This window comes from Rattus rattus, chromosome X (assembly GCF_011064425.1).
Source record: "Rattus rattus isolate New Zealand chromosome X, Rrattus_CSIRO_v1, whole genome shotgun sequence".
In the NCBI taxonomy this organism is placed as follows: domain Eukaryota; kingdom Metazoa; phylum Chordata; class Mammalia; order Rodentia; family Muridae; genus Rattus; species Rattus rattus.
In genome coordinates, this window is record NC_046172.1 from 96,536,046 (window position 1) to 96,680,224 (window position 144,179).

The 144,179-nt window shown below is 39.0% G+C and overlaps 2 protein-coding genes across 2 annotated transcripts in view; one reads left to right on the plus strand and one right to left on the minus strand.

Annotated features, from left to right (window-relative positions):
* Trpc5 (transient receptor potential cation channel subfamily C member 5) overlaps nucleotides 1-12,770 on the plus strand; it is a 122,564-nt gene extending 109,794 nt beyond the window's left edge. The window contains exons 7-9 of the mRNA XM_032890452.1: nucleotides 10,118-10,321; nucleotides 10,592-10,633; nucleotides 12,544-12,770. Of these exons, the coding sequence (XP_032746343.1) occupies nucleotides 10,118-10,321; nucleotides 10,592-10,633; nucleotides 12,544-12,642 (345 nt within the window). The 3' untranslated portion in view covers nucleotides 12,643-12,770. The remainder of the gene's footprint in view (nucleotides 1-10,117; nucleotides 10,322-10,591; nucleotides 10,634-12,543) is intronic.
* A 10,897-nt stretch (nucleotides 12,771-23,667) lies between these two features.
* Nucleotides 23,668-81,167, minus strand: Alg13 (ALG13 UDP-N-acetylglucosaminyltransferase subunit). The gene is given in 35 exon segments (XM_032890454.1): nucleotides 23,668-24,485; nucleotides 24,487-24,560; nucleotides 27,070-27,310; nucleotides 29,029-29,069; nucleotides 33,534-33,722; nucleotides 37,149-37,326; nucleotides 38,430-38,498; nucleotides 43,249-43,304; nucleotides 43,402-43,434; nucleotides 44,416-44,439; nucleotides 44,442-44,526; nucleotides 44,920-45,061; nucleotides 45,470-45,583; nucleotides 45,977-45,997; nucleotides 45,999-46,064; nucleotides 46,066-46,186; nucleotides 46,189-46,209; nucleotides 47,047-47,174; nucleotides 48,195-48,295; nucleotides 48,798-48,862; nucleotides 50,116-50,224; nucleotides 50,988-51,063; nucleotides 52,284-52,446; nucleotides 52,630-52,711; nucleotides 55,566-55,638; nucleotides 56,460-56,506; nucleotides 57,180-57,230; nucleotides 59,075-59,107; nucleotides 59,109-59,159; nucleotides 59,761-60,030; nucleotides 60,032-60,076; nucleotides 60,078-60,123; nucleotides 76,902-77,040; nucleotides 79,282-79,444; nucleotides 81,038-81,167. Coding segments are annotated over 35 exon segments (3,381 nt in total). The 5' UTR covers nucleotides 81,119-81,167; the 3' UTR covers nucleotides 23,668-24,302.
* Between the last annotated feature and the right edge of the window lie 63,012 nt (nucleotides 81,168-144,179).

Consider the following 144,179-nt stretch of genomic DNA (forward strand, 5'->3'; position numbering starts at 1 on the left):
TCAATCATGTTTTACAAAATAGATAGCCAGATTTATATTCCTTGCAAATATTTCATGCATGGAGATCAATGAATTGTTTAATTGAAAGAAAATCTGCCTCACTTGTAGGTTTTCCCTGATTTTAATCTGTGGCATCAATAATACATAAATTATATGTATGTATATGTATATGTATATATATATATATATATATATATACTTACCTGATACAGTACCGTACACTGTGTGAAGCACGCTTACATATATCTTTGGCTATGTTATCTGCATGTTACAGATAAACAAGGTTCTCGTATATGTTGAGACATGCCAGAGTTCGTGTCTCAAGTTTCACATGAAAAGTTTATTCATTCACTCATTCCTTAACACAACTGCACGTGAGAGGCAGTTAGGTAGACGCTACTGTCTTCAGTATGGATGGGTACCTTTACACCCATTTACCCATAAGTCGCACTACTTAAATCCAGTTGCTCACAAGGAAAAAAAAACATGCAACTGGGATGACAACCTGGTGGGAGGTATGTTGAGGGTCCATGAGTCACCTACAAACCATACAAACATAGATCTCAGTCAGACAGGGATGGTTTATTGAACACACACCCTAATATTAATCAATCAGGATGTAGCTCAGAATCATCTGAGGCTACCGCCCTGAACATCTTTCTCTGTCAGCTTATAAAGGAAAAAAAAGAACAGTGATCTCATATGCAGGTACAGGAAGTACTGTGGTCAGCTCTGACTCAAGCCATTTTAGACATAACAATTCATTGTGCCCTTTAATTTGATGGGTCCTATATAAAGCTTTGTGAAATTTCTTAAAAACGCTCATAACGAACATAACGGGACATGTGACCAGCATGCCCTTGCTCTGAGTCAAGTCATGTTTCTACTGACAGACATTTTACAGCAAAAAAATGAAATAGCTGGCAGGCATGGAGCAAAATGTATACAAATATCCTGGGGAGGGGAGGGGCAGCCCTCACCAGGTAGGAAGAGGACAAGAGGGATGGAAAGATGAGTGTCACCAGAGCATATTACATATATATGTGAATATATCAAAGAATAGATTTGCTTTTAAAAATCTCACTTCTGGGCATAATGGCCCACAACTGTAACCCCAGCACTAAGGGGGGGGGTATATTGAGAAGGACAGTGGACTCAAGGCCATCCTGAGTTATGTATTGAGACAGTCTCTCTCAAAACAACCCAGTGAGCATAGCTGGGGATCATGTTCACCAGTTGTCATGGGGTCCAGGCAGACAATGGCAGCTTCTTAGACCATTACACCTCTGTTGTCACAACCACAAGGACATCAGTGCTAGACTGCAAAAGATGTGGGCAATGAGTGGATACTGAGTGAGTTCAAGCTAGAAAGCGCTCTGATGCTTTGCAGCTGGGCACAGGCACTTCTGTTAATGTCAACTAAGCATTCAAAGTAATTCCCGACTGTCTTCAGAATGAACAGTTCATTCTAACTACCTGGAAACCTCAAACAGAACAGTTTGGCTGAGCATTGAGGAACAGAAAACCAACCATCCCTAGACTACTGTACACATGTGGCAAGTTAAAGGGTGGAATCTGGGCTTGCGAGACACCGAGCACCATATTTTTGAACATTCTAGTTTTATTTGTTTTTTTTTTTTTTTTTTTTTTGATGAACTGAAACAAAATGGAATCCTTGTACAGGGCTGAACCCGGTAAACCTAGGACAAGAGATTGAGACAGGAAAAACCAGCCGGGTCTACATATTATGTTCCCAGTCAGCCTGAGTTACAGCAATTCCATCTCAGAAAGAAAGAAAGCAGGAGGGAGGGAGGGAGGGAGGGAGGGAGGGAGGGATGGAGGGAGGGAAGGAAAGAAAGAAAGAGGTATAGATAGAAGAGAGTTAAAATTATAATATCTTTAAAATTACATTTTTACCCTGTATGATGCAATATATACATTTGATAAACTCCACAAATCTGCATTTTTAACATTTGCCCCATGTAATTCTGATGAACACAAATACTTAAGACATAAACCCCCAATTCTACCTAGAGAAAAAGGCATTCTAAGTGAGATTGGCATCCCTTGAGAGGGCAGAGAAAATGAATATTCTCACTTCTGTTTAGGGTGTGTGTGTCATGGTAATTTGTGTCGCTTTCCATCACAGGGAAGCAGAACTAGTCCTATGTCAAATAAAGGAAGCAATGGATAATTAGTGTAAAGGCTGCCAAAATATCCTTCTGACGAGTTGTCCCTAGGGCCAACGATTCCTGAGGACAGCCTTTCTCTTTAAGGGTTATTATTAGCTCTGCTCTCCCTGGGGTTGTGTTGTTTTGCCTCCTCTACATTATCTTAGAAAGTTGTCCAATTTGCTAAGCAAGATGGCTGCTGGCAGGAGATCTGAGGGAATGCATAAGACTGTCAAGAACTCGTAAGAAATTGGCCCCATAGTTTGAAAGAATAATAACCTTGAGCTTGCATTTGTTGAGAAATGTGAAAATAAACAGATATGATCATTCCACCAACTCCATGTGCTTATACTCTGAAGAAGTCAGCAACCTTAGAGTGTGTGTTCTACCATTAGAGTTATAGGTCCACGCAGCAAAAGGAGCTAAAGCCAATAGAGACTCTGGCCTGCTCTGCAGGAGACCATGATCTCAAAGACAAAGCAGGGCACACACATGGATTAGAACACACCAATGAAGTTAAGTGTCGCTGCGTGCACATTGATGTGTTTATAAAAAGCTAAAGAGGGAAGATATGTTCTATGGAGATGTGGTGAGGTATGGGGGATGGGGGTGCTTCAGTGGGCTCATGTTGAGGCATCCCTTACCCCTGAGAGACCAGCCACACAACGGTATAGTATAGAATAGTTTATTCAGAGAATGGGGAGAAAAGTCAAGAGGGGCAGAGAAAGGGGAGGAGGGGGGAGAGAAGGTGGAGGAGAAGGGGGGAGGGAAAGGAGGAGGGGAAGAGGGGGGAGGGGAAGGAGGAGGAGGGAGGGGAAGAGGAAGAGGAGGAGAGGTTGGCCAAGAGCATGAGAAGAGAAGGGGGAGGGGAATGGGAGGACACAGCAGGGGCCGGAAGGCAAGAGCTAGAGAACGAGGTGGGGCAAGCAGCCCCTTTTATAGTGAGCCAGGCATACCTGGCTGTTGCCAGGTAACTGCGGGGCGGGGCTTAGAAAAAATGCTAACACACACCCTGGTAGCATGAAAGTTCTAAAAGTTTTGGAAAGTTGGAAGGGGATGGACCACTGTTTGTGGTTGTGTGCCTGATTTTCACAAGTCAGCATCCATATGTTCCAAAGTTAGACTAGAGTCTGAGAAGGTAAGGCAAAAAGAAAGCATTGGCGTCACCAGCAGACACTAGTCCTGTGCTGATCAACAAAAATCGCCATCCTCTATTAGGGAAGGCTTAAATAAGCGTGTTGACAAAAACCACATGTACAGACCTGCAATTCAATTTATAGCAAGTTGGAAATGGAACCAGCATCTATTGGCCAGGTTATACTGCTCACATAGTCCACACAATCATCAGGATACAGATACCTTTTAATCAACCAGTGGCTCATACCATATGCTCTATTATTTGCTGGCGTTTAGGATGCAGGGGCTATCCAACAACCCCTAGCAGCTTTCCTGGCACATATTACTTGCTCAATACAGGACTCGAAAACTGACTAGGTAGACATATATAAATTGGTTTATAATAAATAGATGAGGGGGAAACCAGTGGAAAGATTATTTGCCACAGCTTTGCTATTTCCCAACTTTTCTGGCAATTCTCGACATGAGTTTGTCCGAGCCCCAAGGGAATGGAATGGTAGTGACAGGAGGTGCTTCTGTGATCTTTGTTTTTTTCAAAATGCTTATAAGCGAGCGAGCTAAAATTTGGAACATCAGAAAGCCTCCTAAACTCCAGAGATGACTGTGGCTTCTAACTTGGCCCATTGCATGTTTGCATACTTTGCCAAAAGCAAATTCATTTCTCCCCAGACCTGTAGCAAATTACATTTTACAGTTTCTATTTAATTTTGAGATTATCATATAATTACATCATTTCTCCCCTCCCTTTCCCCCACTAAACTCTCTGATATAATCCTCCTTGCTCTTTTTTCAAATTCTCGGCCTCTTTTTATATTTTTCATTAAGCAAATTGCTTCTGAAAGGACATAGATGCTTCTATTTTCAAACACATAAGGAGACCCAGGAGGCTGAGAGTTCTGGATCAGGGATTTGAGGCCAGCCTGGGGTACAAAGAAGCATTTTGTTTTAAACAAACTTTTAAAAAGTAAATAAATTTTTAAAAAAGCAAGCACATAAAAATAAAATACATACAAAGAAAAAGCTGAACTCCCATTGGGGTTACAAATATAAAGAAACAGAAAACAGATGATTTTCAGATACCACAGTGTCTAAGCAACGTATGTAAGACACTGAATCTCCTCATGTCTGAAGGAGCCATAGCATCATTATTCCTTGTGCTCACACACGTGAACACACTGTCTATTAAAGCGCTCTCTCTCTCTCTCTCTCTGTCTCTGTCTCTCTCTGTCTCTGTCTCTCTCTGTCTCTGTCTCTCTCTGTCTCTGTCTCTCTCTCTCTCTGTCTCCCCCTCTCTCTGTGTTTGTGTGTGTGTCTGTGTCTGTGTCTGTCTCTGTCTGTCTGTGTCTCTCTCTCCCCTACCCTGGCCTTCAAGGACACCTGTTCGTGTGTTGGTTTCTTTTTTTCTTCACGTTTTTTATAAGCTTAGAAAAAGTCAGGCTTTATTATCTTCTCATCCCCCTCCCCACACTCTGTTGTCTACTTTTGTGTCTCATGTGACTTCTCCTGAATTCTTTTGGCCTACTTTCATGGACTCCTAGTTCATTCTACAGCCTATAGCTCGCTCTCATAGCCCCTTATTTATGTACAGAAAACATTTTAAGTTCGGATCCACATACGAGAGACAGCATGGTTTTTTTGTTTGTTTGTTTGTTTTTGTTTTTGTTTTTGTCTGAGACTTGGTCACCTCCCTTTGAAGATCACACCAATATGAAGGTTAGTGCCCTCGTCTTGCTGCACCTTGATCTGCCATGTTTTTGTTGATACCTCTAGGAGGCCTTCTCTTTTTGAAGGGAAATGGAGGAGCAGTGGATCTGCGGGAGACAGGAGGTAGGGAAGGGCCTGCCAAGAGTGGCAGGAAGGGAGGCTGTGGTTGGAATGTATTGTATGAGAGAATGAATAAGTAAATAAGTAATAGAATTTTTTAAAATTGGACCCCAAGGTCCATCCCTTTTTCAGCAAATGTAGTGATTTTAGTTTTTGCAGATGAAAGGCTCTCAGACATTCACCTCACTGCTGAATCTGAAAAAAGAAACCACGTATCTCCTTTGTCTTTGGGGTATATATTATACATTTAAACAGTACTTAGTATGGGGTATAGATTATGGTTACAGTAGACTGACATTTACAATAATACTCAATTCCTCATTTAAGTATTTCTAATGACGTCAGAATGCCATAGCTATTTGTTATGCGAAGCTAACGACGAGTTTAAAATTAAATGGTTAAACTTCGGAAGGGAAGAAGTTTCCGTCCCCCTTCTCCTTGACTTCTTATTTACAATACACATGGTCACAACATTTTTATAAGTAGAGGCTGTTAATTTTGACTGTCTTGCCATTTGTTATGACAACTGCAAACTAAAATTTAATTTTTACTTCTCATAATGACAAGGTAAAATTATTCTTCTTAATTTAACTATCATTCAACTAGTCAAAACTATTCAAAGAAACACAAATATTATGTAAATTTTGATAGCCATTAGACATAAAAATTATATTTTTATGGCAAATACATTTCTTAAACATATATGTAGTACTTTTATTCCAACTAGTTATTATATTCATGGATGAATACTGAATAATATTCAGGAAGAGGAGTCAATACCAATTACATTTTCATTTTAATAAAGTAAATGCTAAGAAATAGTTTTTATATCCGTAAGATAGTGTTAAAATGGTACTGTCAATTCATTCAGATTTTTGTGTCAAATTGTCACGCAATAAATTTTTCATAAAATACTAGTTTTAAAAGTCTGTCGTCTGACAACATGACTGGGTAGACTTCAAACATTAACAAAAATAAAGAATCAGAGACTATGTGGGTTTTATTGCTATTGCTCTGGAGTATAGCTTGAAATCTGAGATGGTAATACCACCGGAAGTTCTTTTCTTTTTCAGGATTGTTTTAGCATTCCTGGTTTTATTTTTTCTCCCTTTTCCCATATGAAGTTAAGTTATGTTCTTCCAAGGTCTATAAAAATATATGGTGTTGAAATCGTGATGGGGATCTGTGTTGAATCGGTAGATTGCTTTTAGTAAGATGGCCATTTTCACTATGCTAATCCTACTGATCCATGAACATGGGAGATCTTTCCATCTTCTGAGTGGGAAGAGTGAAGAGAGAGGGAACTGTCATCTGGATGTAATATGTGAGAGAAAAAGAAGTTAAATAAATACATAGGCATTAGAAACCCTCTGATTTAGAGAAAGGGTTTTTGGGGCTGGGGAGGATGACTCGGTGGGCTTAATCTCCAAGACCCACATAGAAGTCATGATTCCCGGAGAGTTTCCCGGAGAGAGGACCATAAGAAAAAAGATCTCCCGGGCTAGTGCTGACTGGCTAACATAGCCAAATCTGCAAGCTCTGGACCCAGTGAGAAAGTTTGTCTCAATAAATAAGGGGATTGTGGTAGATACCAAAAATTGATCTCTACTCTTCACATACATGCACAAGTGTCCATGTGAGAAACACAGACACAGACACACACACACACACACACACACACACACACACAAGCACACTCACAGAGAGGGAGGGGGAGTAGGAAACACTATAGTCCTGTAGTTAGTTGGCAGTGTCAGATAAAAGTTTAATTGGTATGAATCACCAATCACAAACTATCATGGCCCTTGAAGTGAAGCTTCACACATCAATGGAGAGACCCTAAATTATTTTTCCAATATTTGAAAGTTGCAAATATCATGACATCTTGTTCAAAATGCTGTAGTGTCTTGGCCGTTACTATAAGACAGCTGAGACGTTTATCATCGGCAATTATGAACTTAGAGTCAGGCTGTTTGTCGGACTCCCCTTCCAATCAGAAGCAGGGCCTTTACAGATAGATGAGAATCACTCATTGCATTTGTCCATCATAGCATTTTAGTGTGTTTTAAAGTCAGAGTCATGCTGTGTTTTCATTGTTAATTAGCACAGACCACCACACAAGCAGCCCATGGTATGTGTGAAAAACAACAACCCAGAAGCCAATGGAAGGGATCCCTGCCCCAGTCTCTCCAGGTAACCTCTTTGATCTGTCCAGCAGCTTCTTGGAAAATAGCCGTTTACAGAGAGTTGTTTAAAACATTTATTTATTTATTTTGGGGGTGGTGTGTACGTGTGTGTGTGTGTGTGTGTGTGTGTGTGTGTGTGTACACAACTGTGCACACGCACACATTCTACAACATGCATGTCTGAGGACAGTTTGTGGTAGTCAGTTCTTTCCTTCCACCATCCTCCATTCACCTCCTAGGATGTGAATTCAGGTTGCCAGGCTTAGCCGCAAGCACTTTCATCCAGTGAGCTAGCTCACTGACCCCTCTTTACAGAGATTTACTTTATGTGACCTCATTCTGAGCTCTTTCGTGAAGGAAGGCAATCCATAGGATGCTTGTTTTTTAGAGTGGCATTGAGTGAGAAAATGTAGCCAGCTGGGCTGACAGGATGCTGACTGAAAATAGGAAGGAAATTTGAGGAAAGATGTCTTGAGGGCTCTGAAAACTCCAAACATTCCCACAGGTTTAGAAGGCCATAAACATGTGGACAAGCCCATAAAGGTGGGCAAAGGGTTTGAAACATTGATTTACAGATGACTAAGGGGCATGTCATGTGCAGATAATTTAACATCGTTATCCATTTGGGAAATGCCATTGCAAACCATAGTAAGATCCTGCTACAAACTCCAAGAAGCACTGAAGAGGATATAGAAAACTAATGGCAGTTTCTTATAAAGTTACCCACAAATTAACATCATGAGTTAGTAATACCACTCTTAGTGATGCTAGAGGAAAGAAGCTTAGGTTTACACAAAAGCTCATACATGGTAATAACACCTTTATTCATTGTTAAATGCTGAAAACAACTCAGATTTCCCCCCATGGAGTAAATGATAACAAACCACCACACACCCAACTAAAGGAAAACTTACTAGCTGTAAGACTGAATGCACTGATCAATACAGAACCATAGGCCAATCTCAAATGCGTCAGGCTCAGTGAAATAAGTCCATCCCAAAACGATGCTGGTGGTATGCTTCTATTAATAAGGTATATTTGTAAAGACAAACTATAGGATCGGAGAGGAAAGGGGGGCTAGACCTTAGAGAGTCTGACGATGAAGGGGCAACACGAGAGAACTTTGGAGGAGGACAGAGCCACTGTACGTACCAATTTTGGTAGTGATTTCAAGTTCTAAAAACAGCCAGACTTGATTCAAGATGAGGCAGGGGGACTGCCATGGGTTGAGGACAATGTGCTCTACAAAGTAAATACCAGGCCAGTCAGAGCTACAAAGCAAGACCCAACTTGAAAAGAAAAGTTCTAGAAAGGTAATAACAGCATGTCTGTGTACCTTGTGATGGTAATTCACAGGTATATATGCGTCAAAAACTTATAATGGGTAGATTTTAGTTTCTGTAAATTATACATCAAAAATGTTTATTGAAAAAAAATGCTTTGAGGGGATAGGGTGCCTGCCTTTATTCATGGCATTCAGGAGGCAGAGGCAGGCAGATCTCTGAGTTTAAAACTAGCCTGGTCTACAGTAAAGAGTTCTAGACCCCAGAGCTACATTAACAAACCTGTCTTGAAAAAAAACCATTAAGACAACAAAAAGAAGCCACTGGTGATGATGCACACCTTCAATCCCAGCACCTTGGAGGCAGAGGCAGGTAGATCTCTGAGTTCAAGGCCAACCTGTTTGGTTCTACGGAGAGAGTTTCAGGATAGTCATGGCTATACAGAGAAACCCTGTCTTCGAAAAAAATGCTTTGAATGTGAATACAGTCTCTAGAACAAGCAAGTAATGGGTGACAGTCAACTTGAGGCTGGTTATAGAATGCAGTGCTGAGAATTTCATTTGGGGAAAACCACCATACAGATAACTTGCTGCCCTAAAGAAATTATAGAAGAACCTCTGTTGAGATAAAACATGCTTTTTTTTTTTTTTTTTTTTTTTGCTTGATGATGTGTTTAGATGGTGAAGAAGAAAAAATACAGTTCTTGCATGAACCTCCCCAAAATACAAATGAAGCAACCTTAACCCCATCTCTGCCTCTTAAAAATAACCATGATTTACAGGGCAGTGTATACCCACCAATAACATGTAAATATATAACTTTTTCAGTTAATTAAATGGCATCCTTGCATGCAATATATATTGTGGATTTTGCACTCAAGATCTTGAACACAAGCATATATTCACATCTATTCTATTGACAAAGTATGATCTGTAAAGTTAGATTGTATGCCATTTTGTTGTGATATCATTTATTTAAATAGTCATCTACTATTGACCGTTTAGGTTCTTTAAAGTTGTTTGTATTACTATACTCATCAGTAGGGAAGAGTTCTGTGTATAATTTTTTGCAATCCCCTTTTTCCATGCCTCCCTTCATCCTCACCTCGTCTCTTTTTTTTTTTTTTTTAATTTTTTTCTTTCAGTTCTGGTATCTGGACCTAGGGATTCATACTAACATACCAAGCAAGCACTCTACTCCCAAGCCACACTGCTATCACTCTTTCTTGTATTTTAAGGTAGAATCTTACTATACAGCTCAGGCCAGTCTCCAGCTCATGATCTTCCTGCCTCAACTTCCTGGGTAGCTGGGTGTAAAGGCACCAAACCCAATAAGGTGTGTTTTTCAAAGTCAATTGCCAGATCGATGAATTTGCATTTATAGGGTATATGTGATTTGAGTTTATACAGTTCCTGCCAGGTTACCCTCTACAGAATCAACTACCGGGGTTAAAATGAAGCCCAGGTGTCTGTCCCAGTTCCCTGGCTCTCAAACCTTGCACTTGTGTCTTTCCTAGGACCATGCTGATATTGAGTGGAAGTTTGCGAGAACGAAGCTCTGGATGAGTTACTTTGATGAAGGTGGCACCTTACCACCTCCTTTCAACATCATCCCCAGCCCCAAATCATTTCTCTATCTTGGCAACTGGTTCAACAACACCTTCTGTCCCAAGAGAGACCCCGATGGGAGACGAAGGAGGCACAACTTGAGAAGCTTCACAGTAAGACCTGTATATGTATATGTATATGTGTGTGTATATATGTATATGTATGTTCGTAAATGTCTGTGTATATATTTTTCTCTTTATACAAAACTGTTTTTCTCCTTTCCCTCCTTCATGACAGTTCTTACCTTAAATATTCTCCTGTTATTTGTCAGTCAGGAGCTAAGTATCATTCTAAAGTCCTAATATTTACCAAATAATTGAGGTGGGTGAACGGGTAAGGTGCTGGCCAACTGAAATAACTTCTCTGTCCATTTTGAATTTCAGGAACGTCATGCTGACAGCCTGATCCAAAATCAACATTATCAGGTACCGCTTGCCCACTAGGGCTAAACAGAATAGTTCTTGGCCGGGTCTGTGGAGTAGAAGGAAACTACTCCAGCTATGTCTGGACTTGACTTCTCTAGGGGCCCTGGGAAGACTGTCACTCACTTCAGAGTAAAGTAATTCATCAGGATGAAATCATCTGCTCTCCAACCCCATTCATATCCCTTTCCCTCAGCCTCATCTGGGTCTGAGCCATCCATACCTTGGAAGGCTCTTCCTTGAGGTTAAGCAGTAGATCTGTAGTTGCTCAGTCCGTGAGTAAAAGACTACCTATTGTACATCTGACACTAAAATACGCATTAGAGAAGTCACTGTGGACAAACCTTGTACCTCTTAGAAGCTTATTACCAGGGATGGGAGATATTACATCATTAAAATTACAAAAGTTAAGTGATTAGGAGGGTAAAAGTTGTGAACAAAATGTACATACAATAGGAATACACAATACATAGGGAATATAGTCAAGAGGAAGTTGTTAGTTATGTCAGTGAAGGACTTTCTAAACATGACTTTAATCAAAGGAGCAGATTTGTGCTTCTTATGGAAACAGCCGGAAGACAGCCAAGCATACAAATATGGGAGATATTTATTGAAAGTAATCTTTGAAAAATCACAGATAAGAAACTATATTTTAATCTTCTGGATCAAAAGAAATGCAGAGGAAGGGCTGTATCTCAGTTGGTAGAGTGCTTGCCTACCATGCATAACGTTAGCACTGGGTTTGATCCCCAACACTACATAAACTGAGTGAGACGGAGGGCACAAGATCAAAAGTTCAAGGTTATCCTCACTATGGAAAGTTCAAGGTCAAGTTGAGACACTGTCTCAAGAAACCCAGGTAGAAAAATAGTCTACAAGGTTTAAAGGAACCTAATTCCATAAATGGTTTCCATAATTTCCTTCCTCTTAGTAACAGTAAGAAACAAAAAGTACAGTGCTTCATAGGTAACCCTTCTCTTACTCCACCTATCCCCAAACTCTAATAATTCAAAAAAAAAAAAATGATGATGCCTAGGCAAGTCCCATCACCTTTATTTTCCTCTTCAAACCTCACAACAAAATGAAAAGCAAACAAACAAAAACACATTCCCTGGGCATCTCAGCGACTTCTTAGAGCTAACCGAGTAGCAGAAATACAAGCTACAGCATCGCTCACTATTAATATAGGCTTCGGAATCAGCCTTAAGTAGACCTAAAATCTAAGGTTTACATTTCCCAGCAGTGTGACCTTTAAGGAGCCAGTTAACACCACTGGAACCCCATCTGCAAACCAGGAATAATAGGAAAAGTTAAATTACAGGGTTGTGAAACTTCAGGGTAGGTGGCGCCTGGCAAACTGCCTGACACACTGCAGTAAGTGGTAGGAGCAGCAACACCAACCTTGCAACCATGTGTGTTCCAGCCTCCCTGAGGCTAAAAGAGGCCTTTCCTATAAAGGTCAAGTGTTGTTTCTGTGAAAAATATCCTGATTATAAAATTGCTAGCTCACTTAGTGGCTCTCAAGTTCATGAAGAGAAAAATACCTTACTTCACTAAAAGTACTAAGATTTAATCCATCCCTGAGGAACAGATATTGAACGAACATTCGGAGACTCTTGTACTCTCATCATACATGCATACATGTACATACACACACACACACACACACACACACACACACACACACACACACACACTGAATGCATACTATACATTTGAGTGAAAATTCTCCTTTGGGGTAAGTTTAATGGACTGGTACACTGTGCCACCAAAATTCAGAGATGCAAGGACTTATTAACCCAATGATTTCCCATTGCAAAGATGAAGTAAACACGTTTTCTAAGCAGGTTCCTTATTAACCTGATAGCCTGAGAAGAAAACTGAATACCTCTTCGTTGTTTTTTCAATTCTAGGAAGTTATCAGAAATCTAGTCAAGAGATATGTGGCTGCCATGATAAGAAACTCGAAAACAAATGAGGGGCTAACAGAAGAAAATTTTAAGGTAATTTAATCTTGAAGTGGGTAAATCTCTTAATATCTATCTATCTGTCTTCCTCCCACCCAACAGGTCTTTTCCCCTGTCCACAGAGCTGCATTCAAGCCCAATTTCTCATTTCCTTGGTATAATTTAATCTTTATAGAGTCTGAGAATTCTAATTTTAGAATTCCATTTTCCTATACAATTCCTATTTTTTTTTTAAAAAAAAATTCGTTTTAGTTGGGCAGTGGTGGTGTACACCTTTAATCCCAGCACTCAGGAGGCAGAGGCAGACAGATCTCTGAGTTCAAAGCCAGTGTGATCTACAGAATGTGTTCCAGGCTAGGGCCATGCAGAGAGATAACCCTTGTGTCAAAAATAAAAGGTTCATTAAAGTTTTGAAAAATCTGACTTTATTTTTATTTTATGTGTATGGCTGTTGCACCTGGATGTTTATTGCTTGTGGGTACCAGGGGCCCCCAGAAGTGGAGCGAGATGGTTACAAGCCACTCTGTGGGTAGTGAGAGCTGAGTCCAGTTCCTCTAGAACACAGGTCTCCTAAACACTGTGCCATTGCTCCATTCCCTGCAACCATTCTTTGTCATGCAATAGGTGGAGAGATTATTTTTCCTTCTAAAGAAAAGCTTATAATTGAAATAAAATTATATTTTCCCCTCATATCTCTCTCATATTCCCCCCAGCCACAAGTTGATAGCTTCTTTTTCTTTGATTTTTGTTTCATGTGTATGTGCATTAAATATATGTAAATGCAACTTGTTTGAGTCTGGTTTTGCTGTTTGTGTGTACAAAGTTTCAGAGATGAGCACTCTGCACTGAACAACCAGTGGGGCAGGGGTTGGGGGAATGGAGGAGAACACTCATTCCCAGGAGAAGTAAAATGCCTTCCCCCGGCCACCACTGTGGCCTGTGGTTCTTTGTCTCAGATTGACAGGCTCTTCCGAATGTCCGGCACAATCAGTTTTTCAAACAAAATGAAGCCATCTGATTTTTGATAGTCACTGTGTGAGCATGACAGGCTGAACTGATACAGGAAGAATGCATGGTAAGGGGCAGGTCAGCAAACAGGACATACCTGGAGACCTAAAGGCCTTCCTTCCCTCAAATATGGGAGAGTAAGGACCAAAAGATGTATTATTGAATTTCACTTCTTAAGAAACTAACATTAAATAGTAGAATTGTCTTAACATTGGTATCAAGCTAAAAGAGTGATTCTCACGCAGGGGCAGTTATGTCCTTAGGGTACCTTTGGGTGTCTGGAAATGTTTCAGGTTGTCATAGTGGCATCTAGTGGGCACAGAGAGGGTTGCTACTAACCATCACACAATTAACAAGATAGCTTTACGACACAAAGAACTATCCTGCTTGATATGTAGAACCTAGAACAAGAAACCTGTCCCGAGATGTATGATTCATGAACACAGACACACAATAATGCGCCCCTATAAGGCATACTGGAACTCTACTATTTAATCCACAGATAGAACTTATCTGTTAAAGACTGATGTCCCAATCACTTGGCTAAGTTATTATTGTGTGTCAGTCCAGGAGAAGAGGGAGCACCCAGGGGTGGAGGGAGTTGGAAGAAATAAAAATGGAGAGATAGAGAGGTTCCAGGTTTAGAAAATCCCTGTAGTACATAATATGGCATTTATAGTGGTTCCTAAGACAACGACATCACTAAGATGTTTTAACCAAGAGGGTGACATGATCAGCTAGCTTTAAGCTTTGGAAAGATGACTGGTGAAGGAACAAGTGAGTGGTACCCAAGCAAGTGCACAGAAGGCCATTCATATGCATTTGTATGGCCACACCCTCCACTCCCCGCCCCACCCCAAAGCAGCCATCTCATCACCTGATACTTCCATTTCTTCAGTTTCCTTCCGGACCCTAAAGGTCTTTGTTTTTCAGTTGTCCTTAAACTTTAGGACACCATAAGAGCAAGTACTCTAAACAGCTTGTCAAAGCCACCACTTTATTTACAATTGCATTGCTGTTTTGCCTCTGTGTATACTTGCTCACGAGATGTATATGTGTACCACCTTGTGTGCTTGGTAGAGATAGGGGGCAAATCGGGTTGTCGGGTCCCCTGCAACCAGAGTTACAGATGGCTGTAGATGCCACATGGTGCTGGGAATTGAACCGGTCATCTGGGAGATCTGGCTATTTCTCCAGCCTAGTCACCTAGTTATTATTAGTTCATGCTCTTGTCCAGACGTTCTGAAATCAACCTTACTCACTGTGCCATTTTTCCAATTATGACAGAATAGTCTTTCTGTGCTTGACTAATGGAAGATCTTAAAAGTATAATGTATGCCTTATGATTTATTACTAGGTACAACTTAGCCTATCCAAAATTCTGAGTGTCTTTTTAAACTAAAGACTACTTTTTCTGATAAAACATGTCCCCTCTCTTTGCTAGGGAATTAAAATAGACATTTCCAGCTTTGATACGAAGTAATTGACCTCTTGGGAAATAGAAACATCCAAGAAGAAGTTTTCCACTAGCAGCGCTTGAATTCCTCTCAAAGGGATGATACCAATGATGGCAGTGGTGGGGCTCGGGCCAAATCTAAGAGTGTCTCTTTCAATGTAGGCTGCAAGAAAAAGGCCTGCCAGGGAGCACCTCTCATCAGAACCATGCCAAGAGCTAGTGGTGCCCAAGGAAAGCCGAAAGCTGAGTCGTCAGGCAAACGGTCCTTCATGGGTCCCTCTTTCAAGAAACTGGGTCTCCTGTTCTCCAAGTTTAATGGTCAGACCTCTGAACCTACTTCGGAGCCAATGTACACAATCTCTGATGGCATCGCACAGCAGCACTCTATGTGGCAGGACATCAGATATTCTCAGATGGAGAAAGGGAAGGCAGAGGCCTGTTCGCAAAGTGAGATGAACCTCAGTGAGGTAGAGTTAGGTGAAATGGGGTGTGCTGCTCGGAGCAGTGAATGCCCCTAGCCTGTTCCAGCCTTCTTCACTGTGCCGGCATCTGCTCCTCAAATTGAACTTTAGACTCGGCTGAGGGACGGATTTGAAAAAACTGGGAGAGGTTTGTGACTTGCCCATGCACAAATGGGGTGATGGACAGGAAGAACAAGTTACAACTCGGCTCTAAGTCAAATCCCCATCATCTATTCTGGAATTCAAGAGAAAAAATTTGTAATTTCTCAAAGGTGACCCCAAATATGATTCCCTCCCTGTCCCCCCTCCAAGGAGTGAAGCTATTACTTTGCGTCTTTTCTAGCCATTCTTGTTTTGTTTCACTGTTAATATCATTTGTGTTTTGTATCTATAAATACTAAATCCATCTCAAAAGCAACTGAAGGGGGTCCTCGCCCCCAATCAGCAGAGGGTGCGGTCGGGTGCTTTTAACCCCTTGCTTTGCTCACCCTGCCTCCGGAAGCCCAGGTGCCACTTTGCCAATAGTTGCCGACAGATTCTTGACTTGCCTCAGATCTCACACCCATCTCCCACAGAGCTGAGGGATAATGGGTCAAAATCCCTACCAGCTATCAGATAAGGCAAATCAACCTGCCTGTCTTCGTTGCTCTTCCGTGCTTACACGCTGCCCATGCTGGTTCGATGAACAGCATTAAAGGGAGACTAGACTCCAAAGAATTGTCAGCTTGAGGTTTCTAGGTAGAACAGGCCTTTCTGTTTTGTTTTTAAACACTACAACTTCTAACTGTGGGGACTGTTGAGGTTTTGTTTCGTAAATGTGTGTTAGTTTAATGTGTGGCAATGAGATATTTATTCTACAGTGCGTACCACATCTAGTAAGTTAGCTAATTTCCTCCCCTGTGTTTGTATATTTCAGTTAACGTACCATACTTCAAAATTAGTATTTAGGATGTGTACTTTTTTCAAAAAAATCTTTTACTGTACTTTAACCAACAGTTACTATATCTCATACGCTGGCAAGAAAAAAACAATTAGCTGGTATATTTATAGGGTCCTATCTACTGTGGATAGTTTTAATCATCATTGATATAAAAGCATTTCTAAGATTCAAGACTGGATTTGAAGTATTTTTTATCAGAAAAATGACATTTTATTGAGGTGTTAAAACTTGGGGAGAAAATGCACCTCAATTTAATTGCTTTCTGGAAAGAAAACCCAACAGATACAAATTTAGGTTCAGATACCCAATTCAGGTTGCAGCCGCTGTAGCAACTGGGGATAGTGGGAAAATGCATGAACTGTTGAAATATAAATATAATAATCCTAGTGGGATATGTGTAACCATATTTGTGGTCTAAGTTTGCCTTCAAAGAAAGCTGCATTTATACATCCAAATTCTTTCCCATGCGCAAGGAGTTCTTAATCAAAATATAAGTTAAAAATGAAGCTAGTGAGCATACGGTCATCATCTAAGAACTGAGAGCCACCAAACAACAGCTGAGCAAACATGGGTTTACCAACATATGCTTGGCTCGTAGAGATTAACAATGTATATGGCAGAGAAGTTAAAAGGTTGTTGAGCACCACCTGGTCTTTGTAAGGTCTCCTCATGTGTGATGTCTGCTGGAGGAGAAGTGAGGGACTGTTAAACAATGTAAACATGTCTGTAAAGCTTGCTTTTGACAGTGTAGTTTTCGTTAAAACTGATTTTCCATCTCTATCCAGCAAAAAGTATTTATATAGAGATGAGCCAAATTAGGGCAAGCTGGCAGGCAAGTGCTGCTGGATATAACCTTGATGGCTCACAAAAAAGGAATTAGGAGAGAAGAGCCATCAGCATCCATTCTGGCTGGCAAGGGTTTGTTCCAAATTAATCAGAGTCCTATTGGAAGTGCTCATTTATTTAAATCAAACTGGTGCCCTACTTTACTAAGAGCGACCAACACAGACAGCTTACTTTCTAAAAAGTTAGAGTTCTAAAGTCACAACCAGCAGCTTTCCAACTGTAAATTTTATCCCATTAAAAAATGACCCTTCAATCCAGGGATGGAGGTGCACGCCTTAATCCCAGTACTGGAGGCAGGAGGCAGGCAAAATCTGTTTGAGGCCGGAATATTCTATAGAATGATTTCTAGGGATTAGCAAGGATTAGACACAGAACACTGTGTATAAATAAAGGAACAATAAATAAACTGAGAAATACTGTATAAAACAAACAAACCTAAACTACAATCATAATTCATACCACCAGCAACAAAGCCAACATAAAATATATGCTCAGAACATTTTTCTCATCAATATACCAACTATTGGTGATCTAGGCATAATTGTCCTAGTGGTCAGAAAACAGGGTAGCAAGCCATGAAGTCATGCTCCAAAGCAGTCTCTGTCACTTAGGACCTGAAGAGAGGAAGGATACCACAATAGCCGATCTCTGCTACTGAAAGACACCAGTGCCATATTTCCTGGGAACACATTCCAGTCCAGATCTCCCTCAGAGTCATCATCTTGGTGACTGCTGAGGATGTCACTAGCTGGGTTGGGGCCTTAATGATGAAGGCTGAAACTCCAGTACCACGTGGTGATAGCAACATTTTTAACTGAAGCTAATACCGTAGGAGAAAGACATCTTCCCCCTGTTAATCAGTTACTGTTTAAAAACATTTCAGGGATGGAGAACTTTAACAGTCAGCTCTAAGTTCTGTTTGCAGTTCCATTTTTAAAAGGAGGTTGGAGAGATGGCTCGATGCTTAAAGGCATGCACAAAGGACCCAGATTCTCTTCCCAGCACCCACGTGGCAGCTCAATCTTTCTGCACCTCCAGTTCCAGGGCCTCTGACCTTGCTGTTATCCTTTTCTATGGACAGACTTCCTGGGATACGGTAAAGAACTGCTGAAATTAGTAGCCCCAAGAGCATCCTCTGCATACCTGTTAAACAAGAGCTGTTCAATTCAGCTTTTCTACTTTTGAGGGCAGAAGATACTCAGACCAGAAAAAGCTAACAAACCCAAGGAATAGAATATATACACTCTGGCAAAAGAAAATCTGCATTGATTCATTGTATACTTAAGACATTCTAATTCATAACGCTGCCATGCGAGCTAAGCAGCTCCTCAGTATGCTGTTTGGTGGTTAGGAGAAGGTCTTAGTAGGTGGCTTTGGAGTTTTACTTTTAGAAAATGGGATGTTGAAGAAACAGAAGGATTAAATGTTACTGATATAGGCAACAAGCTCATCTTCAAGTTCAGAATTGATTTTTTGCAACTTAAAATCAACTTTCAATGTGCTTGGAGTAGTGGCAGCTTTAAGGATAAGTTTAAGACCTCCTAGGGAAATTTAAAAGGACAACATACTTAAGTAGAGACCTTCTACTGATTAGGGAACAATCAAAATTTAGCCCCTGAAATCCTTATGTTTAAACAGCAAAGTCCATCAAGAGTCCCAATGGCCCAAGTTCTAAACAAACTGACAGCTGTCTCTCTAAATCCTCAGTGATCCAGAAGATACATTTTATCATGTACAGGTGCTGGGAAGTAGGCTGTTAGCAGGATTAACAGAACAAATTAATTTTTTTAAAGCCCTCAAGATTCTACAGAAAAATGGAGGGGACAGTTTTGAACTGGACATGCATAGTATCAGATGTAGTGAGATGGGGCTCAAATAGAAGACAAGGCAGTTAGCTGAATTCTCAAGCCATCCGAAAGTTCTATGATCAAAGTAGGTGTTTCTGTAGAAGATCGAATCATTTTATTGACAATACAGCCTCATCATATCACTGTACACAATGAAGGCAGTTACCTGTATTCATTAAGAGTGACAACTATAACTGACATATTGTGGAAGAAGCAGTCAGAATTTAAAGTAGTTTTCATGACCACTAGAACCAATGGCACTAAAATTAATGTTCTAAACCCAGGCTGCCAACTGCATTAGTTTACTTAATGTTAAAGGAAATAATTTCATAAAGTACTAACTTCAAATTTACCTATTTGAATTCCCCCTTTAAACCCAATATGGCCATGGTCTGATTTCAATGGCACAACCGTAACAGACCTTGTCTGAGATCATTTCAGTTCAGATAAAACTAAATACAACTATCCCCAGAGAAAATACATGAATTGTTTTTATTCTTTCATGTGCACACTAGGGGTACTATTCAAGGAGAGAGAAATACTTAACTTACTGGATTCTATTTCTTCACGATTTTACTAGAGGAGGATAAGAAGTTTCTTTCTAGTTAGTAATTGCTATTTGGAGCTACAGCTTAACAGTTGATAGGAAAGAAAAACTAGAAAACAGAGGCTATGCTTATCAAATTTTCTCAACATAGTCCCTCACACATCGACATACAGAGAATGTTTGTTAAAACTAAGGTTAAAATTGTATCTCCTGAGCTTAATTTGTGAAAAGGAAAACTTCAGTGTTTGTGTAAATGGCATTTTGGCTCTATGGATTATTTTAAAAGCTAAAAGCCCGAGTAACTACTTTTATCTAAATATTTTCTGTAAGAAGTGCAAAGTTAGTGTCAACCTGAAATGTGTGAAAAACAATCTTGTATAATAATTTTGTGTGTTTTTAGCTTCAATATGAAGAACAAAGCATTTACTTCCCCTCCCACAAAATGTATGGCTATTTAGAAATAAGATGTTTGTGCCTCCTTTTCCAATGTAACCATTTATACCTATTAATAAATGTTGATGAACAGCATTGGGTTTCAAATGATAATTTAACTTGCAAATACACTGAGAGGCTACTGTAGTTCAAAATATTCTGAGAAGTCTGACTGAGAATCAACATCTCAATTTCTATAGTTCCTATGTAAAAAGATTTTACTAGTAAGTGCTAAAATAGGAAAACATACTGGTTCATTCACCTCAATTTCAACTACAAACTTGGACTACATACTTCAAAAGAGTTTTACCCAGAGCTATGAATATACTTGATAAGTACTCAATTAACTATCTGATAGACTTCCTTAATCCTCTAGATGTTTTAGCAAGATCTATTTGAACATTATGACAAGCACTCTAAATTTAACACCTTATAAATTTATTTTCTTTAAAAAAAAACAATTTTACTTGTATGAGTAGTACACTGTCCCTGTCTTCAGACACACCAGAGGAGGGCATCAGATCCCATTACAGATGGTTGTGAGCCACCATGTGGTTGCTGGGAATTGAATTCAAGACCTCTGGAAAAACAGTCAGTGTTCTTAACTGCTGAGCCATCTCTCCAGCCCATAAATTTAGTTTTCAATATTTAAGACTTTTTAAATGAAAAAAATCATACTATATACTTCAATGTTTCCCCCTCACCCTCACCCAATTGCCCTCAGATACATCCCTGAACCTTACCCAATTTTATGTTCTTTCTGTCTTTAAACGAAAGACAAAAAATAAAAATAAAAACATTAAACACACTGAACTTTTACTAACTTCAGAAGCAAGCACCATATGGCCAGTTATCATGGCATTCTTATAAAAATTCTCTAGCACAAGGCTAAAGTAGATAACAGTATAGTGGACCTAAGCTTTAAGGATTAATCACTCCAAAGTGGTTTAAAAACACATTAGGTACCTAAACTCATGAAACTACATTTCCCACATGTTCCTGACAAGTCTTATAAGGAAAACTGATTTCGATAGTTTCAGCTAAAAGACATGTATTCTAAATCAAGTTGCTTCTACTGAAACTCAATATTCTATAAACTGGGAGTGGGTGGGAACTAGGAGATTGCCTTTCACTACACATTAGTTCTTTTACATTCATCAACTTTTATTGTAAGAAATATAAAATGCTTCAAAGATGTCATGTAAAATGGACTAAATCTGTCCCACATTATAAAAAGCCTAGATTCAATTCAAGCTCTACCACCCTCCCCAATGGACCATTTTGTTATTCATGTAGATTTACATCTGAATTAGTTTTGAAAGTCTGGTATTCACATTAAAATATAATTTGTTTGTTTATATTTCATTTCCAAAGATAATTAAATGGTTATGCCTTGATTATAGACTCTAAGGAAATGAAAGATGTTTTAAATTCACAAGTCTTGAATTTCAACAGTAAAATAGATTCAATATTTTCATCTGCTCTTAATCAAGGCAGAGAGCCACAGTTAGTTTTGAGAATATACACAGCCTAAAATGCATTATTTTTCTTGCTATGGAAATTGCTTAGATTTCTACCTTTAGTATGACCAGATTTTATCAGGAGTCTCAAACCAACCATAGAACCTTCATATCCCCTCACAATATTTTGACGTTGCTATTTGGTTAACAATACAGAAAAGACAGGGTTCAGTTTTGAAGTGTCAATGACAACTAAAGAGGTAATATGCAAAATGTGAGGCTTGAGAGCTTGGTCAGCAAAGTGCTTGTTCCGGGACCTTGAGGATCTGCCTTTCTCAAGCACCTACGTAAAGAGCCAGGCATGGTTGTGTACATTTCCGTTTCCAGTCCTGGGAAGATAGAAGCAGATGGCTTCTTGGAGCTCGCTGGCTAGCAGACTAGCCTAACTGTGGAATCCCAGGTGCCAGCTTCTGAGGCCTAACATTAGAGGTCATATTCAAGTGAATGTGGATATACATAAACACCCATAACCCCCTAAATATGTAGCCTGCCCGTGCTTCTGCTTTTGTCTTTGGGGTTTATCAAGTGACTTGCTTTCTTCATTCACTAAGTTCTCCAGACTTGTGCAGCAATTCTCATTACCCTAACCTGCTCCACCGTAACACGAATAAAAAACCGTCAGGAATACAAAGGCAGTATGTGTTTAAAGTTAACAAATACTGTATACATAATTTAATAACAAGACAAACTCATTACACAATGGTTTACATTTTTAAGGATAATCATCAAATTATGCTGCATAAATTGGTAATGGAATATAAGGCAAGGCAACAACTTCTAAGTTTGAAGTAATAAAAGCATCCAAGAAAAAACTTTGCCAGAAGTTGTGTGCCTCAAAACCCGTGAAATCCCAGACCCATGTTCTCAAACAAGATGTATCACTACAAGGGTTGGGGATTTAGCTCAGTGGTAGAGTGATTGCCTAGCAAGCGCAAGGCCCTGGGTTCAGTCCCCAGCTCCAAAAAAAAAGAAAAAAGAAAAAAAAAGATGTATCAATACATTCTACAACACTCTTTATGGACTCCTTAGTGAACCAATGACAGATGAATCCACTTGCTATGAGTTATGAAGTTTAGAAATATTGGGACATACATTTAAAAGTGGCAGAGAATGGTTACTTTTTTATGTAGCACAAAGTAACCATTCTGACATTTGAAATGTTATTTATATACATGTTTTGTTGCAACCAAAGGCTATGGGTTTTGTTGCTATGTGTCTAATAAGCAAGTCCTTGAACAAACTAAGCCCCAGAGGACTGGGTCGATAGAAAACTTATTTGGATACACAAAAGGCAGAAGGGTAAAAGAGATGATGAAATGTGTCTCCCAGAGAGGCAGAGACAAGCATGCTTTAGAAGACGGTACAAGCCGAGTGCTAAGACGTGACAAATGTGGATTTACAAAAACTAGAGTAAATAGCCTAAGTTTCATGAGAAAGTTAAAAGAAATAACAGAAAAAAAAGTCATGCTCCAAAGTGTTTCTATTGTTCTCTTAGCCCATATGTTTAAAATCTGTTTTACAATACCTTCAATAAACCTTGACTCTGCATTAAAAATAGCAGGGTTGAGAAAGGGAAGAAAGACAAAAGAACGTATGTGCTGTGAAAGCAAGAAGCATACTATTGAGGTGGGAGAGTACCCAGGTCAGAGACAGCAGAGGACAGAAGAGAAGCAGCAAATTACAAGGACCAACAAAAATAAATTATGTTTGAAAATGCCATAAAGAAACTCAATACTTACCAAGCTAACTAAAATGAATAACTTTTTTAATTAAAAAATAAAAAAACACTAAAATACAACCTGAATAGGAATATTCTCAGGAGAAAAGAACAAGAAATACTAAGTTCGAACTGCAATGGGGGGGAAATCAAATAGCATTTCAAGTGGCCTAACAACTACTCATCACCAATTCAAGCTATAAATTCACTCTTTTGTAACCACAATGTCAGGGGAAACATGCTGAAACAATCAAACATCTGGTACTCTCTTTGTTGCAAAAAGAAAACTCCACTCATTTTGGCAATTTTCAATGCTAGTTTTTATTTACTGCAAATTGTGCAAAGGATCCTGTAATACTGTGCAGTAGGACAGTTCTGTAAATCCAGTATTAAACAATACCATATGGTGAGAAATGGAAAGCAGAACACCATGTGCCTTCAAAACTGCTTAATATCAGATTGCAATTCAGTTCTGACAATTCTGAAAGAAACCTGAAAAGGTCTCATTTAATATAAACAAATACCCAGGAGCACAGGCTGGATGCTTTGTCTCTTAAATGTTTTGAAAAATGGAAATCACACTAGCTTTAAATAATTGATTAAGATGTATCATATAAGAAAATAGCTTATATGTTTTCCTTCCTTTTATCAATTGGCACCATCAGTTAATACAATTTTAATAAGCTAGCTAACAGGAAGCTGCCTCCAATGAACATGCCCATTATAGGGACTAGTGGTACATTCGTTGCAATTTTCTTATTCATAACAAAAAGTAGTATGTCTTTGTTTTAAAGAAATATTTTACTTCAAAAGTAAAATTTTAAAGATAGAGTGAACATTCTTTCCAACTAAACCACTTAAGAACTAACGTAAGACATTTATGAACCATAACAGTAAAAATGGCAGCAAAAGTATTTGATGTTGCCAAATCTTAATTCTGAGGTGTATACTGAGGTGAGTTAGGTAGAATCATATAGCCAATTGGCCCAGGATTTATAGCACCATGGATTTGTGTAGAAGCACCATATGCTGCACCAACTGGATGCCACATGGCAATACTGGAATAATCTGATGCAACAGGCATGTAGGAATCAAAGCCTGACAAAGGAGATCCGATAGGGATCTGCCATTACTGGATAGTAGACTGCTCCTTGAGGGACAGGTACAGCATCAGCAATGGGAAAAGTATCTGAAAGGAAGAAGAGATATAGTATATAAATCTTATAAAATTTCACTAAATGTGAATGAATATTCTGGCAAGAAAAAGTAAATGTATCATTAATTGTCAAAAAGACACCAGGGCATGCCAGCAAGACTACTCGATGGGTAGGGGCACTTGCGGCCAACCCTGACATTCCAGTAACCTACAGAGTAGAAAGAGAAAACTGACTCCTTCCTTGGGTTGTCCTGAGTGCTACATGTGAACCATGGTGTGTACATGCAGAGTCAAACACATTTACACACACACACACACACACACACACACACACATCTAATTAAAACATTTCTTAAAGTTCACAGAGACATTTATATGCATTTGCTGCTCTTCCAGAGAGCCTGGGTTCAATGCCCAACACCTACATGGTGGCACATAACCATCTGTAACCGCAGTTCATGAGGATCCACCAACACCCTCTTCTGAACTCTTCAGGCAAAATGACCATACACACAAAAATAAATTTTGAAAAATCTAAGTAACTGCCAAGTATGAATATTTTAATTCTGGGTTCTTGTTTTTGTTGTTCTTTTGATTCAAAGTCTCTCTACATAGCCCTGGTTATCCTGGAATTCGCTCTGTAGACCAGGCTGGCCTTGAACTCAGTAATCTGCCTGCCTCTGTCTCCTGAGTTCTGGGATTAAAGAAGTGTGCCACCATTAAAGTAGTGTTCTGGCATGAACATTTTAGATATAAATAATATTATTTACAAGAGGTTAGCATAAGAGGGTCTAACTTCCAAATTAAAAAGTATCAAAATATGTGTTTATACATACAAATAAATCAGACATGGGTAACATCTGTTGGTAACTCGAAATTCAGTACTTTCAGTGAGTTAAAAGATGACATAAAAAACATTTCTTGAACTCATTGAAAGTTTCAGAACACTGGGGAAGCTGTTAAAAGCTCTTGATTACAAGCTCACATTTGTAAAAGCTCCAATTTTTATTTCAAATCTAGAATTTTCTTTCACTGTAAAACTTGCTTTCTTCTCCTCATGACAGGCCCACATTCTCATGTGAAAAAAATGTTGGTCAGGCCAACAGTATTTGTCTATCATTTTTTCAAGTTAAAAAATATGTTGTGTTAGCAGTCTACTAGTAACTCAATAAAACCAATAATTTTCCTTAAGTAAATATGCAAATTTTCCTATTGTTGTGGCATACACAGCAGGACTTGCCAAAGGAGGAAACAGGAGGATCTTGAGAGTTTGAGGCTTTATTTTAAAATGATGGCATATACCTTTTTAATCCCAGCACTTAAGGCAGAGAGGGAGGCAGGCACAGATCTCTGTGAGTTCAAGGCCAGCCTGGTCTACAAAATTAGTTTCAGGACAGCCAGCATTATTATTACACAGTTAAACACTGTCTCAAAAAACCAAAATAAGCATAAAAATCCTCAGCTTTGCATTTAAAAGAGACTGAAGAGATGGCTCAGCAGTTCTGAGCATTGGCTGCTCTGCGCTTCTAGAGGCCATGAGTTCTATTACAACTTTCTATAATGGGATCTAATGCCATCTTCTGGTGTACAGGCCTATATGCAGACATTAACATCATAAAATACATAAACAAACCCTTAAAAAAATCAAACTTCATTTATAAAGTGTTTTTATGAGTAGCTCCTGTATTTATCATGAAGAAAAGGAAACACGATTAGCAAGAAAAAACAAAAATCCTCAATACTATACAAGAGTGTAGCACTAATGAGGCATACTGCTCTATTAGCACATTATGGGGCCAGTGCCAAGATATGGTGCCAGCAGTACCTTGAATGCAAATGACATAACGTCAATGCGGTAGTTTAAATAAGAATGCCCCGCATGTGGTTATATATTTGAATAGTTGGTAGAACTATTTGGGAAGGATTAGGGAGGTGTGCCACATGTTGGAGGAGGAGGGATGTGTCAGTAGGGTGGGTCAGTTAAAGCCCTTAGGGCTAGTACCTTCCCTCCCCCCTCACTTACACATTCCTCCCTCTCGATTCAGCAAACACAACTCATACCTCTATGCTTGTGTTATCAGATGCTTCATGTCTGCCTTACTGTCTATGCTCCCCACATCATGTTCAAGCACTAACGCTCTAGAACTGTGAGCAAGCTCCCAATAAACTCCTTCTTCTCTAAGTTGCCTTGGTCATGGTGTCTCTTCACAATAAAAAAGTAACTGAGAAAGTCAAAGAATGAAATGGAGTGTAACTTGGTGGCAGAACACTTGCATAAAATGTATGAGGCCCTGTCTATAATCCCCAGTAGTGCGGAGAGACAGAACAAAGAAAATCTTTGTAGTGTTTGGAATACTACTGGCGTCCTGCAAGGATCCTTTCAAAGAACCCCAAGGATCACAAAACATCTACATACTACATTTTCAGAACTGATAGTCTAAATGCATATGAACTTTATTGAAATTATCTGAAGACTATAATTATATTAGGCACAAAACAAATCCAGCTGAGGTTTTTGCTGGCAATCTCCTTAAATACTCACCATTTGTTGATATATCTGTGTGTGCACCATCTGCTCTCGCCACATCGCTGTACACAGGAGGAACGCTTTGGTCTACCAGGGGTTGCTCAGTACAATCTGGATAACCCTCTCCATGAAGCTGCTGTTGTTGCTGCTGCTGTTGCTGCTGCTGCTGCTGCTGTTGCTGCTGCTGCTGTTGCTGCTGCTGCTGCTGCACATGTGGCATATAGACCATGGAATGCCAATAGTTGTGATGATAGCACTGGAGCAAGAAAAGGTAACAAGTAAAAACTTGCAAAAGTTTCTTATCTATTCTTAAAGTAGGGTAATTTCTCGCTTAAAGAAATCAGGTGTCAATTCTCAGGTGTTATAACTAGAACTTTAAGATCTCTTGCACCACTTATACTTCATATTTATATCTAGGGATGCATTTAGAAAATCATATTAAGGAAATCAAACATAAAAGTTTTGTGTTCAAACATGTCACTTGTAGCATTATTTTTAAAGTAAAAACTACTACAAACCTATGTATTCAAACATATAGAGCTGTGAAAATTGTTATGAATCCATTGAAGAATACCACACAAGCAAAAAAGCCATGCTTTTTATGAAATATTTAAAGACAAAATAGTGGTCTGGAGAGGTAGCTCAGCAGTTAAGAGCACTGACTACTCTTCCAGACGTCCAGCAACTACACATGTCTCAATCATCTATAGCAGGATCAATGTCCTTTTCTGGCGTGCAGGTTGTACATACAGACATATAGAAATACAATACATAAATCTGTAAAAAAGACAAAAACGCTACTCATGTTGACTTAAATGGTTATAAATTTCATATGATCCATATTTTATACTATATATACTATAATGAACAGTATTAGTTTTTAAATAACAAAGTAAAAAAGTGTTAATTAAGATGTCTATGTACTATATTACATACTATATTACATACATATATATACACATTATATATAAGAATACTATGTACTAATATTCTTGTGACATAAAGAGTAGATATTCTTGTAGATGTTATAGTCTTGTGGATTATAAATCAAAGTTTCCAAAAACTCTTAGGACACTTTTAAGAAGATAATATCAGGGTTGGGGATTTAGCTCGTAGTAGAGCGCTTGCTTGCTATGGCGCAAGGTCCTAAGTTCGGGTCCCCAGCTCAGAAAAAAAGAAAAAAAAGAAGATAATATCAAAGAATAGATACCTACCCCCGCTCCTCTTAAATGTCTCTTATATAGAAAAGAAAGTTTTCTGCTCATGTCCAAGGTTTCAGGGAAATGATTGCAAAGTACTACACCAACTATTTGAGCCATTTCCAAGAGATCAACAGTTTAATATCATTTGCTAAATATTCATCTGCATCATTCTTTGTCGGGATGTTATATTATTATGTTATTATATTATGTTATATATTGTTATAGTTTATATTAGTTACAAGTGAAGTGTATTTAAGAGGGAAAATGATCCCAATTCCACAAAGCAAAACACCTATCAACAGTATCAAGATGTATGCTAATACCTACATGTCTCAAACTCAGGGAAGAATTTGGCAAGAATCCAAAGTTGGTGCTTTAAAAAGTTATTTCAATATCTTTGAACTAGGTCTGATTAATTTCACATAAATTATAGAAATCTCTCTATGCTATTAAAGCAAAACAGTAAAAAATTCACTCTGAGTATATAACACTGAAGGGGCGGTATATAAATGTTAAATATGAGCCTAATCAATATATATATGATTGTGCTGTTTAAAACCCAGTCCCCATTCTCTTTAACAGTATTTTATAATAACCAAAGTGAATCATGCTAATGTATAAAACCAACATAATCTTCAGAGACCTCTTGAGAGTAACAAGACCTTTTAGACATTCACAGTATTTTTGGCTTTTAAAGTTCAGAAGTCTTGATTTCTTAAAACATTATCATTTGAATAGAATTTAGCAAAAATAATTTTATTATTATCCCTACCTGCAATCCCAGATTGAAATAGTACTGCAAAACTTTTGTATCTAAAACAAAAAAAAAGTATCAGACTGACATAAGCAATTTGAATTATCACTTAAAAGCTATATAGACACAGTCACCTCACACACTATCACTACTCTCAAGGGTTTTAAAGGACTTTTTTCACTTGGCATAGCTAAGATTATTTTGAGACAAGGTTTTTAATCACCCAATACAAGTATCATTTCTTACTATTAGACAGATGTTACTAGAATTCCATTCTGTTACTAACTACTAAGCTAGAAAAGACATTTTCTTGCTTGCTTCAAGATGGAAATTTCACTACAACCATACCTCAGTGACTAGCACTACTACATAGTACAAACTGCCGCTCTGCTAAAGTGGAGGAAGGGATGCTCACTGAGAAAGCAGGCAGAATATGTAACAAGTCATCTTGTTGTAATTTATCTTAACACACTCCCACCAGAAGTCTAAGGACAGGGGGACAGAAAGCAAGGCAGTGCAAATGAGTTAAAGCCTAAGATGATCAAACTTCTCCAACCATAGAACTCAACTCAAATAGTTCATAATTAACCAAAATTAGATGTACAGAAGAGGAAAAGTTCATAGCACTCCTGTTTTGTATGTATCATTTTAATGTTTGGAATGAACCACAAGGCACTGAAAACACTAAATGAGAATTCTACCACTGAGCAAACTCCTCAGCCCCATTCTCAGTATTTGAATTGCAGCCACGAGTGTTTTTAACTGACTGTGACTGACCTGGGTCCACGCCTATTTTTATTATTACTATATCCCAAGTACCACTCACTAACAGATGAATTTCTGGAAAAGGTTTAAGTCAAAGCCTCCCCATGGAAATACATTTTTTTGCCATTTTGTAGGAATCATTTTATGTTAATATACAGGGATATAAAACCAGATGTTCAAGCTAAAGAATATGAGAAAAGCAGGAAGTAAAATTTGTGGTACACACAAACATCAAAACAAAAACCAATGTTTATGACAGTATCGCTAACAGTCAAAAGGTAGAATCAACCAAAATCTCCATGAATTGATAGGTAACAAATGTGGCACAAACATAGAGAGATTCTTCAACTATAAACAGAGTAAAGTGTTGGTACCTATTATAAGAAAAGGATGAGCCTTAAAGACATGCTATTACTCACAAAGGCCAAGATCTGGAACCAGCCTAAATATGTATTGATAGATGAATAGATAAAAAAGGGAAAAGTCACATATATACACAATGGTTTTATTCAGCCATAAAAAATAAAATCATGACAACTATTGGATAGCACTACAGATCATGTGAAATAAGCCAGACTCAGACAAATATTTCCTTTCATATGATGACTCTACTTTTAAATTTTTTGAAAGTTTTTTTTCCTTTTGGTTTTTCAAGTCAGGGCTTCTCTATGTAGTCCTGGCTTGTCCTGGAACACTCTCATGTAGACCAGGCTGGCCTCAACTCAAGAGATCCACTTGCCTCTACCTCCTGAGTGCTGGGATTAAAGGCATGCACCACCATGCCTGGCTTTGAACTTTTTAAGGGGGTAGTGCCCGTCAGTCATGTATGCCAAGAGTAACATCCTAATGGCAACTGTATTTGATATACTAAAAGGACAAAACTGGAAAATGAAACATCAATGGTATTTGGATGACAAATTACCATATTTTGTCTCATGTGAATCTAGATTTAACTATACATAACTACATGTAAATGTATATAAAACACATAAAAGCAAAAGGGAACTAACTAGAAAAAAGTAACCAGTGGGTACATCAAGTATAAGGAATGATAATGGTAATGTGGTCAAAGTACAATGATTCACAGAAAAAAATGTCATAATGAAACCCATTCTATTACATGGTATGATGATAAAAAAGCTCTAGTTCTAGCCTGACAAAATTCCACATAGAAAAAAAAAAGGGTACATATGGAATCCCATCACTAGCTTAGGAGCTATTAGCATTGATAGCATCTAGAAGTAGGAGTTTCCTTTAATGATGTGACCTGTGATGGCTGAACACACACAGACTCCAATCTCAAGAGTATCTGGGCAGCACACACTGGATTCTATGGGAAAAGGGAAACAAGTCACAATTGTGTAGAAAAGGATGGAAAGGAAGAACTTGAGGGGGGTGAGTACGTTCAAAAAATTTTTATGAAAATCTCAAATAGCTTATAAATTTTTTTAAAAAAAATAGAACAAACTGGAATATTCAAATAGTAATATAAAAAAGCACTAATTTAAAGATCATTGAACACTTATGCTCAGTTTCAGAAGCATTCTACAAGTTACACACTGTATTGGCTACGATGTAGATATCTCCAGCAGGTAAAAGCACTGTATTAGTAGAAAACACAAGGACAGACTCAAATGGATGGTATCTAGAAAATGTCGCATGGGGCCAAGTGAGACAAGGAGGTAACATAAATAAACAAAAATATCTGTTGTGTAGGTAGGAAAAAATAAGTCCAAGCCCCAGAACTCATGTAAAAAGTACTGGGCATGGTGGTGCACACTTCTCATCTCACCTTAGCACTGAAAAAGCTGGGGTAGGAATTGGGTTAGCAACCTGGAGAGCCTAGCCTACTTGCCATGTTCATAGGCAATGAGATCCCATCTCAAGAAAAAAAAAGAATGTCTGAGGAACCACACTGAGGTTGTTTCTCTGGCCTGCACAGACACTAAATATGTACACACAGGAAAAGTAGGTCTGTAGCAGAAAACTTGTAATGATACAAGTGTGAAAGTGAACATCATAATATTTTGTAACGTAATTGGCATAAAGGGTTACTTAGTTAGGGTAACTTTTGATTTTATGTGTTGTAATCAATTATATCTTTTAATACATGAATATAATGTACAATAATTAAATCACTGTAAAGTAATGAAATATGTTTAAATAAACATATTCCCTACTATATTCATCATTTCCTTTTGGTGAGAACATTTAAAATCTTTTCTTAGTTATTTTGAAATATATAATATATACATCCTATTATACAAGTATACACCAAAACATACTTCTCATATATAATAATATATATATATAATTCTGTACCTAAAGACCAATCTTCCCTTACTTCTATACTCTTCTCAACCTTTAAGAATTACAATCCTAGTCTGAATTTCTATGAGATAAGAAGCATGTTTTCACATAGCACAAGTAAGTTGAGAGACAGAGTCTTTCTGTACCTGGCTTATTTTATCAAAAACTATGTATATTCTTTATATTCATTTACAAAGGACGGGATTTTGTCTTTTATGTAGGTGAATAGTATTCCACTGTGTATATATATACTCATATTTATTATTATCCATTATGGTTGGGGAGCTCTAATATATACAATTTACCTTTAAAGCCATCAAAAACAAGGTAGGTTAATTTCTAATCAGAAGGATAAAAGGAACAATGAGCAAATATGTGACAAAACAATATAGTTGAATATTAAACAACACAATCTTCCTGGCAATTATTAATTTTTAAAAAAAAATTAGCACTGTTTATCTGAGTCTTTTCACAGTAAACTGCTAGAAAATAGAAAACCTGCATTCTGTGATGGATGACTACTACTTGGGCACAAAAGGTTGACAGAATAAAGGACTCGGGATTTAGATATTAGGTTAATTAGGTAGAAACAACAATAATACTTACAAAATATGAAACCAAGAAGAGGAATAAATGTTTGTATTGACTGGTGAAAGACAAGAGGGAAAAGATGAGGAATTTCATTAGAGACCTTTAAGTTTGAAAGTTAAAAAGCTAAGTGAAAACGCCTAGTAAGTCACCAAAATTTCCAAGCAATGCTAAGTAGATTTAGAATAGACTAAGAAGACATACTATATGGAAAAAGATCAAAACAGACCTGGAGAAAATCTAGGTGACTAGTTCAGCTGCTGGAAAGAACTCGGAAAAAAAGCACAGATCAGAAAAAAATCAGGAAAAGCAAGAAAAACTATAAGCAAGCTGCTAATGACTTACAATTCTCTTCAAGTAATACAGCTAAACTCAGGGGCAACAAAAAACTTCCAATGGAAAAAAAATCACTGCTGATTGTTTAAGAAAGTAAGAATACAAGGTTTATCTCCAAAGCAGATCAGATGAATAGAAGCTTTCTCTATTTCCTCCAAATTCAGTTGGTATACCAACCAAGTATTAAAAAGGTTAACAATTTCATACACTTCAGGAAAGACACAGAAGAAAATGTTTAATATTAACTCCCACTTTAAAATAAAATACTTGAGAAAAAAACAAAGCTACTCATTTGTAAATTTCTTTCGGGAAAGACATGTAGCTACAAAAGAGGAGCAGAGGAAGAGTCATGACTCGATCCAACTATCTACTAGTCATCTATGCAGAAGATTCTTGCAGTTGCTCCCTTTGTTAGTCACTTTGAATTATATCCTCAAATCACTCTCATTTGGTTCTGTACCCATCAACCACGTGGAAGCCATCTCAAATCTAAATAACCCGGATCAAATCGCAAAATAAACTACCTTGGGGGAGATCACTTCCACTTGGATCATAGGAATAAGGTGGCGGCGGTGGTGGAAGAGGAAACCCTGAAGCATCTCCTGCTTCAAGAGGAGTGGCAGGAGGAGGAGGCAATGGAGGTGGCAGTGGTAGTGGTGTTGCCACCGGTGTTGCCACTGGTGCTGCTGCCGCTGCTGAAGGCTGAAGATAGGCTAGAGCAATAAAAATAGGAAAATTATTAGGGATAGGATGGCAATAATTAACAAAGAAATAAAACAAGAAATAGCAATGCACAGCTATTGTCCCTTATAAGTAGTAGCTGACCTGCTTTTTTTTTTCACCCCCAGTATAATCACAGAATACTGAATTCTCATGGATTGACTTAAAAACAAACACTTGGAGGGAGGTTGGTTACCCAGTGCAAATTTAAAGATGTTTCCAGCAACCTATCACTCTGGGTCAAATCATTAAGACAGAAGTCAAGAAACAAAATTGAACACAATAGAGATTTTAACAACCTTACACATTCTCCTGGCACCTTCGGGAGAACGTAAGCAACTTTAAATCATGAATTTCCAGTTTTAAGGAGACACAAAATCTAAAAAATGGGCTAAATACAATATTTTATCCCTGTAATGTCCTATATTCATTACTAATTTTATTTAAAATTATACATCTAGGAGTTTCAGTTTTAATACAAAATTAAAATGTATTTGTTTGCATATTAAACCCCTAGGATAATAAACTGTTTCCAACCTAGTAAAAATAGCTATATTCATGTAATATATTACTTAAAATGTGATATTTTGACAGATGTTAAATAACACAAACCTTGGAATTTAACTAGAAAATTTTAGTCAATTTTTAAAATGATGTACTAAACTATAAAGTTGTGCTATCTACATGATAATTTTAACACTAAAAGCCATAAACAGTTTCATCTCATTATTCAATATAGCATTAAATTCAGAGCTCTAACACAGAGTTGAGCTTACAAACCACAAGCTGAATTTGTTACTCTGGAAATTTAGCCAGAACAAATATACTTTGCCTTCATTCACAAGCAACACTAATAGTACAACTACATGCTAATAGTAATAGGACATATATCTACAGATGACACCAAAGCAAAAATAAATTCATAAACAGCTTTTCTTGGGGATGGGAGGGATAAAGAAGCAATCCTCTCTTGATTGTAATGTTGCTTACATAAGTGCACACTTGAGAAAAGTGCACAGAACTGGACAAGAGAAGGTGAAATTTATTAAAGCTAAACTACATAGAAAACTTTAACAACTTACATAACTCCTCTTTGGAGTTGTTTTATATATTAGAAATGTGTGTTTTTATAGTTTTAGCAAAGTCATTTAATTATCACAGTAACTACTAATGCTTGAATGTTTCTGTAAGCATGGCTTTTCCAAAAATGTTATTTTCCTTATCTCTTTTAAACTAATACTCAAAATAAATCATACTAGGTTTTTGGATGTGGATGAACAAGACTAGCTGCCTAACTAGGCAAGGCAGAAGGATCTCAAATTCACGGCCTGCCTGAGGTACAGAGTAAGCTCAGGACCAGCCTAGGCAATATAGTGAGACTTTACTGTAGACTTAAATGTGAAAAGACAGCTAGGAATGGCTTAGGACTAAGTGCTCGAGTAGCATGCACAAGGCCCAAGGTTTAATGGACAGTGCCAAGAAAATGAAATCAGATCAGTTAGCCAGAAACAAATATGAATATGATCACTAGGTAAAAGCCAACTACTAGACCTAGAGGTAACAAAATAGTCACAAACCCAAGAGAATCAAATTTAAAGAAATTAGAGTGTTATTCTCCTCAATTGGCATTCCTTATAAAATGCACTACAACAAACACTTTTTTTTTCCTCTAGTATGGAAGCCATGGGTTAACCTGAAACTAACTCTGAAATTCAAGATGGGTAATATATATATATATATATATATGTGTGTGTGTGTGTGTGTGTGTGTGTAGTGTGTGTGTGTGTGAGAAAGTGTCTGTGTGTGTCGTGTGTGTCTGTGTGTGTCGGTGTCTTTCAGAGGGGACAGAGAACAACTATCAGTAGTTGGTTCTCTCCTTCCAACTCAGACCACCATACTTGGTAGAAAACACCTTTACTTAGCCACTGAGCAATCTTAAGAGTCACAGAGTTAAGTATTGTAATGATTCGATCTATCTGAAGTATTAATATCCTTTAACTTAGCTGTGATTTCAATTCTTTAAGCTCAGACCTCTGCTGAAAGCAAACAAGCAATGCTTTGCCATATTTAGTGGCAAAGTAGTAAAGCCAGGGTCCCAAAATGACATTTCTAATGAAAGAGTCCCCTCACAATCATTTATTACATGTTCTTGTTCTGAGCATTGTAATGCATTTTTATCTATTAAATAAAACTGTTAGACAGAAAAAAATGTACTGTCTCACGAATGATTTAAGATTTGTATAATCCTAGAAGTAAAACTGTCAGCCACCCTAAGAGCCACTTTCAGTTCTGCCTTGTCACAGCCCCTTTCACTTCCACATGATTAACAATAATATTCACTCTAGCACTAATCATTTCAGTATGGTTTTCACCTCAATTTTCCTACCCACAGTTCAAACATTTTTCTAGTATACTACTGCCAAAATTTGAAAAAATAAACTAATTAATGCATATTGGTGTTCGCCTACATGTGTCTGTGCACCACATGCATATCAAGTACCCTCAAAGGCCAGAAGAGCATCAGATCTCCTTGGAGTTACAAATGGTTGTGAGTCATCATGTGGGTGCTAGGAATCAAACCCAGGTCCTCTAGACGAGCAGTGAGTACCACTAACCATTAAATCATCTCTCTAGTTGCCCATTAAAACTTTTTGATGGTACAAATATTCTCCATGCTATTGATTCAGTAGCTACTAGTCACATGGGGCTTTGTGATCATCTGGCTTTATTTAGTGGCAACTAATTCAAATTGTCACATGCAGATTATCATTATACATGTCTCACTATACACCTCTAGATAATTCTTCAAGAATGGTTCATAAGAAAAATACTGAGTCTAATATGCTACCTGTTATGCTTCAAAATCTCTCTAGCAGATTAGAAAATCTTGGTTCACAGGTCCTTCAAGTATTTTTTTTACATTTGTTTGTTTTGTAGGGAGATTTACTGTATAAAATGAGAACTACTTCTATGTCAATCCTTACGTAATAAAACGTAAAATTCATGGGCTGAGCAAGAAGGCTCAGTAGGTACTAGAAATGGCTGTACAAAGCTAGTGACATAGTTTGAATCCTGAAATTCACATAAAAGTGGAATCAACTCCAGAGTTCCCTGCAGCCTCTGTCCCATATACACCGTAAAAAAAGTTACAAAACTAAAAGTTGTAGGACTAGTACAAGTTCTATAACTATCCACTGAGTAGCAAAGGGCAGGTATAAAATCTTATCAGAGCCCTATTACAAAAACAAAAGGAAAAAAATCAGAATTTAAGTAAGCTGACTCTCATTCCTCAGTGATAGAACACTTTTAAGTAAAATTAACATATCTATTTCTTTAAATTACAATACTACCTAGTAACTAGAATAACATACTCATAAATAGAAAAAGATTTCCAAAGAAAATAAACACCAATAACCCACCTGGACTGTCTTGTGGGAGTGGAGGTACAAAGACAGGTTGTATGGCATTCTGTGAGGAAACATCAGAGGTACTAACAGCTTGATTATCTCCTGCACAGTTAGAAATGACTGTGACTGGAACTGGAACTGGAACATGGCTGGCCCAAGAAACTGCAATTGCTGCAGAATTTTCCAACACCTATAAGTGGAAGAAAGATTGGAATTCTTAAGTTTAGTTTCTCAAACCATATTTGTTTCTTCCCCTCAACTTAACTTCAGGAAATTATAATTTCTCTATTGACAAAACACTGAGAAGTCAATCTTCAAGCAAACCATGTATAAATTTACTTCTTTTGCAGATCTCTGACTACATTAAGAGCTATGTTTCTTTAAGATAACACATTGATTAATATCAAAATCATAAAGCCATCAAGTTGTGCATAAAGGAAAGTTTCCCTGCAATTCCTGTTCTTTATTTGTCTAGCTGCTGTGTTCCTAAAATTCGAACAGAATTCTGAGCCTCCATGGCTTTGTAATATATATTCATTTCCACTCATATTTACCCACAAAAATATTTAAGTCGAAGAGATATTTTTGTATTTAGGTCAAACTAAATGAGGCTTTTTTTTTATTAAGGTGCAAAATTCTTCAAGAGAACCCAGTACTTTCTCAGGGCATATGTTATATACAAATGGGTGTAACTATAACACAAATTCAGAACAAATAAGATTTTTAAACACCGTCTTCAGTGGCAGCTTTCATTTCTGACTACTTGCAATATCACTCTTACCCAGTCCAATGATCTGAAATTATAAAATCATGAAATCCTACTAGACGCTGGTTAATCTTTTCATTGTTTGACCTCTTTGCATATTAAAGAGCCATAATCACTACTCCTGAAAATGTTCTCATCCCAAAGTATCAATACTTTTCCTCTTTCCTCAACTGTTCCTTCTCATTTTCAAAAATGTGATGATCAAGTAGCTGTATTTTAATCTTGGTCGCATATTTTTTTCTTTTCAGCTACCTTTATAAACGTAAACTCCCAATTTATGTTTCGGTAAACAAGAGACTTGGAAAGTAATTTACTCTTGACTGACAAGTTCACAGGAGATCGCAAAATAGTCTCTGAAACAGTACTTAATTGATTTGAAAAAAAAAGTATTAATCACTGTGCCAGATAACAGAAAGCATAGTAATACTTAGTGAAATATAAGCAGCTGCTCGGAATTATGATGAAGGCAAAAAAATTCATTTTCTATTTAGCTCACTGTAAATAACTGATAACACTATGAAGAGTACCTTTTGGGGATAGTTGTATGAGGTAACTGTGTCTTGAGGCACAGAACATGGTCCATTGTCCTGAAGAGACTTGAACAGATAAAGAAATATAATTGAATAAAGGTGAAGGAAGAAACCAAAGGGAATTTTCACTCTTTCCTATCCTCTATCTTAAGTCCTCTAGTCTCATCCCCAGCCCTGTAGCAGCCTATTCAGAGGTGGCTTTCCTTCCACACTATCCCCAACCCTAAGGACTACATAAAGACTTGATGTGGTCCCAGCTTTCCTCCTTCCTGTGGACTCTCTCACCCATCACCAACCTATTCCCATTCTTTTCTGTCAGTCCCAATACCTTGGAACACTTTTTCCCTGGTACCCCCAGTGGTTAAAACCTGACAGGGACTAAGGTAGGTAATTCCCACTATCCCTCCTGTTCTTCATTACTATCTCCCCATTCCAGTCAGGCTGCTTATGGGTTCCTCCTCCTACCTCAACTCCATTCACTGGAGACTCCAACTCAGACCCAAACCCTTTTATCCCGGCCTCTTCAAATTATTCTTTGCCTTAACCTCAACCTATTTGTAAGATTTCCTAGTCCCACCACACACCCAACTAACTTCCTAAGAATCTAATCTGTTGATGTGAACAGGATCCTTTGTCTCTTTCCTAAAGCCCGTCTCAGCCTTTATCCCTAGCGTACCCTCTCCTCTATTCTTCTCAGCCACCTGTCAACCCACAGAAGCACTCAATAGCACAAAATCCACAGCTACCATACTTTTCTACCTAGAAAAGGCACAAGAAACTAAGAAATGGAATGGCTACCCAACAAAGATAAGACCTTATTATATCGATACCTAGAATCACCAACCCCAGTTGACTAGACAGTAGCAGAAAACCACAAAAACTAACAGTCAGGACAATATGCCTCTACCAGAACCCTACTGTAAGACCTAAGAGATGCAATATAGCTGAAGCAGAAGATAAGGACTTCAAAACAGCTATCACAAATGTAAGCTAGTATGAATGTTAATTATTATGAACGTAATAGCTATTTTGTTCAAGAACCTTAAAAGAGGACATAAATAAAATCCCTAAAACACAAATAGTAAAATCAAATAATGAAAGCAATTCAACAGAAATAGATGAAAGAAATAGAATTGCCAAGAAAGCCTCAAACTAAGATAAAACTGGAAAAAAAATTAATAAATTGAAAACCTCAGAGCACAGCAAACAAGACAGAAAAGAAAATCTCAAGCATGGAAAACGGGGTAGAAGAAATGGATACCTCAGTCAAAGAAAATATTAAGTCAAAAGCTCCAGGTACAAAACATCTGGAAAGTCTGGGAAATTATAAAACGACCACATCTATGGTTAATAATAGGAACAGAAATGAAACCCAGGTCAAAGACACAAAAATATTTTCAATAAAAATCATATAGACCACCAAATAGAGTGAGAAAGAGTGAGAGTGTGAGACAGAGAGAAAGAGAGAGAGCGAGAGAGAGAGAGAAAGAGAGCGAGCACTCTTTTAAAGTTAAAGCAAGGTCAGATAAACAATTTAAACAAACTCATAACCCCTAGTGAAATAGAAGCAGTAACTAAGTCTTCCAAAAAACAACAAAAATACCCAGGGTGAGACAAATTAAGTACAGAATTATATGAGACCTTCAAAAAATGCTAATATTCCAAAATTTTCTCTGCAAAATAGAAACTTAGGGAACACTGCCTAAATTCTTTTTACAAGGTCACAATTAACCTTATACAGAAACCACAAAAAGACTCAAGAAAAAATTATATAGACCAATTTCCCTTATGAACCTGAATGCAAACATTCTCAATAAAATACTTGCAAACTGAATGCAAGAACACATAAAAGATATCATAGCCCTCAATGAAATAAGTTTCATCCCAGAGATCCAAGAATAGTTCAACATATGTGAATAGATAAGTGTAATTCATCATATAAACACTCAAAGAAAAAAACCACATGATCATCTCATTAGATGCATAAAAAAGGCCTTTAATAAAATCCAACACCCCTCCATGACAAGTCTTATAGAGAGCCCTGATTTCTACTTAAGTCAACATCAACTTAAACGGAGAGAAACTCATCACAATTCTACTAAAAATCAAGAACAAGACAAAGCTGCCCATTTCTCATGTCTATTTAATATGGTTGTTGAAATCTTAGCTAGAAGAGTAAAACAACTATAAATAAAGAGGCTAGAAATAGGAAAGGAAGAAGTCAAAATGTCTTTATTTACAGATAGTATGTTTTATACATAAATAAGATTAAAAACTCCACAAATCTACAGGGGATAAACACTTTAAGTAACAGGATAGAAATGCAAATCAGAACTACTTTCAGATTTCCTCTTACACCATTTAGAATGGCCAAGATGAACTGATAAGCTTAAGGCATAAGAAGACACTCACCAACAGCTGGTGGGACTACAAACTTATACAGCCACTATGGAAATCAGTGTAGTGGTTCCTCAGGAAGTGGGAATCCATCTACTTCAAGATCCAGCTTCACTCACAGAACTCTACATATACCAAAGAACTCTATATCCTAGTCAGAGACATTTACTCATTCATGTTCACTGATGCCCTATCCGTAATAGACAGCAATTTCAAATAGACTAGATATTCATCAACAGATAAATGGATGATGAAAATGTGGCACATTTACAAAATGAACTATTATCCAGCTGTTTAAAAACAGTGAAGTCAAGCTGGTCTCTCCAGCTGGCTCAGTGGTTAAGAGCACTGACTGCTCTTCCAGAGGTCCTGAGTTCAATTCCCAGCAACCACATGGTGGCTCCCAACCATCTGTAAAGAGATCTGATGTCCTCTTCTGGTGTGTCTGAAGACAGCTACAGTGCACTCACATACATAAAATAAATAAATCCTTTAAAAAGAAAACAGTGAAGTTGGGGAAATTTACAGGTAAAAATGGAGCTAGAAAAAAATTATCCTGAATGAGGTATCTGAGACCCAAAAAGTATGGATGTATACTTTTCTATTTGCATGCTAGCCTTTCAGCCTTTGATAGGTACACTATAGTCCTTATAGCAACAAGTTAGAAATAGAATAAGGGACTGGGAGGAGGGGAGACTCTTCGAGGAATGGGAATTAAAATTCAATTACGGAAAGACAAGAACAAGATTAAATGGTACGGGAAAGGAGCAAGAGGAGGGTAATAAAAAGAGATTACAGGGATAAACAACTAATGCTAATTATCATGTGAGGGCTTATATGGAAACCGACTAGAGTAGAAGCTTCTTAAAATACATACATACATGAAAGAAATCCAAATGTAGTCACCAAATAACAGATGAGAGAGAGCCCCAAATAGTTATCCTTCTGGACCATGTGAAACCTCCAGTGAGGAATGGAGTACACATCTAGTTAAGTGCCTAGTCAAAGGGGTCCCATGGAAATTCCCAAACTAAGCCTATCACAAAGGCTAATGTTTGCTCTCCACAAAGTAATGGTTAGGCATTATTGAAGGCAACACCTACATCACTGAACATGGAGAAGTTGAGCTGGTGCCTAACTAAAGCCTTCAGTTCTACTGCCTGGTGTTCATGATACTGGGAAGTGTTCTATTATAGGCTACTAGAGGAAAAAAGTAACCACCAACCCATATTCAAAGCCTTCCCTCTACAATGATGAGCAGCCCATGTGATAAGTTGGTCAATAGTGAGTGGCACAATGAACATTGCAGAGTGACCAACCGTAACTGGAGTTAAAACTCTAATTTTCTTACAATTGTATTAACTTGGCTACAAAATTATTAAGAGCTCTGTAAACATTGTGATGTCTGTTTCAAAATAAGAGTTGAAATAAGGGCTGGAGAGATGGCTCAGCAGTTAAGAGCACCCGACTACTCTTCCAGAGGTCCTGAGTTCAATTCCCAGCAACCACATGGTGGCTCACAACCATCTGTAAAGAGATCTGATGACCTCTTCTGGTGTATCTGAAGACAGCTACAGTGTACTTATATATAATAAATGAAGAAATCTTTAAAAAAAAGAGTTGAAATAAGAAGATCTCATTTGGATGAAATTATTTTCAGAAAAGTTTTCAAGGTATGGATCCTTAAGATATCAAAATTTGATATAAATACCAAGAGTACGGTAATCAAGTAAAGAATAAAACAAAGCAAATCTAAGTAGTCTATCTACAGAAAATTATCAACATGGCTGGTATACAAAATCTTAATAAATAAATCTCTTAACTGAAAAAACACATAAGCTATAAATAAAATCTGTGCAAGTATAACAAAATAATTCTTGGGTCTCAAATTTCCTTCAGGATGTAGGACATGCACATGATATGTCACTTGTTTTTAATCTTGGCACTCAGAGAGAAAGGCAAGCATGTCTGAGTTCAAGGTTAGATAGCCTGGTTTACAGTGAGTTTCACGACAACCAGAGATATGTTGTGAGACTAAAATAAACAAACAAAAATGAAAAACAATGGTGATGCAAAAAGTCACCACTTTCTAAGAATTCTTAAGTCTCTACTTTTAAATAAGGAAACTAATATTGATGGTTTTATTTTACTACTATCCAAGAATTTCAACTTTCTGCTTTGTGATCAAGAGAAGAAGTTAGGCTCTTCAGTAGGATCTGCTTTTGGCAAGTGAAATGAAAAGGAAAATGGTCAGTGGTCCTTTCCAGTGCCAGAACACCATTTACTACTTTTTAGTTTCTGCCTTGCAATTCTGAATGAAGGCCACATCAAAGTCCCTACTAAGTTTCCTACAGGGCTCCATTGCGCCCTTACTATAAAGTATATGAGCTATTCATATTTGTTATTATTAAATACCTACCAGGTTAGCTGTAGATACAGTTGTGGTATACACACTGGAAGTTTCATAGCCTTGTTCTAGAGGATATAGCCAAAGCAAAAAAAAAGAGCATTATTTTTAGTTTGAAATTCCACAAATAATGAAGAATATCAAATTAAATCTAATCTCACTGACCTGAAGAATAAAGATAATCTCCATGATATCCTCCTAGAACAGAGAAACATGTACACAGATCTTTTTAACATGACACAGCAGAACTGTCAGTAATTGCTTTTTCTTGAGTTTTATGGGCAAATACTCACAACTAAAATACATATCTGGTTGAAAGTTATTTGAGCTTCCCTATTAGTCAACACAAGACAAGGTAAGCTGTCAAAAGTAGAAGTTTCTGCTCAAATTTCCCTTAGGTGTCAAGAATATTTTCTTCAACTAGAGATAATGTTTTAACTATCTTTTTAAATAAACTCACTCGAAATACCTCATACTTCCGTAATGTACACAATTCTTCGGGATTGTTTCAATAGTATTATTGACTGGTAGATGTAAAAACAAGCAAATGCCATGGTACAAAGCAAAGTTACTATTAAGTCTATACAAACAGCTCTAGAGACAAATTTTATTTCAGTATTTAAGAATGGATGTCTTTGGGGGGGATGAGAAAAAATGTAGAGCTCACTGTATGAATGTGCCAAAAAAAAAAAAAATCCACACTAAATTGTACATTTTTTTGAGTAAGTAAACTTTTGGTATGTATACTGTATCTCAATTAAGTTTTAAAAAATGTATCTATGCCATTAGCAAGAAGAGTACAGCCTTTACCATATTATCAGCTTTTGAATCTGTTTCCTCACATATAATACAGAGATGACATGTTTCCCATAACATAGTAACGATTGCCAATAAATTATAATTACTTATTGGAATGGTTGATATAACATTCAATAAATGCTAAAATGTTTTTAAATCAAGTAAAAAAAAGCGCTTTGGGTTATGTGGGTTCTGGGATTTGAACTTAGGTCCTCAGATTTACATAGCGACACTTATACCCACTGAAACATCTCACTATCCGCAATCTTACACTTCTTTCAAGTTACTAGAAAAGGTGTAAAACACCAAAAATATTCCCAAGTTCTAATATACAAATACCACAACAATCATCTTTTCAAAAATTACTAAGCACTAACTCACCATTATCACAGTGGTCATTACTAAATTTGAATTCAAGTCTGTTTATGAATTATAGTCCTGCTCGTTAACAGCATCCTGAAGTAGCAGAACGCTTTGTGGACCAGTATTGTTCTGTACAAAGACAGACATACATATACAGAATTCCTCCTGTATTAGCCAAAAAAAGGCTAGAAGGATGTTCTAAATGTAAGTTAATAGAAACTCAATTTTGATATACTATTGTAAGAGAAACATGTGGATGTTTTAGAACCCGAAATAGCTGAAGCAACTGTAAAACATGAATTTTTCTAAACTTTAAAGCTCTAAGGTGGTTGCTTGCATAGCATCCGAGAGTTCTACTAAATTCCTCTCACAAAATGTTAAAAATTAGGCTACGGATGTATTACGGGGCAGAAAACCTTTATGTGTGGGGACCCTAGTTTTGATCCTTGAGTTGGTTAGGTAGGGTGGAAACTATACATAACATTTTCTCCATACAGAGAAGTGAAGCTTTCACCTACTTACAGGTAAAGATGAATAAGCAGTCTCATTCCCTTCTTCAAGTGCATAAAATGTAACAGTTTCTTCCACTCCATTCTCTGGGGCAAAACCATATTGGCATCCCTTATTCATGCAATGCATCTGACGATGGCTACGCCTAAAAGAACTTAATTTGAAAATCAAAATGGGAAAATAAGTTAAAACATGGTAGTAGTTTGCTTTAATTTCTCAGTGAAAGATAAATATCTCAAAGCAGATGTTTTAGGTTTAATTTATGTGTATGTATGCTTTGCTTATATGTGTATCGCACACCATGTGTATCTGGTGCCTGTACAGAGAGACCTGAAGAAGGCATCAGATCCTCTGGAACTAGAGTTGCAGATGCTTGTCAGCTACCAAGTGGGTACTGGGAATTAAACCCAGGTTCTCCAGAAGGACAGCCATACATTTAACCTCTAAGCTACCTCTCCAGCCACAAACTGAGGTTTTAGAAAGTTGGTGCACATTATCCTTGCTTAGCAATAAAACCACACACAGATGTTTTCCCTTAACTTACAACACTTTAACTACTTACCGAGACCTATAAGAGACATTATCATAGCTCTGGCAGCATTTTTTGCCCGGGCCAGGGTAAATCCCAACTTTAGGATTTGGCATGTTTTGCCTTTTTACTAAGTGAGATGAATCCCTGAGAATAAACATAAAAACAATTACTTAATTATTGCCAGTCTCAAGTAGAATTAACAAAGTTTTCTGAAAACATTCAACAAGAATTTATTGGGCTTATACAGTATTAATGGATACAAAGACGTAATTTATATAACATCCATTTCAGATGGTATTCATCTTTGAGTAGCATCTTCAATGCTTTCCGTATTTCTGGGCAATGAAAAAATACAAATATGCCAATGATTTTCCGGCAATGAAAATAAAATATGCCAATGGATGGTGGGTAAGAGGCATCAGCACCATGTTCTCTCCCAAAGCTCTAATTTGCAATTCACTGTAACTTGGTTCAGGAGTAGTTTCTAAAATTCCCAAGAAAAGATATCACATTATGATGAAAAGCAGTTAATTCTACCTGGGCCCCCATATCCCTCGGACCATCAGATGAATGTTGAGGCAAAAATACCACTAGACATAATTTGGTCGTTGTCTGTGAGTAGTAGTAGAGGGTCATGCCCATAATGCATACTACGCTGAATCCTGGGTGGGACAATTGGGGTCCCCCCACTATATGCCATGGTCATATAAATCTCTTTCCCTCGAAATTTTTTGAACATCTTCTTCGTTTCACATTCATGTCCGTCATAACTTTTCAGAAGAGACATAGTAAATAAGCTTTCTAACCAAAGTAAAAGACCATGCACCTTTGCCCTCATCATACCTTCAAACTGTCAGATCAAAGTATGTAATGTAAGGTGGAAATTTATTTAGTTTTCAAGGATATACTTGATCTTTCCATTGGAAGGGCAAAAGGAAAAAACAGTTCATTCTATGTTGATGAGTATTTCAATACCCAATATTTCAACCCTCTCTATAGTACTTGTAGATCTGGTCATCAAAAATATTGAGTCATCTAATTACCTACAATATTTTTCTCTAAAAAAATTATGGTTGCTTTTCAGATGTCTTCCTACTTCTTTGAAAGTATTTAAAATCTATATCAACCTAAGTTTATATGAAGGCAATCCCCGCCTATAGAGTATATCTACCTATGTCCAAAAACAATTTTATTATTACAACTAGGCAAGAGGCTATTAGATTCTAGGGCACAGATGCTAAGGACCACTCTAGAATATACAGGATAATCCTTTCCTCTCCACCAATCCATTAGCTATGAAAACACAGTAGTGTGGAAGAAATACTCTACATAACAGGACATATGGTATACCTTTTAAAAGAACACTTTTTTTCTTTTTGGTTTTTTGAGACAGGATCTCTCTGGGTAGCCCTGACTACCGCAGAATTCACTGAGTAGACCAGGTTGGCCTTGAATTCACCCAGAGCCAACTGCCTCTGCCTCTGCCTCCTGAGTACTAGGGTTAAGACCTGGATCACCATTACCCAGCTAAACAGTACAATTATTTCTAAGTAAAATAAACTGCAACAGAAAACAAAAACCATAAGAAAAACATTTAGGATACAAACCTATTTCGGGGAAATAGGCTCCATTTATAGTGTGGTAACCTCTTCCGGTGCGAACTGGTATAGTATTCCAGGTAGGAAGAAGTGCCACTTGGTTGACTGGTTTTACATTGGCCATCGGAATTAAATGCCTTGAAGTGAAAGGTATCATGAACCCATTATAATACACACTTAACTCTCATTCAATACACTAATGTAGCCTTCTTGCTTTACTTTTAAGCACATTACTTTTTTCTGTATTTTCTTGGAGATGAGGTTTCACTATGTAATCTTGGCTGGTCTAGAATTCCCTACAGAGACCAGGCTGGCCTCAAACTCAAAAGAGATTTCCCTCTTCAGACTCCTGAGAGTTAGATTTAAAGCATGTGCCACCACCACCCATGGATCAAGTGCATTTTTGTTAAGTCTGTTTACACTAGCTTTCCTATACATTTCTCCTTTAGCTTAGACAACCTAAATGTAGTTTATATAACTTCACAGATGTTTTAATGTCTATCACACCCAGAAGAAATAGGATAATCTACCACAAGGTAGACTATACAGCTTCCTTTCCATGAAAGAGGACATTTCCTAACCTGACTCAGGTGAGGCTTGGGTATATACTCTGACCAATAAAAAGAAAAATATCTTTACAGGTATCAAACACTGCCTCATGGTCTCATTTTTCTCCTTCTCTGTGATCATAAAAGCATGTTTCAGAACAAATCCTTTAGCCTGATGCTGACTACAAGCTCAAGGCCACCTGCATAACTAAGTAGTTAAAATTGTCTCAAAATAAAAAGAACATATAATAATATACCAACTAAGTTATATTTAGGAAATATATACACACATTTGCATGTAACAATAATTAATGAAAAAAAGTTCATGAGTTTGATTAAGGAGGAAGTATATGTTAGATTTAGAGCGAGGAAAAGCGAGAGGAAATGATAGAATTATACTGTCATCTCAAAAATAAATACTTTTAAAAAGTAATAAGCAAGGGCTGGGGGATACACCTATTATGATATTTCATTTTTTAACATTTACTTTTATTAATCAAAGTAATTAGCTCAGCAGATAACAATTCTGGTTCTCTCAACTAGCATCCTAGAAATTCTCAATTTAATATAAGTAAGCACCTGGCAATTTTAATGGCTATACACTCTTACCTTTCTGCAAATTCCTCAATGAAAACTAAGACTGAGGTATTCTCATTATCAATTTCCTGAATGTGAGCATTATAATATTTTCCACCTGGTTCCATGCAAACCTGAAAGACAGGAAAAAGGAGTTGTATATTAATTCATCTGTCTTGTCCACTGAAAATCTGTGCTTACTCAAACAACCATTTCTCCAAACATGATTCAATGTCTACTATTTTAAAATAACTGAAATCACGGCTAGTCTATGGGACATTTATCAGCTTAAATTTAAATATAAAGTCTGTAATTAAAATTTAACACAATACAAACAATGAAATCTTTCTCTTAGCATTTTATAAAGTATTTGTTGCTGTATTAAGGACCTAATCCAGAGCTTTAGACATGGGGGCTAAGTATTCTACCACTGAGCTATAGCCTCAGACATTGTTTATTCAGACAAGGTCTTAGTTTAGTTATAAACACCTAGACTTAAATGTATGATTCTTCTTCCTAGGCTTCCTAAGTGCTGTGATGACAGAGAGGGATTACTAAGCCCAGGATGATCACCTCACTTTACTGATTTAAGGTACAATCTCATAGAAACAAATCATCTTTGAAGAAGGCACTAACCTGACACTTGTCTCCTAAATAGTAATATCTTCCACCATACTCCAGGCAATCTGATTTTTGAAGTTCTATTAGAAGAAATAGAAGATTAAAGCTCAATTTTAATGTATTCCGTTCTTACTGCTCATAATTTATCTAATTTACATTAACAAAATGTATTTAACAATGCTGTCATTGAAGAAAAAATGTCCCAAAGAGTCATTCTAACAACCTTATTACTATGGTCAATTTATTAAACGATCCTAACCAGAATAGTTCTGTACTGTAAACCACTTCAGTACAAGTTTATAATCTCAACTAACATGAAACTCATAATTCTGAAAGTTAATAATACCAAGACTTGGGCACGTGTGTATCCATTTATGCGCAATTCTTTTACTTACATTATATAAGGTCTTAACTTCATTCTAATTAACTATACTGAACTCAAAGTTCAAGAAGTTGAATGAGACAGTATACTATCCTTGTGGACAGTATATTCAAGTCTAGTTTGATGAATTCAGTTATGTATCAAGAGCAATCAACAATCTATAGCAAGAGTTTTTTTTTTTTTTGTAAGTATGTTCTATATAACGAGGCAGACAGCAAATTTTAGATATCCTAGGCCACCAAACTTTCACAAGCACTCAAATCTGAGGCAGGTAAAGCAGGTGAAGGCACTTGTCACTGAATACTCAAAATCTGTCCACTAGACTGAGTGGTTGGTGGTTAACAACTTTAATCTCAGCACTCAGGAGGCAGAGGTTAAGAGATCTGATTTCAATGCCAACATGGTCTACAGAGCAATTTCCAGGACAGTCAGGACTACACAAACAAACAGTCTCAATAAAACATAAAAAGAAAGAGAACGAAATTTATACTCCAATTTCCTACATAATCTACCACAGCACCTCACCTGACCACGTACATACAAAAACATAAACAAATGTAATTAATGAAAATACTGTAGTCTCCTATAAAACTTAATGAACACTAAGGTTTGAATTATATAATTTTCAGGCTGGAAAGATGGCTCAGTGGTTAAGAGCACTGACTGCTCTTCCAGAGGACCTGAGTTCAATTCCCAGCAACCACATGGTGGCTCACAACCATCTGTAATGAGATCTGATGCCCTCTTCTGGTGTGTCTTAACAGCTGCAGTGTAATTATATATAATAATAAACACATCTTTAAATAAAGAATTATGTCATTTTCATGTCTTACAACTTATAGCTCACTCTTACAGTTTGATGAAAACCATTATCTTATTAGAAGAAATAAGTTGCAAGATAATCCCCTGAATTGATCAGGATTCAGCAGTATCCTGCTGATACTTTATTACCTTTTCTAGTGTCCAACCAAGCATCAAATTCTATGTTGCGATAGATTTCTGGATCCAGACCTTTCAGTACCTTATAGGGAAACAGCATCTTTGATGGACTTTCTGGAACCTGAAATGAAAATAGTCAGGCTATAAACTCATTATCATAAAAAATCATCCTTTTATGAGGAAGAATGAATGAAGATTCTTTTCTTCTTTTAAAAACTGGGAGGCTAGAGAGAAGCTCAGCAGTTAAGATCACTACTGGCTGCTTTTCCACAGGTCTTAAGTTCAATTCCCAGCAACCACTGGTGGCTCACAACCACCTGTAGTGTGGTCTGGTGCCCCCTTCTAGCAGAAAGGTATACATGCATTAAATAAACAAACCATACACAACCCTACCCCTTTCCTTTGCTACTAAAACAGCAAAAAAATTTACTATGTATTTAAAAACAAGAGACTAAAAGAGCAAGACAGGCATAAAAGCAACTAGGCTTCACATAGAGAAATATTAGTTTGTTCACCTTCAAGAAATGATGGTTCGCACTTAATTTTATAACTATAGGCCACTGATGATAAAAATGAAGTAGTATCAGAATATTGATTACACCTAATCTATTAAATTTATGTTATTACTTTAATTTCAAAACAAAAGCTTATGAAACGCCTCAAGTGTTCACAGAATCAGTTATGAAAATTCTCGTACATAAGAATAAAACGTCTCACAAGATACATATTTAACACTTTGGAGCAAATAGGATTCCACATGAAGGAAAACATAAACTACTTCTTTCCCAGCTTTATACAATTAGAATGGACTATCTGGTCTTATTTTAAATTATGGTGTTTTAAGACAAGTGCATGAACATTCTTTGCCTGAGAAAGTATCTAACCTTTTGTTGTTCTGTTCCTTGTTTACTGCCATCTGGTGTACTTGGGACACTAGAACAGGCACCAACCTCTTCAATTCTAATTGAAAAGATTCAGAGAAAAAAAAACATTATATAGATGTATCGGTTTTCTCATGTCTCATAATTATGCCACTACTCATGGGTAAAGTAGCTCAATCCTAAAATATAAAGCAGGTAAGTTTTCAACACATTTCCATTAGGTTTCTGTGGTAAGTATGTGTTACTAAATACTTGGCAGATTATTTCCTATTAATATGGTTCCTGTGATCCTGACTCCTAATGTTTATAGCTTCTGATTTCTCTGCCAGGAGACAACTTCTAATCAGAGAGAATTTATATAATTAAATTACAAACACACAAATACATAAACACACACACTCCAACACCATATATTGCTCTACCCATCTTGTGATCTCTATCTAGTTCCCCTGCTGCCAGTAGAAAAGCAGTCCTGTTCACCATGCTGAGTGTAGGTCACTCCTCTCCTACCAGCCAACAACATGGAAAAAAAAAAAACACTATACAACTAAAGCTATCAGCCCACTAGCTAGAAAGAATTAAATGCTACCAAGAACCATTAGTAGGTATTCCCCAAAGTTTCAGTCACGACTCGCTCCTAGCCAGCTCCTTCATTAGTCTTCTGACATCAACACAAGAGTCAGCTAAGCATGGGATAATTTCTATCTAAAGCACACAGTTGTAAGGTCAATGTTGTTTTAAGCTGGCAGTTTTTCAGTAATATGGCCTTTAAATTACTGTAGCATCCATAAATTCAAAACCCTTAAAGAATCAAGCAAATGAAGCAATTTTCATTTTGATAAGATTCCTCATGGTCCCAAATAAGCTTTAAAAGATGTTCTTCTGTGGGTAAGCAAGATGCCTCAGTGTATAGTTTCTAGCTGCTAAGCCTAATCAACCTGAGTATAATATTTTAAAGCAGATTCTTAGGTAACAACCTGACCTCAAATGTTGTGATAGGAGGCCCAATAATTTGTTTAATCAACAATGAATGACTTGTGTACAACTAAATTTTAAAAAATGTTAATTCTAAAGTCTCATTATCTCCTATAATGAAAAAATGAAAAAAGAAGATTCTAACTTGAACTCTTTAAGTCTGAACATTTCACAATACAATTTGGTAAAATTTTGTCCTCTAATTAAAAACAATTATGTCTAACAGACATGTATGCACGTATATAAAATCAGACTATTTTTACTTTTAGATGATAACTCAAAGAAATATGAAAATCAGAGTTAGTCATCCTTCACTTTCAGTACCTCTCTTGGGTTGAGCTCTTTTGATCAGTACTGCCTTCTATACTTCCACTCAAAGCATTGTGTCTGTTTCTCCTGGAACCACTTCGAAACAAATCAACTGCAGTTTTCAATGTTTCTTCATCCACAACGAATACGTCTTTATAAAGAAGTTCATATAATATAGCTGAAGAAAAAAAGCCAAAATTCCAACTGTCAAAATAAGACTCTTCATATCAATGTGAATACATTCATAATCCAACATATAAGTCCAATAGGTACCAACAACGTTTTAAAATCCTTCAGTTTAAAGACTGATAACAAATCATCTGAAACCACACACATATATTTATAAAAGCCATCCATATACCTTGACAAATTCCTGCAGTTGATTGAAATTCTTTTGAATATACGGAATCATAATGGCCATTATTTGAATAACAGAGAAGAATCTGAAGACAAGCATAGAGAATTATGTTAGTGTTAACATGTCTTACAATCATAAAAATTAAGTTAGCAATCAGCAGTTGATAACTAATGGAATTTTATTATTAGAAAACATTTAACCAATCTTGATTTAAAATATGTATATGTATATTTCTGTAGCTCATAATGAAATTTTAACTATGACTTTTCAATATCGACTGAAAACACCTAAGGTTATACTATGAACCCCAATCACATTCCTGAAATATACTGAACAAGTCCTGAATCATCTTCATTAAGATGAGAACTTTCACAAATTCAGTAACTGAACAAAACAGAAAACCCATGTTAGAAGTCCACTTTTTAATTTCTCAGAATGATTGGAAAAATATGTAAAATATCTCAATGTCCAGATATTAAAATTTAAACAGAAAGAGGAAAAGGACAGACACCAGACAATTTAAGAGGCTGAAAAAGTCATTGCAGTGAATAGAAATGTAAAAATATACCATGGAGAAAGGGCACTTCCAGATTTAACTTACTGATATGAATTATAGATACGGAAACAAAAGGTTATCTTCTTAGCTGATTCCTTCAATTTTCAGTACTTTACAAAACAATTTCAGAGCCAGGCTAATTACATAAAACTTTTTAGTTTTCTTTAATGAAATTTCTTCATGTAATAGCTCTAAACATGTTTAATACTTTTGTCCAAAAATCTGTTTTAAATCAAGCATGAGTGAAAGAGCAATTCCAAGAGAAAATCAAAGCAAAAAAATCTTTCTAAGGGAAAGGGGCTAAAAATCATGTGATATGAAAACAGAAGACTCTTTTTATGAGGAGAGGGCCCATCACGGTGGGGGAGGGGTAAAAGAGGAAGGTAGCAGGGGAATAGAGCAAATTAGAAAAAGGCTATCATGACACATGCATACGAAAATGCCATAAGAAAATAAAAAAATTTTCTATGGTAACAAAAAACATTCAAATGCATGGACTAATTAATTCTTTATAGAGTTAGTTCACCAACAAAATTTTATTAGTTCCATTACTTTATGCTAATTTGTTGGGCTTTGGGGTAGATCTCAAAGTAATTTACTGTTTTATTTATTTAACAAACATGTATACTCCCCTTATGTAGTACAGTGCCTTTGTCCATGGACAATGTTTTCTCTTATCAAACATTTTGACTCTTTTTATACTGTGTGAATTTATATAGGGGCTAGAGAAGTGGTCCAGTGGTAAAGAGCTAGCTGCTCTTCAGAGAGCCCAGACTCAATTCTCAATACCCATATTACTCCAGTTTAGGGAATCTGATGCCTTCCTCTCGACTCCTCAGGCACAGGCACACACACATGTGGGTGCACAGAGAGACACGCAAAATACCCATATACATTAAACAGTTAAGCCAATTCCTTATACTGTATAATTAGAAAGTCTCTATTACAGAGGCGAATGCCAGCAGCAAACCACTGAACTGAGAATAGGACCCCCGTTGAAGGAATCAGAGAAAGAACTGGAAGAGCTTGAAGGGGCTCGAGACCCCTTATGAACAACAATGCCAAGCAACCAGGCTTCCAGGGGACTAAGCCACTACCTAAAGACTATACATGGACTGACCCTGGACTCTGACCTCATAGGTAGCAATGAATATCCTAGTAAGAGCACCAGTGGAAGGGAAGCCCTGGGTCCTGCTAAGACTGAACCCCAGTGAACTAGATTGTTGGGGGAGGGGTGGCAATGGGGAGAGGTGGGAGGAATTGCCCAAAAGGGGAGGGGGGGGGGATGTTTGCCTGGAAACCGGAAAGGGAATAACACTCGAAATGTATATAAGAAATACTCAAGTTAATAAAAAAAAAAAAAAAAGTCTCTATTTGCATAAAGATAAAATCAAAAAGCAATGTAATACAGCAATGGAAACTAAATATTATGTCACTTTCCTAATTATTCCTAGCTATATGTATATGCCTCATATATGCTACTTTGGGTTGCACATACTCAGTCTGATATATCTAGTCTTATGGGTCTTAGGTGAAAATGCCCATTAATGATCACGATCAGAATGTGATGTGAATAAATAAAAGATTTTAACATTAATATTTAGATGTAAGTGCACTGAAATCCAAAATGTACTGTAAACAAGGTTTTAAAAATGGGCTGGTGAAATATATAAAGGGATATATATATATATATATATATATATATATATATATTAAAGTAGATAACCAAATTGTTAAAGAGACACTAAGCAAGCACACAGATACTTTCTATAATATTCTTTTACCTGTATGTTTGAAACGTTTTGTATCAGATACAGCTTTACTTAAGTATTCTGTACAATGAATGACAAGCCAAATTTTCAGCAAGGCCTATTCTACCCCTCATTATACACATCTCTGCACCACATTTCCATAGTCAACTAATTAAATCCCCGAAGGGTCTCTTGCTTCCATTTTTGCATAAAATGTTTCTCCTGAAAAGACTGCCCTTCACACTTGATCAATTTTCTTAATGTATCACTACCACCATGAAGCCTTTTAACTTGCTTTAAAGCAAGGAGGATCTTCTTTCTTTGTCCCTTTTATGTATAATTTTTACGAGAAAACTTAAGTCAAATGGGTTATTTCTAAATATTGTGTTAAGACAGCACCATCATCCAACATGATTTTTAAAAATCATTTATTTTATTCCTGAGTACACTATAGCTGTCTTCAGACACACCAGAAATGGGGATCAGATCCTATTATAGATCTATAGATGATAGATCCCTGTGGTTGCTGGGATTTGAATTCAGAACCTCTGGAAGAGCAGTCAGTGCTCTTAACCACTGAACCATTTTTCCAGCCCCATTGTCCAACTTTTAAATAGCATTCATTTTCCTACCTTGTCTTCAAAGCCATTATCTGTGACTTGAGTTGGTGGCTTTCCAGGATAACGATATAGAATGAAATCTCGACTATACAGATAGAAAACAAAGGTAGATGGGAAAAGATTTAGTTTATATATAAGTTAAGTATCCTTTTAACTTTTCTTAATTTCCCCATTAAGCGCTAACATCAAAAACATAATGTGGCAATTTGAAGGATCATTCAACTATTAAAGTATCTAAAAATTTTTGCCCCACGCTTTTTTACTATAAAAGTTATATTGTACTTTTAGGGTATAGTGGCACAGGTCTTTACTCCCAACACTTGGGAGACAAAAGCAGACAGATCTCTGTGTGGCTGAGGTAAGCCTGATCTATACAAAGCTAGTCCAGGCCAGCCAGAGCTTGTTTCACAGAGAAACCCTGTCCCCAAAAAATCAGGAGCACATTGCCCTAATGACAACATATAAAAAAATATTAAGTACTTAGGAAGTTTTAAAGGATATTATTCTAATTTCCTAATGGGATATATTACCAGTTCAGCATTTTTCGGTCTGTTAGTTTGTCTAAAGACAAGATCTTGTTGTGTAGCCCAACATGGTCTGTCTTGAAATCAAGATTGTCTTGCTTCTGCCTCCCTGCTCAGCACTAGCTTTATAGCCATGACCCAAAACACACCTGCCTTTCTTTTAATCCTACTTTCAAACAGACACAAATTCGAGGACATTAACTATTAATAAGGTTATTCACCCAAGAACTGTGATCAAATGGATTTTTATTCTACATTATTAACTTATTAACTCTCAAATTTAATGAGTCCTAAAAAGAACTCTGACAGACATCATTCCCATTCATACTCATATATTCCCTGTTTCATTCTCCCTTTGGCCCCTTTCTTTGATATAACTTACTGATAAATTAGAGAAAGAGCTCTTAGTTCCAGCTGGCCAGCACTCTCCTAAATATAAAGAGTTTTGAAAAACATTTTAGAAATCTTAGTTTTCACAAGTTCAGCATGAATATCAGAAAATTAAGATAGCTACTTGATAATATAAACACTTCAGAATAATGAACCCATGGCTCTTCTTAGCCATAAGTATAAAAGTGTAACTCCTAGTTTTTAAAAGGTAGCAGGAGGGGTTGGGGACTTAGCTCAGTGGTAGAGCGCTTGCCTAGCAAACGCAAGGCCCTGGGTTCGGTCCCCAGCTCCGAGGAAAAAAAAAAAAAAGGTAGCAGGAAATTTAATAAATGTCTTTTTAAGTAAAAACCAATTAACATTAACAAATAAAATTTTTAAATTATGAATTTGACTCCCATAACAAAAAAATAGCTACCTAGAAATTTAACTTTTAAAAAAATAATAAAACCTCAGCCACATTACCACCCTTCTTTTCACTAAAGTGAAAAGGTTTTATTTAGTGTTTGCCAACGCTGTCCTTTTCCCAAGCACTGTGTATTCTCAGGAGGCCATAGAGACAGTAAACACAATTCTCAATATTCAACACAAAATAGGCCATTGCATCCTACACAATATTTCACTTATACAGTTTTGAGTCATTATAGCCATAGGCATATATTTAGAATACTATCTCAAACACCAATGAAGATGATATCCTCATATTCAAACTTACCTGAGGATCTCCCAACCGTTCCAGGTATTTCTCAAAAGATCCCTCTACGTCCTTCAAAAACAAAACCAACTTGACTTAGCAAAATCATAGCATATGGCAATCCAAAATTATATCCTACAGTTAGCACCATTTCAGGAGATTTCCCTTTTATTTGAAATTCTACTATACTTCTCTTTGATTTCAGACTCAGGACAAGCATTTTTTAACATACCAAAGTGAACCTGGCCTGCAGGTTCTCTCTGCATCCCTCAGACCCTAACATGTTACATACCCTGCCTTCCATTCAGAAATTTCCAACCCAGTGGCTGGCTTTCCCTCTCAGCCAGCCGCTCTTCACTATAATCCAGACCTTTTGTCTTACTTCATCTCCTCTCCTGTCCCTCCCCTCCCTCTCCCCACAACTCCCAGTACATGTCTCTCCCCAAACCCCGTCCCTCTCTACACTCTGTACATTCATTTTATCTTCACTTCTCCTCAGGCGCTTGCTCTGCTGCCCACTTGCTCATGCGCTCCCCTTCTCCCCCTCTCCGTCTCCACTTCACTGACGCCCTCCTGTGTGAACTAGCTGTAGAGCTGCCACCAATAATTTGACATGAACTGGCTCATTTCCAGTAGAGATAACTTATCAACTAGCCGGCAATAAACAGAGTAAAAGAGTGCAAATTTTGACCATAAAACTTGACCTTAATGTAGTAAGATACACTGAAGATAATTTATCTAACACACCCATAGTGGTCCCAGTGCCCTTCTAGTTTTCTTTAAAATGGCAGGTATAAACACAGCATAAACATTACCTGAGGGTATGGAAGATTAGGCTTTTAACAGTGTTTTACACATCTTTTGTTAGTCAAAATATAGCCTAGAAAGCAACACCCTTAATTTACAAGTCCGTTTAAAATGCAGAAATCTGAAGCCTTGGCTCAAACCAACTGCATCAGAATTCATAGTTTAACAAAAGCTCCACTGTTATCTTTATGCACAAAATACTTGAGCTATGCAGCATTGGATCATAGACTTGCATTTCAATGCCAGGAGCACAATTCCCCCCAGGTGTGAAGAGTATAATCAACAAGATTTAAAGAAGCATTTACAGGATTTTAAAGTCACTGTGGAGAAAATTAAAAACAACCCTCTAAGGGCCATTAGGCAATCGACAATATGCAGTCAAAAGAATAAAGTAACAAAAAGTCACGATATATTCTTCAAATTTAACCTTGATAAAACTTCACTTAACAAAAATTAAGCTGCTGAACGTGTACAAAGATGTTCTATAATGGTTGTTTTAAAGTAAACCAAGGGGCAGAGTTCCAACTTTCATAATTTGTAATATTAACAAACATTTCCTGAAAACTCAATTTTATAAGACTTCAAATTGGCTGAGGAATACTGAGTATAGATTAAAATGGACATTTCACAATATTGGCAAAGTGAAATCTAACAAGAAAAGTGGTACAAACAATACAAAACTGTGGTCAAAATGTAAATGTTATGGTCTTAGCATTGTGTTTTGGGTGCAGAGGAAGAAATACACCGTTTGTTACTTCTTTTAGTCATGGTTATTCTGACAGTCTCCCTATACTGCTCAGATTGGCCAGGCTGGATTCAGAACTCTTATTCAGCACCCAGAGTACTGGGATGACAGATCAGTGCTGGATTACAAACCTACCAACAGGCCATTCTTAATTTTTTATCAGCATAAAGCAATATTTTAACTTGAGGGAAAGAGGGTACAAAAGCATGCTAGCTCTAGGAATCAACTGATAATTAAATAGTTGCTTAGTGAGAAAGTATAATGTGTGACAATTTCAGTTTTTGTACTAGGTACTAATAGTTCTTTTGCCCACTTACTATATACATTACAACAACTGTGTCTTCAGTGCATATATTCTGCTTACAGACTCAAAAAAGCTTTTGATTTCCTTCATATATACAGACACAAAGCTCTCTGATATGTAAATGATGGATCTGGCTGTGAAACAACTATAAAAGAAAAGACTAGCTCACTGCCATGTCATTTCAAGTATAAGTTTCTAAATTAAGACTATGAATTAAGACATTTAGTTTCCTAAACTAAAGCACATGTTGGAAACAGAAATTACGTCCAGCTGCTACTACACCTGATCTTAGCCGAAGGCAAAGATGCCACGCCTCCTTATGTTACAAAAAATGGCCATCTTTAGTGAGATTGAGGGTTAATGATTCTGTCCTGGACTTTCAACTTCAACTTTCAAGTTGTTAAGTGTACAAGCTAGACCTCTTATACATAAACAAAGGAGTAGGACATGCTTACAAAGGATTGAGATTCATTTCAATGTTTTCTTTAACCTCACATTACTGTGCCCCTCCCCCATTACAAACTGGCAATGAAAAGCAAAAAAGTAGCCACAGGAGAACCGTATTTGCTCTGATCAGCAACTGCACAGTATCTCAGTCTCAAGCAGGCCTGGATGTTTTCACTAAGAAACGGAAAATATACAGTTTTTGAATCTTTCAGTATTCTACAGATTGAACTACTGTACCACACATCTCAGTCTGAAAACTTACAAATAAGACATTATTCATTTGTCACGCTTATATTTACCTGCTCAGAAATAGCACGAAAGAGGCAAGAGGCATCCTTGGCAACAGCCTTTCGAAACAGCCCTAAACTGCCTAAATACTCATCCATTGATGCCTCATTCAGAGACTTCTGGCCGCAGTACTTTTTCCATCCTTTATGCATTGTGCATGGGATGAGAAGAAAGGTACAGAGGGGTGGAAAAGAGGAAAACACAGAACACAGCGAAGAATATGCGAGTGGCCACAAAGTACCTGGAGCTTGTGTATGCAGGTATCAAAGTAGCTGGAGTCTAGGCAGAAGCCAGTTCTTGGCAGGGCTGCAGAATCTTAGCACTTCCAGAAGCACAAACAAAGAAGGCTGACTGGCGCAGGACAAGACAGGACCCTGTGGAAAAACAAAAACCAAGAGCAGATGCTCCAAAGAGTAAGAAACTTGAGGAGGCAAGGGAGGAAGAAGGTAAACAGTTACAGAAAGATGGGATAACAAAATCAGCTCAAGGCATAAAATGTGACTAAGCAACTGAACCATGGAAATCTAAAGAGCTCAGGGAAGTGAAGCTACTTCTGGAGGCTTCAAAGGAGATTACAAAAAGACTCACGGTGGAAAACAGCCTACTCCACAATGAGATTTGAGATCACGCTCTTTATTTCCCAATAGCGTCTGTCCTTCAGGTGCCCTCCAGAGTTTCAGGGAAGTAGGGGTGGGGGTTATCTAAATAGTTGAGTTAGTATTTAAGAACATCTTTTTTAAAAGACAAAGGAAAGGGGTGGGACCTCCATCTGTTAGGACAAAGATTACCAAGCAACTAAATGAGAATAAAATCAAATCATTTAACTCTAGATAAAAATTGTCTACTAGGACCACTAATAATAAATCCATTAATTATGCTAGGAAATCCCAATTCTTAAGGAATGTCAGGTTACTGCATAATACTAATAAAAACAGAGAGAAGTAAAAACAATGAGAGTGAAATATGGTTCAGCAGTTAAAAGCACATGCTGCAAAAGACTTCCCAGCACCAATGTCAAGAGGGTCACAACAACCAGTAATTCCTCCAGTATCTATGTGTATCTGCACCCACATGCACATACCCACAAAAGCAATATATTATTAAAAATTAAAATAAATCTTTACAACATATAAAATGGAAGCAGCAAGACTATACAAAACCTGTCAAAATGTAATTTCAAATTTGACGGTATATTATTGAAATATTGGACATGTTAGGTGTTTCTAAATGTTATTAGGGTGCTTTGCCAGGGAAAAATGCTCTGAATCATGGGTGGGGGAGGGCATCACTATTTCTATTATTCATTCTGGCATCAAGTGCCTTATTTTTATTGAAAATACCAGACTACAACGTTCTTCTTTCTCAAAGTGTTAAGTTTTAGGGGCATGAAGCTCGGTGATAAAAGTCTGTACATTAGTACATTATTACATTCAATATGAGCACCACAAATAAATGCGTAAGTCAAATCTTGCCTTTTCCTGTTGGTCTGGAGTTGTAAAAGTTGTATTTTCCCATTTGTACAATGTCTTAACACTAAATTTGTAAAGTTTTATCTACACAGGTTTGATTACAAAAAATAAAGGTATACTCAAAATAAAAACTTGACTTAGGAGATGCTGCAATTTAAAGCAGCTATCTTACTCCTGTATGACTGCAATCTATAGGAAATCATGGATCGTCTCTTGGAAACTAAGAATGAAATAAAATCATGGGAGATAAGGAATAAAACTTTGACTTTCCTTACCATTCAGTTTTCTAAAGAAACCACAATACAGGAGTGATGACTTTTGTAAAAATTCTGAGCTCTTCTGTTTTGTGATCACCAATTCACTAAGAATGACTAATTAAAGCTTACAATTAAAAGGTTGATTTTGTCATATTCTACAAAAAGACAAAATACAAACTCTTTACATCTACTGAACTTTGAACTAAACATGAGTATAAAACTTCAAAAATACTATTTATATACTTCCATTTGAGAAATAAATGGAACAGAAAGAGAAACGAGAAGATAATGGAAAACTTAAAACAAAGAAGAGAAAGAGACAAGAAAGCACATACTAGAAAACAGCCGCTATAAAAGGTCCTTTATTTTGACAAATAACAGAGGCACAATAGAGAATACAATGAGGTACTTATATCAGATAGTGCAAGAGTAGATCAGTCAGGAAGCAAAAAATAACCCTAGGCCTGAATCTCACATTGTTTCTTAACAATTAATTGTTTTCTTAATTAACACAAAGCAACCAGATCTAAATGTCAAATAAAAGCTTCTGTATTTATCCCTCACCAGCTTCCTCCCAAGAAGGGGTTAAGGGAGCTGGAGAAATACTGCAAAGGAGCCTCCCTGTGTCCTTTGTATTGTATATTTTGGTTTTTGAACTACAAATATTTGGAAATCAATTTGTAAAGTTCTTTAAAATGTCTTAAGAAAAAGCATTCAAGACCTGAAGGATAGGCAAAGTTATTTTTTAAAAACATACAGATTGGACTTTCACAAAATTAACTTTTGCTCTGCAAATAAAATTGTTAGGTGGGTGACAAGTTATAAAATGAGGGTAAGAATGGTTGCATATCACATATCTAACAAAAATGTATTGAGAATATATATTTAAAAAACTACTAAAAGTGGACGGGGTGTGGCTCAGTTGATACAGTCTTTATTTAGCATGCTAGAGAACCTGAGTGTATTCCTCAGCACCACATAAATCTAGCATGGTGACACAAACCAGTAATCTCAGCTCTTGGGTGGTAGAGGTAGGATTTCAGAAGTTCACAATCATCAGAGGCTATAGTGAGTTTGAAGCTGGTCTCTACTACAAAAATAAACTCAACAATAAACAATCCCATTTTTTAAATGGGCAAAATATTTTAGTATGTTTACGAAAGGAAAATGGAGGAGGAGTTATCAATGTAGTTGGCAGAATGCCTGCCTTATGTACAATATCCCAGCTTTGGGAGCCAGCTGTAAGAGTAACTGGATGTTTAAGGATTTTCTCTATTAAACAAAGTTTGAGGCCAGCCTGGGCTAGAGTCTCTGTCAATAAAAAGGAGGGAGGAGTAGAAAACAGCCACTAAGTACTTAATTGTTCAGTATTGTTAGCTATTATGGAAAATTCAAATTAAAATCACAATGAGAGGATTACACACCTACCAAGATGGCTATGTAACAAGCATGAACGAGACTGTACAGAAACTAGCCCTAAAAGAACGGGATGCAAAGATGTGACTCCAAAACAGGGGACTCTGTTTAAATGAAATATGCCAAAGTGGCAAATGTAGATAGAAATCAGACCAGTAGTTACCTGGAGCTGAGGTGCAAACAAGCACTGTTAACAAACTAGCACAATCTTTTTAGAATGATAAAAATCTGAAACAATCTCCTAATGGTTTCACCAAAAATTACCAAATTATACTTTTTCTGACAGGGTCTCCCTCTATGAAACCCTTGCTGTCCTGGAACTCCCTTTTTGAACCAGGCTAGCCTTGAACACAGAGAGCCATGTAATTGCCTCTGTCTCCCATATGCTACCAAATTATACACTTTTAAAATTGGTTAATTTCTAACATCCACTACAAGGGTAAAATTCAAATGATTTTTCATATATTCAGTTATGCATCCATTGAAATGTGAGACTTTCCCTTGAAAATAAAACCTTGTATCTTACAAATATCCACCTAATTATCCTATCTCACCAGGCAACTACTAATCTACAGATATACCTGTTCTGAATAGCTCAAATAAATGTAAACATACATTATATGCTCCTTTGTGACTGGTTTCTTATACTTAGCCTAAGGTTTTAAATCAACATCCAACTACACTGTCATATATTTTCAAGCCGTAACTTATCTACTTATTAGTTAAGAGAAATTTCGTTGTTTCCATTTTACACTATTAGGAAACCTGATAAACATTTATAAGTTGTTAAACAGACACATTTTTCAGCTCTCATGAATTATATGGTAATGCTGTTATCACTCAAGGGAGAGTCAAATTTTATTCTATCTTTTGATTTAAGCAATTCTAATAGTTAGGATGTGGTATTTCAGTGTTGTTTTGATTTGCAGTTTCTCAGGGGCCCAGAACATTAAGAACCTTTTAATATGTTTTTCAAACATTTGGGTTTCCTTTTTGTTTTAGGTTTTTTGGGGGTTTCTTTTTTGTAGTTCATCCCTGACTCAACATCAAAACAAGGGTCATGATCACACTAGACATGTACTCTACCACTGTCCTAAACCTCTTGGGCCAAATTTTTATTTTTTTTATTTTTAATAAAATACAAATATATATGTATATGTATATGTATATATATATATTGGAATATGACTAACTTTTAAAAAATCTGCTTAAACCAGGAACACCAATTGTTGACAAAGACAGAACACTGAAATTCTCATGTTACTAGTGAGAACAAGAAATATCACTGTCACCTATTTTAACAGTTTCTTAAAAAATTAAGCACAGAAACTACCATCTGATCTAATAATTCTACTTCTAGGAAAAATTTGGGAAAAATATACACACAAAAATCTACTCATGATTGTGGACAGTATCTTTATCCAGTCATGATCCCTCAAAACTAGAAATAATCTCAGCATGAACTGATACACCCCAACAGTAAATTGTAGCCAACAATACAAAAAAAGAAACACTGATACATACAAGAACATGGAAAAACATTAAGAAGCCTTAGGATAAGTGAAAGAAGACATATTCAAAAGACTATATACTACATGACCACATTGATTTGACAATTTTGAGTCAGGAGCAGTGCCAAACACCTTTAAATATACTCAGGCAGATCTCTGAGAGGCCAATGATCGACATGGTACCAGGACAAGCAGAGGTACATAGTGGGACGCTGGCTCTAAAACAACTACCCCTCAAAAGCAGTATTTTAATCACAAATAGGGAAAAAAACAAAATTTAACTATGAAAAATAGATAAGTTGTTGCCAGGTATAAAGAATTGCACGAAATTCTGGGGAAATCACCATCCCTGACCTCAAGCAGTATTACAGAGGAACAGTCATAAAAACTGCATGATATTGGTACAGAGACAGGCAGGTAGATCAATGGAATAGAATTGAAGACCCAGAAAGGAACCAACACACCTATGGTCACTTGATTTGTGACAAAGAAACTAAAACTATGCAATACAAAAATGACAGCGTTTTCAACAAATGATGCTGGTTGAACTGGAGGTCTGCATGTAGAAGAATGCAAATTGACCCATTCTTATAGCCCTGTACAAAGCTCAAGTCCAAGTGGATCAAAGACCTCCACATAAAGTCAGATACACTCAAACTAATAAAAGAGAAAGTGGGGAAAAGTCTCAAACATATAGGCACTGGGGAAATTTTCCTGAACAAAACACCAAAGGCTTGTGTGTTCTAAGATCAAGAATCGACAAATGGGACCTCATAAAACTGCAAAGTTTCTGCAAGGCAAAGGACAGTTTTTAGGACAAAACAGCAACCAACAGATTGGAAAAAGATCTTTACCTATCCTACAATTAATAGAGGGCTTATATCCAAAATATACAAAGATCTCATGAAGTTAGACTGCAGGAAGACAAATAAGCCTATTAAAAGATGGGGTACAGAGCTAAACAAAGAATTCTGACCTGAAGAATACAAATGGCTGAGAAGTACCTACAGAAATGTTCAACATCCTTAGTCACCAGGGAAATGCAAATCAAAACAACCCCGAGATTCCACCTCACACCAGTCAGAATAGCTAAGATAAAAACTCAGGTGACAGCAGATACTGGCAAGGAGTTCCAAAGAGGAACACTCCAGTGTTGGTGGGATTGCAAGTTGGTACAACCACTCTGGAAATCAGTCTGGTGGTTCCTCAGAAAACTGGACAGGAGGTTGGGGATTTAGCTCAGTGGTAGAGCACTTGCCTAGCAAACGCAAGGCCCTGGGTTCAGTCCCCAGCTCAAAAAAAAGAAAAAGAAAAAGAAAACTGGACAGAGTACTACCAGAGGACCCAGCTATACCTCTCTCTTGGGCATATACGCAAATGATACTCCAACCTATAACAAAGACACATGCTCCACTATGTTCATAGCAGCCTTATTTAGAATAGCCAGAAGCTGGAAAGAACCCAGATATCCTTCAACAGAGGAATGGATACAGAAAATGTGTACACAATGGAGTTCTAGTCAGCTATTAAAAACAATGAATTCATGAAGTTCATAGGCAAATGGATGGAACTATTACATATCAATCTGAGTGAGGTAACCCAATCATAAAAAAAAAAAATCACACATGGTATGCACTCACTGATAAGTGGATATTAGCCCAAAAGCTGTATCACCAAGATATCAATCTGTAGACTACATGAGCTCAAATGGGGACTAAAGTTTCGTGGGATCTTCAGTCCTTAAAGGGGAACAAAATATTCGGGAGGAAATACAGGAACAAAGTTTGCAGCAGAGACTAAAGAAAAGGCCTTCCAGACACTGCCGGACCTGGAGATCCAGCCCATATACATACAGCTACCAAAACCCAGACAATATTGCTGATGCCAAGAAGTGCATGCTGACAGGAGCCTGATATACCTGTTTCCTGAATGACAAATACAGAGGCAAATGCTAGCAGCTAACCATTGAACTGATAACAGGTTCCCCAATGGAGGAGTTAGAGAAAGGACTGAAGGAGCTGAAGGGATTTGCAACCCCATAAGAACAATGCCAACCAACCAGAGCTCCCAGGGACTAAACAACTACCCAGAGTAAACATGGACAGACCCATGGCTCCAGCTGCATATGTAGCAGATGACCTTGTTGGGCATCAATGGAAGAAGCTGCTGGTCCTGCCAAGTCTGGGCCCCGCCCAGTGTAGGGGAATGTCAGGGCAGGGAGGCAGAAAGGGGTGGGTGTTTGGGAAGGGGTGATGGGATAGGGGGGTTAAGAATGGGAAACCGGGAAAGGCAATAACATTTGAAATGTAAATTTAAAAATCCAGTAAAAATAAAGAAAAGAAATAAAATAAAACCCTGGTCTTAAAAAAGTTTTAAAAAGGGGTTGGAGATTTGGCTCAGTGGTGGCGCTTGCCTAGCAAAGCGCAAAGGCCCTAGGTTCAGTCCCCAGCTCGGAAAAAAAAAGTTTAAAATAAGTATTGAAGAAAAAAGCTAGTATGAGTGGTAGCCCATGGCCTTGCTTTAATAGCAAAATTAAATTTCTAGATACCAAGAAGCTACTGAGACTAAATCATAAACGAAAATAAAGCCCTTTAAGAAATAAAATGTAATGCAAATGTAAATGTCAATTAAGTAATAAAATATCTCCTATCAAACAAAATTAAGGGAACATGTGAGAAATTTGACAATATAGATGCACATAGCATGTAAGCAATGTCTCCTACCAAACAAAATCTAGGGCTAGAGATACAAGCTTACCTCACAGGCAAAGAAAGGTCCTGGGTACAATCTCCAGCTCCACACTCACACTCACCCACACAGAAAGATACAAAATCTAAATGACCATCAATATATGAAGAACTAAGAAAATATCGTTTAAGACAATGGAATACTATGCAATCTTTCAAAAGTAAACCCTATCATTCCTAGTAACGAACAAAAAATTTCAAAACTTGAGCATTAGTGTAAGTGAAATAGAGTAGGCACAGATGTATGACATATTTGGAATCTAAAAAAGTTGATAGCATAGAAGCAATAGTTACCAGAGTCTGCACCCTGAGTAGTTAATGGAGAATAGGAAATCAATTAAATGACACAAAATTTTAGAGTTAAGAGGCATGTTTGAGATCCAGTAAACATCAGGATGAGCAGTTGATAATATATATTTTCCATTATTTCACCATAAAAGTAATAGGTAAAAGAATAAATTAGCTTGAGCTAAATCATCTCACATTGCATGCTGGTCAATATGACACTATGCTCTAAAAATATATTTATTATATATAAGTACACTGTAGCTGTCTTCAGACACACCAGAAGAGGGCATCAGATTTCATTACAGATGGTTATGAGTCACCATGTGGTTGCTGGAAATTGAACTCAGGACCTCTGAAAGAGCAGTCAGTGCTCTTAACCACTGAGCCATCTCTCAATCCGAACTCTATGCTCTAAAATCTATAAATACATTATAACATATTAATGAATAAACATATTAATATAAATATATTAATTCTAATAGTTTCACCATTTAGGCCTACAGATGATTTCAAAAGAACTTGAATATAGTATAAAACACAAAATATTTGAACTAAAACTTTTGATGTTTGCATAATTGTTATAAAAATTGCATGAGACATATGCAGAAGAGATATACAAGGCTCAAAAATGATAAAGTATGTTACAGTTAACTTAGTAAAACAATTTTTTAAGACCTATGGGTCAAATATTAGACTACATTTCCATGTAATAGAAAGCAATTTTAACGGATAAATGTAGGGACTGGAGAGATAGCTCAGTGGTTAAGAGCACTGACTGCTCTTAAGAAGGTCCTGAGTTCAATTCCCAGTCAACTACATGGTGGCTCGCAACAACCTATAATGGACTCAGATGCCCTTTCTCTGGTATGTCAGAAGACAGTAATAGTGTACTCAGACATAAAATAAAATGTTTAAAGGTATAAATGTATACTGTCCTTGAACTATATTGCACTTGAAATCCTGACTAGCTTTTTTCCATAACAAATTACTATCCTGTAAACCTCTAAAAATAGTAATTCTCAAGTACAGGGCTTGTTAAAAGAGTACCTCTTACCTAGGTTCTGATTTAGTAAATCTATTTGTTATTTGAAACGACTTCCCAAGATGACATGTTATGCTAGGCTTACTAGTTCACAGAGCTCACTTTAAGAACTACCATTCTATAACAAAGTGTTCTACAAGTTATTACTAAGTCTTCTTTAAAAGGTTATTTCAAGGTGAATCCAAAATTTTAATAAACACTATACAATCTTTGAGAGATTCGCAATGCTTCCTTAGCAATAATAAGGGCTCCTGCGGAATGCTTGATGAGCTGTCAGAAGATATATAGTAGTAAAGGCTTTGGAATGACGAAAAAACCTAGAAAAACATGTGAAGGAAATAGTACCAGAAACTACCTTCAAAATACAAAAATTTCTGATGAAAATAGCATATATTTGTAATCAGGTAAATCAATTATGGGAATTTTTCCATGTGGAGTCTATGAATAAACATATACTTAAAAATAGCAGTGTAGAAACCCAAACAGTATCTCTGACTAACATAAATGTACAATTTGGGGGATAGTGATCTAATTTCCAGCACTGTCTTATTACACCAATAAAAGATGACCATGTACCAACAATTTTGTGTTCTAATTACCATTCTCAGACTATTGCCCATTGCTTGGACTCTTAAGACCCATCCTTCATCTATAAAATTGGACAAAATTAAACTATTTCCTATGACTACTGCGGAGATTTTAAATAAATTCAAATGTATAGTACACTGAATAAGCAGCAATGAATGCATCAGCACTTAGCAACTGTTAACCACAACTGTTGTTCTTCTTTCCCTACTCTCCCCAGAAAAATGTCATTTGATACATAATAAAACTGGTCACCATCTCTATGGTTATCAGCATTACTGTTCCTAGTATTTCAAGTAATCTCCCCACAGTACCTCATTTACCAGAGAGTAAAGATAACTTACAGTTAGAGATAGACCACTACATGATGAACATGGAACTGAGTGCTACAGTACTTTTAGTCATTCCTGACTTTAGTCTTAACCTGTTTTTATATTTCCCTTTGTCTCTTAAGTGTCTACAATCAAAATCAAACCCTTACTTTTGTCATGCCCCAGAACCTTGTTACAAGTTTACTGGTTAGACTTGCAGTATCTCCTAACCATTTCAGCTCATTCTCTCCCAATTATAAGCATTAAATCTAAAACCCCCAATTCCTAAGGACATCTGAGAATATCACCTCACATATACTCAAACACTATAAATTTTCTAGGACTAGTCAAGTCACCTCTGAATCTGTCCATCAGCAGTTTACAACAATCAATATTTTTGTCTCCTTATAACCTGAAAACCTAAATACCATTAAAAATTATTAAGCAGAATTCTCCTTATTCAGTGACTTTAACCATTATTCAGAAATATTTCAAATAAGTTTGTTTTTTTATAACCAGTAAGATATAAACTTTTTAGCTTGTTTACACATTTGTACTCTCAAACATCTCTACCTCTAACAACCTATGTAACTGTCTTAAACTGTCAATTAAGACAGTCTGCTAGCACTGATCCTACTCAAAGCATTTCTATACAACTCCAAACTCAAATCACAAGTTTGAGCTCTAAATAAGGTTCTAATTCACCAAGGAAACTCCAGGTGTAAAATTACTACTGCTGAAAAACCACAAAACCTTAAAAAATAAAAAAAGCCCCTATGTTAAAGTAACTAAAAATTTTAACTTAAAAAGTAACTAAAAGGGTTGGGGATTTAGCTCGGGGGTAGAGCGCTTGCCAAGAAACCCAAGGCCCTAGGTTCGGTCCCCAGCTCCAAAAAAAAAAAAAAAAAGTAACCAAAAAATGTGACTATATAAAAGAAAACCAAAAGATTACAACAATTATAGTAGTAAGAAAAAAAATGCAGGACTCAGAGCGAAAGGTTGTTTTCATAAACAAATTGTCACCTTTGGAGTCCTTTCTTAGCTAAGAAAGTATAGAGTTCAGATTAATGTTGATAAACTCTGTCAAGTAAAAACTGAAGTAAAATGCTTTGACTTTAAACCCCACAGTAAATATAAAAATACTACAAAGGAATAGTCAGAAATATTACCACTCACAACAAGGCATAATTGGTAGATAATTAAATTACATAACATGTCCTGACAGTTCAGTATTAAAGAATAGATTCTCTGAGATTAGTATTAAAAAGGTTAAGCGGGTCAGGGGGTTGCAGGGCATGCCTTTAATCGCAGCACTTATAAGACAAGGTAGACAGATCTCTGTGAGTTCAAGGCCTGCCTGATCTACAGAGTTGAGTTCCAGGACAGTCAGGGCTGTTACAGAGAAACCCTGTGTCACCAAAAAATAAAATAAATTAATAAAATAAGGCTAAGTGACCAACATAAACTTTACATTTCAACTTATTTTTCAAATGAGAAAAAAGTTGTTTTAAAAGACCTGTTAAACATTAAGACTATGTCTGGAAATAAAACCTTTCCTAAAATCTTAGTGGAAAAGTTGATGAAAAGGCTGTATTTTAGTTTGTTTTGCAATGAGGACTTGAGCTGGTGCCCTACCAAGCATATAATGCTACAGATGGTAGGTAGGATGTGATGTAAACCACAACTGAGAAGGTAGAAAAAGGGGATCACTGTGGCTCAGTAGCCAACCAACTCTAGCCAAAGTTAATGAAGTCCTGGTCAGTGAGAAACCATCCTAGAGATAGATGGTATTTGAGGATAAAACCTGAGTTTGTCCTCCGGTCTCCTCAGACAAAGGTATGCATACAAATAGGTACAAACAAAAAAAATTGTTGCCTATATACAATAAAGGCACAATTTCTATTAAGTCTAAACTATGGAGATGCGGGCTACTCACACTCATACATAGCTGTAGGCCAAAGTGGCTTCTTCCTGAGTACATAGTACTTCTCAGGAACCTACTTTTATCATCAGTAAAAATTAAACATTAGTCCAACTGACAATCAGGAAAAATAAGCCTGCTAAAACAATATGAATATGGCCCAAGTAAAATGTCTATACCTAGGTACACCTACAGTCACTATCATAAGCATTGACTGATTCTTTTTTTTAACTACCTACCTGAAACTTACTACATAGCAGAAGTGATTTCTCCTAAATACTAGGATTACAGTCCTGCACCATCGAGCTAAGCTCTAAATTTACTGTTTTTATGGATAAACTGTATCTAAGCTTTCAACCAAAGAATTATTGCACCGAAAAATATTACCTTAAGTTGGCTGGAGAGATGGCTCAGCAGTTAAACAGCACTAATTGCTCTTCCACAGGTCCAGAGTTCAATTCCCAGCAACCACATGGTGGCTCACAACCATCTACAACAGGATCTGATAGCCCTCTTCTGGTGCGTCTGAAGACAGCTTCAGTAAACTCATATGAATAAAATAAAAATCTTAAATATATTTTCCTAAAAGTTCTGAAGCCAACCAGAATAGGCAAGATGAAAAACTCAAGTGATAGCACATGCTGAGAACACTCCTCCATTGCTAGTGGGCTTGCAGACTGGTACAACCACTCAGGAAATCCATCTGCAGGTTCCTCAGAAAATTGGAAATACATCTACCTGAAGACCCAGCTAATACCACAAGGACATGTGCTCCACTGTGTTCATAGCAGCCTTATTCCTAATAGCTAGAAACTGGAAACAATCCAGATGTCCCTCAGCTGAAGAATGAAAATGTGGTTCATTTACACAATGGAATACTATTCAGCTATCAGAAACCAGGATATAATGAACTTTGCAGGCAGATGGATAGAACTAGAAAATATCACTGAGTGAGGTAACCCAGACCCAAAAGGACATGCATGGTATCTTCTGATAAGAGGATATTAAGCAAAAATACACAATGCTCATGATACACCCCACAGACCCTAAGAAGCTAAACAAGGCCCAAGTGAGGATGCTTAAATCTTACTTAGAAGGGAGAATAAAATAATCATAGGAGGTAGCAAGACGGAAGGCACTGGGCTGGAGAGGGGAGGGGGAAAGGTTGTCAGGAGCAGATATGGAAGGAAGACAGTAGAGAGGCCCAGATGGCCAGAATGAACGGAAATATGCACCTGCTGGGGGTGGGAGGTACTTCTAGAAAGTCCCAGAGACCTAGAATGGGGGGCCCTAGATGGCAACTGTGAATATTAAGTGAACAGAGGGGTTGGGGATTTAGCTCAGTGGTAGAGCGCTTGCCTAGCAAACGCAAGGCCCTGGGTTCGGTCCCCAGCTCCGAAAAAAAAAAGAAAAAAGAAAAAAAATCAAGTGAACAGAGGATATAGCTTAGTGGTAGAATGCATACTTAGTATGTACAAGGTCCTAGGTTCAAGCCCTACTACCTCTATCCAAAAAATAGGGGCGGGGGACCAGTGAAATGGATCAACACAAACATCCTCTTACCAAACCTAGAGACCCACATTTGATCCCAGGAACATGGCTGAAGGAGAGAAATGGTCCCATTGTCTTCTGATTTCCACATGCATACAAATGTCCATGCATACAAAAAATTAAAAATGAAAAAAAGTAACAGCCAAGTCATACTGTTATATTTTTGGATTTATTCTCTATTTCAGGCATTGTTAAGATTACCTTATCACATACATATCTGTATATAGTCATGTGAAATGTAGGCATGTGTCCTACAGTGATCTGGTGGAGGTAAGAGGAAAACCCCAAGCTCTACCGTTCCTTTTTACCTTGTTTGGTAACAGACCTCTTTTTACCATAGTCCAGTGTCTTCCAGGGATTCTGCCTACATCTACCAATATCATCATAGGCACAGGGATTTCAAACACACACTGCTATGCCTAACATTTATCCTGAAGATGCCAACTCAGGTCCTCAGCAAGCACTTTACTCACTGAACAATTTCCCTTGTCTACTTTAGAGGAACATGGTAGCATATGCCTGTAATCCTAGCACTTGAAGGACCAGAAGTTCAAAGGGTGAACATAATCTATTTTATTCAGGATATAAGTAGTTACTACATCAATTACTTTGATCTTTTCTAAATTAACTATTAGCTTCTACAAAGTAAACCCATTTTTCTACAAAAATGCTGTCTCTTAAGAGAATGACCCTACAAATGCTGATTTTTTTCCACCAAAATGTTACATTTTTAGCATTTTTTATTCAAAATAACATCTAATATTTGATTATTAACATTTTGGAATTTTTTTTGGTTTTATGGTTTTTAGTTTTTGGAAACAGGGTTTCTCTGAGTAGCTCTGGCTATCTTGGACCTTGCTATGTACACCAGGATGGCCTTGAACTCACAGAAATACACCTGGTTCTGGCCCCAAAGGCTAGAATTAAATGCATGTGCCACCACTACCCAGCTTTCATACTTTCTTGAAATTTTAGGACAAAACTGTGAAGGCTACGTTTTCAAAGTTAGGATTCACTACATATTCAAAAGTTAGGGAAACCCCAAACATTTACCAAAATTATTATCTAGATGCAACTGTAATGCTCATTCCACAAAATTCCTTATAATATTGTGTATAGTAAATATATTGATTTATACTGTTCTACAAATACATGTCGTCAGTTTATTTTGATTTAGTCATATTCCATGAACTGGATTTAGGGGTATTTTAAAGTATTGAGAGTTTATTTTTGTAATCCAACAACTTTATCCAAAAATGCAGAAAATTTTTCTGGCTGGCCAGGAGGATAACATTTCAGTGTTGATAAATCCATTGACTGTAACAGCCCAGGAAGCATGCTAAAACAAAAGAAGAAAAATATCAGGTAACAGGAGAGAAAATTCTATAACTTATCTGCTGCCTGTTATCCATTTGATGAATGAACAGTTGTGCTGCCAACAAAGAGTTCAAAAGAACTGAATACACATTCTTATCTGAGTCAAATGAAGTTGTTTCAGAAATGTTATTTCAAGGAAAATGTGTTTATACTGTTTTGTAATATTCTCCAGGACCACACAAATATAAAGTAATATTTACAAAAACAGTAAATGAAACCAAAACACTAAGCATCAGACAAGAAAGTAAGGTAGGATGGCTATACTACATCATTCATGCAGACTGTAAGAAAACTTTTAAAATTTAAATTTATTTTATGTGCCTTGGTGTTCTACCTGTATGTATGTCTGTGTGAGGGTGTCAGATTTCCATAGAACTGGAATAACAGTTATAAGCTGCCATGTAGGTGCTGAGAATTGAACCAGGATCCTTTGGAAGAGTAGCCATTACTCTTAACCACTGAGCCATCTCTCCACCCCACAAGCAAACCTTTCTACTGAAAAATATCTTGAATTGTTATAAGTAATGAATCAGTATTTGGTTACCATGCACATTTTAAAAAAAGAAGACAGAAATAAGGTTCTAAACAACAGCACAGAACTATTACTTTAGAAACTTTATTAACTAAGTCGCCTAAATTACAACAGGCATACCACCATCCAATGTAGGTTTGAGGAAAATGATTGAACTACACCAAAAAATATAATAAATCTGCTTGATACTTTCATTGGAGTAACTTTTCTAGAATAAAGTTTCTGAAACTATTAAAAAAGGGAGGGATGAAAAAAATTGCTCAGAGGATAAAAGTGATTTCCACCGAGCCCAGAGATTATCAAATCAATTCCCAGAACCCACAGGACGGAAAGATAGAATTAACTCTTCAAAGTTGTCCTCTGCCCTTCATGTGCACACCATAGCACACATATATACATAAATGATTGTTTTCAAAACAGAGACATACAGGGTTTTTCATCCTACAGAAAAAGTTAGGATGTCATCACAAGAATAAATGTTTTCTTTTATAATATAGTAAGAACAAAAAAATCAGAGCTAAGTAGCTGGGCAGAGTGGCTCATACCTATCTATAATCTCAGATAGATATGTAGGAACCACTAACCTCAAAAATTTTGAGGCTGAAACATAAGAATCAATACTTCCAAGGTTAGCCTGGGAGAGTCTCTTCCCCTCAGCCCCCCCCCAAAAAAAAAGCTGATACATTTTGAATGAAAATATTTTTCAGTAAGTCCTTGAAATATTCATTTGCTTAGGTTGTTAGGAAGATGTTTTCCTGTTTTAAAGTGGTGTTATCAATTTTTAATAACAACTACCTAAGGGTAGATATACCAATTATCTGAACCATTCCTAGCTTTTCCTCTGACTCACTATGTACCAAGACTATTTCTTTTCCTCCATCATTATAGAGATGAGCACGCCATTAATTTTATTACTAGGATAGATATTGTCTGAATTTGTCTTCTCCCACTAGGAACATCATGGCATTAAACAAGTGCTCCACATTTAAGGAATGCACAACTATAGAGCAAATGCCTGAAAAAGAAATAGAAAATCCAAACACTTATCATATTCTACATTTTATATTAACATACAGATATAGTCATAAAATTAATTTCCCTATAAGGACATTTACTTTTTTAAAATGCCAAATAAGAAAAGTTTTTAAAATCAAGCAACTTGGAATTACTGACCTGGCCCTTTGGCAATGTCCCAAAGAAGAACTAACAGAAAAACAGCTTTTTCTTCAAGCTTCTATTGCGATGCTGATGAATTCCTATCGAATTCTAATCCACTTCATAAAGCAATATTCCTTTACCATATCCCTTTGCTTAAAGAGCTTCAGAGGAGTGTCATTAAACATAAATTAATAATAGAACTCTTACATGAGCTATGCCCTCCCAGCTTCCTATTCTTGGTAACAATGCTCCTACCATATGAACCTTCCCTGTTCCTAAGTATTCCAACTCCAAGTTCATGCTAAGTTAAGGCTTTTATAAACTCTCATCTTCATATAACTGCTTCTTCTAATTTAGGATTCACTGCAAACATAAGGCCCATATCTGCTCCTAAGGTATACCTAATTCTTCTTATCCCAGCTATGTCATCACTCTTTTTATCTGTAGCAAAGTTCACCATGTGAACTTATACCACCATAATATAAATGCAATGCTTGCTACTGGACCCTGAGCACTTAAAACATTACCAACTTTATATTAAGAAAATATATGAATGAATATAATTAATTTAGGGATTCCAGTGAAGTTACTAAGAGTCAAACGTTAACTGACAACTAAATTCATTATATACATATGAAACTGTCAAAATAACTTAATTCTCCCTTAACTAATATAAGTATGCACCTTCTTTAAACACTGAAAACTTGAGTAATGAACTACAAAACGAAGATTCTTGGAAACCTGCACACCCATATATATGCATTCAAATTCACATACAAAGAGTTGGCCATGAACACAGGAAAAGACATGGCAAAGAAACAGACAAAGCTGCAGACAAATGAGAAGTTTTGGATGAGAAAAATCAAAGCATAACTGATGAGTATGAAAAACATAAAAAAAAATTTCAAAAGGTTAGACAGGTGGGTAATAAGAGCTGGGAAAGGAGGAATTTAAGGCAAGAGAACAATAGATCAGTCTCTAGTATACCTGCAAGTACAATAGAAGAGATGGCCTTCTTTGTGTAACTGCTTTGCCAGTTCAAATTGATGATTGTTCATTAACTTTTCATTTACAACTACCACAAGTGGCTTGCCTTTTTCTAGACTCTCCAAACAGCTTCCTGCACCTAGAAAAATAAAAGGTATGCATTTTTTTAAGTTACAAACTATATCATAATAGTTTTTATTCTAAACTTATATTTAGTCATCATTATAGTTTTAATTCTAACTTGAATAATTTAGTCCACAAAACCGTATAAACCAAATGACAAGTGTAGGTCAGGTTTAATGTCACATTCTTCAAATCCCAGCATATGGGAGACTGAGGTAGGAGTATCATGGGTTACACAGGCAAAGTCTCTTTGCAAAGTACCTAAATATGACTGGGTCAAACTCACAACTGCCTAGAACTGCTCCATGGTATACAAATACACACAATTAAGAAATAAATCTTATTTAAAAACAGTGGGCCCAGAGTGAAGCTCACTTTAAATCCCAGCACTCAGGAGGCAGGGCTGACACATCTCTTCTGAGTTTAAAGCCAGACTGGCCTACATAATGAATTCTAGGCAAGCTAGGACTATATAGTGAAACCCCTAAAAAAATAAAATAAAATGGAGAACCTAGTAAGATACCTATTGTCTACCTGAAGCCTCAACACATTCACACAGATGCATCATGCATCATACACACATACATACCACACACAAGTAAAGGTGGTTTAAAAATACATTTGGAATTTCAAAATGGTCCCAGACCACATGGTAGACTACAAAAGACACAGACAGCACACACACAGGGATGAGGGTGTTTACCACTGAAGTGTCATTCGCAAGAAAGCCAAGACTAGATCTCCATGAATATGCAGACAGACACACATGCATCCATATATGCACAGACACACTGGTATAAAAATGTATACTTAATCTCACAGATATTTTAAATGGCATTTTATGAGTGTTAACAGAGTTGATAAATCCTTTTTGGTGTTATCTGTCTACAGCACCCCATGTGCCTCACTTTTCTTCATCTACAAGATGTGGAGGCTAAAAACTCGGTTCACAAGTTTAGGAGACAAACAACATACAGAAAGAATTCAAATCAGGGCTAATGGCATACACATAAACATACCATGATGTCTATTCCTTTCGTTGGTTGGTTGGTTGGTTTGCCTGATATAGGGTCTTTCTCTGTAGCCCTCATTGGCCTCAAAGACCAACCTGTCTCTGCCCCCCAAGTGCTGGGATTAGAGGTATGTGGGGAGGTGTGTATCACCACCACCCAGGAATAATGTCTATTTCTAAAGAGTTTTCTCTCCTCAAATTAGTCCTTGGAAAAAAATCCATCAGGTTTCCCAACAAACACCTATAACAATCAAAACTATACTTATCCCCACCAAATCACTTTTCTAAAGTACTAGGAATCTCAGGAACTCCATCAGGTTGATTCTCTGAAAGCTACAAATTTCTAAAAGTATAAGCATAAAAGTATATGTAAAACATAAGATATTTTCTAAATCTATGATTATGTCTCTGAATGCATAATTTTTAAATATAAAATTTTCATTTTATTACCACAGGCTACATAAGAATAAAGAAAATGTTACTGTATTTATTTACATTTATTTACATATATTCAACAGATGTATTAAAAAAAGACAATGACTTCTCTAAGATTCATCTATTTTATGTATAAGTACACTGTAGCTGTCTTCAGACACACCAGAAGAGGGCATCCTATCCCATTACAGATGGTTGTGAGCCCCCACCCCCAGGTGGTTGCTGGAAATTAAAGTTAGGACCTGTACAAGAGCAGTCAGAACTCTTAACTACTGAGCCATCTGTCCAGTCCATAAAGATAATCTTTAGGTGGCAATTTCTACAACTCCAATCCTACCACTGAAAAGGCTTAATGTCCTTCAAATCTAAGCCCAAATACTTATTTCAGATTTACAATGTTATGATTATTGCATACAGTATCTTTTCCCTCTGTGCTTAGAGTTTCCTACTATAAAATTGGGCTAAAATAACTTTATAGCCTACTCTCTTCCTAAAGTTCTCAATGGATATATTCAAGTAAGTCAAACAATTCTATTACAATGGGGGCTGTGGTGAATTTACTCTGTGTAATTAACTTACAGATTTTGGGGAGAGGATCTTAGGTAGTCCAGACTGGCCTTCCCCTCAGGTGCTATAACTACAGGTGGTTTCTTTCTTTAGTGTGGTATAAAGGATTGGAACTAGGGCTTTGCACATGCTAGGCGTGTACCTTACAACTGAATTACATATCTAGCCCTCGAGAATTCAATATGAAAAAGTATCTGTTGCTTCTTATAAAACACAGAACCCCAAGATTCTCAGATACTTTACCTGCGTGGCTAATGACAAGATCAGCTTGCTGAAGGTCTTCTTTCAAAGACTCCTTATACCTGTAAACATCCAGAGTGAATGGCTCAGTATTGAATGGCTCAGGCACCACAGTGCCTCTACCAATTTGTAGGACAAGGTGGTTGTAACCCAGACTCTTGAGTATCTGAAAACAGGAAAATAAGAGAACACGGCGCTTTTAAAGTAATTCTTTCGAGAACACCAGTCAAGCAACACCCCCAAGTTGCAGCTCAAAAGCAGCAGCCAGCCATGTGAAAGCCATCTGTTGCCTACCAGTTAGTTCTCAAAATTAACCCTTTTCCCCCGGTCCGGGCACCGCCAAGGAACCTCACTACCCACCACCAGCTGGTGGACACGGAGAAACGTACCTTGAATGAGGAGGAGTTGAGGACTGGGCGGGAACCAAGGGAAGGGCTTGTTTAGGTTCCACCAGTAGAGCTGAGACTGCTACAAAGCAGTAGGGGGTCACCACCGGAGCCACCCGGAGGCAAAGACCCTCTTTACCTGCTCAAGGAGTCGAATATCAGCGCTTTCCGACAACCTGTTAACTGCTGGGAGTGATCTCAAGCCTGGGTGCTACAGGATAACGTGCTACCAGCCAAGGGAAGGATGAAGTGGGGGGGAGGCTCGAGCCGAGGCATCGCGGTAAGGGGATTTCGAGCCCAAGTGTCACGGGGTACCCCGTTACCGGCGCGCGGGGAGGGGGTCGCGAGCCCAGGTGTCACGGAGCAACCTGTTACCCGCGCGCGGGGAGGGGGGTCTCGAGCCAAGGTGTCTCGGGGCCATCCGTTACCGGCCCTCAGGGAGGGGTCTCGAGCCAAGGTGTCCCGGGGCAACCTGTTACTAGCGTGCAAGGAGGAGGTCGAGAGCCAAGCCCCCACTAGGCAACACCAGACCAGGGGGGCGTGGGAGTTACGGTGGACGGAAACGCTACAGGGCAACCATTATGGCCAAGGGATGGGGGGCGTGGACCTCGGTGCTGCAGGGAAAACCAATACCAGCAAGGAAGGGGGTTTAGGGGTCGCCCACACAAACACTACGGGGGCAGGGCCTCGCGGACTGAGGCACTGCGGGGGGTGGGGGGAGCCGGTTGCGGCCTGAAAGAAATGGGGGTCGCGGGCCAAGGCGTCGGTGGGGAGGTGTAAAGGCCTAAGAGGATGGGGTCAGCGGACCTCAGAGCCTCAGAGCAACCTGTTTCCCAGTTGGAGGGGCTGAAGCGGGGGGTCGCGGACAGATGAGCCACGAGCAAAACCCCTTTACTGGCCTGGCCAGAAAGGGTGGGAGGTCGCGGCCTGGGGTCCCAAGGGGTCTGACAAAGCTTGAGGAGGCCGAGCCACGGAAGCGAGACGTAGAAGTAGGAGAGGCCGGGGAGAGTCTGAGAGAAGGCCCACCCAGCTGAGAGGCTCAGGGGGCTGAGGAAGACTGAGGAGGTGCGGTGATGGAGAGAGACTGTGGGGAGACGGGAGTCGCAGGGAGAGACTTGCGAAGGGAGGCATGACAGTTGTGGAAGAAGGCTGTGGGAGGGCCACTGAAGTCGCGGGGAAAGGCGGAAGACCTAGGGAGAAGAAACGGTGGGGTGGGGGGCTGGCGGAGCTTTGGGCTCCGGGGCTCCGCGGTCCCGGAGCCACAGTAACCGAGTTTCCTTTTCAGCCAGCAGCTCCCGGGGAAGGCCAGCAGCGCTTAAGCGGCAACACAAACAGCCACAGCGGCCCACCGCCCGCCGCCCAGCCCGACTCACCTGAACCGTATCGTTGGCGACCACACGAGCGACGAGGTCGTCGAAACTGGTGGTCCCGACGGTCACAAACGCTCTCTTCATCGCGCGGGTTCCAGATTCGGAATTACTGGAGCGGATGTGACGTAGGTGGCTCGGGAGGGGAAACAGCAGGGGGAGGAGGCGGAAGTCCATGGGGGCACGCTGGAGTGTAGCACGCGGCTGGGAAGGGCGGAAAACTCCACTGGCTAGGGCGTTCCCTCCTTCCTACCTCCTCCCTACGGGAGGTCGGAAGCGCTTCAGGCGTAGAGCCTGCGGGCTGTCCGAGGCCCCGCGTGGTTGTCAATGCTTTACACCTTTGCAGGTAGCACAGGTGTTATCTATTAAAAAGCGTGGAAACTTGCCAAGTGTAATTTTTGTCTACTGAGAAAAAGGAGACACCCCGAACATCTAACTGAAATAATTTGAGTAGTGTGAATCTTTCCTGTGACAACATAAACGTCCACTGCTCTTGGTTCATATGAGCCTTTTGCAATAAGAACAGCTTTTCACAGGCAAACCTTATCGTCTTTGAAGTGTCCTTTTAACCCTGGCATAATAGTTCACAAGAGTCAAGAGGACTGATGGTTGGGAGCTCCAAGTCAGCAATAGATAAATGATAGACAATCAAGATTTAGAGAGAAAAGGATAAACAATCAGCTAATCAATAGATGACACTGATCTGTTTTGTTTTATCTTTGCTGTGAAAGGAAGTGAAGTTTTATTTGATGGGTTTATTTTGGATTTTTTAAGTTTATTTATTTATGTATATGAGTACACCGTTACTATTTTCAGACACACCAGAAGAGGGCATCAGCTCCCATTACTGATGGTTGTGAGCCACCATGTGGTTGCTGGGAATTGAACTCTGGACCTCTGGAAGAGCAGTCAGTGCTCTTAAGTGCTGAGCCATCTCTCCAGCCCTTATTTTGGATTTTTTTTTTTTTAAAGACAGTGTCTCAAGTAGCCCAGGCTGACTTAGAATTCCCTAAATAGCTGAAGATGACCTTGAGCTGATAAACTGGGATTGCAGATCTGTGTCATAACAGTGGGTTCTTGGGATTGGTGTTTTAATGGACTGTAATAAACAATAGCAAGCTGTAGCACTGCTTGGGTCATCAGACGATGGGGAAAATGATTTATTACTAATACTCTCAATAGACAAAGTATTATAGATAAATCTGATCTCATTTTACCATACATCGTTTTGATGCTGTTATGAAGAGCTAATGCTTAGATAAGCTGAAGTGTCATAACTTTGATATTTTCTTTTAACAGGACCTCAAGATGTCTGAAATGCTTAAATTATATTATTTTGTTTTATCTAATCTGCTTCAGGTTCTGCTAGCATGCAACAAAGAGTATACTTTCTGAGCCAGGGAAATGGCAGGTTGGGTGAAAGCATCAGCATCGAAGCCTCATGACTTGAGTTCGATCCCCAGGGTCCATGTGATGGGGGGAACCAACTGCTATAAGTTGTCTTCCAACCCGTGACATGCTCAACATAGCACATGCACCACCCCTGTATAGAAATAAACAAATAAATAAAAGGTAATGCCGTGTTTTAAATTATTCCCTATCAGCTCCGCACAGTAGTACACACCTGTAATCAAGTTACCCAAGATAAGGAGAGAGCCCCGGCCAGGTAACCAGACCAACTAAGTTAAGCCACCAGGATTCAATAAGAAAATTACAGAGCCAAGTAGACTGGAACCAAAAGCTACTGAGGCATCTGGTGGCAGGGCAATAGGACTGCACACCCCCAGTGATGACCAGTTCCACTCCCTTGAGAGCTGTCTACAAGGGCAAGAGGAGCAGCAGTCCCTGCTCTCCCTCAGACAACAGTGAGCTCTTCTTGCTGTTCACCTGCAAGAAGGTGATGTCATTTACTAAGCCTGCCAGGACATGGAGTGATTGAAACCTCTGCAGATAAGTCAGCCAAGCAAAGGAGTGGGGAGGAGAGGGTCTCCAACCCCAGCCTGAAAACATTCAAGCCTATTGGTGTCACCCAGCTGAAGCCCTGGAGTGCCTGGTGCCCCACCCTGGGTCTCCCAGATCTGCATGCAATGTTGCTTTCCTCCTGAAGCTTTGCTCCAGGGATACACAGTGTGGGGTCTGCTCTATCCAGCAGCAAAACCCAAAGCCAGCAGCAAAACCCAAAGCCAGCAGGACTGATGCCTGCGGCCTCCTTTCCTCCTCCAGAATCCCACACCATCAGGCTGCCCCTGTTCCCTGACAACTTTTGTCTTTTTTCCTTAGCAAGCTCTAACTTAGATGGTGACTGACCTTGCTTTTGTCCCAGGGGTCATGATCCCAAAGCCCTCTGCTCTCTCCTGCCATGGAACCTCCCCAATTTCCCTGTCCCTGGCTACTTTGGAATCAAGAGGGAGAAGAGGAGCCTGCATTTCTCTGGATGTTTGTACTAGCTGATTTTGTCTTGAGATAACCAGAATATAGGACATAAAAGCGGACCCCGAAGTATCAGCATAGTTCCCCACCCCGCCACTTTTCGGGGGAAGGGAGAAGCCTGAGTGGATGAAATTCTAAGTGGATGTGTGTTGTTAACAGCTGTTGGCCACATCAAGGACCAAGCCTCAGACCCCAAGGAAAAAGTGTCCCAGCCCTTGAGGCTCAGAGAGATAGCAAAGTATTCTCTTTGTCCAAGTGTGACTGTTGGTAGTGAGTGCAGAAAATGTCCTCTGTAGCTATTTCTCCTAGACGTTTAAGGACTGAAGACCACCAGTGTTGATCCTGAACATGTGTACAACTCTGGAAGCCTATCTGTGTGGTACTGGTGACGGGAGTTTGGGAGAGAGGAATAAAAGCAGGTGGAGGGGAGGGGAGAGAAAGCAGATTAAAGAAACAAAGAGGGGGTTGGGGATTTAGCTCAGTGGTAGAGCACTTGCCTAGCAAGCACAAGGCCCTGGGTTCAGTCCCCAGCTCCGGAAAAAAAAAAAAAAAAAGAAAAAAAAAAAAAAAAGAAAAGAAAAGAAACAAAAAGGGTCCAGTGACCCTCCACATCCAAAGTTCATCTTTCTGGATCCTAACATGAAGATTAGGTTTAAATAGAGGGGAAGGGGCCTGTGTAACTAAGCAGCCCTGGTTAGGATGTGATCCAGCCTATCTAGACTTGAGTCGGCCCTACAAGGTGGTCTAACAAGTTAGCAGAACTATATGAGTTTTTTTTTTTCCCCAGATAGACAAGTCACAGTTCTGGCTGGCATCCGGTTTCAGCTTGCTCCTTCTCCCAGCAGAAGATTGCCAGGAAGAGATTCCAATTTCTTGGAGACCATGGTTGTAATTGTCTAACAGTGAAAGGAAGGAGCACATGCATCTCTTTAGAGTACTACATTCCTACCTGAAAGGTTACAAATCTCCGCAGTAAGGAGATAAAGGGGGATTAGGAGTTCAGTTTCATCCTTAGCTACACAGAAAGTTGGAGGCTGAATGAAAAAAGAAGCAAAAAGAAAAGGACACATGTTTCTAGGTGTGGTGGAGGAGAAAATTTATTATAGATAAAATCAAGAGAGCAAGAGGCAGGGACATATGGGACAGTCCTGAGCGGTCCACTGAGAGCCATGTGAGAAGTGGAAGGAACCAGGCATATCAGCCTGGAGGCCCAAGGAAGAGTAGTAACAAAAATGGCTGGATTATAGAGGGATGGGAAGGAAAAGGAAGGGCAGCCCAACCCCTGGACTGGAGAAGTTTAGGGAAAGGTGTGGAGTATGCCAGCCTGGAGGGCCCTGTAAGGGGTCAGGACAAAGGGATGCTGGGAGAACCTGTTTGGCCAGGTCCACTTCGGAATGTTAAATAGGCACCTTAGCCTTTTGTCCCCTGGTTTGAGACTTAACAGAGGCCAGACTGGTCTATGGGTCCAAAAACATATTATCTCAAAAAAAGAAAACATTATTTACATAGGTTGGAGACACATGTAAATAATATGTCACTAATAAACATTAATCCACTCAGAAATACTCATTAAGCATTTATTCTTTATATGTCCTTCATACTAGATGTGTGAGTTCCAAATTGTGATAAAGTAAAAGAGAAAGTATAAGAGAATAACAGGCGATGTGGAGGGGAGCCTACTTTGATGTAAGAGGGAGTAGTCACTACAAACTGCCTTTTTATATAAGGAAGTAGCAGAAGGTTACATCAAAAGGTTACATTTGAAACTTGTGTATCTTTTATCCTAAAGACTACCAGCAAGGCAAACCTGTCTGCCTTTCTGAGAAGAGACTAGTGAGCCAATATGGTGGTGGATTACAATGGGGTAAGGAGCTAGAGGTCTGGTTTCTAGCCATCAAGCTGCAATTAGCTTAGCTGTCAATGTAATCAGAAATCTGGGAAGAATAAAGTATAATCTAGAGGCCATATTAATTTAAATGACAGAGGTGGGCCTATAGTCCACTACCTAAACAGTTTTCCCAGGTCCCTGTGGACTCCATCACAATTCAGGCAGAGGTAATCTGGCATCAGGCCCAGAAGATGAGTGGCTTTTTTTCTTGTGGAGAAAGAATGTGGGAGAAATGACTCACCTGTCTTAGGCAATATTGTTAGCGTTCCTTCTAGACTCCACCCCACAGTCACCCCCACGCCTGACTCAGTAAAAAAGGGGCTGCTTGCTCTTTCCTCTCTCTTTTCTCTTGTTTGTTCTCTTACCCTTTTCCCCCTCTGTCCCTTCTTCCCCATTCCCCTCCCCCATCTCTCCACGTGTTTAGAGCCAGCTCTCTCTCTCTCTCTCTCTCTCTCTCTCTCTCTCTCTCTCTCTCTCTCTCTCTCTCTCTCTCTCTCTCTCCTTTGCTCCCCTCCCCATGCCCTAAATAAATTCTGTCCTGTGGCTGGTATCTCACCGGGAAGGGATGCCTCAGCATGGGCCCGCAAAGGCACCACCTTCTCCCTGCGCCGTACTGCACCGCTACCAAACATATCCCTAGATTCCGTTACTTTTTTATAAAACACAACAAATATGAGACATTTAATTCTCCTGGTGACCTCTGTCCACAGTTTAGGCCCAGCCCTGGCAGCACGTGAGGCAATGGAGCAGTCTTTCTCAGTGTTTATTATATAATATCACAATCCAGGTAGAGTCCTTTGTCACTGTGCCCAAATCTTCTTGGAGATCTTGTGGGGGGGGAGAGTCACTTTTAGGAGTTGGGAGTCTCTGTCATAGTAAGCTTAAACATTTAATGTTCCCTTTAGCAGATCTCTGACAAGACTGAGAGCTAGTATCTAGGGTTTCTGAGTTAGACATTTTGTATCTGTTTTTAGTTATTTGTTCTATATTGACCCCAGCAAACATAAAGATTGCATTGTAACTTAATGACAGTAGCAAAAACAAGGCTAAAAACTATCTTTAAGACAGTGACCTTTAATTTTTTAATGTTGTAAACCGTTAAAGTAACAACAAAATGACTATTTATGGGGTGGGGGGGCAATGTAAAGTCAAAAATGTTTTGCACATAATTACAATGACTTATATTTATTAACCTTTGTCGAGTGTTTATTATATGGTAATACCAGCGATAAATACTTTCTCATGAGTTATTTAATGATAAATGGCTAAGGTAATTTGACAAATGAAAATACTGCTCTAGATTTATTTGTAGTCAGCATCATTTTAGAAAGTGTGCCTACTTTATAGTGTTCTTTCACTTTTATATTAATATGATCATTAATACATTAATATAACCATTCATATGTTAATATTAAAAAATCGTCCTACACGCTTGAATTTGAAGGTCAGCAATTTTGAGATACACTTAGGAGCTTTGATTTAATACTTGTAATAAATTTGAAAAGTACAGAGCCATCTACCATGAGGGTATGATCTTCATCTGCCTGAAAACTCCCAAGTTCTTTGAAGTTTCAGTGCATATCTGAAGCACACAAGAACTCTGTGGGCTTAGCGTTTTGCAAATTTGACACAAGCAAGGGTTATGTGCAAAGAAGAAACCTTAATTAAGAATAATTCCAGGGGTTGGGGATTTAGCTCAGTGGTAGAGTGCTTGCCTAGCAAGCGCAAGGCCCTGGGTTCGGTCCCCAGCTCCAAAAAAAAAAAAAAAAGAATAATTCCACATAAAATTGGCCTGCAAGCAAGATTGTGGCAACATCCTTGATTAATGATTAATGTGGAAGGCCTAGGCCAGGGTGGTACCATCCCTGGGCTGGTGGTCCTGAGTTGTACACACAAAAGCAAGCCAGTAAAGAGTGTTCTTCCATGGTTTCTGTTTAAGTTCCTGCCTCCAGTCTCCTGCCTTGGCTTCCCTAAATCATCCCTGTGATCTGGAAGTGTAAGGTAAATAAGGTTTTCCTGCCCTAAAGTTGTTTTTGATCACTGTTTAACACAGCCACAGTGATATTAGGCTACAGTCCCATTAAAATTGGAGGGAAAGTCTGAAGGCAGTGAATGGATATCCGCAAAACAAATGCATAAGTAAATTACACATGGGGTAAGTGGTGATAGTAAATCTTTGGATTATAGGATTATATGTCCATCACATAGGGGAAGAGTGCAGAGTTCATGTGTGTGTGTGTGTGTGTGTGCGTGTGTGCGTGTGTGTGTGTGTGTGTGTGTGTGTGTGTGTGTGTGTGTGTGTGTTACAAGGAAGAAATTCTATGCTGAAGGTACAGTTAAGTTAGTCCTAAACCTGCCAGCACTTTGAGTTCCATGTCTACCATGACCTTCCGTCAGGACAGACCACCCCTAAAACGAGAACAGTTGTCTATGATGGAGACTCGAGCCCTGGAAACAGATGATCTGGTAGGGATCCAGTTGAGCCCCGTGGGTCATCACAATGACTAACCCTTTATTGGCCTTGCTATACCACCTGATCTGAGACCCTGTAACCTGCAACCATACCTTGGCCAAGACTGCTTACATTTTGGTTACATTTATTCATTTATGTGTATGTGTGTGGGAAGGGGTGACAGTGTGTGTCTGTGTGTCAACACGGTGTGTGTGTGTGTGTGTGTCATAACCCATGTGGGGATGTCAGAAGACAATTCGTAAGTTGGTTCTCTCCTTCCTCTATGTAGATTCTTAGGACCAAACTCAGATTGTCAGATTGGGCGGCAAGAACCTATAGCAGTTGAGCCATCTTGTGGGTCCTGAATTTTTTAATTATTTATTTATGTATTTATTTATTTGTTGTATATACATCTTTGGTGGTGTGAGGGTGTCTTAAGAACTCTAGGACTTGATGGGGTTGGGGATTTAGCTCAGTGGTAGAGTGCTTGCCTAGCAAGCACAAGGCCCTGGGTTCGGTCCCCAGCTCAAAAAAAAAAAAAAGAAAAAAAAACATTCAAAATATAAAAAAAATAAAAGACGTAAAAAAATGCTCTTAGAATGTAAAAAAAAAAAAAAAAAAACCTCTAGGACTTGTTATGTAGCTGGAACAGCCTTGAACTGATATTTCTGTCTCAACTCGTGAGGAGCTTTCCTACCTAAGCCTGGCTCTAAAATGCTTTATATGCATACCTCTTAACTCTGCTCTAACTCTTCCTCTTCTTAATTTTTTTTCCGGAGCTGGGGACGGAACCCAGGGCCTTGCGCTTGCTAGGCAAGCGCTCTACCACTGAGCTAAATCCCCAACCCTCTTCCTCTTCTTAAACCTAAAGTTTGCATCAGCATTCCAAGATAAATGTGGAATCACTGGATCTCTTTGAGTGTTTTTCTTCCCAGTGCATGTTTATGAAATATTATCTCTGCTTTTCAAAAAAAAATGGACCTTAAACATAAACAATTCTCTAAAATACACACACAGGTTAACTTTATCTGAGCCTGATGCTAGATTTAGAATGAGGAATTTATATTAGTTTTTATTATGAAAGAATATACCAGGAGCTAGGCAGGTATTGTTCCCTTCACCCTCAGCACTGGGGAAGCAGAATCAGGTGAACTTGGGGCCAACCTGGTTTACATAGTGTTCCAAACCAGCATAACCAGACCCTTTCTTTAAGCATAAATAACAGAGGGCTGGAGAGATGGCTCAATGGCACTGACTGCTCTTCCAGAGGTCCTGAGGTCAATTCCCAGCAACCACAACCATCTGTAATGCCCTCCTCTGGTGCGTTTGAAGACAGCTACAGCGTACTCATACATAAATAAAATAAATAAATCTAAAAAAATTAAAAGAAAGAATAACAGACATACAAAGGAAAAAAAAAAAAAGATGTCCCTGGGAGATGGCTTAGTAGTTAGGATCCCTGGCTGCTCTTGCAAGAGGAACTCTTGGTTCTCAGCACCCATATAGTGACTTAAGACCATCCATAGTTCCAGTTCCAGGGCCTTCAATTCCCTCCTTTGACCTACTCTGTTGCCAAGTACACAGAGATGCACGTGCAGGTTAAACACTCATACACGCAAAATAAATCTGAAAAAAGAATATGGTCGATTTCTTTCTTAGCTGATATCTGCTGAAAATGTTCGCTATACATTATGCTAGGCCTTAGGGAGAAAACATGGCAAACAAAAGTCAATGAAATGATTCCTAGTGATGTTCTGCTGTACTTACATTGGTGTCCAGCCCGAGTGTCATCAGAGAGGCTTCATCAAGCAGCAGATGGAAACAGGTGCAGATACCCACAGCCAAACTTTAGGCAGAGCTCAGGGCATTTTGTGGAAGAGGGGAGGAAGGACTGCAGGAGCCGGAGGGGTCAAGAAAACATACAAAATCAACTAGCCTGGGCTCATAGGGGCTCGCAGACTGAACTGAGAACCAGAGAGCATGCGTGGGATGGACCTAAACCTGCACAAACGTAAGAGTTGTGTAGCTTCATCTTGTGAGATTCCTAACGACAGGGGCTGTCTCTGACTCTGTTGCCTGTTTTGGGGGATCCTTTCCTCCTACTGGGCTCCCTCATTCAGCCTTGATAGGAGGAGAGGAGGTGCCTAGTCTTGCTGCAGCTTGCTAAGCTATGACCGATTGATACCCATGGCGGCTGGCCCTTTATGTAGAGAAATGGAGGAGGAGAGTCTAGAAAGAGAAAAGGAAGGGGGAAATGCCATCTGGATGTAAACAGCAGACTGAATGACACACATGTGAATTCAGAGATTGTGACAGTGTGACAAAGACCTTCCTGGGTTCAAATCCAGAAAAAAAATTGCAACATTGAGAAGGGAAGTATTCACACACACCCCGCACCGGAATCAAGAAGCTATTTGCGTTTGATCCCTCTGGGAAAGGGAAAATCAGTTTTCTTGAATGGAATGTCATTTGGAATATCAGCCACACTCCAAAGCAAGCTCCATGCGAAGCAGCAGTTGGCCAGCACAAAGGGACCCCATATTTGGGGGTTTTGTTGTCTATTTGTTTTTGTGTAATTTTTTCCTCTTACTAATTTTTGTTTGTTTTCTTTTTTTATAAATAGCAGATACAAACTGCGCAGGTTATTATTATTCCTAAATTATCATGTCCTGAAGTCCAGTTCTTACTTTTTTTTTATTTAATGAGTGCTCTGCTGCTGCCTGAAGAGGGCATCAAATCCCCCTATAGATGGCTGTGAGCCACTATGTAACTGCTGGGAATTGAACTCATGATCTCTGGAAGAGCAGCCAGTGCTCTTAACCTCTGAGCCATCTCTCCAGCCCTTCTTTTGTTTGTTTGTTAGTTTGTTTTTTATTTTTAAGATTTATTTATTTATTTTATGTATGCGATTACACTGTCGCTGACATTAGACACACCAGAAGAGGGCATCAGACACCATTATAGATGGTTGTGAGCCACCGTGTGGTTGCTGGGAATTGAACTCAGGACCTCTGGAAGAGCAGTCAGTGCTCTTAACTGCTGAGACATCTCTCCAGCCCCCAAGTTCTTTCTTTTTAAATTAACTAATTTAACTTACATTTCAGCCAGTTTCTCCTTCCTCCTCCCCTCCCAGTCCTTTCTTCCCCCTCCCCCACCCACTCCTCCCAACTATCTCCACAAAAAAAGGGGAGGTCTCCCAAGGACACCAACCCGCCTAGGCATATCAAGTTCCAGTAAGACTAGGTACCTTCTCTTCTATTGAGGCTAGAAAAGGTAGCCCATTGGGGAGAATGGGTTTAAATTTTTTTTTTTTTTTGAGCAGAAGGGGAAGGAGGGAGAGAGAGAAGTTTGGTGGGTAGGGAGGATCTGGAAGAAATTGGGGAAGGGAAATATGATTAAAATATATTGTAAGAAAAAATAAAAATCAAATTGGATGTATTTTCTTGTGAACTTTATAGATACAGATTTATATAAAATGTGGTTTTTGTATCTGCTTTCTGTAATTTAATATATTTCAGTACTCATTTATAATGTTGTATGATGTAATATACTTATTTTCATAATTTTAGTGTTCTACAATTTATGGTTAAATTCTATTTTCTTATTTTATTTTATGTCTGTGATTACACTGTCACAGTCTTCAAACACACCAGAAGAGGGACTCGGATCACATTACAAATGGTTGCGAGCCACCATGTGGTTGAACTCAGGACCTCTGGAAGAGCATTCAGTGCTCTTAACAACCACTGAGCCATCTCTCCAGTCCCCGAATTCTATTTTTTTAATTTTATTTTTTGTATATTTGATATACTATATATTTCTGTCTGTCCTGGAACTGTCTCTGTAGACCAGGCCGTGAACTCCCAGAGATCACCTGTCTGTGCTTCCAGAGTGCTGGGATTAAAGGTCTGCACCACTCTTCTGCCCAGCTCTCATTCTATTTTTTTGGTAGGGTGCTTTTGAGTTTCAAAGAGAACTGTACCTTTCTGAACAGTATTTCTGTGGGTTTTGTGTGTGTGTGTGTGTGTGTGTGTGTGTGTGTGTGTGTGTGTGTGTGTCTTTGTGTGTCTATAATGTAGTTGCAATGGGTATATATCTGGATTGATCATTGCTGGGTCACAGAGTACAATATCAGCTTTTTTTTTCTTTCTTTCTTTTTTTTTTTTTATTAATTTGAGTATTTCTTATATACATTTGAGTGTTATTCCTTTCCCGGTTTCGGGTGACATCCCCTAACCCTCCCCTCCCTTCTTTATGGGTGTTCCCCCCATCCTCCCCATTGCCTTACCTCCCGCTAACAATCTAGTTCAGGGGTTCAGTCTTAGCTGAATCTGGGGGTTCAGTCTTAGCAGGACCCAGGGCTTCCCCTTCCACTGGTGCTCTTACTAGGATATTCATTGCTACCTATGAGGTCAGAGTCCAGGGTCAGTCCATGTATAGTCTTTAGGTAGTGGCTTAGTCCCTGGAAGCTCTGGTTGGTTGGCATTGTTCATAAGGGTCTCGAGCCCTTCAAGCTCTTCAGTTCTTTCTCTGATTCCTTCAGCAGGGGGGTCCTATTCTCAGTTCAGTGGTTTGCTGCTGGCATTCGCCTCTGTATTTGCTGTATTCTGGCTGTGTCTCTCAGGAGCGATCTACACTTCTGCACTTCTTTGCTTCATCCATCTTGTCTAATTGGGTGGCTGTATATATATGGGCCACATGTAGGGCAGGCTCTGAATGGGTGTCCCTTCAGTCTTTTAATCTTTGCCTCTCTCTTCCCTGCCAAAGAGGGTATTCTTATTCCCCTTTTAAAAGAAGGGTAAACATTCACATTTTGATCATCAAATCTTGAGTTTCATTTGTTCTAGGCATCTAGGTAATTCAAGCATTTGGGCTAATAGCCACTTATCAATGAAGTGCATACCATGTGTGTTTTTTCTGTGATTGGGTTTACCTCACTCAGGATGATATTTTCCAGTTCGACCATTTTGCCTACGAATTTCATAAAAGTCGTTGTTTTTCATAGCTGAGTAATATTCCATTGTGTAGATGTACCACATTTTCTGTATCTATTCCTCTGTTGAAGGGCATCTGGGTTCTTTCCAGCTTCTGCTATTATAAATAAGGCTCACGATGAACATAGTGGGCACGTGTCTTTTTTATATGTTGGGGCATCTTTTGGGTATATGCCCAAGATGAGGTATAGCTGGATCCTCAGGCAGTTCAATGTCCAATTTTCTGAGGAACCTCCAGACTGATTCCAGAATGGTTGTGCCAGTCTGCAATCCACCAACAATGGAGGTGTTCCTCTTTCTCCACATCCTCGGCAGCATTGCTGTCACCTGGTTTTTGATCTTGGCCATTCTCACTGGTGTGAGGGAAATCTCAAGTTGTTTTTGATTTATGTTTCCCTTATGACTAAAGATGTTGAACATTTCTTTAGGTGTTTCTCAGCCATTATTCCTCAGCTGTGAATTCTTTGTTTAGCTCTGAACCCCATTTTTAATAAGGTTGTTTGTCTCCTGTGGTCTAACTTCTTGAGTTCTTTGTATATTTTGGATATAAGGCCTCTATCTGTTGTAGGATTGGTAAAGATCTTTTTTCCCAATCTGTTGGTTGCCGTTGTCCTAACCACAGTGTCCTTTGCCTTACAGAAGCTTTGCAGTTTTATGAGATCCCATTTGTCCGATTCTTGATCTTAGAGCATAAGCCATTGGTGTTTTTGTTCAGGAAATTTTTTCCAGTGCCCATGTGTTCCAGATGCTTCCTAGTTTTCTTCTATTAGTTTGAGTGTATCTGGTTTGATGTGGAGGTCCTTGATCCACTTGGACTTAAGCTTTGTACAGGGTGATAAGCATGGATCGATCTGCATTCTTCTACATGTTGACCTCAGTTGACCAGCACCATTTACTGAAAAAAGGCTATCTTTTTTCCATTTGATGGTTTTGGCTCCTTTGTCAAAAATCAAGTGCCCATAGGTGTGTGGGTTCATTTCTGGGTCTTCAATTCTGTTCCACAATATCAGCTTTAATAGGTTATGCCAAACATATTGGTGTACCAATTTCCAAATCACCTTGGCCCAAACCTGGTGAGTTGACCATTTTTATTTTAAATATTAAAGATCTGAGGTTTTTGGTTTGGTTTAGCTTATTTTGTTTTGTTTTGGTTTTGGATTGATTTTTCAAGACAGGGTTTCTCTGTATAACAGGCCTGGCTATCCTGGAACTCATTTTGTAGTGTAGGCTGGCATAAAACTCATGTAGTTATATATCTGTCTTTGCCTCCTGGTTGCTGGTACTAACGGCCTGTGCTATCATGCCCAACTGTTTACTAAAGATCTAAAGTACTACTGTTATTTATTTATGTGTCTGGCTAGTTTTGTGCATCAACTTGGCACAAGCTGGAGTTATCACAGAGAAAGGAACCGCCCTTGAGGAAATGCCTCCATGAGATCCAGCTGTAAGGCATTTTCTCAATTAGTGATCAAGGGTGAGAGGGACTAGCCTATTGTGGGTGGTGCCATCCCTGGCCTGGTAGTCCTGTATTCTATAAGAAAACAGGCTGAAGAGGGAGGGGAAAAAGAAAAGAAAGAAAGCAGGCTGAGCAAGCCAGGGGAAGCAAGCCAATAAGCAGCATCCCTCCATGACCTCCGCATTCACTCCTGCCTCCAAGTATCTATCCTGTGAGAGTTCCTGTCCTAACTTCCTTTGATGATGAACATGTAGTTATATGGAAGTTATGTAGTTATATAGTTATGTGGAAGTGTAAGCTGAATAAACTCTTTCCTCCACAACTTGCTTCTTGGTCATGATGCTTTGTGCAGGATAGAAACCCTGACTAAGACAAGTATAATACTAAAACTTTTAGTTTAGAAAATAATTTAAAGATGCTGTCTAACTATATTTAGGTGTACGCTTTTCCCCTTCTGAAAGTTTTCCTTTCACTGTTGCTTGTCTCTGCATAAGTGTCTGCCTCATCACTAGACTCACTCAATTTGTTACCCATCAGTCAGTCTTTCCAAGCTCAATGTTCTCCCCCAATCTTTGACATAGAAAACTATTTGCATCCCCTTTCTGTCAAGACATGTTCGTTCTTGGGCTAAAAATAGCTTGGTAGTTAAAAGTGACTGCATGGGGCTGGAAGCGATGGCTCAGCCGTTAAGAGCACTGACTGCTCTTCCTAGAGGACCTGAGTTCAAATCCCAGCAACCACATGGTGGCTCCCAACCACCCGAATAGGATCTGATGCCCTCTTCTGGTGTGCATGAAGATACTGACAGTGTACTCACATATTTAAAAAAAAAGAGTGACTGCTGCTCTTGCACAATACCTTAGTTTATTTTCTAGCATCCACTCAAACAAGTCACAAGTGCCTGGAACATTCAGGGCCAGAAGATCCAATCTCCTTTTGGAGCCCCTTTGGGAACATGCACTCATTTTCACATACCCTTTCACGGACATACATAAACACATGTTTTATCAAAATTATAAAATCCTTTAAAAGTAAATTTGTGGCCAGAGAGATGGCTGAGCAGTTAAGATCCCCTGTCCAAGGACCCAGATTCTGTTCCTTGCACCGACAATAGGCAGCGTACAAGAGCCTGTAACTCCAGGGCCAGTGGAATATGTCTCTGCCTGCTGGTCACCTTCGGTGACTGAATGCACCTGGTATATGGATACAAATTCAGGGGCACACACAGACACATAAATAAATAACTTAATCACAGGTGAGAAATATTCATTCACATCGTATTTGCAGTTGTGGTGTCTTGTGGTGTCTTTCTCCTAAGAATACTTACTACACTTGTATAAGGTTGGTATTTTAATGTATTTGCTCCTTTGTTTGTAAATGAGTCTTGGTGTTACTTATGTAATGCAAATGTGGTATCAAAAACAGAACAACAATAATTTTGGAGTTAGGAAGTAGTCATAGCTCCTTTTTTTTTTTTCGGAGCTGGGGACCGAACCCAGGGCCTTGCGCTTGCTAGGCAAGCGCTCTACCACTGAGCTAAATCCCCAACCGCTCCTTTTTTTTTAAGTTAGATATTTTTTAATTTACATTTCAAATGTTATCCCCTTTCCCAGTTTCCTGTCCATAAACCCCCTATCCCATCCCCCCTTCCCCTTCTATGAGGGTGTTCCTCAACCCAACCACCTCCCCTCCCCAACATTCTCCCACACCTGGGGAGGAGGTTGAGCCTGGCAGGACCAAGGGCTTCTCCTCCCATTGGTGCCAACAAGGCCATCCTCTGCTCCATATGTAGCTGGAGCCATGGGTCTGTCCATGTGTGCTCTTTGGATGGTGGTTTTAGTCCCTGGGAGCTCTGGTTGGTTGGTATTGTTGTTCTTATGGGGTTTTAAGCCCTTCAGCTCCTTCAATCCTTTCTCCTAGCTCCTCCACTGGGGACCCTGTTCTCCAGTTGAATGGTTGATTTCTTGAGCATCCGCCTCTGTATTTGTCAAGCTCTGGCAGAGCTTCTCAGGAGACAGCTATATCAGGCTCCTGTCAGCGTACACTTCTTGGCATCAACAATATTGTCTGGGTTTGGTGGCTGTATGTAAATGGGCAGATCCCCAGGTGGGGCCGGCTCTGAATACAGAGCTCCAATTTTTATGAAAGGCAAAAACTGATACATCAACAATATAAACAAAATAAACCCATCATTTCTTCAACAAGGATTCCTCTCATTTAACTAACATGGGTTAAAACCCTGCAACTTAAGAAGTCCTGTCATTCTCATATCATCCAAGTACCAAACCTATGCTTATATTGCCCCCCACATTTTCTTAAAGCTAAAGAATGAGGCCAAAATAACTTACTTATGAAGAAGCAATCTGGCTTGGTGGTGGCTCATACCTTTTATAGCAGCATTAGGGAGGCCGAGGCAGGTGGATCACTAAGTTTGAGGGCAGCCTGGTCTATATAGCGTTCTAGAACAGCCAGGGATACACCAAGAAACCTTGATTCAAATGAAGAAGAAAAGAGGATGAGGAGGAGGAAGAGGAAGAAGAGGAAGAGGTAACCCCCAGGAAGCAAATATAGCATGTGTAGTACTATTTTCATGTATGTGTGTGTGTATGTATGTATGTATGTATGTATGTATGTTATGTATGTATCCCTTTGTATAGTGTGTGCAGGACATGAGCACCTAGTGTTTGGAGGTCAGAGGATAACTTTTGGGGAATTCGTTTTGTCTTTCCACCTTGGGTTTTTGTTGCTGTTGTTTGTTTGTTTGTTTGTTAGAGGCAGGGTCTCTCTTGTTTATTACTGCTATACTACATACTCCAGACTATCTGGCCTGCTTCTCCTGTCTCCGCCTCCTCTCCTGCTATAGCAGTGCTGGGACTGGAAATGGGTGCTGCAGCCTCTGTCTTCATCTCTATGATTTTAATTTATGTGCATGGATGTTTGCTTGTATGTCTGTATGTACCACATGATTGTAACATCTGGCTACAGTTACAGGTGGTAGTTGTCCTGTGGGGCCTGGGATTTCCCCCAGCTGCTGCTGCTGCTGCTACTGCTGCTGCTGCTGCTACTACTACTACTATTACTACTACTACTACTACTACTACTACTACTACTACTACTACTTTTAAAAAAAATATGGGCTTAAACCTCAGTCTTCAGGCTTGTATGGCAAATGCTTTTAGCTCTTTACTTAGCCATTCTCTCAGCCTCAAAGATAAGATTTTTATTTCAAGGATAATTCAAACTTCTTGCTTCTTGGAAACTTGTTTGTATTATCTCATTATTGATTTTTGGGCTCCAGGAATCAAACCCAGGCCATTTCACAGGCTAGGCAGTCTACCACTGAGCATCATCCCCAGTCCTACCTGCTCCCTTTTATGATTAACAAACAAATGGTAATTGTGAGATGACCGTGGGCCACAATACCAGTGTCAGCGTGTAAACACAGAATAAGCAGTTGCTTACCTTGTGTAGAGAAAAGGAAGAAGACCATGCAGGTGGTGATATGGCAGTGACAAGTCATAGATTGTGGGTTGAACAGTTTATGGTTCCTGCACTTTCTCAACTCTAAGTCCCCATGGCAAAAACCTGTCACATTTATTTACTTTTATATATACCTGAAGCTTCAATGTGCTTACTTTCCTGGTATTTTCCCGTACTTCACTTCTGACAGAAACCCATTCAATACCAATGATAAAATAAAGCTCCATAAATGTCCTTTTAAAATGTACCGCTGTTGGTAAACGAAAGGCTTCCCCCCACCAGCTTCATGAAGACGGCTGTGCTTGTGTTTGTTATTTTGATTTTAGTTAAGAAAAAATCCACCAGATGGCAACCTCATCTGCATTTGAAGCATGATGTGATATGCAATCCTTGGGAACTCATTACTGGTCCCTCCTTGAAGCAGATGTTCCCCGATTAGTGGTTGATTTCTATAGTGATCCTTGAATGGATACCTGCAAGTCCCCTGGGAGTGGTTGTTGAAAGGTGGAGGAGAGCCCAGTTAGTACATGCTACTAAGCACGAAATCCTAAAATTATTTCTTATTAATACTAAAAGCCAAAATACAGTTTTCTATATTGCCCTCTTAAACAGATCTCTAACATGAAGGTAAAATGAATCAAATTAATTGTTCCCGGGTTTGGGGCTGCAGACAATATTATTACTTCCTGGGTCATCAGTTATTCTAGCTGCTTGATGAACTTAATGATATTCTGAAGGTTATCTGGCTTTCTGCTTAAAAAGCAAACTGTCTACCTCATGTCTGAGCTTAACAGTATGTAGAGAGTACTGCTGGGGACATTTAATGTGTCCCATGTTTTCTGTTTATAAACAACCTGCCGTCATGTACTAATTAGGTGCGTCATGTACTAATTAGGTGGAAGATATTGTATATATTTATCAGATAGTGCTGTGCTTTTTCACGCAGATAAACTTGTGGTCAAGGCTAAGGTTGATGCAGGGTTTCTTACATATGAGCTGCATATTACTAAATGTATATGCAATAGTAAATATTTCTGAAATGTTAAAAATGTCTGTGTGGGCATTTATTCCTCAGTAGCTAAAGTTTGAACGATATCTGATATTTCACTAATCTATTTCCAAAGCTGAGAGTGATGATAGATACCTGGAATCCTAGCATTTGGTAGGTAGAGATGGGAGAATTAGAAATCCAACATCCTACTCTGCTATGTAGCAAGATAGGGATTGCTATGTAAAGACCCCATCTCAAATCACAAGTTCAAGTATCATAGTTAGGCCACTGTATACATTTTCTAAACATTCATGTCACCAGAAAATAGATGAGTATGACGATCAGGGAATGATATCAATGGAAGCCAACAAATAAAACAGATGCTGGCTAAGAAATGTCTGTAGGGAAACCATTAAGATCCATCATTCCTGGGTATTTACTCAATGGAGTCAAAGTCAATATATTACAAAGATACTGACTGCCTTAGTCACTGTTCTATTGTTGTGCTGAGACACCAAGACCAAGGAAAGCTCTAAATTTTTAAAAGCATTTAATTTGGGGCTGGCTTACAGTTTCAGAGGTTTATTCCATTACCATCTTTGCAGGGAGCATGGCAGCATCCAGGCAGACATGGTGCTAGGGAGTAGTTGAAAGCTACATTCTCATCCTCAGGCTGAGAAGGGGTGGGCAAGGAGAGATAGAGATATATAGGTATATAGATATAGATGTAGATACAGGTATAGATAGCTTGGGCCTGGCATAGGTTTTTGAAATTTTGAAGCCTACCCCAAATGAAACAACAAGGCCACACGTCCAAAGCCTTCTCAAATAGTTCCATTCCCTGATGATTGAGCATTCAAATATAGCCAAATGATGGCCTATGGGGGCCATCCTTATTCAAACCACCACAATGCCAAATCAATGTTTATGGTAGCACAACACATAACAGATAAGTTAGGGAACCAATCAAGATGTCCAACCACATCACAGCAGATACAGAAACTGTGGTCTATGCACTTAATGGAATTTTATTTAACCACAAAGAAGAATGAAATCAATGTGAATGAAAGTTCCCAGAAAGAAACTACAACTACCGAAGTATGGTGGACTGACTAGAACTTCAGTGATACGGAGCAGCTGGAATGATGCAAGACAAAGCCAAGTTATTCTAGGCCATTGTTATCTTCCTCACTAACCATTGCCCACCTCTGCAAATGAACTAGCACTCTTCAGACTATTATGTCACCCATGTGACTATGATGTGAAACTTTTTGGGAATGCAGTGACTTAACAAACCACTAGCATCCACCAGCTCCAAATCTAAGAATGTCATTGGACAGTGTCTGGGCCCCATAGCAGAGGTTGTCCTACTTTGCTGCGTTCGAACCCACCTATCTGATGTTCCCACCAACTTTTATCGAATTACATGACATTTTTTCATCTGAAAAGTGTTGATTTATGACTTCCTTTGTTGAATTACAATTAAAAACTTCACAAAACCACTACCACATTGGAACATAGATTTTGGGGAACTTAATCTGGCTGAACTCATGTACCACAAATACCTGGATTTGACTCCAGAGTAAAGTATCTCTTCTTTTTTTTATTTTAATTTTAAAAGATTTATTTATGGGCTGGAGAGATGGCTCAGCGGTTAAGAGCACCCGACTGTTCTTCCAGAGGTCCTGAGTTCAATTCCCAGCAACCACATGGTGGCTCACAACCGTCTATAATCAGGTCTGGTGCCCTCTTCTGGTGTGTCTGAAGACAGCTACAGTGTACTTATATATAATAAATGAATAAATAAATCTTTGAAAAAAAAAGATTTATTTATTTATTTTAGCTATGTGGTTATACTGTTGCTGTCTTCAGACACACCAGAAGGTGGCCCATTACAGATGGTTGTGAGTTACCATGTGGTTGCTGGAAATTGAACTCAGGACCTGTGGGAGAGCAGTCAGTGCTCTTAGCCAGCCATTGTAAGATTCAAACCGTAAGGACAAAGGCTGCCTTAGGCACACACCAGGTGGCTGGGACTTTCACACACTGTCCAAAAATTTAGGATAACACCTTGTTCCAGAAAATGAGCTAATTAGCAGTCCCCCATCCGTCTGAATGAGCTAACCACAGTAAGGGCAGGATCCTTTACCACCTGCTCTGCGTGGTGGTGCCAAAGATATTTTCCCAGCAAGGGCCTCCAATGAATTCAAAGGACAATAGGTGGCCACCAATGAATTCAAAAGGTAATAAGCCCCACCAATGAGAAATAACCAACTCATGCTGTAACCTAAAGCCTATACCCTGAAAAAGTGTAAAGGGTGTGGGCCTTTGTTCTTTGGAGTCACCTCTGTCCCAATTACAGGGCCACACCAGTGCACCGGATCATTAAACACCTTGCTTGATTGCATAGTTCTCTGTCTCCACGTTTTCATGAGTGGGACCTCCCGGACATAGGGCTAATCGGGTCCTACACCATCTCTCTAGCCCAAGTATCTCACTTTGTAAACGTATTTATTTTGAGTTTTTGCATGTATGGGTGTTTTGTCTGCATGTATGTATGTGTACCACTTCCATGCCTGGTGCCTGTGGAGATCAGGTTGTTAGCCACGTTTTGAGTGCTGGCTCCTTTACAAGAACAGCAAGAGCTCATTACTGTAAATAGAAATCGTACCTAACACCTTATAGTAGAAAGTTTAGGCATGCACCAAGAGGGGAAAACTCTTTGGTGAGAATAAGAGAAATGGCTAAATTATTGTAGTCACCAGTGCTAGAATGGCCCAGAGTAAAATTCTCTATTGACTACCGCAAAGAACTACCACCACCACCACCACCACCCCCCAGCCCCACCCCGAGTATGAGAGCATATTTAACAATGAAGCCATTGGCAAATTTCTAATGCTTTGTCCTGAATTGTGTAATTTGTGAAGTATTTGCCTAGATACCATGCTATTTACACACATTTGACCTGGGAATGGACAGATGTCTCTTTTGAATTAATATTTTCCCCATGTGCCCATATAGTTATGTTGAGTTATTAAGCACCGTGAAGAAGGTATCCTGAATTTTGTTCTGATTTTTTCTTTTCTTTCTTTCTTTCTTTCTTTCTTTCTTTCTTTCTTTCTTTCTTTCTTTCTTTCTTTCTTCCTTCCTTCCTTCCTTCCTTCCCTCCTCCCTCCTCCTCCCCTCCCTCCCTCCCTCTCTCTCTCTCTCTCTCTCTCTCTCTCTCTCTCTCTTCCTTTCTTTCTTTCTTTGGTTTTTGTTTTCTCTGCATGGTCCTGGCTGTCTTGAACTTGCTCTGTAGACTAAGCTGGCCTCAAACTCTGAGATCTGCCAACCTCTGCCTCTAGAATGCTGGGGATAAAGGCCTGTGCCAGCATGCCTAGTTCTGCTTTTCTATATTGAGGAACCCTAACTTGGGAAGACAAAATGGAATGGAAAGAAGAAACAAAAAAGGAAAGGACATGACCGCCCCTAGGTATGGGGAGGAGAAAGTTTAGTACACATAAAGGGGAGAGCATAGCCAGAGGCAGGGACTTCTGGGAAGAGTCCAGAGTGAATATGACCCTGTGCCATGTGAGAGGAGAGAGGGGAGAGTAGAGAGAGGAGACAGACCCAGAGACCATCAGGAAAGACAAAGAGAAGACAAAAAGGCCAGGTTATCAAAATGATTGAATTATCTAGGCAAAGGCAGCTGGGAGAGGGGAGCCCAGCGCCTGGGCTGGGGAAGTTTAAGATAACGCTCAGGGTATATTCCAGCCATATACTGTAACAGGTAGAGACTGAGGGATGCTGGGAGAACCCGGAGGCCTGGTCCATTTTTAATATGTTAATGAGCACCTCAGTTAGCCATTTGTCCTGGGTTTTAGGCTTAACAAAAACAACTCTTAGAGGAGTCTATAATAGAATCCTGAGTGTTTTTAAAACAATACTCCATGGGACCTGTGTCTAACACTGCTCAGGTGGCCAAGAACCTAAGCCTAGATAGTCAGTCCACAGACCTAGGGGAAAACAGAATACTTCTACCGATGGAACAGGAGTGTGTAGCAATGACATGACTCCTTGTGACATTCTACTATACTCATGGAGCCTGCACAGGGCTAAGCCAGGCAGGGTCCCGGTGCTGAGAGATATGGGCACAAGCCCCATTCCTAACCCAGAAGCTATTTCCAATAGACAATCCCCCACAAAGGAACAGTTACGTTTGTCAAATGGAGCCTTACTGGGGATACAAACCACATTCAAGGTTAGGCCTTGTACCCATCAGTCGATGGCCAACACAAAATGAACTCAGTGGCATGAGTGTGTTGAGGTTTGGTTTTCTTTTGTTTTGTTTGTCTCATAATGTTTGGTCTGGGCTTTATCCTACCTTGCAGGTCTGTTTTTTCTTTTTCTTTTTTTTTTTAATGTTTTCCAGTTTTGTTTCTTTTAATGGGATTTCTGTGTAAACAAATATGTATGTCTCCATGACCATATGTGTTTCTTGTGCATTTTCTTTTTTAAAAAAAATTATTATTTTATGAATGTGAGTACACTGTCCTCATGCACACCAGAAGAGAGCGTCAGATCCCATTACAGATGGTTGTGAGCCACCATGTGGTTGCTGGGATTTCAACTCAGGACCTCTGGAAGAGCAGTCAGTGCTCTTAACCGCTGAGCCATCTCTCCAGCCCCGTGCATTTTCTTTGGTTTTTGTTTTCCCCCCATTAGTTCGATTTGTTCTATACTGGTTTGTTTGGTGGAATTAAAGAATACCTATTTATTTTCTAATGAGAAAAAGAAAGGTGGTAGATTTGGGTGGATTGGGAGGTAGGGAGAATCAGGGAGGAGTTGATGGAGGGAAAACCATAATTAGAATGTATTGTATGAAAAAAATCTATTTTTAATAAAAAATAAAAAAAATCTGTTTCTTTTACTAACATGCCATGATTTTTGTACTGGCTAATTTTATGCCAATTTGACAGAAGCTAGAGAGGAGGGAGCCTTAATTTTGAAAATGTTTCCATAAGATAGGGCTGTAGGGAAGCCTATAAGTCTTTTTTTTTTTTTTTGGGGACAGGGTTTTTCTCTGTAGACCAGGCTAGCCTTGAACTCAGAGATCTGCCTGTCTTTGCCTCCTGACAGCTGGGATTAAAGGCATGGACATCACCGCTGGGACTGTAAGGCATTTTTAAATTAGTGATGTATGGAAGATGGCCTAGCCCATTGTAGGGGGTGGTCATCCCTTGGTTTATTTTCTGGGGTCCTATTCAAACAAAAAAAGTAGGCTGGGCTGGAGAGACCGCTCAGTGGTTAAGAGCACTGTTTCCTCTTCCACAGGTCCTGAGTTTAATTCCCAACAACCACATGGTGGCTCACAACCATCTGTAATGAGATCTGATGCGCTCTTCTGCTGTGTCTGAAGACAGCTACAGTGCACTTATATGTAATACATTTTTTAAAATCTTAAAAAACAAAAAAACAGGCTAAGCAAGCCGTGTTGAATAAGCCGGTAGCCCGCACTCCTCCACGGCTACCGCGTCAGCTTCTACCTCCGTGTTTCTGCCCTGCTTGACTTCCTGCCCTCACTGCCTTTGATGACGAACTGTGAATGAAAAAAAGAAATAAATAAAAAGGAAAAGAAAAGGACATGCCTGCTCCTAGGTATGATGAAAGAGAAAGTATATTATAGATATGTAGGAGACCTTAGCCAAAGGAAGAGACATCTGGGAGAATCCAGAATGGACGTGACTAGACTAAGCTGTGTGGGGAGAGGGGGAAGAGGAAGGGAGAGGGAAAATAGCAGACAGGTGCAGCGGCAAGGAAATCAAAGGAACAAAAGGGACGAGTAATGAAAATGTCTGGAGTATTTGGGGAAGAGCAGCCCAGACTCTGGGCTGCGGAAGTTCAAGACAAGGGGAAAACCTGGCTACAGGTCCGCTTTCATATGTTAAATAGGCACGGCAGCCTTTTGTCTCAGGTTGAGAAAAGCTGTTACTTCCCGCTGTGACTGAAGTAAACCCATTGCTTCTGAAGCTGCTTTTGGTACATTGTATTTATTTCATCAGAGCAATAGTAACCTCAAATAGATTTCCCCCCCAGACTGTGTGTTGTTTACCCTTGGCTGGTCTCAAACTTGTTTTGTAGCCAGGGAGAATTTTGACCTTCATGGTCTCTTGCTCTATCTTTCAGGTGTGTAGATGACCCGTGTGTGTCAGCAGGCCTGGTTTATGTGTTGCTGAGAATGGAACCCCAATTGCAACATTTTCAAGTAATCAGAGGAAAGCAAAAGTCCTATAAAAGAACTTAATTATTTAACCTAATTTTTTTGCCTCTTGGAATGCATATAGTTTTTGGAATTAGGAACATTAACTGAAGTAATGAAATGCAGTTAAAATCATTCTTGTGATATATGAATTCTGTTACTAGGCAACTTATCCTGTAAATTGAAATTTTAATTTTTTTAACTTTGATATACTTATGGGTCACAGGAAATGGCAAATAAAAGAAAGAAACGTACAAGGAAACATGACAGAGTCATGTTTCTATGGCTTTCCCTAATATTAAGACTTTATCCAGGCTGGAGAGATGGCTCAGAAGTTAAGAGCACTGGCTGGTCTTCCAGAGGTCCTGAGTTCAAATCCCAGCAACCACATGGTGGCTCACAACCATCTGTAATGAGATCTGATGCCCTCTTCTGGTGTGTCTGAAGACAGCGCTCTACCACTGAGCTAAATCTGCAACCCCGCTCCCTCCCATTCTTAATGCCTGGTAACCATAAATCTGCTATTTCATGAATGTTGCGCAAATAAAACCACATTATATGCGAGCTTTTCAGACTGTGCATTTGTATATTTTCATTCAGTATAATCCCTGAGATCTGTTCATGTTGCTATAAATATCAGTAATTTTTGGCTTTCAAGTAGTTCACCCATCCACCCATTGAAAGTGTTAGGGTAATTTCCAGTTTTTTACTATTATGAATAAGTAGTTGTAACCATTCATGTATAAGTTCCTGTTTGAAATAGGTCATTATTTATATGAAATAAAATGCCAAAATTTCAATTGTTTGATCATATGACTAAACCTAGTTTTAGATTTGGAAGGAACTGTCACATGATGTTTCAAAGCGGCTGAACCATTTTTATCTTCCCACCATCACTGTATGAATAATTCACTATCATTTAGTAATCATCGCTATTTTTCATTGGCTATTCTAATAACTGTATCATGCTATCTCATTGTAAGTTTGCATTGTATTTATTTCATGGCTAGCGACCATCTGTATCATTTGTTTGATGAAATGTTTGTGGGTATGTTTGTACTTTTTTTCCCACTTGGGATGTGTTATGAGCTCTCACTATGTAGCCCAGACTGGTCTTGATCTCATGAAGCCTCCAAAGGGGCTGAAACTACAGGTATATGACACTGTATCCTGCCTTACTTGTCACGGTCTTTTCTGTTTTCTTTTGTTTTATGTATACTAGTGTTTTGCCTGCATTTATGTCTGTATACCATGTCTGAGCCCGCTGCTCTTGGAGGCCAGAAGAGGGCGTCAGATCCCTGGAACTGGAATTACTGATGTTGAAAGACCCTCAGATAGGGCACTCTTGCTCCAATCCTGAGGACACCCACCACCCCAATGAACACACGGACTCCAGTCTTTTTTTTTTTTTTTTTTTTTTCGAGCTGGGGATCGAACTCAGGGGCTTAAGCTTGCTAGGCAAGCGCTCTATCGCTGAGCTAAATCCCCAACCCCGGGACTCAGTCTTGATGTAAAAACAAGAGGTTTACTCGGGATACCAGTGCACTGGGACTCCACTTGTCCTTACACAGGAGGGATGTGAAGAGCTCAACAGCAGAAATATACAATATATATATATATATATATATATATATATATATATATATATATATCCATTACAAGGCCATACAGCTTTATTAGCTCAGCTATTCCAGTGCCAAGGATATCTGACTTGGCCGATGTTTTCCCTCCTGGAGTCCGAATTCCCAGAACAAGGCCATAGCTTCCTGGTGAGCGGATGGGAATGTGCTTTCTGTGCTTCTTGGTCTATTATCTAATGACTAGCTAAGCAGAGACTGACCTAGAAAAATTTTACTCTTAAGAAATGGCTGTACTGATGTCAAGCAGGATCTTTCAATGTATGGTTCCTGGGAATTGAATCCAGGTCCTCTGGAAGAGCATGTGGCACTCGTAGCCACTGGAGCCATCTCTCCAGTCTGCTTATCTCATTCCTAATTGTATTGTTTTTATTTTGAATTTTGATAGGTATTTATATAGGATGTGATTGAGGATATTGGCCCTTCGTACTGCTGTTTGTCTTATTCCCTTACCAGAAACTGTCTCATTTTAGTGAAGTACACTTTATCAGTTTTTAATTTCATCATTTTTTAAGATTTATTTTTTATTATTTATTATATATGAGTACATTGTTGCTGTCTTCAGACACACCAGAAGAGGGCATCAGATCTCATTACAGATGGTTGTGAGCCACCATGTGGTTGCTGGGATTTGAACTCAGAACCTCTGGAAGAGCAGTCAGTGCTCTTAACCGCTGAGCCCTCCCTCCAGCCTCACTGTCCCGATAATCAGATGCTGTAAACCGTAAAGAAAAACATTCTCATCTCCATAAACATAAAATCCTTAACTTTCATGTTGAGGTATATTTCTCCTCAGATCTGCCTGACTCTGCCTCTCAAGTGCTTGGGATTAAAGGTGTGTACCACCACCATCTGACTCCAGGTTTTTCATAAACATACACTCTCCACTCTCACACTTCTCTTGTACACCGTGTGTGTGTGTGTGTGTGTGTGTGTGTGTGTGTGTGTGTGTGTGTGTGTGTGGTACATGAATAAGAGCATTTGTTTGAGTGGGGGTACATGCATATGTATGTAGAGGTCACAGATTGATGATGGGTGTTTTCTTCATTCTCTTTCTGCCTTATGTACTGAGGGAGAGTCTCTCTCTTAAACCTAGCACTCAGTGACTCAGCTAGAGAAGCCAGTGATCTGGAGATTTCCTGTCTCAACCTCCCAGATGCTGCTGAAGATGAAACGCAGGTCTTCAGTACAGTGCAGGACGAACTTTACTCACTGATCTGTCTTCTCAGCCCCACAGTACACTTTATTGAGATAAAAACCATTCACAGACACGGAACCAAGGATATAGGTATTCTACAGCAAGGAATCAAGCATGTGTGAATGTAAGTTTTAAATTATTCGTTCCAAGTTTTCTCTGCATCCATTTCGCAAACTCTAGGAATTTGGGCTGTGAGATACCTAAGCAGGCAAAGGTACGGGGTCTCCAAAGCTACAAACATGACAACCTGAGTTCGATTGACAGGTGCCACATAATGATGGAAAGAGAGAACGACTCCATAAAGTTGTCCACTCCCAATAGCATGTTCACAGCTTCCCCAATTATCCACACATACACAGTAATACTAAATTGCCCCCGCCTGTGGGGTTTTAGCAGAGACCTGGGAGGGGACGAAAGAATGGGGGACAGGAGGCTCAAAGGAGAGCAAGTCTGTGCCCCGATCGAGCTCTCAAACTTTAATTAAAAACAGCGGCTTATAAAGACAGGCAGGTGGGAAGGTCACCCAGGACCCAAGACTAATTTCACTACCGTCACCACCACCCCCTATAGCCCTAAACCGTAATTTGCAGGTATAGCCTGATAAGAACAGAGACGGATGCTATAAAAGTGGTAAGAATGGACAACTGCAAGGTGTCCCAGAGCGTGTAAGTGGGTTTGACATTCCTGAAACATTCCTGAGACAGGAGGGAGTATTAGCGACTTGGCTCCCGGCACTAAATCAAAAACAAATTTTTGAGGTTGCTCTGGAAATCTCTCTAAATGATGTTCTTCTAGATCAGGCTGGCCTCAAATTCACAGAGATTCACCTGCCTCTGCCTCTCATATGCTGGGGCAAATCAATTTTTTTCTTTTAAAAAGAATGATTTGTCTGTTAAACTAATTATTGGTCCACTAATTATTGGTGGTATTTTTTTCTTTTTTAGAAAATGATTTATTTATTCTTATTTTACGTGCATTGGTGTTTTGCCTGGATGTCTGTGTGAGGGTCTCAGATCCCTTGAAACTGGAGCCACACGCAGTTGTGAGCCGCCATGTGGGTGCTAGTCCTCTGGAAGAGCAGTCAGTGTCCCCAAATACTGAGCCATCTCTCCAGCCCCCTTTTGGTAGTGTTTTAACCTGGAATGTCCTTCAATGATGCTTCTGAGGTAATATTTCTTTTTTAATATTATTTACTTAATGTATATGAGTACACTGTAGCTGTCTTCAGACACACCAGAAGAGGGCATCAGATCCCAGTACAGATGGTTGTGAGCCACCATGTGGTTCCTAGGATTTGAACTCAGGACCTCAAGAAGAGCAGTCAGTGCTCTTAACTGCCGAGTCATCTCTCCAGCCCCTTAAAGATTTATTTATTCATTCATTTATTTATCTGTTTATTTATTAGAAGTACACTGTCACTGTCTTCAGACACAGCAGAAGAGGGCATCAGATCTCATTACAGATGGTTGTGAGCCACCATGTGGGTGCTGGGAATTGAACTCAGGATGTCTGGAAGAGCAGTCAGAGCTCTTAACCACTGAGCCATCTCTCCAGATCCCTGAGAATATTTCTAAAGGAATTTTATAAATATGTAATGTATCAAAAGTTTGCTTACAACTTGCTTTTTATTATATGAGGATATTAGATTTCTATGCATGATATAAAACTTAAATTGATCTTTGTAGTCATAATGACAGGTAGGAAATTATTTCCTATATGATGCAAAACTGTCCGAATAATTTTCTAACAAAGCTTTGCTCTACAAACCAAAAGTAATCACAAATACAAAAGCTCAGGTCATTCCATATACATTTTTTTTTCTTTTTAGCTTGCTGTGGTTTTATGGTTATTCCATGTATACATTTTTTTCTAGAAGAACATCATTTTAACTACCTATGAATTATTCTTCAAGTTCCTCAGATTTACCTGCTTCTATATTTTCCCTTTTCTTTCTTTTTTTTTATTTTTTTAAACATGTTTTTTTGAGCTGGGAACCGAACCCAGGGCCCCAGGGCCTTGCGCTTGCTAGGCAAGCGCTCTACCACTGAGCTAAATCCCCAACCCCATATTTTCCCTTTTCAAAAAACTTTTTTTAATATATTTATTATGCAGTTCGATGAGCTTCATAGTGACTTTGTGAACCTGCGTTTTCATCTGAAAGGTTTTATTTTATTTTTATTTTTTGTACTAATGGATAGTTTACTTATTGTCAAATGGCTGGATTTTTTTTTAAAACTTAAATGGGTATGTCATTTCAGATATTTAAGCAAGAATGTGATTTAGTTCATCCCACAATTAGCAATTTAACTTCAATAAAAATCAGCTCTTGCTTTCCTTTGTGGACTTGTCTGTCACACATGTATACCAATTAAAGTAAAATCTTTCCACTAGGGGTTAGGTCATCAGTTTTCTAATTATGGCATAATTCCCTCAATGGACAATGAACCCTCCATCCACAAAGAAGTAATCCCCAATAGAAATTTTGTATCTTGTAGCATCAGTTATTATCATGCCAAAGGCAGCAGGCATCACCCAGGACAACAAAATGACAGTGGCCAGGGAAAGATAACGTTCACTGGAAATGTACTCACTGGAGAGCTGAAGTAACGCATCCCATTTCAGAGTCTTGCTTTTGCTGCACGAAATTGAAATATTTTAAAAATCTGTTTTCTGCTGCAAGGCAAAATGAGATTGACTTTATTTCATAAAGAATAATGTACTTTATTTCTTCTCATTTACAGAATCATGATCTGACTATAATATATAAATACAATTTAAATAATAAAATCTAAATTACATATAAATAAAATAAACAATGATAAGAATGTAGGAAATTGTATTATTTATATATCTCTAGTTTATTTTGTAGCTTCAGGTCATAATTTAACCTATCATCATCTAAGAAAGTTATTAGTTTATGTATCTTGCTGGTATGAATATTACTCAATGGTTATATAGCAAAATGCTTCTTGCTTCCAGATATTTGTAGGTATGAATGTTAGGGTTTAAATCTTGGCCTGTGCCCGGACAGAACACACCAAGCCAACATGATTCCATGTGGAGAGGTTTAATGAGAGAAGAAGAGTAGAGGAGAGGAAAGGCTGGCCATGAGCACGTGAAGGGAAGGAGGGGGATGGGGAGAGAAGGGACAGGGACTGAGCGAAAGAAAGCAGAGAAGAACAAAGAGAGCAAGAAAGGGAGGAAGCAAGCAGCCCCCTTTATAGTCGAGTACAGCTGGCTGTTGCTAGGCAATTGTGAGGCGGAGCATACCTAGCTGTTCCCAGGTAGCTGTGGAGGTGGAGCTTAGACAGAATACCAACAATGAAAACACAGCTCTGAATGGCTCTTCCTATCAAGACCTCCTTAGATTATCTCAGAATTGAAAGCTAGATCGTTTAGTTCCACTTCTGATTCAGCTCATAAATCTCCTGTAATATGGCTAATAGGCATTGTTCCATAGGGGGAAAGCTTTGGAGACCAACTTGAAATCTGATTCCACTGTATGATTCATCAGGAGTGTTCTGTAACATCACTCAACGTGTCTTTTTATTTTCTGATCTGTATAATAAAATGAATGATGTTTGCCTTTGATGATATTTACTAAAACAGTCACCATGTGGTGGATACTGGGCGGTTCAGATGCCTACCTAAGAAAGGTAAACACATACCTTTCAGTCACTTTTCTTCATCCTTCATATTTAGGTTACCAAAATTCTATGGTTTGATCACCTAGGATAGCCTAAAATATTTGGTTATTGGTTAAGCATATTTTTCTTTCATTGAAAATGAATATATAATGCAGTATATTCTGATTATGGTTTCCCCACCCCCAACACTGGAAAAAAGAGCATCTTCAACTAGCGGTGCTGTTCAAACTGGATGGATGTCTGCATATAGAAGAATTCATATAGATCTGTACTTAGCATGACTAAGACAACTTTTTAAGATTTACTTATAATGTATATGAGTACACTGTAGCTGTCTTCAGACACACCAGAAGAGGGCATCAGATCCCATTACAGATGGTTGTGAGCCACCATGTGGATGCTGGGAATTGAACTCAGGACCTCTGGAAGAGCAGTCAGTGCTCTTAACCGCTGAGCCATCTCTCCAGCCCCAAGGCAACTCTTGTAAGGGACAAAATTTAATTGGGGTAGGAAACATGGCAGCATCTAGGCAGACATGGTGCTAGAGAAGAAGCTGAGAGTTCTACATCTGCATTAGAAGGCAGCCAGAAGAAAACTGACTCTCCTGCACTGGGCTTCCAAGCCTACCCCCACAGTGATGCACTTCCTCCAACAAGGCCACACCTCTTAATAGTGCCACTTCCCATGGGTCATGCATATTCAAACCACAACTGTTTTTTTTTTAAGTGGCAATAAGATGAGTCCCACTGACATGCTTCTGTACTCACAGATGAGTGGCTTGCTCAGCTGTTATCAGAGAAGCTTCCTCCTGCAGCAGGAATGAATAAATACAAAGCCTCACAGCCAGACATGATGCAGAGGATGAAGGACCTTGGAGCACTCGGCCCTAGGAGGTGGGAGGAACTGGGAAGTATAAGAGGCAGGGAGACCTTTATTAGATATTACGTGAGAGAAAAAAAAAAGGCCTGTTTTCTTTTTTTAAACTTTTTAAAAAGATTTATTTATTTTATGTATGTGAGTACACTGGCACTGTCTTCTTCAGATACACCAGAAGAGGGCATCAGATCCCATTATAGATGGCTGTGAACCACCTCTGGAAGAGCAGTCAGTGCTCCTAACCTCTGAGCTACCTCCCCAGACCCTCTATTTTTTAATAAAAGGAAAAAAAAATCCTCAAAAACTAGAAAATAGGTATTTTTAGTATAATATACTGTTCTGATTATAGTTTTCCTTCCCCCAACTCCTCCAAATCTCAACCCTTTTTTCTCTCTCTTTAGGATACAAATAGGCATCTAAAATAATAATGATAAAACAAAATTAGATTAAAAAAAGGACAAAGCAAAGAGAATAAAAAGAGCCAAAGGAAAAACTCAAGGAACATGTATAGACGCAGAGACACACACATTCAACATAGAGAAATCCCATCAAAACATAAAATTGGAACACACACACACACACACACACATATAAAATGTAAAACAACAATACCTTACAAAGTTGTATGAGACAAAGCAGTTTCAGAAATGCCATTTAGTTTATTTTGTGTTTGTCTACTACTAGCCATTGGACCTGCCCCTTAAGTGTGGCTTATATACCCAGTGAGATGCTGTTGGAGAAAATTAATCTTTCATTTGCAAACTGTTATCAATTGAAGATAGCTTCTGGGTTAGGGATGGGAGCTAGTGGCCACTCCCCTCTCAGCATCGGGACTTCATCAGGCTGAGACCTATGTGGGCATGCGCTGCTAGAGTCTCCGTGACTTCATGTGTTCACTGGTCCTGCTGTGTTTAGAAGACCTCTATCCCCTCTGGCTCTTACCGCTTCTCTGTCTCCTCTTCTGCAAAAGGTTTCCTGAGCTATAAGGGGATGGGATGGAACTGATAGGAACACCCAACTTATTTAGAAGTCAGGTACTGGGGCTGGAGAGATGGCTCAGTGCTTAAGAGCACTGGCTGCTCTTCCAGAGGTCACGAGTTCAATTCCCAGCAACCACATGGTGGCTCACAACCATCTATAGGGGAATCTCATGCACTATTGAGGCAGGCAGATGCATATGCAGCAGAGCACTCATACATTAAATAAATTAATTAATTAATTAAAAAAATACCAACGGTACCAACTAAAATCTCCACCCTTTCTCTCTCTCTCCCATTAGGTTACAAATAGGCGTCTAAATAGGATGGTAGTAGGCAGAGTTTCAAGTATCCAAGGTCTTTTCCTCTCTGTACTTTGTCCAACTATGAGTCTCTGTGTTTGTTCCCATCTGCTGTAGAAGGGAACCTCTCTGACAATGTCTGAGCAAGGCACTGGTCTATCTGTATAAAAGAGTGTCATCAGGAGTCATTTTTATTGCTACATTCCTTTAGGAGGACAGTACTATTTGGTTTTACCCTAGGTCCCTGGGCTACCTAGTCTCAGGTTCTCTGCCACCCAAGCAGTGTCAGGCACGGGTGACATTTCACAGAGTGGGTCTTAAATCCGATCAGACATTTGCTGGTTATTTCCACAAGCATTCATTCAATATTGCACTAGTTCGACTTGCACAAATGTCACCATTGTGGATCAAAACATTTGTAGCTGGGTTATCTTTCTCCTCTGGTAGTGTGCAGAGTACCTTCCAGTATCATGGGTTCTAGCTCATAGGGGTGAAGGCTTAACGTAGGCACGGGCTCCACTTCTCCATGTTTGTGAGTAGTTTAGGTGTTGTGTTCAGCGACAGAGCCTTGCTGTCAGTTTGTGCAAAGCAACTGATAACCTTGGCACTAGGGGCATCAGGCTACTTTGGCCAATAACTAGATTTGATGGCAAACATTCCAATAGGAATTGCTGTGGTTAATATTATTCTGAGGGTTGTTAATGTTGTGTTTTATAAAAAAGAAAAAAAAGGGCCAGGGATATGTTTGGTAGAGATGTGGTATGGTGTGGTAAGGGGATCCCTCTGCAGACCCATGCTAAGGCATCTCTCACCCTGAGGTGTTGTAAAAATATAAAAATAAAAAAAGTATTGATGTCTTTTACCCTACTAGGTCTGGCACCTCAGTATCCCCAAGGTACCTGCTAGATATCTTGGCGGGAACACATCCCAGCTGCACACTTTCCTACACTCAAACCCTCTCATAAAAGAACACACAACACAATAATCTTTGAACCAATTGGTAAGATATAATTGCCCACTTAAACATACAAAGCCCAGTACCATCCTTCCCTTAGGAACATTAATAACCTGTAAATACACAGAGCAGAATTTTTTTCTTTTTTGAGCTGGGGACCGAACCAGGGCCTAAGGCTACAAGCGCTACCACTGAGCTAAATCCCCAACCCCTCAGAGCAGAATCTTAACATCACCTGCCATCTTGTCCTGCCAAGGCTTCTCTGCCCTTTCTCCTCTCCTCCTCCTCTTTCCCTTCTCCCTCATCTCCTCCCTCTTCCTTCAAACTTCTCCCACCCATCCTTCCTTCTCCTCCAATGACAGGCCTCCTTCTATCCTGTACCTACCCCCTCACCTTTACAAATTCAATGGGAGGTGATTCCTGGTGAAATCACCTGAGTTCTGAGTCCTGACTAGGCAGCTGTCCTTGGGGCAGTGAATTAGCATCAAAATACACACAACTCTAAGGTACCAGCCATAGGACAGTATAGTATTGAATAAAGTTTACTTAGGGCATGGGGCAGGGAGTTGAGGGGGTAGTAGAGACAGAGAAAGGCACAGGGAGAGGAAGAGGGAGAAGGAGGAAGGGGAGAGGAAGAGGAAGAGGGAGAGAGAGAGGGGGAGGGGGAGGAAGGGGGAGAGGGAGAGAGGGAGGAGGGAGAGGGAGAGAAGATGCCAAATCATGAGCAGATGGAGAGAGAGAGGGGAAAGGGGAATGGGGAGAGAAGAGACAGAGTAGGAAGAGAGTAAGAGAGCAAGAGAGGAGAAGAGAGTGAAGGGGGGCAAGTAGCCCCTTTTATAGTGAGTCATGCATGCCTTTGAACTTATAATAAGCATAAAAGCACTAGGGCTGAGCAGATAGCAGTCCTCTATGCTATGTTGTCTACTTCCCTGTGGAGATCGCCGAGATATCATTTGTCATGTTCTACTTGGGCTGCTCCTACTCCATTACGCCAGCCTTCATGACCGCGTGCTCACAATCCAGCCAATTGGTGGCCGACTTCCTCTCTGCTCTCCTTGTGGTCCATGCCTCAGACTCCAAGCCCAGTAACCTCTTCCCCACCCAGCTCTCTTCTGCCCAGCCCAGGCTGTAGGCATCTTTGTTTTTAACCAATCAGGGATAAGTTGTGGGCAAGTTTTGCACAACAAAACTGGTGTATGAGAATTCGATTGTCTTGGGACAACCAGATCTTGAGATACAATATTTAGCATTTGAACACATAGCAGCACCAGACTAACCCCCTCCAGGGAATAAGTAAAGAATGAAAGTTTATTTGTAGCAGTCAGTCAGCTTCCACTTCAGCCAAGAAGGAAGGAAAGTAAAAAAATATTTTTAAAGAGTGGTTTATAGGTTCTTTTTTTTAAAAAAAGATTTATTTAATATATATTTAAGTACTATCTTCAGACACACCAAAAGAGGGCATTAAATCTCATTACAGATGGTTGTGAGCCACCATGTGGTTGCTGGGATTTGAACTCAGGACCTCTGGAAGAGCGGTCAGTGCTCTTAACCACTGAATCATCTCTCCAGTCCCTTAAAGATTCACTTATTTATTTACTTATCTATTTATTTATTATAAGTACGCTGTAGCTGTCTTCAGATACACCAGAAGAGGGCATCAGATCCCATTATAGATGGTTGTTAGCCACCATGGGGTTTCTAGGATTTGAACTCAGGACCTCTAGAAGATCAGTCAGTGTTCTTAACCGCCAAGCCATCTCTCCAGCCTAGTTTATAGATCCTTAATTGCAGGTCCCTTACTTTGAGCACAGTTCTCAAATTTAGTTATAATTTGTATAAAACTTATTGAACATTAGAAATTATGAAGCAAGATAAAAGCATACCTGAGCCAGACATGGTGGGACAGGCTTGTAATCCTAACACATGGGAAGAGGAGACAGGAGGATCAAGTGTTCAAGGTTAGCCTCAGCTATATCGTGAGGCCCTGTTGCAAGCAAATGAGCAAGCAATATATCTAAATACAAACGATACCCAGAATATAAAAGAAACTCTTCAGTCTTGATAGTCAAAAGAAAAATAGTCCAGTTTAACATGGTCAAGAGATTTGGATAGTCTTTTGTTTTGTTCTTCAAGACAGTTTTCTGTGTCATCCTGGAACTCACTCTGTAAACCAGGCTGGCCTCCAGTTCACAGACATCCTCCTGCCTCTGCCTTCCAAGTGCTGGGATTAAAGGCTTGTGCCGCCGCCACCTGGCTTAGTCATTTTATTTTTTTAAAATGAGAAACAAAGCAACGCCCAACAAGTAGGAGTTCAATCTCCAGTACCAAACCGCAAATCAACAAAAAAGTCACGTGGCACTAGGAAGCCGGCTCAATCAGGAGAGTACGTGCTAGGAAAGCAAGGGGAGGTGGGTTTGATCCCCCTCACTCGGAGCCGGGGAGAGATGCACATCTGTGTCCTGGTACTGGGAAGGCAGAGACTGAAAGAACCCCAGGGCTTGCTAAGTCAGCTTGTCTATCTGAAACAATGGGATGATGCTGGTTCTGTGAGAGAGCCTGTCTGTAAAAATCATGAAGACTAATATGGGAAGACACCCAATGTCAGCTTCTGACCTCCACTCAGATGTGCACACATTCGTGCATTTGCACACACATGAACACCTACTCACACCCATTGCTCATAACACTAGTTGATCAGCAGCTAAGATTTGTCTTGGACAACCGGAAAGCTTCCACTAAACAAGACAGTGTCCACGCCAAGGACTATGTAGAGATGAGTGATTCAAAATAGGCAGAACCTCAGATATCAAGTGACATTCTGGACAAGTTCACCCTACCCAAGTGTTTTAGCTGCAGACCGAACAGCCTTTCTTCTGAGGAAGCTTTTCTGTAGCACAGTTTTTTTGGGGTGCGGTGGGGTGTTGGTTTATATGGCTTATTTGAAGATTGTCTAATTGAACTGCTCGTGAAAGCCTGAAGTCTTTGTCTTAAAAGAACTTTACCAAGGCCTTTGTTTTGAATGGCATCACTACAATTACATTAAACATGTGTAACTTAAAATAGATAGTACTGGAGCAAACACATTTTTCAAAGGGCCTATAAATGTACACTGCATACATAAAAGGTTTCTCCATATCATTATTCATTAATATCACAACAGCCAAAACCACACCATGGGGCTCCAGAGAGGCACTTTGGGTAAGGTTGCTGGCCAACAATCCTAAAAACCTAACTTTGATCCCAGGGACTCATAAGGTAGAAGGAATGAGCTGACTCCCAAGGGATGTCCTCCACCCACATTATACCCTTCAAGAAAATAACTAAATGTACATAAACATTTAAATCATACCACGATATCGATGTGCTTTCATCAGATGGAAAGTAGCAGGGCTGATGACAATATAGAGAAATTTAAGACTTAATATAAATGTCACTTGTGAAGCCAATATGGAGAATGTTCTGGCAATTTACCTCAAGTAGGTCAGAAGAGGGTCTTAAATCCCCTGCAACTAGACTTATGGTGGTTGTGAATTACTACATGGGTGCTGGGAACCTGATTTTGATTCTCTGCAAATGTTACACGTTCACTTTTAACTGTTGGGTCATCTTTCCAGCCCCTAAAGGGATCTGTTTATTTTTCTTTTATGTGTTTGAGTGTTTTCACTTCAAGTGTGCTACATGAGCCAAGTGGCCATGGAGGCCAGAAGAGGGCATCAGATTCCTGAAACTGAAGCTACAGACAGTTATAAGCCACCACATGGGCATGAGGAACCGAACCTAGCTGGGTCTTTTACATGAACAGCAAGTGCTTTCTTGGAACTGTCTCTCCAGCTGAGACTTCTCTTTTTAAAAATGATATTGTTTTATTTTGAATTATGTGCCTGTGTGTTGGAGGGATATGTGCATACGAGTGCCCGAGCCTGCAGAGGCGAGAAGAGGGTATTGGATTCCCTGGGTCTGGAGTTCTAGATGAGTACTGGGAATTGAACGCTGGTCCTCTGCAAGAGTGCAGACACTCTTAACTGTGAAGCCATTTGTCTAGTCCCATCATAAGAATATTCTAAAATCCAATTCTAGTGAAGATGGCTCAAACATGAATATACTAAAAATTTAAAGGGGTGTATTTTATAGCTTGCAAATTATATTCCAATAGAGCTTTGAAAAGGCAGCAGAGACAGTAAATGAAAAATTCTTGTACCCCATGTCTCATCTTGGTCACACCCTAGGATATATGTGACCATTTGGAAAACCAGTAATGTAAAGGTGCAGCAGTGAATTAGTTAAACTGCCTTGGCTCATGATGGTTGCACTCACACACCTGCCCCATAGCTCTCTTGATTCAGGAATGAAAAACACACATATACCCGTTTAATTTTGATATGCCTTGACTAGCTCAATGACTGGGCACTTCTGTAACTCCCTACAGCCAGCCAACACTCCTATCCTATATTCCTGGGTTAATATCTTTTAAAATTTATATTTTATCTTTCCTTCCCTGGCTCCTTCTTGGAGGTCTCCTATCTTTGCAGCATAAGACGCTCTGGGCCGCCATTCTGGGGGACACTTTCCTTCTTTACGTACAATTTTGGCCCTTACTCGCTCCTGTTTCTTCCTGGCACAGTCCGTTCTACCTCTTCTCCTGACCGTCCTTTCTTTTTCTCCCTCATTCTTCCCCTGGAGGAACTACAAGTTCTGCCTCTTTTATCTTGCCTAGTCATTGGCTGTTGACTCTATATTGATCAATCAAAAACCAATTAGGGACAGGGACCTTTAGTCTCTTACATGCAGACAGTCCTGTAAGCAGTTCTGGAGTCTAAAATTAACATTATAACATAAGCAGCATTAGGCCAAACCCACTTCATAAAGGTCATTTTGTCCTGAAAATATTATATAGTCGCCAAACTGTAGGTCAGTGACACATACTGTTTTTTATTGGATTTTTTAAATTTACATTTCAAATGTTATCCCCTATCCTGGTTTCCCATCCATAAACCCCCATCCCATCCCCCTTCTTCTATGAGTGTGTTCCACTACCAAATCACCCCTTCCCACCTCCCTGCCCTGACATTTCCCCCTACAGTGGGGCCCAGCCTTGGCAGGACCAAGGGCTTCTCCACCCATTGGTGCCCAACAAGGCCATCCTCTGCTACATATGCAGCTGAAGTCATGGGTCTGTCCATGTGTACTCTTTGGGTAGTGGTTTTGTTCCTGGGAGCTCTGCTTGGTTGACACATACTACTTTTTTTTTCTTTTTTCTTTTTTTCAGAGCTGGGGACTGAACCCAGGGCCTTGCGCTTGCTAGGCAAGTGCTCTACCACTGAGCTAAATCCCCAACCCGACACATACTACTTTTAATGGATGTCAAATTAATAGTAAATGGTTGGAGAGGAGGAAATACCATTATTAATTTGGGCTTCATTTTACCTTAATTGTACTGTCATGCCTATTAACCTAAGTAAGGATTTGCTTAACCAAGGATATCATTTTAACCCATTAGATTCTGGACAAGTGAATTGAATGAGCTTTAAAGAATAGTAAAGCCACCTTCTTCCTTAGTGGTATAGGTAGTTAGAATGTAAATGGCCCACATAGGCTCATGAGTTTGAATGTTTGATTCCCAGTTAGTAGACTATCTAGGAAGGATTAGAATGTGTGGTCTCCTTGGATGAAGTGTGCTTTGGGGCTTCAAAATACCTGTGGCATTTCAACTTAGCTCTCTTTGCCTCCTACTTTCAGATAAGGATCCATGCTCTCCACTCCAGCACTGTGCCTGCCATGGTGGTCATAGATTCACCCAAAAGCCTAAGCAAACCTCCAATAAAATGCATTCTCTTATAAGCTGCCATTGTCTTGGTATCTCATCACAGCAATAGAACAGAAGCTTAAATGTTACTGTAAATATTCAGCCCCTATACCAAAATTAATTTCATTTTACCACTTGTCATTAATGTGTACAGCTCAAAGTCAATAAAAGCATTGACAAGTCTTTTCTTAAGGATATATATATATATATATATATATATCCAACTTTCCTTTGTCTTTTGTTCCAATTACAATATTTTCTATATTTTTCTCTAGGTTGTTCAGACCGAATCTCAAGTATCCCTGGCTGACCTTGAACTCTCTCGATAACTGAAGGATGACTTCTATTTCTCCTGTCTTTGCCTTAGTCCTGTTATCACAAGCATGTGCCCACAACCAGTTTATGAAGTACTGAGGATCAGACAGAACTTCCTGTAGGCTAGGCCAGCACTCTAACAACTGAGCCCTGCCCCACATCCTGGATGGTTTTCATAATGGACATTTCTCATTATATTAGAAATAGCCAAATTAGTTAAGATATATTTCTGTGATATTGCTGGGAACCCATAGAAGTCGTATTTTATTAATATCTAAAGTTCTCATAAATCCTAATTGCGAATTTTGCATGTCAGCGTTGTGTAATTTCAGTAATAGCCTCAGTTCATTTGAGAAAGATACTGTTTAATTGATGAATTGGCTTGAAAAGCAAATTTTGCAAATTTCACGTATTCAAAGAAACAATAACAATAGTTTTAAGTATATAAATTCCATATACTATACTTTTTTTACCATATGATATATTATTAAATCTTTTTTTGTATTGAGCTAGAACTTTTAAAGTAGTTCTTTGAGGATTTTGCACATACTTCGATCATATTCATCTTCCATTCCACAACTCCACCCAGATACATCTCTTTCCTTTCCCACACAACCTTATGTCGTCTTCACTCCATCAAGACTAATATCCTACCCAAATATTCTTGGATATGTAGTTTTCCACTACAGTGTGGTTACCTATCAGGGGCGACACAATTAGACAAAATTGACTTTTCCTCTCCCAGCAGCAAACAATTGCCAGCGGCTCCCTGGCTAGGAGTGGAACTTCCTATCCAAGTCCTCATTCAGTGCTCAGGTCGGTGGTCTAGATTGACCTTGCACGGGTCTTATGTACCTCTGTCAGTTCGAATGTGCAGCTTCTCTGCTGTGTACAGAAGATACCGTTTTCTTACCATCAACATGGTTCCTACACTTCTTTTACCTGCCCCTTTTATAATAATCCACAAGCCTTTAGAAGAAAGGATGCAATAACTATGTTCCATTTTAAGCCGGACATGTCTGTAGTCTCATTCTGTGCACATTGTCAAGTCTGTGGGTCTCTCTCTCTGTATCGATCATAATCTATTATAAATAGAAGCTTCTCTGACGAGGGTTGAGGGATACACATCATGTGCGTGGCCCATATGTATATGAAAGTCTGTGGCAGCCAAAAAAGGACGTCAGGCATTTGTGTGTGAGCACCGAGTGTGGATTATGGATGCTAAACTCTGGTACTTTACAATGGCAGTAAGTGATCTTGACTGCTGAGTCATTTCCGTCCTTTGCATGTGAAGTAGTTTTGTTTTAACTGCTTGAATTTAAGATTTACTGACTTTTAACAGGTTTTCATGAAAGTTCTTCGGAAGAATTAAAAACAAATCACAGCTTCTCTATTGTATACACTTGGTGACTTATTCACTCGCTTGTTAGTAATTTCCTTTCCAAAGCTGTGAAAACTGTCCAAGTCGTAAAACTTCATTATTATACTTATAAACTTTATGTTACAGGAAGAAACATAAAAATACAATGCAATACTATCTGAATAGTGTGTTGCTAAGGAAACCTTAAAAATATTTTCAGGTTCGTACTCTTTTCAGTAGCGTTAGCTATAGAGATGTCTATGGATCATTCTAATAATTAAGATGCAGACAGGGAGCTTAGGCATTTATCACAAAGACTTTACAGAAACAACAGCTTAGTCAATGTGAACGCCTGGAAACTAATGCACAACAAAACTAAACATTAGCAAAATGGTTACTGTCTAGGACACTCAAACAAGATGACCTGCATCCTGACCCAAGTTAGGAGAGGGGCTCTAACTGCGTTTTGTCTTTAGTGAGAGTTTTAGCTCCTTATATCTCAGCACTTGGGAGGCAAAGGCAGGGGATCTTTGTGGCCTTCAGGCCAGCTTGTTCTACAAAGTGAGTCCCAGGACAGCCAAGGCTGTTACACAGAGATACTTCTTCTCAAAAAAAAAAAATTACCTTTAATCTTTACGTAGTCTCCATCTCAGAAAGGCATAAAATCCACATTTTAGAGCCTGCGTTACTAATTTCCTCTCCTTGGGAACATCTCAAAAGGAGGACGAAATCATTTGAGAGGCTGCTGATTACTACATATTCTCAAATATTTAATTTAATGATATTGCAAGTGTCAAGAACCTTATAAATATATAAATCAAGAAAATATTTCAAAAATGTTAAATTAAGTACCCAAAAAGGAGGCCATGAATTTGAAAGAGAGTAAGGAGGGGTTATAAGGAGATTTTGAGGAGGGAAAGCAGAAGGGGAAGTGGTGTATGTTGGGATCTCAGAAATAAGTCATAAAAAAAAGAAAAAAACTTTAAAAAAAAATACACCAGGGGTTGGGGATTTAGCTCAGTGGTGAGTACTTGCCCTAGCAAGAGCAAGGCCCAAGGTCCTGGGTTCGGTCCCCAGCTCGAAAAAAAATACAAGGACCAGCATGAACTAAAACGACCCTCCCCAGAAAAAACAGATGAATTTCATTAGAGGTGTGCAGTTGGTGACACCCAATGAGGAAACATAAACAGAATGTTGGGATTATCTTTTCTTCAAGTGACTGGATTCTTAGCCGGGGGGAAATTATGAATTGATGAATTGATTTTTTTAATATATCAGATTTTTTGTAACAACATATATGAAATCCCAAAGACAGTGCAAAGTATAGAGCTTCATAAAGGCAGAGAATCCTGGAAGGTCGACTTAGCAATATCTATCATGCCTTTGAAAGACACCCAGGAGCCTTTTGTCTACTATTCAATTTTAAATAATTTATACAAATAATAGAGCAATTTGTTGATATTTAGGCTTTTGAGGAGAAGGTAGAGCCTGTGCTGGTGAGTTTAGGCTGAGACCTGAAACAGATTAGGTAGGGTTTATAATGTCATAGTTTTGGACTGATGAGCATTTTGCAATGATGATCTTGAAATAAATTAGTCTTGATTAGTTGATGGGTTCTAAGTGCAAACATTTCTTAAAGCAGCTAAAAGTGTAAGCCTAGTCCAAGTCTAAGAAAAAGAAGCTGTGTCTGATATCTCTGTTGCTTTAAAGTGAGGTACGGAAGCATAGCTCTTCTGCCGCTGTGCTGGCATACATCTGTAAGCCTAGCATGTGGGAGGGTAGATGAAGGAGGATCAGAAATTTAAAGTCCATGTCAGCCTAGGTTACATGAGACCTTGTCTCAAAATATATGCTTGTTCTCAGAAATGCTTAATACAGGAAAAGGAAATTATGCTCTTATGCTCTTGGGCAGTACCCCACACCCAATTGTTTCTATAGCTTGCTCTGTTTGCCAATTTCTGTAGGAAAAAAAAAACTGTTTTTTTTTTTTGCAACTTTAACGTTATATATATAATTGGTAATGCCGCAACTTTCATTAATTACTTTTGAAACTGGATTTCCCTATGTAGCCTTGGCTGTCCTAGAATTTACTCTGTAGACCAGGCTGACACCTCTGCTTCAAATCCGCTGGGATTAAAAGGCATGTGGCACCAACTGCCTGGCATGCTGCAACTTTTTATACCTGAACATACTCCATTCCAAAATGGCTTTCACTCAGAACCTAAGGGCTGTTTAAGGATTATTTTATGGTGAAGATATCTGAGATTGAACAGATGCAGAAAGAAGTCTCTTTGGAGCTTTCCCCATCTGATTGAAAGCAGACCTTTCTCTGAGATTTCAATAAGCTTTGTCTTTGAGGTGATTTCTACTGTCAGGAGAGAGACTAAGACTAAACCTAGCAGAAATCACGTCTCTGAGGGAGTTTCATGGTCAGAAGGCAGAACAACTTACAACTGAATAAACAAACGTCACAGATTTTCCAATCTCATTTTTTTTTCCTTCTAGAATCCTGTTTGGGTTTTCAAAAAAAATCTCAAGTGTTCTTCCCATAGAAGTCCCTCTCGCTCCGCTTTCTTATTAAGTTAGATATATAGGCCGTACAGTCCAAGCCTCCCTTTTGAGTTACTCATTACCAAACAGGCCCACAAAAATGTGTGTAGTACATGCAAATAAAAACTAAATTCTCCTGTTGATCTGTTTGTTATTTTATTCATATGCTTCCAGCGACCAAACACAAGACCGGAAAGCAAAACCTTTCCCACACCGATGAGTTTAGCATGCTGTTACCTACTGTTACATTGGCAAATTTTGATAATCAGCTTTGAATAAATATACATTTGTGAATTTTTATGCTGAGAAAAATTAAGATACAAAAATTTGAACTTTTTTTTTGTTTTACCTCTTTACATACCTAACGCTACATCTACAGAAGCTCATCTATAGACTTCCTATATGTAAGTACAGGGATGTAGAGAGCACGTTTATAAGTGCATCTACACTATTCCCACCACAATTATCCTTTGCTGCAAGCAGAACCCAGATTCTTCTGTCTTCCATTTGGACTGAAACTTCGAATCCCCCAGGCCATCAGCATGAAATTGGAAAACCTGAAGCATCCAGTCTCGTGGACTAAGGAAGGACTTACCAGGCTTTCAGATTCTCAACAGTAAAAACAGCCATTGTTACATTGGCCAGACTGAATTGTGTAAGTATAAACATTAATAACTAAAGGTTAGTTCCTTTTCCATATTCTAATTCACTAAGCATAAATAGGTGTGAGATTTGTTTGTTTCTTTGAGATGGTTTCTCTGTGAATAGCCCCTGCTTTCTGGGCACTTGCTCTGTAGACCAGGCTGGCTTCCTGCCTCCCAAGTGCTGGGGTTAAAGGCGTGCACCACCACTACCCAGCAAGGTGTGAGATTTAAACACCTTATACTTTACAAAAGCCATCTGAAAAATAAAAATACACCTTAAATATATTTAGGTAAGGCTTTCAGAAAATAAACCCATCTCTTAATTTAGTGACTTACGCTTGCCTGTGTGTGTGTGTGTGTGTGTGTGAGAGAGAGAGAGAGAGAGAGAGAGAGAGAGAGAGAGAGAGAGAGAGAGGAAGAGAGAGTGGAGGCAGTACAGGCTGGCATTGTCAAGTTCACTATGTAGCTGTGCATGACCATGAACTTCTAATTTTCTTTTTTTTTTTTTTTTTTTTTTTTTGGAGCTGGGGACCGAACCCAGGGCCTTGCGCTCTCCCACTGGGCTAAATCCCCAACCCAACTTCTAATTTTCTTAATCTTTCTCCCAATTACCAGGATTATAGTGTGGGTCATACCTGGGTTAAAGTCATCTTGTTATTCCTTACTTGATACCTCTTGAGACACTAGATTAGTTTGTGTATGATTCATATTTTGGAAAAGTAAACACAGTATATTACTTTTAAATATTTACTAACATTTAAATTAAACATCGTTGATTTAATAAATATTTATTAATGCATTTTAATTGGTGTAGAGAGACAAAAAATTGTATGTATTTATGAAGTAATGTAATCACCTGGATATGCACAATCTGATTTGAACATCATATAATATATATATATTCAAATGTCTTCTAAAATATTAATGGCCCCTGTGGTTAGCTGTGGTTTGCAATACATACTTAATTTTACATTCAAGATGTAATCCACTTAGACATAGTGACTATTTTAGGTTCCTTTCTGTTTGTGTGATAAAATACTCTGACCAAAAGCAACTTAAGGAGAGAAAAGATTTATTGAGCTAACCTTTCCAGGCCATAATTGATCACTGAGGGAAGTCAGGGCAGGAATTCAAGCAGAAACTTGAGTCAGAAACCCATGGGAAGAATACTATATGGTCTCACTCAGACTAGAGCTTAGTTACCTTTCTAATACAGTCACGGACTGCCTGCCCAACAAATTGTGCTACCCACGGTGGACTGGGCCTTCCTCCATCAGTTACTCAACAAGACAATGTACCTCAGGCTGATCTGATATGAAAACCTCACAGTTGAAATTTTCTTCTCAGATGATTCTAGGTTGTATCAGGTTGATAATTAACGCTAACTAGGCTAATGGCTCCTGATAATAACACCAGTATTTAGGGGTTTAGGACAGACTCTGTAAGAAGATTGCCCAAAACCTCAAGGCCAATGAGGCCTGCAAAGTGAGACCCTCATTTAAAAAAACAACAAAAAAGTCACAATCACTTAGGCACGCGTGCCCGGCACGCAAAGACACACACACACACACAAGCACACACACACACACACACACACAGAGACATAGACAGTGAGAGAGTAGCATGTGTCTGCTGAAGTAAAAGCAAACAAATCACTATCTCAAGGGGTGCCAATGAGCAAAATTAATTTTTTTCTGTTGTATAAAAGATGATGCCCACACATCGCACTACACTTCTTCCCTCTAGACAAACAGCCTCTCTTTTCATTTCTGGCTTGTAAATCTCGTCTCCCCACAGTCATCTCAGATCTTCTTCCAATTCCATTTGCTTTCTTTTTTTTAAAAGAGATTTTTTATTGGATCTTTTATTTACATTTCAAATGTTATCCCCTGTCCCCCCCAACCACCCACCCCTTCCCATCTCCCTGCCCTGACATTCCCCTACACTGGGGGGGTCCAGCCTTGGCAAGACCAAGGGCTTCTTCCTCCATTCAGTGTTCAACAAGGCCATCCTCTGCTAAATATGTAGCTGGAGCCATGGGTCTGTTCATGTGTTCTCTTTGGATGGTGGTTTAGTCGCTTTTTAAAAAAATCACAATTAATCCTTTGCTTTTCTGAAGCATTTTATATGTCTGCATTATATGCTCTATAGGATAATAAAATTGATAAGGATCTGTTATCTCTGTATACTGAAACTTCTCAAAGGTGGAAATGGTGGTTTGATTAATGTGTGTGTGTGATCTCAATCTCTAATTCAGGCAAGTGGTTATCATTTGAGATTGATACCTATAGACATCTCTATATACACAACAATCCAGCTTTCTAAGAACGATCCATGATTTCTTCACTTGCTTCTGTAAGCAATGAAGAATTAAGCATATAAACACCCTAATAATTGCTATTGATAATTGGACAGCTGTTCCCAAAGCATTGTTATTCTTCCTTGAAAACCGACAAGGTTCTAGTTTAACTCAATTCCTGGTTTCAGGTTGTAAGTCACTTGTGAAAGAGATAACAAAGCCCCTGAAGAAAATTTGATTTGAGTAGTTTTGTTTACTTGGTCCTCATAATTTGGCGCTCAACACTGTGGTGTTCTGTCAGCTTAAATTTCAGCAGGACTGTTTGGTTGATTCTGTTGGCTAACGGTGCTGTTCATAAATCACGCAATGTTATTGTTGCTAGGGAACATTGTAGTTACTGTCCACTAACCAAATCAATTTTGACAAAATAACTGCATATTCAATTTCATTTGTGAGTGTGTATTATGCACATTTCCGGCTGCATAAGATTATCATAAACACTACATAAAGCATTTTGATTGTGACTTGTGTGTATATGCCAAGGGTGCATACATTTGTATTCCTCAGATACCACTACAATTTACTATTACATTATGCTCTGCGAGAGGTCAGTCAGGAAGTAGCGTAGGGTCTTTAAATACCTAAGTGCTCAGCTGATTTTGTTAGCTGTAAGTGCTTTGCTTTTTTTTCCCTTCCAGTGAGTATACATCAATTTAAAACAATAGACCCGGTTTAATTCCTTTCTTTAGCATTCAGGCTGAATAAATTCTTATATTTAAATAGCCAGATTCTCCACACCACGAATGATGAGATGAAAAAGAACTTTGGGGACAGGTACAGAGGTTCATTTGAAAAAAAAATCATGAAGGAAACTGAAACTCTTCCATAGTCCACATACAGAGTCATAGTTAGGAGATCGACCCCTGCAGTGTTGACAGAAGTGACAGCAAGAGGCTTGTGCAAATGCAATTAAGCTTTCAACCTGTTGCTGTTGAATTAACAAAGGGGAGGTTATTATGGATGAGTCTGCGTTAATCAGCAAAGTCCTTTAAAGAGAAACCAGATTGGTATATTACTGCTAGCCTTTTCTTTTTCTTTTATTGGATTTTTTATTTACATTTTAAATGTTATCCCCTTTCCGAGTTTCCCCTCCAGACACCTGCTATCCCATTCCCTCCCAACCCCTTCTGTGAGGGTGCTCCCTTACCTATCCACCCACTCCCTCCCACCTTCCAGCCCTGACATTCTGGGGCATAAAGCCTTGACAGGACCAAGGGCCTTTCCTCCCAAGGATGCCTTACAAGGCCATCCTATGCTACATACGCAGCCGGAGCCATAGGTCCATCCCCATGAACTCTTGGGGATGGTGATTTAGTCCTCGGGAGCTCTGGAGGGTCTGGTTGGTTGATATTGTTGTCCTTATGGGGTTGCAAAGCCCTTCAGCTCCTTCAGTCCTTTTTCTAACTCCTCCATTGGGGACTCCATTCTCAGTTCAATGATTGGCTGCTGGCATCTGCCTCTGTGTTTGTCAGGCTCTGGTAGAGCCTCTTAGGAGACAGCTATATCAGGCTCTTGTCAAGAGTGCATTTCTCAGCATCAGCAATATTGTCTGGGTTTGGTGTATATGGGATGGATCGCCAGGCGAGGCAGTCTCTGGATGGCCTTTCCTCCATTCTCTGCTTCACACTTTGTCTCCACATTTCCTCCTGTGAGTATTTTTCTTTCCCCTTCTAAGAAGGACTGAAGCATCCACACTTTGGTCTTCCTTCTTCTTGAGCTTCAAGTGGTCTGCGGATTGTATCTTGGGTATCCCGAGCTTTGGGTTAATATCCGCTTATCAGTGAGTACATAGCATGTATGTTCTTTTGTGATTGGTTGCCTCACTCAGAATGTTATTTTCAATTTCTATTTACCTAAGAATTACATGAAGACATTGTTTTTTATAGTTGAGTACCATTGTGTAGATGTGCCACATTTTCTGTATCCATTCCTCTGTTGAAGGACGCCTGGGTTCTTTCTAACTTCTGGCTATTATAAATAAGGCTGCTATGAACATGGTGGAGCACGTGTCTTTTTTATATGTTGGGGCATCTTTTGGGTATATGCCCAAGAGAGGTATAGCTGGGTCCTCAGGTAGTTCAATGTCCAATTTTCTGAGGAACCTCCAGACTGATTTCCAGAGTGGTTGTACCAGTCTGCAATTCCACCAACAATGGAGGAGTGTTCCTCTTTCTCCACATCCTCGCCAGCATCTGCTGTCACTTGAGTGACATTATTTTAGCCATTCTGACTGGTGTGAGGTGGAATCTCAGAGTTGTTTTGATTTGCATTTCCCTGATGACTAAGGATGTTGAACATTTCTTTAGGTGCTTCAAGGCCATTTGATATTCCTCAGTTGAGAATTTTTTGTTTAGCTCTGTACCCCACTTTTTAATAGGGTTATTTGATTCTCTGGAGTCTAACTTAAGTTCTTTGTACATATTGGATATTGGTAAACATCTTTTCCAAATCTGCTGATTGCCAATTTCTCTTACTGACAGTGTCCTTAGCCTTACAGAAGCTTTGCAATTTTATGAGGTCTCATTTGTCTATTCTTGATCTTAGAGCATTCCTGAGCATTTTCCCTGTGCCCATCCATGTATTTAAGGTTTTTGCCCACTTTCTCTGCTATTAATTTCAGTGTGTCTGGTTTTATGTGGAGGTCCTTGATCCAGTTGGACTTGATATTTGGACAAGGGGATAAGAAGGGGTAGATTTGCATTCTTCTACATGGTAACTACCAGTTGAACCAGCACCATTGGTTGAAAACGCTGTTTTTTTCCCACTAGATGGTTTTCACTCCTTTGTCAAAGATCAAGTGACCATAGGTGTGTGCGTTCATTTCTGGGTCTTCAATTCTAGTCCATTGATCTACCTGCTGGTCTCTGTACCAATACCATGGAGTTTTCATCATGATTGCGCTGTAATACAAATTGAGGTCAGGGAGGATGATTCCCCCAGAAGTTCTTTTATTGTTGAGGATAGTTTTATCTATCCTGGGTTTTTTGTTATTTCAAATGAATTTGCAAATTTCTCTTTCTAATTCTGTGAAGACTTGACTTGGCTTTTGATGGGGATTGCATTGAATATGTAAATTGCTATCAGCAAGATGGCCATTTTTACTATATTAATCCTGCCAATCCATGGGCATGAGAGATCTTTCCATCTTCTGAGACCTTCTTCAATTTCTTTCTCAGAGACTTGACGTTCTTGTCATACGGATCTTTCACTTGCTTGGTTAGAGTCACCCCAAGGTATATTATACTATTTGTCACTATTGTGAAGGGTTTCATTTCCCTAATTTGTTTCTCAACCTGTTTATGCTTTGAGTAGAGGAAGGCTACTGATTTGTTTGAGTTAATTTTATATCCAGTCACTTTGCTGAAGTTGTTTATCAGCTGTAGTAGTTCTCTGGTGGAACTTTTGGGATCACTTAAATATACTATCATATCATCTGCAAATAGTGATATTTTGACTTCTTCTTTTCCAATCTGTATCCCCTTGACCTCCATTTGTTGTCTGATTGCTCTGGCTAGGACTTGAGAACTATATTGAATAGGTAGGGAGAGAGTGATCAACCTTGTCTAGTCCCTGATTTTTGTGGGATTGCTTCAAGTTTCTCTCCATTTAGTTTAATGTTAGCCACTGGTTTGCTGTATATGGCTTTTACTATGTTTAGTTATGGGCCTTGGATTCCTATCTTTCCAGGACTTTTATCATGAAGGTGTGTTGAATTTTGTCAAATGATTTATTAGCATGTAATATGATGATCATGTTGTTTTTTCCTTTGAGTTTATTTTTATAATGGATTATGTTGATGGATTTCTGTGTAATGAACTCTCTCTGCATCCTGGGATGAAGCCTGCTTGATTCTATGGGATGATCATTTTGACGTGTTCTTGGATTCAGTTTGCTAGAATTTTATTGAGTATTTTTGTTTCAATATTCATAAAGGAAATTGGTCTGAAGTTCTCTTTCTTTGTTGAGTCTATTGTGTGGTTTAGGTATAAGCATAATTGTGGCTTCATAGAAGGAAATGGGTAGTGCTCTGTCTGTTTCTATTTTGTGGAATAGTTTGGATAGTATTGGTATGAGGTCTTTTTATGAAGGTCTGATAAATTCTGCACTACACCTCTTTTTTTTTTTTATTAACTTGAGTATTTCTTATATACATTTCAAGTGTTATTCCCTTTCCGGGTTTCCGGGCAAACATCCCCCTAATCCCTCCCCCTCCCCTTCTTTATGGGTGTTCCCCTCCCCATCCTCCCCCCATTGCCGCCCTCCCCCCAACAATCTAGTTCACTGGGGGTTCAGTCTTAGCAGGATCCAGGGCTTCCCCTTCCACTGGTGCTCTTACTAGGAAATTCATTGCTACCTATGAGGTCAGAGTCCAGGGTCAGTCCATGTATAGTCTTTAGGTAGTGGCTTAGTCCCTGGAAGCTCTGGTTGCTTGGAATTGTTGTACATATGGGGTCTCGAGCCCTTCAAGCTCTTTTCCAGTTCTTTTCTGATTCCTTCAACGGGGTCCTGCTCTCAGTTCAGTGGTTTGCTGCTGGCATTCGCCTCTGTATTTGCTGCATTCTATCTGTGTCTCTGAGGAGCGATCTACATCTGGCTCCTGTCGGCCTGCACTTCTTTGCTTCATCCATCTTGTCTAATTGGATGGCTGTATATGTATGGGCCACATGTGGGGCAGGCTCTGAATGGGTGTTCCTTCTGTCTCTGTTTTAATCTTTGCCTCTCTCTTCCCTGCCAAGGGTATTCTTGTTCCCCTTTTAAAGAAGGAGTGAAGCATTCACATTTTGATCATCCGTCTTGAGTTTCATTTGTTCTAGGCATCTAGGGTAATTCAAGCATTTGGGCTAATAGCCACTTATCAATGAGTACATACCATGTGTGTTTTTCTGTGATTGGGTTACCTCACTCAGGATGGGTTGGGAAACTTTTAATAACTGCTTCTATTTCTTTAGGAGTTATAGGACTGTTTAGATGGCTTATCTGATTCAGATTAATCTTTCCTACCTGGTATCTGTCTAGAAAATTGTCCATTTCATCCAGATTTTCCAGTTTTGTTGAATACATTCCCTTGTAGTAGAATCTGATGATTTTTTGAATTTCCCCAGATTCTATTGTTATGTCTCTCTCTTCATTTCTGATTTTGTTAATTTGGATAAACTCTCTGTTCTCTCTGGTTAGGGTTTGTCTATCTTGTTGATTTTCTCAAAGAACCAGCTCCTGTTTTGTTGATTCTTTGTATAGTCATTCTTGTTTCAACTTGGTTGATTTCAGCCCTGAGTTTGATTATTTCCTGCCTTCTACTCCACGTGGGTGTATTTCCTTCTTTTTGTTCTAGAGCTTTTATGTGTGCTGTCAAGCTGCTAGTGTATGCTCTCTCCAGTTTCTTTTTGGAGGCACTTAGAGTTATGAGTTTTCCTCTTAGCACTGCTTTCATTGTATCCTATAAGTTTGGGTATGTTGTGCCTTCATTTTCTTTAAATTCTAAAAAGTCTTTAATTTCCTTCTTTATTTCTTCCTTGACCAAGTTATCATTGAGTAGAGTGTTGTTCGGCTTCCATGTGTATGTGGGCTTTCTGTTGTTATTGAAGACCAGCCTTAGTCCGTGATGATGCGGTAGGATACATGGGATTATTTCAATCTCCTTGTATCTGTTGAGGCCTGTTTTCTGATTATATGGTCAATTGTAGGGAGCCGTATTGGATTTGGGCCTGGCCGCTTTGTGACTGTATGGCCATAAAGTATTGAGACGGTTGGACAAAAGCCTCTCCCATGAATTTATGGCACAGGAAGAAAATAATCTCGGAGTGCTTTTAGCCGGAACAAATACCAAGTATCTCCTGAGCAAACACCCAGTGTCTCCACCGCGTGACCCCTGCTGAGCCCGGCTGCTGCACGTGGAACCGACACACCTGGGCCACACCTGGGCGGTGGTCAATTCGCTGCTGCCTTTTGCTTTCTCAGCCTTTGTCCTTGAGATTTAGGCTGGTCTTCTCTGATTAATTAATTAAATTCAGGTCACGTAGTCGGTCTTTTGTTACTGAAGTATTTTTTACCTGGGGAGCTTGGGTATAAAAGTGGTGAATAAAGCTACAGGAGTCTCTCTCTTCGTCTCCTGGCTTGACACGAATAATCTGTGTGTGTGTGTTTCTTTAATCCCGCAGGCTTTCGCCCAATTCTCGGTACCGTGTCAGTGCAGGCACCGACAGTCAATTTTGGAGAAGGTACTGTGAGGTGCTGAGAAGAAGGTATATTCTTTTGTTTTGGGAAGAAATGTGCTATAGATGTCTGCCAAATCTATTTGGTTCATACCTTCTGTGAGTTTCACTGTGTCTCTGTTTAATTTCTGTTTCCATGACCTGTCCATTGATGAGCATGGGGTGTTGAATTCTTCCACTATTGGTGTATGAGGTGCTATGTTTGCTTTGAGCTTTAGTAACATTTCTTTTATGAATGTGGCTGCCCTTGCATTTGGAGCATAGATATTCAGAATTGAGAGTTCATCTTGGTAGATTTTTCCTTTTAAGTATATGAAGTGGCCTTCCTTTTCTTTTTTTGATAATTTTAGTTGAAAGTTGATTTTATTCAATATTGAATGGCTACCCCAGCTTGTTTCTTGGGATCATTTGCTTGGAACATTTTTTCCTAGTCTTTTACTCTGAGGAAGTGTATGTCTTTGTCACTGTGGTACATGTCTTCTTGTATGTAGCAAAATGCTGGGTCCTGTTTATCCAGTCTGTTAGCTTGTGTCTTTTTATTGGAGAATTTAGTCCATTGATGTTGAGAGATATTAGGGAGCAATGATAGTTGTTTCATATTATTTTTGTTGTTAGAGGTAGAATTATGTTTGTGTGGCTATCTTCTTTTGGGTTTGGTTGAAATTAGATTACTTTCTTGCTTTTTCTAGGGTGTAGTTTCACTCCTTGTGTTGGAGTTTTCCATCTCTTTTCCTTTGTAGGGCTGGATTTGTGGAAATATATTGTGTAAATTTGGTTTTGTCATAGAATATCTTGGTTTTTTTTTCTATCTATGGTAATGAAGAGTTTTGCTGGATACAGTAACTTGGGCTGGCATTTTTGTTCTTTTAGGGTCTATATGACATCTGTCCAGGATCTTCTGGCTTTCATAGTCTCTGGTGAGAAGTCTGGTATAATTCTTATAGGTCTGCCTTTATGTCACTTGACCTTTTTCCTTTACTGCTTTTAATATTCTTTCTTTGTTTTGTGCATTTGCTGTTTTAACTAATATGTGACGGGAGGAATTTCTTTTCTGGTCCAATCCATTTGGAGTTCTATAGGCTTCTTGTATGTTTATGGGCATCTCTTTCTTTAGGTTGGGGAAGTTTTCTTCTATAATTTTGTTGAATATATTAACTGGCCCCTTAAGTTGGGAGTCTTCACTTTCTTCTACACCTATTATCCTTAGGTTTGAACTTCTCATTGTATCCTGGATTTCCTGTATGTTTTGGGCTAGGAGCTTTTTGTGTTTCACATTATCTTTGACAGTTGTGTCGATGTTTTCTATTGTATCTTCTGCCCCTGAGATTCTCTCTTCTATCTCTGGTATTCTGTTGGTGATGCTTGTCTCTACGCCTCTTTGTCTCGTCCTTTGATATTCTATATCCAGGGTTGTCTCCCTTTGTTCTTTCTTAATTGTTTCTATTTCCATTTTCAATTTCTTCACCTGTTTGGTTCTGTTTTCCTGTAATTCTTTCAATGATTTTTGTGTTTCCTCTCTAAGGGCTTCTACTTGTTTACTTGTGCTTTCCTGCATTTCTCTAAGGGAGTTCTTTATGTCTTTCTTAAAGTTCTCCATGATTATCAAAAAATGTGATTTCAAATCTAAATCTTGCTTTTCTGGTGTGATTGGATATCCAGTATTTTCTTTGGTGGGAGAACTGGGCTCTGATGATGCCAAATAGTCTTGGTTTCTGTTGCTTAGGTTCCTGAGCTTTCCTCTAGCCATTGGGTTGTCTCTGGTGTTTGCTTGTCTTGCTGTTTCTGGGAGTGACTTGACCCTGCTGCAGGCCTCTGTGTCAGCAGTCCTATTGAACTGTTTTCCTGTTTTCTTTCAGCCTTTCCTGAGAACAGGTGCTCTGTTCTCAGCTGTGGAGGCGCTCCTGGAGACTGTCTTCTAGCTCTAGGCGTGGGCAGGAATCAAAGCGTCCTGCCCCTGAGTGCTCGTGTAGGTCTTTGCTTCCAGCGGACATACTTGGCACTATGCATCTCCCTCCTGGGTCTGGATTGTGGGCTGAGAGGTATTCTCCTTTGAGTTCTCAGGAGTATCCACACTTCTGAGTTTCCAGTTCTCTCCCCCACGGGTTTTGGCTGCAAGGAGCTCTTTGGCGGGATCAGTTCGGTCCTGGGCGCAGACCAGAACCATGGGTACCGGCAGCTGTCTGTTCCTATATCCTTCTGTCCAGAGGCACTGTGCAGTTTCCCCTTGGACCAGGGATGTGGGCCGAGGTGTGCAGAGGTGGCAGTCTATCCTGGGGCCTTGGAATGTCTGCACTCCTGTGTGGTCCGCTCTCTTCCCCACCTCCCTTTTTATTAAAAATAGATTTCCTTATATGATATATTCTGTTTATAGTTTCTCCTCTCTCCACTCATCCCAGTTCCTTCCCACCCCACCTCCCACCCAGATCCACTCCCTTTCTTGTCTCTCATTAGAAAAGGACAGACATCAAACATAACCAAATGAAATATAATCAGCCAGAACAACACCCACCACATTGAAGTGGACAAGGCAAACCAACAGAAGAAAGAGCCCAAGAGAAGGCACAAGACTCAGAGATCCACTTGTTTACACGCTTTGGAATTCCATAAAAATATTAAACTAAGGGCTGGAGAGGTGGCTCAGTGGTTAAGAGCACTGGCTGCTCTTTCAGAGGTTTTGAGTTTAATTCCCAGCAACCACATGGTGGCTCACAACCATCAGTAATGGGATCTGATGCTTTCTTCTAGTGTGTGTGAAGACAGCCTCAGTGTACTCATACACACAAAATAAATAAGTAGATCTTTAAAAATTGTAAACAAAAACCTAAACTAAAAGCTACAATACATACGCAGAGGACCTAATGCAGATCATGTTAGCCTCGTGCTTGCTTCAGTCTCTTAATTCACATGAGTTTTTCTTGGATGATTTAGAGGGCCTTGTTCTTCTGTTTCCCTCTATTGGTCTTGGCCCTTTTAGTCTTCCCACCACTTCCTTTATAAGGTTCCCTGAACTCTGAGGGTTGGGATATGGGAGAGATATCCCATTTACAGCTGTGTGTTCCAAGGTCTCCCTCTCCTTTTGCGTGTCTGGCTGTGGGTCTCTATATTTGTTTCCATGTGCTGCTAGAAGCAGCTTCTCTGATGATGGCAGGCTCTCATAAGGGGTCGTTTTATTGTTACTTGTTTTTAGACCAGTAGCATTTGAATTTACCCTAGATCTTTGGACTATCTAGTTTCTGGTTCTTGGTCACACTAGCAATGTCAGGGGTGGGTTACATCTTGTGGGGGTGTGCCTTAAGTCAAATCAGAAATTGGTTGGTTACTCCCACAAGCCTGGTGTCACCATTGTCCTAGCATATTTTGCAGGCAAGACAGATTGTAGATCAAAGGTTTTATGGCTGGGTTGCTATTTAAGTTTCTTTTGAAAGCACACAGTGCACCTTCCCATACCAAAGACATTAGAAAATAGATATCAGCTCAACATTTCCAAGTTCATTTTGTGTGTGTGTGTGTGTGTGTGTGTGTGTGTGTGTGTGTGTGTGTGTGATGTTATTGTCTTAGGGTTTTATTGCTGTGAACAGACACCATGATCAATGCAAGTTTTATAAAGGACAACATTTAATTGGGGGCTGGCTTATAGGTTCAGGAGGTTCAGTCCACTATCACCAAGGCAGGAGCATGGCAGCATCCAGGCAGGCATAGTGCAGGAAGAGCTGAGTTCTACATCTTCACCTGAAGGAAGCCAGGAACAGACTGAGCATTCTCAGGCAGATAGGAGGAGGGTCTCCAACCCCACCCCCACAGTGACACACTTCCTCCAACAAGGCCTTACCTTCTAATCATGCCACTCCCTGGGCGAAGCATATCTTCAGCAATTGAGCCTTGCTATCAGACTGAATAGAGAACCTATTGTCTTGGTAGTAGCTTGGGTTGTTTGGGGATTTCAGTGGGAAACCTTTGGCTAACAGCTCAATTGGATGTGACCCAGAAGCATTACTAGAAACTTCAGTTGGTAACAAGAAATGGCCAGTTGGCCATCTCCGTCCTTATTTGGAAACTTCATTAGGATCACCTTCATATAATTTTGAAAGTTTCCATTGCACCAAGTTTCCATACCACCCCTCGAATGTCCCTCAATTCTAGCTGTTTCTCTCGGCTTCCCTTCCATCACCCTATCTTTCTTCCCCTCCCCACCTGATCCTCCCATTCCCATTCTCCTTGCCTTTAGTACATCCATAGAACCTATTCTATTTCTATCTCCCAGGGAGATCCATGGTGGCCCCTCACTCCCCAGTCCCTTCCACTATACCTGACCTCTCTGGAACTGTGGATTATAGCTTGATGTCTTAGGGTTTTATGGCTGTGAAGAGACACTATGACCATGGTAATTCTTACATAGGAGAACATTTAATTGAGGCTAGCTTACAGGTTCAGAGGTTTAGTCCATTATCATCATGGTAAGAAGCGCACGGTGGCAAGTATGCAGAGCAGACCTGGTGCTGGAGAAGGAGCTGACAGTTCTACATCCGAAGAACCCTGAGTTGACTTTCCCCCACCGTAACATGGTACTGGTCCCAGAGATTAGTAATATCATGGATTCATCTTATTTTCTTAATTTAATTAACTGATTTAGTTTATATGTTTTTGAGTGATTGTGGATGCCCACACACCATGGAATACACATGGGGGGGCAGAGGACAACTTTTGGGAGTCATTTATTTCCTTCTACTTTTTTGAGGCAGAGTCTCTTGTTTCTGTCACTGTGATGCAGAAACACCACACCAGCTTAGCTGGCCTAGAGTTTATGTGGATTTTCCCTTCTCTGCATCCCTTCATGCTATAGTACTGCTGGGATTACAGGTGCAAACTTCCTGTGTGAATTATGGGGACTGAACTCAAGTCATCAGTCATTGGTTTATCTACCTACTAAGCCATCTTCCAGGTTCCAATTTTTTCTTTTGTAGTTTTTGAATTTTTATTTTATTTTTTTGAGATCATAGTGTAATTACATAATTTCCCCCTTTCCTTTCCTTCTTTCAAACCCTCCCATATGCCTCTCCTTGCTCTCTTTTAAATTCATGGCCTCTTTTTTCATTAATCATTGTTACTTTTGTCTATGTTATTTACCTAAATACATCAACACAACCTCAGTTGTAAAAACTACTCAGTCTGTATGATGTCACTTCTATGTATGTTTTCAGGGTTGACTATTCACTGATATATTTTTCATATGTATATGTCATACAATAACAATTAAGGTTATAGTTTAATGGCTTTCAGTATATCCACAGTTATATGAATCATCACAATCTATATTGTACTTTTAAGTTTAAAAGAATGTTTAGCTTTTTGTAGCATAAGCATATCTAAAAGTAGCAAGGATTTACATAGAATGCTGACCATCAGTACAATGGAATACTGTTTAGTATGAAAAGGTAACAAATTACTTATACATGCTATAACAACAGAGATTAACCATGAAAATATTGTACAAAGTAAAAGAAGTGTGCTATAAGAGATAGGTATAGGCTGGAGAGATGGCTCAGTCGTTAAGAACACTGACTGCTCTTCCAGAGGTCCTGAGTTCAATTCCTAGTAACCACATGGTGGCTCATCATCTGTGATGGGATCCGTGCCCTCTTCTTGGTGTGTCTAAAATACAGGAAAGTGGGTACTCATATAAATAAAATAAATACATCATTAAAACATAGGTATATTTGGTGGTTTGAATATGCTTGGCCTAGGGAGTTGCACTATTTGGGGGTGTGGCTTTGTTGGAGTAGGTGTGGCCTTGTTATAGAAAGTGTGTCATTGTGTGCGTAGGCTTTAAGACCCTTGTCCTAGCTGTCTGGAAGTCAGTCTTCTCCTAGCAGCCTTTAGACAAAGAGGTAGAATTCTCAGGTCCTGCAGCATGCCTGCCTGGATGCTACAATGCTCCATGTTAATGATAATGGATTGAAACTTCCAACATGTAAGCCAGCCCCAATTCAATGTTGTTGTCCTTATAAGACTTGCCTTGGTCATGGTGTCTATTCACAGCAGTAACACCCTAAGACAGTCTATGTTTCATTTTGTCCATGTAAGTCCACAAGTTGAGAAAACGTATTAGCATTTGCTAGGAACAGAAAATAGCAGGGTTGGACTGGAGAGATGGCTCAGCGGTTAAGAGCACCCGACTACTCTTCCAGAGGTCCTGAGTTCAATTCCCAGCAACCACATGGTGGCTCACAACCATCTGTAAAGAGATCCAATACCCTCTTCTGGTGTATCTGAAGACAGCTACAATGTACTTATATATAATAAATGAATAAATCTTTTAAAAAAAGAAAATAGCAGGGTTAATGGAAGATGATTGCTAATAGTCACAGAGGTTTCATGGGGACTGGGGAAAATGCTTCAGAAGCACTTCATGGTGATGACTACACAGCTCTGCAAATACTGAAAGCACTGCCTTATAAATTTGAAATAGATGGATTTTGTGCTATATAAAATACATCTCAATACAGCTATTGAATATGTACATGGATGAGGAGGGATTTTATCTTGCCTAATTGATCACAATGAAAACTACTGATCCTTAAAGGGAAGATATAGAAAAGTTATACCTGGTTCTTTTTTTTTTCGGAGCTGGGGACCGAACCCAGGGCCTTGCGCTTGCTAGGCAAGCGCTCTACCACTGAGCTAAATCCTAAACCCCTATACCTGCTTCTAAATATCAATTCAAATCACAGAAGTTTTAGTTCATGTGTTTTTTAAAATTATATAAAAAACACAATTGCTAGTGAATTCTACCAAACATTTTGGGAAGAAGTAGTATTAGTTTTACATAAGCTCTTTGGAAAAGCATGAACAAGACCTTTTCTGAACAAATTTTATGAAGCCGACATTGTTTTTATACAAAACCAAAGATATTATAAATACACAACAAAGCTATGTAGTACCTTTCTTCCTTTCAGGTAGCTTTGATCCTCATAGGTTTAATTATCCATTGTCTATAAATTTGCAATGTAAATCAGTTCCTCTTTCTCTCTTTCTCACCCCACCCTTTCTGTTTTGAGACATGGTAACCCAGACTAGTCTCAACTCAGACTCCTGAGCGTCCTACATCATCTCATAAGTGTTGGGATTAGAAGTATGTGCAACAACAAATAAATAATTCATAATTTTAAACTGCACAACGTTTTAAATAATGTAATGGAACTTTTGCCTTCCTACTTTGTCTTGTCTGATATAAAAACACCCTTTGTCCAGCGATCTGTATTGTATACACATCTCAGCCTTTTGTCACATAATTATTCATTTTGGTTAATGGTCTATCATAGTGTTTTGTGTTCAAATACCCTTTATTTTAGTTAAAATGTCTCCATAAGGAGCTGGAGAGATGGCTCAGTGGTTAAGAGCACTGACTGCTCTTCCAGAGGTCCTGAGTTCAAATCCCAGCAACCACATGGTGGCTGACAATTATCTATAATGGGATCTGATGCCGTTTTCTGGTTTGCAAGTGTACATGCAGGCAGAACTCCATACACAATAAATAAAAAAAATCTTTAAAAAATGTCCCCATAAAAGTAATGGCACTGTTGGGTCAGGTATGCCTAAGAAAAGTCATAGTGCTTCTTGTATGTGGAATAGAGAAAGTTCTTGCCATATATAAAGAAGAAAGGACTGGGCTTGGTGATACATCCCTATAATCCTAATCCTAGTGTACTTAGGAATGCTAAGACAATTATGAGTTCAAGTCCAGTCTAGATTATTAAGGAAGTTCCAGGCCATTTTGAGATGGTTAGGGAGACTGTTTCTAAAACAGTTATATGCTAGGGTTGCTAAGATTAATGGCAAGGTATTGCTCGTCGCTTACTCTGCTGGATCTATGAGTGGAAGTTTACCATAGGAAACAAAAATAGCACGTATAGTGTTTCTATACGTGCTATTTTTCTATAGTATATATACCATTTCCCATATCTGGAATCTACCAGAAAGCTAGTTCGTATGAATAAAGTGGAATGGCTATACCAACCAATATTCTTTATGGAGATAGAACCTAAGGCTTGACATACCAGACAGGTGCTCTGTCCCTATACCAAGCTAACACAGGCAAGGATTTTCAGAAACTTCAGTAGATCAGATCCAACAATACATAAGAAAACCATATCACAATATAGTTGGGCTTATTCCATTCAAAATCAGCCATTATAACTCACTCCAACATTCATTGCCATAACTTTGTGATCTCAGTCAATGAAAATTATTTGACAAAAATCTATTCGTAGAAACTATCTACAGCCTATCAGTTCATGAGACTGTGGCAGGAGAATGACACAGAGGGGTTATAAATTCAAAGTATGTTTGGTCAACTTAGCAAGACATTGTTTTAAAATCAAAATGAATAAAAAGAAAGCTGGGGCATATCTCAGTGTAAGTGCAAAGAGAAGGTATGAGAACATAGCGTGTCATCGGATGTAGGAGTCTAGCATGTGGGAGACTCAAGGTTCAAACTATAGTGTCTCTAAATAATAAACAAACAAACAAATTAATTCAAAATGACCAAAGGAGACTATATTTATTTTATTTTCTTCTTCCCCTGGACTCCAGAAGGGGTTTCTCTGTGTAGTGCTGGCTCTCCTGGAACTTGCTTTGTAGTTCAGTTCTTCCTTTCTCTGCTCCCTGAGTGTTGGGATTAAAGGTGTGCACTGCCATCAACCAGCCTGAAGACTTTTTCAGTAGCTAAAGACTAGCTATGAACTATGGATAAATACTATCCTATTTAATGGTGATTATTTCTCCTCTACTATGGTTTGAATGTGTCCTTCCAAATCATATGATGGTAAATTAATCCCAAACACAAAATTGTTGGGAGGTAAGGTCTGATTTTCTAAATCATGGGGACTCCACCCTGTTGAATAGAATAATGTCAGTAAAAGCTTTGAGGTGGCAAATTCAATTTCTTATGCTCTCTAATGTCCTTTACATTTTCAATAAGGGATAATGTAGGCCCTTGTCAAATGCCAGTCCCTTGACTTTCCAATTTCCAGTCTTTAAGACCATGGGGACATTCGTTTCTGTTCATTCTAAGTCATTAAGGCTGCATTTTTCTATTGCAATTGTACAAAATGGACTAAATCAGCCCCTATGATCTGGAGTAAAGGCGATGTGTCCGGACTGAAGCACTTCCTTTTAACATTATCCTAAATGCTCTGGCTGCTAAAATTGAGTCAGATAAGCTAATAGCCCACAATTGAAATTGGTACGTGGAAAGATCGTTCAGAACAACTTGAATATCTGATCAAGTCCATTAAGAAGCTACTAGAACTAATATCGGGCTTTATTAAGTTTGTGGATTATACAATCAATGCACAAATATCAGTTATACTTTTATATATTCGCAACAAACAGACAAAGAATTTAACTCTAAGACTCAATGTCATTTCGAATATCACTTAGGATTCAAGACCTAGGATTCAAAGGTACTTAAGGATAAATAGAGATAAAACTGACAAAACAATTGGAAGGAAGGCCTGGCGACATGGGGCTCATTCCTGGAAGCCATGTAAATGGAGAAGAAATCCAACTCTACCAAATCATTCCTTAACCTATGTGTGCAAGCCAAGGCATGTGTGTCCTCCCTGCGTCATAAACACACACACACACACACACACACACACACACACACACACACACAATTATGTCAATCATTTAATTAATAAAGAGGTACACCTGCATAGTAAAAAATCAGAATAAAAAATAAAAATAAACTATGAAAAAGATAAGTAAACTAATGGAGCAATGTACCTAGTTCATGTACCAAAAGAGTGTATATTGCTAAAATGTTAATTGTTCTGAAATAGTTCTGTACTTCAGTTTCAGTACACATGTCAGTTTGCTTTGGTTTTTGTAGTTTGTTTTGCTTTTGAAAAGAAGTGGACAGTCTGACTGTCATATGTGTGGGGAATTGCAAAGGAGGTATACTAGGCTTAAGCATTCTGAAAAGTACAAGTTCGGGGGATATTATTACCTGATTCTACATCTTATCCTAAAACCACAGTAATCAAGATGGCATTAGTGTCAAGATAGACACATAGATCAGTGTAATGGAGTAGAGACCAATTACAGACTTGTACAGATGAATCATCGATTTTAAGAAATAGTTAAACACATTTTTAAATTACTGTATTTCTTCATGTGACCCCGTGAGGTTTGTTATGAATGCTTACAAGATCACAAGTGAGAGGTTACTTAGAGGAGCACGTGCAACTTACTAGTAGCTACGTAACTGAAGAAAATGTCTTTCATCAGTAATCATTAAGTACTTTAGGTCCTTAGAGAGAAGTGGGTCAGGGTAAGACCTTATACCCTCCATTAAAGAATGTTGGCAGGGGAGGGGTCA